Source organism: Solea senegalensis, linkage group LG1 (genome assembly GCF_019176455.1).
Source record: "Solea senegalensis isolate Sse05_10M linkage group LG1, IFAPA_SoseM_1, whole genome shotgun sequence".
In the NCBI taxonomy this organism is placed as follows: Eukaryota; Metazoa; Chordata; class Actinopteri; order Pleuronectiformes; family Soleidae; genus Solea; species Solea senegalensis.
Genome location: NC_058021.1, coordinates 19,135,007 through 19,279,185, shown reverse-complemented (window position 1 = coordinate 19,279,185; position 144,179 = coordinate 19,135,007). Strand labels below are relative to the sequence as shown.

The 144,179-nt window shown below is 40.3% G+C and overlaps 6 protein-coding genes and 1 long non-coding RNA gene across 15 annotated transcripts; 5 read left to right on the top strand and 2 right to left on the bottom strand.

Annotated features, from left to right (window-relative positions):
• Window positions 1-282: 282 nt before the first annotated feature.
• LOC122763117 lies at window positions 283-17,518 on the bottom strand. Its single transcript, XR_006358909.1, has 6 exons — window positions 15,451-17,518; window positions 14,832-14,902; window positions 14,634-14,730; window positions 7,206-7,348; window positions 520-636; window positions 283-434 (listed from the first exon to the last, which is right to left on the bottom strand). It is a non-coding gene; the product is annotated as an uncharacterized LOC122763117 (long non-coding RNA).
• LOC122762684 (myosin-7-like) lies at window positions 2,173-13,552 on the top strand. The gene is made up of 38 exons (XM_044017912.1): window positions 2,173-2,220; window positions 2,649-2,857; window positions 2,953-3,096; window positions 3,179-3,335; window positions 3,422-3,449; window positions 3,527-3,635; window positions 3,762-3,854; window positions 4,912-4,975; window positions 5,050-5,148; window positions 5,234-5,337; window positions 5,433-5,571; window positions 5,667-5,785; window positions 5,937-6,086; window positions 6,225-6,395; window positions 6,472-6,781; window positions 6,984-7,060; window positions 7,164-7,369; window positions 7,528-7,651; window positions 7,903-8,039; window positions 8,306-8,561; window positions 8,655-8,897; window positions 8,987-9,163; window positions 9,258-9,403; window positions 9,480-9,570; window positions 9,667-10,056; window positions 10,137-10,263; window positions 10,347-10,465; window positions 10,549-10,745; window positions 10,818-11,001; window positions 11,083-11,248; window positions 11,334-11,458; window positions 11,541-11,849; window positions 11,940-12,143; window positions 12,234-12,530; window positions 12,642-12,746; window positions 12,852-12,947; window positions 13,039-13,173; window positions 13,397-13,552. The coding sequence occupies exons 2-38, from the start codon at window positions 2,657-2,659 to the stop codon at window positions 13,415-13,417; spliced, it is 5,820 nt and encodes a 1,939-aa protein (XP_043873847.1). The 5' UTR covers window positions 2,173-2,220; window positions 2,649-2,656; the 3' UTR covers window positions 13,418-13,552.
• Window positions 17,519-17,805: 287 nt separating the features above from the next.
• LOC122762587 (myosin-7-like) lies at window positions 17,806-29,673 on the top strand. The gene is made up of 39 exons (XM_044017807.1): window positions 17,806-17,878; window positions 18,099-18,143; window positions 18,900-19,108; window positions 19,193-19,336; window positions 19,426-19,582; window positions 19,668-19,695; window positions 19,773-19,881; window positions 20,006-20,098; window positions 20,190-20,253; window positions 20,610-20,708; window positions 20,794-20,897; window positions 20,982-21,120; window positions 21,207-21,325; window positions 21,414-21,563; window positions 21,648-21,818; window positions 21,892-22,201; window positions 22,282-22,358; window positions 22,524-22,729; window positions 22,847-22,970; window positions 23,107-23,243; window positions 23,534-23,789; window positions 23,883-24,125; window positions 24,215-24,391; window positions 24,486-24,631; window positions 24,708-24,798; window positions 24,895-25,284; window positions 25,365-25,491; window positions 25,575-25,693; window positions 25,777-25,973; window positions 26,046-26,229; window positions 26,311-26,476; window positions 26,562-26,686; window positions 26,767-27,075; window positions 27,159-27,362; window positions 27,469-27,765; window positions 27,878-27,982; window positions 28,050-28,145; window positions 28,237-28,371; window positions 29,564-29,673. Exons 3-39 carry the CDS (start codon window positions 18,908-18,910, stop codon window positions 29,582-29,584), a joined length of 5,820 nt encoding a protein of 1,939 aa, XP_043873742.1. The 5' UTR covers window positions 17,806-17,878; window positions 18,099-18,143; window positions 18,900-18,907; the 3' UTR covers window positions 29,585-29,673.
• A 5,227-nt stretch (window positions 29,674-34,900) lies between these two features.
• LOC122767562 (microtubule-associated protein 4-like) lies at window positions 34,901-99,599 on the bottom strand. 7 transcript variants are annotated; one of them, XM_044022915.1, is made up of 16 exons: window positions 99,445-99,599; window positions 91,993-92,192; window positions 87,918-88,004; window positions 85,084-85,326; window positions 80,739-81,860; window positions 61,612-61,982; window positions 60,652-60,834; window positions 58,194-58,308; window positions 57,153-57,212; window positions 56,743-56,996; window positions 49,357-49,425; window positions 45,166-45,258; window positions 43,382-43,463; window positions 43,190-43,290; window positions 42,838-43,030; window positions 34,901-41,570 (listed from the first exon to the last, which is right to left on the bottom strand). In XM_044022915.1, the coding sequence occupies exons 2-16, from the start codon at window positions 92,180-92,182 to the stop codon at window positions 41,566-41,568; spliced, it is 3,168 nt and encodes a 1,055-aa protein (XP_043878850.1). In that variant the 5' UTR covers window positions 92,183-92,192; window positions 99,445-99,599; the 3' UTR covers window positions 34,901-41,565. The 7 variants fall into 7 exon arrangements, with proteins under 7 accessions (XP_043878850.1, XP_043878859.1, XP_043878832.1 ...); XM_044022897.1 differs by lacking the exon at window positions 34,901-41,570 and having other exon boundaries at window positions 42,477-43,030; XM_044022906.1 differs by lacking the exon at window positions 34,901-41,570 and having other exon boundaries at window positions 42,477-43,030; window positions 43,382-43,457.
• Window positions 99,600-116,464: 16,865 nt separating this feature from the next.
• Window positions 116,465-123,303, top strand: LOC122777452 (LIM/homeobox protein Lhx8-like). 3 transcript variants are annotated; one of them, XM_044038733.1, is made up of 8 exons: window positions 116,465-116,606; window positions 118,030-118,191; window positions 119,139-119,260; window positions 119,715-119,935; window positions 120,331-120,431; window positions 121,496-121,591; window positions 121,678-121,858; window positions 122,691-123,303. In XM_044038733.1, exons 1-8 carry the CDS (start codon window positions 116,565-116,567, stop codon window positions 122,765-122,767), a joined length of 1,002 nt encoding a protein of 333 aa, XP_043894668.1. In that variant the 5' UTR covers window positions 116,465-116,564; the 3' UTR covers window positions 122,768-123,303. The 3 variants fall into 3 exon arrangements, with proteins under 3 accessions (XP_043894668.1, XP_043894659.1, XP_043894651.1); XM_044038724.1 differs by lacking the exon at window positions 116,465-116,606 and adding an exon at window positions 117,667-117,789 and having other exon boundaries at window positions 119,718-119,935; XM_044038716.1 differs by lacking the exon at window positions 116,465-116,606 and adding an exon at window positions 117,667-117,789.
• Window positions 123,304-124,377: 1,074 nt separating this feature from the next.
• klhl20 (kelch-like family member 20) lies at window positions 124,378-135,032 on the top strand. The gene is made up of 14 exons (XM_044029498.1): window positions 124,378-124,480; window positions 126,348-126,411; window positions 127,351-127,599; window positions 127,718-127,826; window positions 127,952-128,158; window positions 128,748-128,906; window positions 129,157-129,251; window positions 129,354-129,469; window positions 129,553-129,736; window positions 129,820-129,963; window positions 130,069-130,202; window positions 130,307-130,515; window positions 130,679-130,785; window positions 130,937-135,032. The coding sequence occupies exons 2-14, from the start codon at window positions 126,389-126,391 to the stop codon at window positions 131,019-131,021; spliced, it is 1,821 nt and encodes a 606-aa protein (XP_043885433.1). The 5' UTR covers window positions 124,378-124,480; window positions 126,348-126,388; the 3' UTR covers window positions 131,022-135,032.
• Window positions 135,033-135,848: 816 nt separating this feature from the next.
• Window positions 135,849-138,424, top strand: LOC122771912. The gene is made up of 5 exons (XM_044029485.1): window positions 135,849-136,556; window positions 136,889-136,985; window positions 137,687-137,858; window positions 137,947-138,199; window positions 138,292-138,424. Exons 1-5 carry the CDS (start codon window positions 136,248-136,250, stop codon window positions 138,376-138,378), a joined length of 918 nt encoding a protein of 305 aa, XP_043885420.1. The 5' UTR covers window positions 135,849-136,247; the 3' UTR covers window positions 138,379-138,424.
• The last annotated feature ends 5,755 nt before the right edge of the window (window positions 138,425-144,179 follow it).

The window sequence follows — 144,179 nt, the reverse complement described above, 5'->3', positions numbered from 1 at the left end:
GACACTAAAATTACATTTCTTGGCTTCAACAAACTATTTGAATAATAGAAATGTCCATGTCCAGAGCTGTGAAGATGACAATAAATGTTTGTTTCAACATGCTGTATTTATCAATATTTTTCAATATTTCATTTAGAAAAATAAACAATGGAAAGCATAACCCACTGTAACTTTAAGCAATGTTTCCCTACGTGTCAGTTTCTGCTCAAATGTTTTTGAATAATTACACAGTTAAACATAGTTGGACAATGTCAACAAATATTTAAATCAGAGACTTACCTCGTTCACCTGCACCAGAACAGGGAGGGAGTGATTCTCACCCTCTCACACCGTCAGAAGAAGCAAAGTGAAGGTTGTATGTATCTCAGCTTGACATGTGTGCAGGACCCAACACTGACTTTGATCTCACATGGTGTGACCTTCAAAAGTTTGATCTGTAGGCAGATTATAAGTGACTATGATAGTTTTTGCATTTGAAAAGTGACATATTAGCTCTTAGTTGCCATATATTGGCCTCACCTTTGGGGTGCGTCTGCATGGCTGTGACTCAAAGAAAAGGAGATGAGTCAGGCCCTGACTGTCAGGGAGGGGGGCAACGCACGGCACAGATGGAGGTTTCCACAGGGATTGAGACAGCTGAGAATGAGAATGAGTCCAACAATGTGAAAGCAAATTCTGATCAACCTAGAAACTGTCCAATGGAACATTGGTATCAAGGAAACAAAAGTTACACATGGGTGAATAGCTGAATATAAAAATACCCACTCCCGTTTGTCTTTTCAGCAACAACTGCCTGTAAAATGCTTTCTACTAATGTTCTGTTAACAGACAGACAAAATGAGGCTAATGAGCAAATACTTTATTTCAAAGTAGAGCTGAAACAATTACTGGATTAACTTTAACAACTGAATCATTTTGGTTTGTGGACAAAACAAGACATTTGAGAACATCATCATTTCCAGGTTTGACAAACATTTGACATTTTTTTAACATTTTATGGACCAAACAATTACTCGATGAATCGTGAATATAATCAACAGATTAATCGATGATGAAAATAACCGTTAGTTGGAGCCATATTTCAAAGACAGAATAAAACCTAAAAAAGGGCATTTCTGCGTGTATTTCAGTATCATGCACCTGTTCCTCCTTCATCCATCATGACATGACGCTGTCCTGCTATAACGGTGTCCTCGGAGTCTGCCCTTCTCAATCAGAGAGAAAAAATCCAGCCAAGAATTTCACAGGGTTATCTTTGTCCTCAAGGCCAAAGGAAAGGGAATAATGCCATGAGGACACCATGAGACAAAGGGTGTAGACCTAGCTGGGCAGAACAGTGGTGAGTGAACTTAGCTCTCACTTGACAACAGCTGCGGCACCTACTCGTGCCCACCGTCCCTTGCCACAACTGACCTTTGCTGACCTTGATCGTTTCTGAATGATCTTAGCATTAACAGTCAAACATTGTTCTCAAGGTGTTGATGAGTCTGTAAGTAACACAGTCGTAATCCTTACTCTGCGGGGGGATTTAATGCAGACGGAGTGAATCGTCTCTACGTTTGAATAATCATTAGCAGTAAGAGGGACTCTAATGGGTGAAATAAGAAAACACACTTTAGTAACAAATACTGATGTTATGAAACTGCATTTATCAGATTTAACTTCAAGAAAACAGTGGCTAATGAAGTACTTGTGACATATAATACATTCTTTTTTTCATATGAACAAAACAGGGAAGTCATTTGATACGGAGCCTGTCCCTGATCCCCACCTCTTGCCCTCCCCTTTCTCTGTAACATGTATTGTCCTCGCCTTGTTTGTCACAAGGTGAGAGCAGCAAATAGCCAGCAACCCTAACCCAATTAGGAGAATGCTTTTTTAATGTGCAGCCTTTCTCCAAATGAAATTCACTCCATATTTGGTGGATTAGAAACCTTTATTAGCAGAGGGAGGGCTGCACTCAGACACAGGGCCGGACACTTCTTTTGATTGAAGGTTGAAAGGTAAGCAAAAACATTTATGTATATGTTGTAATGGATGGAAATCTACACTTTGTTTTTTCGTTTGTTTTTGGTGTAAGTAAGTTTAGTATTTAGAGATTTTATTTTGTTGGTGGTAACACATGGTGTTGTTGTGTGAATAATGTTATGATTTGTTGTTTGGTTTGAATAGTGAGACCCTAACTGACATCATTCTTCTCCGTAGTCCAACCCACCCAAGGTAAATGCCACTTTTCATTCCATTTGAACGGACTCTAATTATGATTAAAGCCCCCTTATTTTAAGTTGGGTTTTTTCCCTAAAATGATTGTTGTTGATTACTGAAATGAAATTGAATTACTGACTCTTACTGGCCAAGGTCATTTTCATACTGAAATGATTTTACACGGTTTTTCAAATAAACTTTGGCTAGTTGCTATACTATTACTTGAATAAATTATCACTGTACATATTATTTTTGGATTTAGGCAGATATGTATCTCTGATATCACATTCTGAAAACCACTGACATATCATTTTACCTTGCAATAGTTCCATGTATGATACACTGAGAGCTAATCTCCATACAATACTGTAATTCTGTGTGTACTATTCAGCTTTATGTCCATGATAGTTACAGTATATCTCCATGTGTATTTATTTTGACAGGTTGAAACATGGGGGATGCTGCCATGGCAGAATTTGGGCTTGCTGCCTCTTTTCTCAGGAAGTCGGATAAGGAGCGTCTGGAAGCCCAGACTCGTATATTTGACATGAAGAAGGAGTGTTTTGTTCCTGACGCTGAAAAAGAGTATGTCAAAGCAACCATCACCAGCAGAGACGGCGACAAAGTCACCGCTAACACTGAATTTGGAAAGGTAAATTAAGTTTAGATAGACGAAAATCCGAAGGGTTGGCAATTGGTTACTGGTTTTGTTCACTGTGACAGAACATTTCTTATTTTCTTTTGTAGACTGTGACAGTGAAGGAGTGTGACGTCCATCCTCAGAACCCACCAAAGTTTGATAAAATTGAAGACATGGCCATGTTCACTTTCCTCCATGAGCCTGCTGTGCTGTTTAACCTCAAAGAGCGTTATGCAGCATGGATGATCTATGTAAGCTTAATCTGTAACCGTTAACTTTCCATCACTCAGTGTCTAAAAACCACTTCCCTCTAACCCTCTTTTACCATGATAGACCTACTCTGGCCTCTTCTGTGTGACTGTCAACCCCTACAAGTGGCTGCCAGTCTATAACCAAGAAGTGGTTGTTGCCTACAGAGGAAAGAAGAGGAGTGAAGCTCCTCCTCACATCTTCTCCATCTCTGACAATGCCTACCAGTACATGCTGTCAGGTACGTAATCTGTTTAATCCTTCATTTTCTAAATTTCCAATTCTGACATTATGCCATTTTTACCTGGCCATTTCTCTCAACAACAGACAGAGAAAACCAGTCAATCCTTATCACGTAAGTCACACAGCAAACTAAAATCTTCTCAGGATGATCAGCCCTTGCCTAAAACTTTCTGTCTCTTTTCCACCCAGTGGAGAATCCGGTGCTGGAAAGACTGTCAACACCAAACGTGTCATTCAGTACTTTGCCAGCATTGCAGCTGCCCCAGGTCTAAAGAAAGATGCTGCCTCAGAAAAGAAGGTACGTACTACATATGTTCTGCTCAAGTACAAAAAATTGATGTCAATTGTATAATATATAATATATTACATTATATATATATTTCAAGCTTTTCTCAAAAGCATTGCCTATGATTATCAAAACCAGGGAACCCTGGAGGATCAAATTATCCAGGCTAACCCAGCTCTGGAGGCCTTTGGCAATGCCAAGACCATCAGGAATGATAACTCCTCTAGATTTGTGAGTACCTGTGTGATCACAAATAGTTCTTCATTTGTAATAGGGATGTCCCGATCCGATACTGATATCTTCTTCTTCTTCATTAACTGTAGAAAGGTTCCACGCATGTGTATCAGAGGTGGTCGACTGCTATTCTTGTGTTTTTTTTTTTTTTTTTCCTTTTCTCATGAAATGAAGTTTTTTATTTCTGTGATGTTTTGTTGGACCTGCTGTGCATGTTTTTATGCTCTGGCATATATCAGCCAAAAAACGTGTATCGGATTATATCAGACTGCCTCTAAAATCTCTGATATAATGATCACCACAACAGCGTGTGTGCTACTGCTATTTCAGAGGTTAAACATTTTTCTTTAACCTCTGAAATCAGAGGCTACAAAGCCGCACACAAGTTAGCTAGCTCATCCTGAGGCGAGCTGCTAAAACAACATTATTTCATAAACCAGTGCCACCTGTCGACTTTCAACAGCCAAGAGATTTCTGTGGTTTAAATGTGTCCTGAAGCTCCACACATGGAGCTAAGTACGTCTGCGGGGCTCCGGGTTTACCTGCGGGACAAGTTACTCACCCTGTGAGGGTTGGGCTAATCCAAAATAGTGAAAACAAGGGGGGTGTTCTCTGAAGACACACTGTGTGAAACACGGGTGTTACCTGTGAAACACCCACATTAGCACTTGGTACGTTCCTCCTGATGACATCAACCATAGAGTGTATGGTTAATTAACATGGCAAAAAAATCGAATGAACGTTGAAGGTTAAAATTTAGGTAACCAATTGGTTAATAATAAATGGGTCAGTTTTTCATACCTACTGTTGCAGACTATTGTTCTCTGTTTAAGTAATATCACTTGATCAAGCCTATTCGAACATTCCACACTACAAAATAAGTAATTAAAGTATGTATGATTCGTGCTGATATCGTATCAGATCAATATCGTATCGACCAATACTCAAGGCTGCAATATCGGTATCATATCGGAAGTGAAAAAGTTGTGTCGGGACATCCCTAATTTGTAAACTGACAAAATCAGCATCATGACAAAATCATTCCGTCTCTTAGGGTAAATTCATCCGCATTCATTTTGACAACAGAGGAAAGCTGGCATCTGCTGACATTGAAACTTGTAAGTATTAAATTGTGCACATAACTGTCAGCTTTACATTGCACCACTAAACAACTGTAATTTTTCCCCAACAGACCTTCTGGAGAAGTCTCGCGTGACCTACCAGCTCAAGGCTGAGAGGGACTACCACATTTTCTACCAGATCTTGTCTCAGATAAAGCCTGAACTTCTGGGTGGGTGTGACATACACATGGCTGTGACTGTGTCAAACACTGTATCATGAATAAGCACTAACTACTTTGATCGATCTCTTTGTAGAAATGATGCTCATCACCAACAACCCCTATGATTACGCCTTCATCTCCCAAGGAGAGACAACCGTTACTTCTATCAATGATTCTGAGGAGCTCATGGCCACTGATGTGAGCTTAGTCTTAAAATCTCAGTCAACTCCTAATTCATAAATCAACATTTAAATACCAGAGATGTTATGTTAATTGTGTTTTATCCAATGCAGGAAGCATTTGATGTGCTGGGCTTCACTCAAGAGGAGAAGAACAGTATTTACAAACTGGTTGGAGCCATTATGCACTATGGTAACATGAAGTTCAAGCAGAAGCAGAGGGAGGAGCAAGCTGAGGCTGACGGCACTGAAGGTAAGAGACTGACAGACTCTATGATTGAAAAAAAGATGACAGATTTTCAAGGGCAACTATGACCTTGAAGAATTAACACTACAAATTCTCAACAGATGCCGACAAAGCAGCTTATCTGATGGGCCTGAACTCTGCTGACCTCATCAAAGGTCTCTGTCACCCAAGAGTCAAAGTAGGAAATGAGTGGGTTACCAAGGGACAGAATGTCGCCCAGGTGAGAGAATATGAATTTTCCATTTTCCTCCAGTGTTTACATAGCTCTTTTTTCATGTTCAATTCTGGCATGTTTTATAACATTTCACTTATGTTTATAACTAAATAAATAAAGATTGATTGAATGACTCTTATTTACTTCCTTGTCATAGGTGAACTATGCTATTGGTGCACTGTCTAAGTCAGTGTACGAAAGGATGTTCCTGTGGATGGTCATGAGAATCAACAATTCCCTGGACACCAAACAGCCTCGCCAGTACTTCATTGGTGTATTGGACATCGCTGGGTTTGAAATCTTTGAAGTGAGCTCCAAAAAAAAAATAAAAATATGTGTGAGGTTGTTTGGTTTATGGACAAATGATCAAGCCTCATACTGTCGAAATTTCATTGCGAAATTTCCAATAAATATGATTTCCTTTCCTTTTCTCATTTCATTACAGTTCAACACCTTTGAGCAGCTGTGCATCAACTTCACCAATGAAAAACTGCAACAGTTTTTCAACCACCACATGTTTGTGCTGGAGCAGGAAGAGTACAAGAAAGAGGGCATTGAATGGACTTTCATTGATTTTGGTATGGATTTGCAGGCTTGTATTGACCTCATTGAGAAGGTGAGAGAAGACTACATGAAAAACACTTGAGTTAAATAGTTGGTTTTCCAAACTTATTCATACTTTGTCTCTTCAGCCCATGGGTATCATGTCCATCCTTGAAGAGGAGTGCATGTTCCCCAAAGCCTCTGATGCTACCTTTAAAGCTAAGCTCTACGACAACCATCTGGGGAAATCTGCCAACTTCCAAAAGCCCAGAATTATCAAAGGGAAACCAGAGGCCCACTTTGCCCTGATGCACTATGCTGGAACTGTTGATTACAATATCAACAACTGGCTGGTGAAGAACAAAGACCCTCTGAATGAGACTGTTGTAACCCTGTACCAGAAGTCGAATCTTAAGCTGCTTTCTACTCTCTTTGCAAATTATGCTGGAGCTGACTCAGGTTTGTAGCATCTTAGCTTCAAAACAATCACCAATGTACAATGTGCTGTAGAATAGAGAATATTTATACTAAGTCACATTTTTCTACATGCACCTGCCCCCTCTTGTGTTTGTTTGTGCTTCTGTTCTGCACTGATATGTTCTTTTTCTGTTACCTCTTTCATGTCTCTGCTGCTTAATGTCCTCAATTGTCTCCTATTTAGCTCAGGAAGGTGGTGGGAAGGGCAAAGGTAGCAAGAAGAAAGGTTCATCTTTCCAAACTGTATCAGCCCTTCATAGGGTAAGATCAATATAGATCACATGAGATCAATATAGATCACATGATTTTAAACTGAAGACAATTATTGTTTGGCAAACAATTGTGTCCTCTCTTGCGTTCAAAGGAAAATTTGAACAAGCTGATGACCAACTTGAGGTCTACTCACCCTCACTTTGTGCGCTGCATCATCCCCAACGAGACAAAGACTCCTGGGGCTATGGAGAATCCCCTGGTGATGCACCAGCTGCGCTGTAACGGTGTGCTGGAGGGCATCAGGATCTGCAGGAAAGGTTTCCCCAACAGGATCCTCTACGGGGATTTCAAACAGAGGTATGCAGTGAGTGAGAAAATGGGAGAAAAAATGATAGCAGAAAAAAAACAAAGCATACATTCTCTTTATGCGTGATAGTTATCTTTGATATTTCATATAACATGAAACAAAACTATAATAATACTATAAATAATCATCTTTGTTCACTTTCACACAGATACCGTATTCTGAACCCAAATGCTATCCCTGAGGGACAGTTCATCGATAACAAGAAAGCTTCGGAGAAGCTACTGGGATCATTGGATATAGACCATAGCCAGTACAGATTGGGGCACACCAAGGTATTGCTGAAAAACATATCTACTTACAGACTACAAATATTTATTTTTTGCTTCAGTTCAGTCAAGGACTGTGTTTTTGACGTTTTTCTTTTGGCTGCAATCCTCTAATGGCAGGCACATAGTTCAGATTTTTCCGTTTCTATCCAGAATTCCTATTCAGAATTTACCTGACAAACATCAGTCAGCTAAACGTGAATTACTATGTATACTGTGAGTGCTACAAGTAATTTCAAGTGTCTGCAAAAATTCAGGTATTCTTCAAAGCTGGACTGCTCGGTCTGCTGGAAGAGATGAGAGACGACCGTTTAGCTCTTATCATCACCAGGCTGCAGGCAAGATCCCGAGGTGTTCTGGCAAGAATTGAATTCCAGAAGATTGTTGAACGCAGGTAAATGTCAAATTATATTCAAAAAGTAGCTTTTTCTATCTGTGTACCACATAACATTCTGTCCCTACACCTATCTGGATAATATAAAAAAGCCAAGCAAACTATAAATCAAATAGTAAAAACACTTGAAACAGATGAACACAGGAGTGCATTGACAGAGGTAGAAATTGATTTGAGTGTAGTGAAAATGACACTTTGTGCAACCACTGTTCAACTGGAACCTCTCTGCCAAAGCAGCATTAAAAATATGACAATGTCATCCACAGGGATGCACTGCTTGTGATCCAGTGGAACATCCGTGCCTTCATGGGGGTCAAGAATTGGCCCTGGATGAAGATGTACTTCAAAATCAAGCCTCTGCTGAAGTCAGCGGAGACTGAGAAGGAGATGGCCAACATGAAGGAGGAGTTTACCAAACTGAAAGAGGCTTATGCAAAATCAGAAGCCCGTAGGAAGGAACTTGAAGAAAAAATGGTCTCTCTTCTCCAAGAGAAAAATGACCTGATGCTCCAAGTTCAGACTGTATGTTCACTATCTGTCACTGTCAGCAATGCAAAATATATTAACATTAAACAAAGACTGTTGTGGTGTAAAGCTGTGCCTTTTTAACAATAGGAGCAAGACAATCTTGGTGACGCTGAAGAAAGATGTGAGGGGCTGATCAAGAGCAAGATTCAGCTGGAGGCAAAAATCAAAGAGTTGACTGAAAGGCTGGATGATGAGGAGGAGATGAACGCTGATCTGACTGCTAAGAAGAGGAAGCTGGAGGATGAGTGCTCTGAGTTAAAGAAAGACATTGATGACTTGGAGTTAACTCTGGCTAAAGTGGAAAAAGAGAAGCATGCCACTGAAAACAAGGTACCACACGCACCAATCACAGCAAAACTATGGTGTCCAAATATATCCTGCATTGAATTTTTTAAATTAAAAATGTCCTCTGACCACAGGTAAAGAATCTGACTGAGGAGATGGCGGCTCTGGATGAAATCATTGCCAAGTTAACCAAGGAGAAGAAAGCCTTACAGGAGGCTCACCAGCAAACACTGGATGATCTGCAGAGTGAAGAAGACAAAGTCAACACTCTGACCAAGGCCAAAGTCAAGCTGGAACAGCAAGTGGATGATGTGAGACTGTAGTGAATGACATTTGGTGGCATAGTTAAAAAACAGTAAGATAAAACAAGATGTATATAAACGCAATAAATATTGTCATCCACAGCTTGAAGGATCTCTGGAACAAGAGAAGAAAATACGTATGGATCTTGAGAGAGCAAAGCGAAAGCTTGAAGGAGACCTGAAGTTAGCACATGAGATTATCATGGATCTGGAAAATGATAAACAGCAAATTGAAGAGCGGCTGAAAAAGTAAGACATCCACTAAAAGATACGACACATAGTGTCAGCTGCCACAAATGTTAACTGGGGTTTTTTATATCCACAGGAAAGATTTTGAAATAAACCAACTTAACAGCAAAATAGAAGATGAACAAGCAATGAGTGCCCAGCTCCAGAAAAAATTGAAGGAGCTGCAGGTAATGTTCAATAATAAGAAAATGACTTAACTCCTACAATATCATCTGAAACTTGTAGCCAGATAAAACTATACAAACTTAATTTTGGCTCAACAGGCTCGCATTGAAGAGCTTGAGGAAGAGCTTGAGGCAGAGCGAGCTGCAAGAGCCAAGGTGGAGAAGCAGAGAGCAGACTTGGCCAGAGAGCTGGAGGAGATCAGTGAGAGGCTGGAGGAGGCTGGTGGAGCAACCTCTGCCCAGATTGAGATGAACAAGAAGAGGGAGGCTGAGTTCCAGAAACTACGCAGAGACCTTGAAGAGGCCACTCTGCAGCATGAATCCACTGCTGCCACACTCAGGAAGAAACAAGCTGACAGCGTCGCTGACCTGGGAGAGCAGATAGACAACCTGCAGAGGGTCAAGCAGAAACTGGAGAAGGAAAAGAGTGAGCTCAGACTGGAGTTGGATGATGTTGCCTCCAATATGGAACATATTGTGAAGACAAAGGTAAAATATTTGTTCTACCAAATGAGTTTGAGTTTACACGTCTCCTGTGAGCCATGTGTCATATTGTCTTCTCTTTTCAGAATAATTTGGAGAAAATGAACAGGTCTCTGGAAGATCAGATGAATGAATATAAAACCAAGGCAGAAGAAGGACAACGTGTCATCAATGACTTCACCATGCAGAAAGCAAAACTTCAAACTGAAAATGGTATGCATTTGATTTGAACTGAATTGCCATCCTTTAGAAAGGGATATTTAAGTTTCCTCATTTCATCCTTTCTTCCAAATTAGGTGAACTTACAAGGCAGGTTGAGGAAAAAGATTCGCTGGTGTCTCAGCTCACCAGAGGAAAACAGTCCTACACTCAACAAATTGAAGACCTTAAAAGACAACTGGAGGAAGAAGTCAAGGTAGCAAAGCAACTTATTAAAAACCTTATGGTTTATTTATGGAGTAAACGTACATGAGGAATTAATTTGTTATTCATTTATAGGCCAAGAATGCATTAGCACATGCAGTGCAGTCTGCTCGCCATGACTGTGACCTTCTCAGAGAGCAGTATGAGGAGGAGCAGGAGGCCAAGGGTGAACTGCAGCGTGGCATGTCCAAGGCCAACTCTGAGGTGGCTCAGTGGAGAACTAAGTACGAAACTGATGCCATCCAGAGGACCGAGGAGCTGGAGGAGGCCAAGTGAGTTAAATACATTGTACTTTGGTACAGTTTAAGAGTATATAATGTTGATTGAAATCTGTTGAACTCCAGAAAAAAGCTGGCTCAGCGTCTACAGGATGCTGAGGAAGCTGTTGAAGCAATAAACGCTAAATGTTCCTCCCTGGAGAAGACCAAACACCGACTGCAGAATGAGATTGAAGATCTCATGGTGGATGTAGAGAGGTCTAATGCTGCTGCTGCTGCTCTGGACAAGAAGCAAAGGAACTTTGACAAGGTAGAATTTTAAATACACATAGCAAATGCTATCTTTTCAATAAAGACTTGGGAAATAATTATACACATACACATATTCCAGGTCTTGGCAGAATGGAAACAGAAGTATGAAGAGTCACAATCAGAGCTAGAAAGCTCTCAAAAGGAAGCCAGGTCTTTGAGCACTGAGCTCTTCAAACTGAAGAACTCCTATGAAGAAGCTCTTGAACATCTGGAAACCATGAAGAGAGAAAACAAGAATCTGCAGGGTAAGAGCACTAGTTTGAAACTATTTGGCATCCAAAAATATTTATCACGGCTCAACCAATAATTGTGTTTAATTTTGTGTCTTAGAGGAAATATCTGACCTCACTGAACAAATTGGTGAGGGAGGAAAAAGTATTCATGAGCTTGAGAAGATTAGAAAACAACTGGAACAAGAGAAGTCAGACATACAGACAGCTCTAGAGGAAGCAGAGGTATAATGAATATTTTGATGTCTGTGAAGTACAACCTTTAGTTATCATATGTGTATTTTGACTTTTTTTTCTGTCATTTCAGGCCTCTCTGGAGCATGAAGAAGGAAAGATTCTCAGAGCCCAGCTGGAGTTCAATCAGATCAAAGCTGACATTGAGCGCAAACTGTCTGAAAAAGAGGAAGAGATGGAGCAAGCGAAGAGAAACCAACAGCGAACCGTGGACACTCTTCAGAGCTCTCTTGAGGCGGAGACTCGCAGCAGAAATGAGGCCCTGCGCATCAAGAAGAAGATGGAGGGAGACCTCAATGAGATGGAGATCCAGCTGAGTCAAGCCAACAGGCAGGCAGCTGAGGCCCAGAAACAACTAAAATCTGTTCATGCACATCTAAAGGTTTGAATGAGCTTGATTTAATACAGCTTTGATCCTACTGGCCTTCGAAACATAATTCAAAATAAAGTCTTGTGGGTTTTCATCTTCTAGGATGCTCAGCTCCAGCTTGATGAGTCTATGCGAGCTAATGATGATATGAAGGAAAACATTGCCATTATTGAGAGACGCAACAACCTGCTCCAGGCTGAACTGGAAGAACTGAGGTCTGCTCTAGAGCAGACTGAGAGAAGTCGCAAACTTGCTGAGCAAGAGCTGCTGGATGTTAGTGAGAGGGTGCAGCTACTGCACTCACAGGTAAAATACAGTGGCCATCCATATTGTCCTGCATGTTTGATTCAAAACCTGTTTTCCCACTGAAAAATATACATTCTTATGCAACATTAGAACACCAGCCTGATAAATCAGAAGAAGAAGCTGGAGGCTGACACTTCCCAGCTTCAGACAGAAGTAGAAGATGCTGTGCAGGAGTGCAGAAACGCTGAAGAGAAGGCCAAGAAGGCCATCACTGATGCTGCCATGATGGCAGAGGAGCTGAAGAAAGAGCAGGACACCAGCGCTCACCTGGAGCGTATGAAGAAGAACATGGAACAAACCATCAAAGACCTTCAGCACCGTCTGGACGAAGCTGAGCAGATCGCCCTAAAGGGAGGCAAGAAGCAAGTGCAGAAGCTGGAGGCCAGGGTGAGTAAAACTCAGTTCTTCGGCATCTGCCATATTTTAAATATTGTAAAATAAATATCTAGTCTCTGATTTGGTCTAATAAACAAATGCTGCCCGTTGTTATTACTGCAGGTCAAGGAACTTGAAAATGAAGTGGAAAGTGAACAGAAAAAATCCAGTGATGCTATCAAGGGAGTAAGAAAGTATGAAAGACGTATAAAGGAACTTACTTATCAGGTAAAAGGCAATCTTTAACCAACCTTGTTGTGCTATGAAAAGTATATTCATAGTCAATATATACTTATTATGTTATGATTTGTAATTTCATGTTTTGCTAATTAGACTGAGGAAGACCGTAAGAATCTAGCACGTCTTCAAGACTTGGTGGACAAGCTGCAGCTGAAGGTCAAATCCTACAAGAGAGCTGCAGAGGAGGCTGTAAGTGCTACACATTTTAAATAACGACTTCCAACTGAACATGAAAACAATGTGGGCAGAAGTAAACATCGGTTTTGTGTCTGTTTCATAGGAGGAACAGGCCAACACTCATCTCACCAAGTTCCGCAAGATTCAACATGAGCTTGATGAGGCTGAAGAGAGAGCTGACATTGCCGAGTCTCAAGTCAACAAGCTACGTGCTAAGAGCAGAGACGTGGGTTCAAAGGTTGGTACAAATGTATTGTACATGAAGTAAAATGTGTTAACTTGCACTTTTGAACCATCCTTGCAGCCACATTGGCCTGGTAAGTTCAAGCCTGACTGCATTTTTTGCTTTGTAAAAACAATACTTGCTATTTTGTTGCTTTCCTATGTGACAATCATCAGATTAATATAACAAAGCACTGGCAACAACTAATTATTTTGTTTTTTTCCTTCTTTTTTTACAGAAAGGACTTGAGGGAGAGTGAAGTTTCTTCAAAAAAATTATTATTTCTGAGACACTGGCTGCTTATGTAATGGTGTCTCCCTAAGTATGTCTTTTTAGTTCAGTAGTTTTGTAGCTTTCTTGGTTACACTAATAAACAATGAATAAACAAATCAAAGTGTTGTCTTTACAATTGCATACTCTTGTGTTATTGAAGAAATGTAAACACACTGAGGACTTGAAAAAAACAAATTCTCATAACCAAAAGTAAAGTAAAGTAAAACCCCAATTATTTCAAAGATGTTTAAGTGAATTTCATATAATACAATATGACTTCCAGATATTTATTTCTGATGAATGAAAATATAAAGAATTATATAAATGATGGTCAATTCAATTGACTATCATGTATTTAAATCCAACAGACCCCACATGAAAAGATGCATGAATCTGAACAATATTTATATATTGTTACCTCAATAAATTACATGAAGGCAAAGAGTAATCGTATTATTTGACAACACCAAGCTCTGTGTCTTAAAGCAATTCAGACTATAATTTTTTTTCCCTTTACCATACTTTATCATTATCCGTATGAATCATATGTGGTGTTTCACTTCAAGTTGCCAAGTTAACTCTGTTACATGGTCAGCAGAGGGTGCTCTGCTGTTCCTATTCCAGTCTGTCCTGTGTAAGTGAGCTTTAATTTTAACAGGACAAACCTTACTTACTCACGTCACCCATCATATTATACATATTATTGCATTTGTATGGAAATAAGGTGTTACAACCTTTTCTTTTATAACTCCAAATCAATACACGCTTTGTCAAAATGAACTGAAATGATTGTAAAACTGGGAAAAGGCAAATGGAGGAAAAGACATCAGAATCCTTACTTAATTCTAAAACCGCTGTTATATTTAAAAAAAATAATTTTTCATTGTTTTCATTACATATTATTGAACTAATTTCTATTTTGTACGCATTTTTGAGTCTCCCGTTGTCCTTAAGCAAATGTGAAATGGAAGATCTGCGTAGCCGGCATGATTTATATTTTGTGTAGAAACATAGATACATGGATAAATAGAAAAGGTTCTTACAAATTCTTACACATCTAAAAAATTTCCATAGCCAATTCTTGTGATGTAATCTTCCTACTTAGAACTCCTTTTTTACACAGAAAATTTTACATCACTTCGTGGTGACATTCACTTTTGCATACATAAAATCAAAATAGTAAAAAAGTAAAAGCCACCAACCTTCAAATCAGCAGTGTGGTCTTTCTTTCTGCAGCAATATGCATGCAACAGAGAATCTGGACTTGGGTGCACTTTGAGGTGCAGTCCTTCAAGACACCTAGAAAATTAAGAAATTGTGCCAAAATAAGATTGGATTATTATTACACACAATAGAAATGTTGCACCGAAAAGTAGATAACATTAAACAGTTAACTGTACCATTCTAACACTTTGCCATGTCCTGATCTTTGCCTCATCAGGAGACAAGTGTCCGCGCAGAAGTCCATAGTCTGAATGAATGGAGAGAAGACAAGGCAAGAGACCAATCAACTTCTGTAAGCCTGTGCCGAAACACAACACCCCCTTAGAAGTGACCTTTCACGACAACAAATAACGCATAGTAACAATAGCTTTGTTGGCTCCAGTTTCAAACTTAAGTGAGGCAAGGTGCCTCACACCATCCCTTATGGATTGGAGGGATTGTAAAAGTCAAAGACACAAGGACTGTAGACAGCTGGGAATAGACAACGGAGCCTGGAATAGACTGAGGGATAAGTAAAGAAGATGAAAGTTGTAGTGTTGCTGGTTGCCCAAGTGGCTAATGAGCTTTGTATAATTTAATGAGTACCAATTTGTTTCACTTTACCTGGGCTTAAATCCTCAAACAGGCCAGGAAAGTAATAACACTATTACATGACTAATTTCCTTCAGTCACTGACATTTGAGCTGCAAGTTCGCGAATTGTACTATTTTCTAATTACTAATTAGAAATAATCCAGCGTAACCTTGTATTACACAATATATAGAGTACACAAGTGGGGTCTAACAGACTTATCACCTGTTGCCGCTGGTCAACGGAAAAACCTTCCCCGACCACCAGCGTCACAAGCTGTCCCCAAAGGTACCCGAAGGCCGCCAGCAGGAATTTCACAAGTTATCTTTGTCCTCAAGGATACATAGAAGAAAACAATGCCATGTCAACTGGATCAGGCCAAGGGCACTTGCAGCAGCCATCTTGCGAACAGAAGTGTGAAGTACAGGTCACAGCACTTTGACATTGTTTCAGAGCACAATCATTGAATATGTATGTAGGGGATCATGCAGAAACAAAACTGTGACTTTCCTTTTCTTCATTTTATGCAATAATTATACATACATGACCATAATCTATAAAGAAATTAAGCTATTTGTTGGCATCACATATTTAATTATAATAATAATAATTTGTTTGCAGGGATGGCCCATAGATGTTTGGTTTTTTTCAACGCCACCTTTTGTAGCTTAATGGACAAAAATGCTCCTCATGCAGTCATGCAGTGTTAGGCCTTTTGCAACAAAATCATCCATGATGCTCTGACCATCATATGTATCATCAAAAAGTTAAGCCTCTCTGGGTTTTTCTTATGTTTAACAGCAGGTGGTGCTAAAGCCCCGCAACCCTTTGGGACCCTTTAATCCTTGTCTATCTTTGTCATCTCATAGGTCTAATAAGACTTTTTTGCCTTGAACAAGCCTTGAACAATACGTTGCATACTCTTCATTTAAGGGTTGAGAACCAACTGTTGCAAAGGCCCTATTGTATCCAATCCAATTATTTTTCTTTCATTTACTTTTTGAGTGCACTTTGCCCTGCACAAAAACTTACCCAATTTGGTGTGCACACCACGACTTGCAAAATTTGCCATCGGACGAAGTTTTTAGGGCAATGTGATTAATCTTTCTGGATTCATAGTTAAAAACACATTTTCACACTAGCCACATAGCAGGTTTTCTGCCTAGACAGACACCACCCTCACCTTCCTTTGATCTGTATGTAGGTCATGGCCAAACGTATGTTTACATGAATCGCACCCATCCTGTTTTCCTTTTACAGCCGAGTTAGTCATTAATTATTGCTGGTCGCACAGTATGAAATTGAAATATAAAGATTTCAAAAGTTCTGTAAAAGAAACCACCCACTGGTTTGATTGGTTAGTTCGTCTACTCAGGCAGTAGGTGGCGCAAACGTTTAAGTCCGGGCACCATATAAGGATAAGAGGGTGCAAATAGAGGTTATAAATAAAGGGCCAAGTGAGATCAAACCATCACAATGGACAAAACCCTTATTACTATAGTAGCATTTGCTTGTGGCAAGTAAGAGAATGTTGTTTTCCCGGTGCAGTGAAATGCAGGAGCTGTGGTGACATTAATTTCAGTCACGTAATTCCTTTGTTTACTTATTTGCCTTTACCATTTATTGATTTGTCAAATGTTTTACCTCCATCAAGGATAAAAACCCTTCTTACCCTTTATTTGCTTCTAATTTAATGAAATCTGAAAATTTCATCTGTTTGATTTACAACCAATATAAAGCAGTAGATGATGACTGATAACACTTGTTCAGTTCAAAGTATGCCCTGGTAACATGTATTTGTGTAACATGAACTTCAGCTTGAATATGGAGACTGAACACTTGCTAAAGAAAAGGAAAAAGTTCCACGTGTCCAGTGTTGCACTGGGCGTGTCGATCTTACTGTTACCAGTGGTGAGTGATAATGAAAGAGATCTCACAGCTGTGACCTTGGCCCTGTCTTACCTTACCACAGACAACAGCTGCAGGTCTTTATTGTCTCTCTTGAAATGTATTTCACGCCCTGTCACTTGTCGCATGATTGTTGAAGTTTAGAGCTGTGGACGTTTGATGTCCAATAAATCCTGCTTGTCTACTTGCCTCCTTAATATAGAAAGAGTACAATAGCGAGTACAAAGGCAGGTCTGTGATACAAAAATGGTCAAGGTAAAAAGAAGAAAGAAAAGGAATTATACTGCCCTTATTTTAAGGTTCTGTCACATGTTGATGTTGTATAATGAAAAAAACTACAAGGTCAATATTTGAATTTAAATATTAAGAATTTTAATAATCTAAAGTGAATCAAATATTATTATAACTCACTTTACTCCGGTTAACTCCAAAATAATGTCTAAATCTTAAAAGGACAGAAGAGGATAACTTGATGGACTGTAGCCTGTCCCTGCTCCCTCACTTTCTGCCTCCTCCCTTTCTTTGTCATGGTCCAGAGTGGCTGTGTTCACAAGGTGACAGCAACAAATAGCAGCACTGGGCTCTACCCAATTTGGAGAATGCTTTTTGTGATAGGCAATCTGGATGCCATTTCCCTGAAATTCAATCCCATATTTGGGTCACTAACAGCCTTTATTAATGGGGAGGCAGCGCGTTGTCAGCCACTGGTTCCATCATTTCAGCTGACGCAGGTTGACAGTCAGAGGTAAGGAAAACCCACTCATATCTGAGTGACCATTTTGCATGATGTTTCAGATGCTTAAGTTACTCTTACCTATATTTCGGCATTGCTTCTGATTATGTTAACCCTCACTTTAACCGTAGTGATATTGTGTGAAGAATTGTGCATTTTTTAAATTTTATTTGTATTATCTTATTCAAAGAATTACATAATACAGCATTTGTTTGTCTTCTGTCTTCCTCAGATACATAGCACTAATCCCAAGTTCCTGTGGAGTGAAACGCATCAGGTAAAATTCTACAAAGACTACATGTATGTGATGAAGGGTTCAATATGTGATTGTGCCTGTTTTGGTTGCCAGTATTTATGATATAGAATTGGGTTTCCTGTCATGAAAAGGTTAGACACATATTACTATGAGGTGACTCTCTATATTTGGACAAAAAAAAAATACACAAAAGCTTAAGAGATTTAAATCAGTCATTCTAGAGACTGGGTCGGGATCCAAAGATAGGTCCAGGGCAGAACCATTGTAATTGCCAACAGCCCCGAGTTGGAGGGGGCCCCAATGGCGAAATGATACAGCCACACGGGGGAGCACAATGTCCCTCTTTGCCAAGGGTCCAGAGAGATCGCAGGACATTTCTTTTGTGTCCCCAAATACATTTGTTGATTTTTTTCACCAAACCTTTTATGTAAGAATTATTAATAATAACACATGCATAAAATAAGGTGTGACTCTCTTGTCAAGCATATGTATGTGTATATATATATATATATATATATATATATATATATATATATATGTATATACATACATATGTATATATATATAATATCAGGTGTTACTGGATTGAGAAGAAACATTATATTATAGGCACCAAATTGGTTTGTCTATATTTTACTCTAAATTGGGCTGCATTGGTCTATCATCAAAAGTGGGGCCCAATATAACATCTTTGGGGTAATAGCATGTGGATTTTTCTTATTGTATTTCAATATTATTTTTTCTGTCATTAAGACCATAATAATTTACTCTTTAAAGGTGGAGAAATGGGGGATGCTGTCATGGCAGAATTTGGGCTTGCTGCCTCTTATCTCAGGAAGTCCGATAAGGAGCGTTTGGAGGCCCAGACTCGTATATTTGACATGAAGAAGGAGTGTTTTGTTCCTGACGCTGAGGTTGAGTACGTCAAGGCTTCCGTAACTAGTCGTGATGGTGATAAAGTCACCGTTAACACTGAATTTGGAAAGGTGTGTAAATCGTATATATAAGTTCAAGTTTACACTTATACAAGTCTGAACCCTTGTTTAACAATTGGCAATATCTTTCTACAGACTGTCACAGTGAAGGAGTGTGATGTCCATCCTCAGAACCCGCCAAAGTTTGATAAAATTGAAGACATGGCCATGTTCACTTTCCTCCATGAGCCCGCTGTGCTGTTTAACCTCAAAGAGCGTTACGCAGCATGGATGATCTATGTAAGATACAGGCTTGATCTGTAACTGTTAACTTTCCATCAATCAGTGTCTAAAAACCACTTCCCTCTAACATTCTTTTACAATGATAGACCTACTCTGGCCTCTTCTGTGTGACTGTCAACCCCTACAAGTGGCTGCCAGTCTATAACCAAGAAGTGGTTGTTGCCTACAGAGGAAAGAAGAGGAGTGAAGCTCCTCCTCACATCTTCTCCATCTCTGACAATGCCTACCAGTACATGCTGGCAGGTACGTAATCTGTTTAATCCTTCATTTTCTAAATTTCCAATTCTGACATTATGCCATTTTACCTGGCCATTTCTCTCAACAACAGACAGAGAAAACCAGTCAATCCTTATCACGTAAGTCACACAGCAAACTAAAATCTTCTCAGGATGATCAGCCCTTGCCTAAAACTTTCTGTCTCTTTTCCACCCAGTGGAGAATCCGGTGCTGGAAAGACTGTCAACACCAAACGTGTCATTCAGTACTTTGCCAGCATTGCAGCTGCCCCAGGTCTAAAGAAAGATGCTGCCTCAGAAAAGAAGGTACATACTACATATGTTCTGCTCAAGTACAAAAAAAACATATCAATTGTATAATATATAATAAATCACATTATATATATTTTAAGCTTTTCTCAAAAGCATTACCTATGATTATCAAAATCAGGGAACCCTGGAGGATCAAATTATCCAGGCTAACCCAGCTCTAGAAGCCTTTGGTAATGCCAAGACCATCAGAAATGATAACTCCTCTAGATTTGTGAGTATTGCAGTGTGGCTACATTTTGACTAATGTTGTTGTGTTTTTTTCAATTTTTTGGTATTTCAATTAACACTTTTCTTCATCTTAGGGTAAATTTATCAGAATTCATTTTGACAACCGAGGAAAGTTGGCCTCTGCTGACATTGAGACTTGTAAGTGTGAATAAATGTGTCCCTTTTATTTTTTGCCATGTTTAGACTTGTTTTCAAAATTGGAACATTTCAGCCTCTTGAACTGCATGTCTTTGACTGTGTTAGTCATAATTAATAAATTGAATCAGAGCCAATTCATTTAATAATGTCTTTAACAATTGATAATCCCACTCAGTGTGATTCAGCACCTTTATAAGATGACATACACTTTAAGCCAGTTTTACCCTATTTATTTTATTGTGTTTTAATGTCACTATTTGTGGTGTTTTATCACCATTTTATTATCATTATTATTATTATAATGATAATTATTATTATCATTATAATAACAATAACATAAATTATATTTCTAATAGACCTTCTGGAGAAGTCTCGTGTGACCTACCAGCTTAAAGCTGAGAGGGACTACCACATTTTCTACCAGATCTTGTCTCAGGCAAGGCCTGAACTTCTGGGTGAGTGTGACATACAAATGTGTATATGCATGTCAAACACTGCATCGTGAATAAATACTAACTACTTTGTCATATCTCTTTGTAGAAATGCTGCTCATCACCAACAACCCCTATGACTACGCCTTCATCTCTCAAGGAGAAACAACTGTAGCTTCCATCAATGACGCTGAGGAGCTGAAGGCCACTGATGTGAGCAAACAATGTTGAGTCAAAGAACAAATAATAATGAAATAAGACATCAAAATGACATTTCGTTATTTCAATTTTAATTAGGACGCCTTTGATGTGCTGGGCTTCACTCAAGAAGAGAAGAACGGTATTTACAAACTGACTGGAGCCATTATGCACTATGGTAACATGAAGTTTAAGCAGAAGCAGAGGGAGGAGCAGGCTGAGGCTGATGGCACTGAGGGTATGACATTCAACAGTGATTTGGCACAACTCTGGTGGCAGGTTAAAAGACAAAGCTATATGACTTAGATATGCTCACTTCCTTAGATGCTGACAAAGTTGCATATCTGATGGGCCTGAACTCTGCTGACCTCATCAAAGGTCTCTGTCACCCAAGAGTCAAAGTAGGAAATGAGTGGGTCACCAAGGGGCAGAATGTTGCCCAGGTACTGTGTACAATACGACCTATTTAAGGTAGATTAATTCAATTGCAAAAAAGTTCAGTTTTAAAGATATTTTACTTTTTGCCCCAAGGTGTACTATGCTGTTGGTGCACTGTCAAAGTCAGTGTATGAGAAAATGTTCCTGTGGATGGTTGTGAGAATCAACAATTCTCTGGACACCAAACAGCCTCGTCAGTACTTTATTGGTGTACTGGACATTGCTGGGTTTGAAATCTTTGATGTGAGTGGAAAGAAATCTAACGATCATGATTCATTTAACATTTTCTTGCTTGAGCTAATGCTAATGCTGTTAATGTCCCAACAGTTCAACACCTTTGAGCAGATGTGCATCAACTTCACCAATGAAAAACTGCAACAGTTTTTCAACCACCACATGTTTGTGCTGGAGCAGGAAGAGTACAAGAAAGAGGGCATTGAATGGACTTTCATTGATTTTGGTATGGATTTGCAGGCCTGTATTGACCTCATTGAGAAGGTGAGAAACGACTACATTAAAAACACATTAAATAGTTGGTTTTCCCAAACTTATTCATACTTTCTCTCCTCAGCCCATGGGTATCATGTCCATCCTTGAAGAGGAGTGCATGTTTCCCAAAGCCTCTGATGCTACTTTTAAAGCTAAGCTCTATGACAACCATCTGGGGAAATCTGGCAACTTCCAGAAGCCCAGAATTATCAAAGGGAGACCAGAGGCCCATTTCTCATTGGTTCACTATGCTGGTACTGTTGATTACAACATTAATAACTGGCTGGTGAAGAACAAGGATCCCCTGAATGAGACTGTGGTTGGCCTTTTCCAGAAGTCAAACATGAAAATTTTAGGCATCCTTTTTGCTGGGTATGCAGGGGCTGATTCAGGTATGTTGACATGAATGACTAACTAGGAATTACTCTTGAGTTTTTTGATGACAACATTTAACAGAACTATTTTTATTTAGCCCAGGAAGGTGGTGGGAAGGGCAAAGGTAGCAAGAAGAAAGGTTCATCCTTCCAGACTGTATCAGCTTTGCACAGGGTAAAATGCGTTTTTCTTTCATTTACTCTTTTAAAAATCCACAAATAACATGATTTTTGACTATTGTGAAACTACATTGAAAGTTTACAAAAGCAATCTAAAACATTCGGAAAGCTATGACACAATTCTATCTGATGATTTAATAGCTTGCACATACATTTGCAGGAGAATCTGAACAAGCTGATGACCAATTTGAGGTCTACTCACCCTCACTTTGTGCGCTGCATCATTCCCAATGAGACAAAGACTCCTGGGGCCATGGAGAATCCCCTGGTGATGCACCAGCTGCGCTGTAACGGTGTGCTGGAGGGCATCAGGATCTGCAGGAAAGGTTTCCCCAACAGGATCCTCTACGGAGATTTCAAACAGAGGTATGCATGTGAATAACAACTCACAGTTACACTTTACAATGAAAAGAATTTTGTTGAAATTAGTATGTCTATTTTCACAATATGACCAATGTGTTTTTTTTTTTATTTGTGTCAAAGATATCGTATTTTGAACCCCAATGCCATTCCTGAGGGACAGTTCATTGACAACAAGAAGGCTGCAGAGAAACTGTTGGGTTCACTGGATATTGACCACAGCCAGTACAAATTGGGGCACACCAAGGTCCGTATGTTTAATGGTTCAAAGATCAGGGGGAAATCCATTTTGCATGGATAATTAGACTTGTTGGGATATTGTTGGGGTACATATGATAATAAGTATTTCTGAGGAATCTTACTCCATTAACTCCATTGAAAAGGTGTTCTTCAAAGCTGGACTGTTGGGTCAGCTAGAGGAGATGCGAGATGACCGGCTTGCACTCATTATTACTGGTATTCAAGCCCGGTCACGAGGTCTTCTGGCAAGAATTGAATTCCAGAAGATTGTGGAACGCAGGTAAATATGTCAAATTAATTATATTCAAAAAGTAGCTTTTCTATCTGTGTACCACATCACACCCGGTCCCTACGCCTACAATCTGGATAATATATATCTATATATATATATAGATATATATATATCTATATATATATACATATATATATAATATAAAAAATAAAAGCCAAGCAAACTATAAGTTAAATAGTAAATTTGAGTGTAGTGAAAATGACAGTTTGTGCAACCACTGTTCAACTGGAACCTCTCTGGCAAAAACAACATTAAAAATATGACAATGTCATCCACAGGGATGCACTGCTTGTGATCCAGTGGAACATCCGTGCCTTCATGGGGGTCAAGAATTGGCCCTGGATGAAGATGTACTTCAAAATCAAGCCCCTGCTGAAGTCTGCAGAGACTGAGAAGGAGATGGCCAACATGAAGGAGGAGTTTATCAAACTGAAAGAGGCTTACGCAAAATCAGAGGCCCGTAGGAAGGAACTTGAAGAAAAAATGGTTTCTCTTCTCCAAGAGAAAAATGACCTACAGCTCCAAGTTCAGACTGTATGTTCACTATCTGTCACTGTCAGCAATACAAAATATATTAACATTAAACAAAGACTGTTGTGGTTTAAAGCTGTGCCTTTTTAACAATAGGAACAAGACAATCTTGGTGACGCTGAAGAAAGATGTGAGGGGCTGATCAAGAGCAAGATTCAGCTGGAGGCAAAAATCAAAGAGTTGACTGAAAGGCTGGATGATGAGGAGGAGATGAACGCTGATCTGACTGCTAAGAAGAGGAAGCTGGAGGATGAGTGCTCTGAGTTAAAGAAAGACATTGATGACTTGGAGTTAACTCTGGCTAAAGTGGAAAAAGAGAAGCATGCCACTGAAAACAAGGTACCACACGCACCAATCAAAGCAAAACTATGGTGTCCAAATATATCCTGCATTGAATTTTTTAAATTAAAAATGTCCTCTGACCACAGGTAAAGAATCTGACTGAGGAGATGGCGGCTCTGGATGAAATCATTGCCAAGTTAACCAAGGAGAAGAAAGCCTTACAGGAGGCTCACCAGCAAACACTGGATGATCTGCAGAGTGAAGAAGACAAAGTCAACACTCTGACCAAGGCCAAAGTCAAGCTGGAACAGCAAGTGGATGATGTGAGACTGTAGTGAATGACATTTGGTGGCATAGTTAAAAAACAGTAAGATAAAACAAAATGTATATAAACGCAATAAATATTGTCATCCACAGCTTGAAGGATCTCTGGAACAAGAGAAGAAAATACGTATGGATCTTGAGAGAGCAAAGCGAAAGCTTGAAGGAGACCTGAAGTTAGCACATGAGAGTATCATGGATCTAGAAAATGATAAACAGCAAATTGAAGAGCGGCTGAAAAAGTAACACATCCACTAAAAGATACGACACAAAGTGTCAGGTGCTACAAATGTTAACTGGGTTTTTTTATATCCACAGGAAAGATTTTGAAATAAACCAACTTAACAGCAAAATAGAAGATGAACAAGCAATGAGTGCCCAGCTCCAGAAAAAATTGAAGGAGCTGCAGGTAATGTTCAATAATAAGAAAATGATTTAACTCCTACAATATCATCTGAAACTTGTAGCCAGATAAAACTAAACAAACTTAATTTTGGCTCAACAGGCTCGCATTGAAGAGCTTGAGGAAGAGCTTGAGGCAGAGCGAGCTGCAAGAGCCAAGGTGGAGAAGCAGAGAGCAGACTTGGCCAGAGAGCTGGAGGAGATCAGTGAGAGGCTGGAGGAGGCTGGTGGAGCAACCTCTGCCCAGATTGAGATGAACAAGAAGAGGGAGGCTGAGTTCCAGAAACTCCGCAGAGACCTTGAAGAGGCCACTCTGCAGCATGAATCCACTGCTGCCACACTCAGGAAGAAACAAGCTGACAGCGTCGCTGATCTGGGAGAGCAGATAGACAACCTGCAGAGGGTCAAGCAGAAACTGGAGAAGGAAAAGAGTGAGCTCAGACTGGAGTTGGATGATGTTGCCTCCAATATGGAACATATTGTGAAGACAAAGGTAAAATATTTGTTCTACTAAATGAGTTTGAGTTTACACGTCTCCTGTGAGCCATGTGTCATATTGTCTTCTCTTTTCAGAATAATTTGGAGAAAATGAACAGGTCTCTGGAAGATCAGATGAATGAATATAAAACCAAGGCAGAAGAAGGACAACGTGTCATCAATGACTTCACCATGCAGAAAGCAAAACTTCAAACTGAAAATGGTATGCATTTGATTTGAAATGAATTGCCATCCTTAAGAAAGGGATATTTAAATTTCCTCATTTCATCCTTTCTTCCAAATTAGGTGAACTTACAAGGCAGGTTGAGGAAAAAGATTCTCTGGTGTCTCAGCTCACCAGAGGAAAACAGTCCTACACTCAACAAATTGAAGACCTTAAAAGACAACTGGAGGAAGAAGTCAAGGTAGCAAAGCAACTTATTAAAAACCTTATGGTTTATTTATGGAGTAAATGTACATGAGGAATTCATTTGTTATTCATTTATAGGCCAAGAATGCATTAGCACATGCAGTGCAGTCTGCTCGCCATGACTGTGACCTTCTCAGAGAGCAGTATGAGGAGGAGCAGGAGGCCAAGGGTGAACTGCAGCGTGGCATGTCCAAGGCCAACTCTGAGGTGGCTCAGTGGAGAACTAAGTACGAAACTGATGCCATCCAGAGGACCGAGGAGCTGGAGGAGGCCAAGTGAGTTAAATACATTGTACCTTAGTACAGTTTAAGAGTATATAATGTTGATCGAAATCTGTTGTACTCCAGAAAAAAGCTGGCTCAGCGTCTGCAGGATGCTGAGGAAGCTGTTGAAGCAGTGAATGCTAAATGTTCCTCTCTGGAGAAGACCAAACACCGACTGCAGAATGAGATTGAAGATCTCATGGTGGATGTAGAGAGGTCTAATGCTGCTGCTGCTGCTCTGGACAAGAAGCAAAGGAACTTTGACAAGGTAGAATCTTAAATACACATAGCAAATGTTATCTTTTCAATAAAGACTTGGGAAATAATTATACGCATACACATATTCCAGGTCTTGGCAGAATGGAAACAGAAGTATGAAGAGTCACAGTCAGAGCTAGAAAGCTCTCAAAAGGAAGCCAGGTCTTTGAGCACTGAGCTCTTCAAACTGAAGAACTCCTATGAAGAAGCTCTTGAACATCTGGAAACCATGAAGAGAGAAAACAAGAATCTGCAGGGTAAGAGCACTAGTTGGAAACTATTTGGCATTCAAAATTATTTATCATGGCTAAAGCAATAATTGTGTTTCATTTTGTGTCTTAGAGGAAATATCTGACCTCACTGAACAAATTGGTGAGGGAGGAAAAAGTATTCATGAGCTTGAGAAGATTAGAAAACAACTGGAACAAGAGAAGTCAGACATACAGACAGCTCTAGAGGAAGCAGAGGTATAATGAATATTTTGATGTCTGTGAAGTACAACCTTTAGTTCATATGTGTATTTTGACTTTTTTTTCTGTCATTTTAGGCCTCTCTGGAGCATGAGGAAGGAAAGATTCTCAGAGCCCAGCTGGAGTTTAATCAGATCAAAGCTGACATTGAGCGCAAACTGTCTGAAAAAGATGAAGAGATGGAGCAAGCAAAGAGAAACCAACAGCGAACCGTGGACACTCTTCAGAGCTCTCTTGAGGCGGAGACTCGCAGCAGAAATGAGGCCCTGCGCATCAAGAAGAAGATGGAGGGAGACCTCAATGAGATGGAGATCCAGCTGAGTCAAGCCAACAGGCAGGCAGCTGAGGCCCAGAAACAACTTAAATCTGTTCATGCACATCTAAAGGTATACACCCATCAAGGGAAAACAAACATCTGATGGTTTTACCGCTTTACAATTTGCTTGACTATACATGTCCAAATTCACAGGATGCTCAGCTCCAGCTTGATGAGTCTATGCGAGCTAATGATGATCTGAAGGAAAACATCGCCATTGTGGAGAGACGCAACAACCTGCTCCAGGCTGAAGTGGAAGAACTTAGGGGTGCTCTGGAGCAAACCGAGAGAAGTCGCAAACTTGCTGAGCAGGAGCTGCTGGATGTTAGTGAGAGGGTGCAGCTACTGCACTCACAGGTAAAATACAGTGGTCATCCATATTTTCCTGCATGTTTTGAGGTTACAACCTGTTCAAACCTCAACTATTTTTCACTGAAAAATATACATTCTTATGTAACATTAGAACACCAGCCTGATAAATCAGAAGAAGAAGCTGGAGGCTGACACTTCCCAGCTTCAGACAGAGGTTGAAGATGCTGTGCAGGAGTGCAGAAATGCTGAAGAGAAGGCCAAGAAGGCCATCACTGATGCTGCCATGATGGCAGAGGAGCTGAAGAAAGAGCAGGACACCAGCGCTCACCTGGAGCGTATGAAGAAGAACATGGAGCAAACCATCAAAGACCTGCAGCACCGTCTGGACGAAGCTGAGCAGATCGCTATGAAGGGGGGCAAGAAGCAGGTGCAGAAGCTCGAGGCCAGGGTAAGAACTTGAACCAATCATTACCAAAAATAGACATGGCATCCAAACACGCCCATGCAGTGTAATATTTTCAAACACAGACACTCCACTCTCATTGTTATTTCTTCACCAGATCAAAGAACTAGAAAATGAACTTGAGGTTGAACAAAGAAAGTCCAGCGATTCTATCAAGGGAATACGTAAATATGAGCGGCGAATCAAAGACTTGACCTATCAGGTGAGTGTGAGTGCTTTTATAAATTTGTGGAGAAATTAAATTTTAAATAATTTTTTTCCATTTTCAGACGGAGGAGGATCGGAAGAATCTCGCCCGTCTGCAAGATTTGGTAGACAAGCTGCAGCTTAAGGTCAAATCTTACAAGAGAACTGCAGAGGAGGCTGTAAGTACTTACTATTTTGGTATCTGTACATGGGCTCTTTTAATATTGTTATGAAGTGGCAGTAAGGGGCTGTCCCGTGTCTGTTTTATAGGAGGAACAGGCCAACACTCATCTTACCAAGTTCCGCAAGATTCAACATGAGCTTGATGAAGCTGAGGAGCGAGCTGACATTGCTGAGTCTCAAGTCAACAAGCTACGTGCTAAGAGCCGTGACGTGGGATCAAAGGTCAGTTATTATTGTCTCTTATCCTTTTTTGTACTGAGAATACTACATGCAGTGGAGAGTTTGCTGCTATAAATCTGGGTGCTGATTCTGTGGTTATCACCAGATTCACATACAGGCATAATCCAGTTCACGACTGTGGTACTGTGGTTTTCTAAGAAGATAGAAAAAGAGAATTAAATATGAAGACTAAACATAACTCTCCACTACATGACATAACAATGTGCTACCAGCAGGTGGCGGCAATAAACAAGCTAGTCTGAGCATACGTCCATCCATTATCTACTGCGTTATTCTACACTGGAGGGTCTGTGAGGGTCTCAGCTGACATAGGGCAATAGGTGGGGTACACAACCATTCACTCTTACGGTAAATTTTTATCCCCATATTAGGAGAACCCGGTGAAAACTCACACACGGGGAGAACATGCAAAAAGGCCCTTGGGGCTCGAATACGGGTATTCTTGCTGCAAAGGCAAAAGTGCTAACCACTACACCAACCATGTGGCCCCTGAGTATACATTTACTCATGAAATTAAATTTGGTACCTTTTGTGGGTGGTTAAGGGAGCATAGCGTTAATGCTGCTTATCCATCAGGATTCTGGATCAGAATTAATCATCATCATCATCTAACCGCTTTATCCTCCACCAGAGGGTCGCGGGGGGTGCTGTGCCAATCTCAGCTACATCGGGCGATAGGCGGGGTACACCCTGGACAGTTCGCCAGTCCATCACAGGGCCACACACAACTAGAGACAAACAACCATTCACTCTCACACTCACTCCTACGGTCAATTTAGAGTGTCCAATTTACCTAATCCCCACATTGCTGTGGGAGGAAGCCGGAGAACCCGGAGAGAACCCACGCACACACGGGGAGAACATGCAAACTCCAAGGCCCTTGTTCCAACCGGGGCTCAAACCCGGGTCTTCTCGCTGCAAGGCGAGAGTGCTAACCACTACACCACCGTGTGGCCCGGATCAGAATTAATAACAAATAATAATATAAATAGGGAAAATCCTATAAATTACGGTTTATATTTGAGCCAGTATCTTACCACAAGAAGAATCTTATGCCGCCAGTAAAATAGTAAATGTAGAACAGTAAACCAACACCACATTATATTTTTTTTTGTGTATATTATGAGAGATTATACCAAGAGTTGTGGTAACATTTCTCTTTCTCTTTCTTCAGAAAGGACACGATGAGGAGTAGAGCTTGTGGACAGGAGTCTGGAGTTTCTGAGGCACCTCATGTCTCCCTATGCATGTCGATTGTTCAGTAGAATAAAATGAATCTGCATCGCAATTTGTGTCTTGTCGTTGTTGTCATAGTCTGGCTGTGTAGCAGATATATGTCAAATTTTGTTAAAGTTAGCAGAATACATTTAGTTAGCCATTAATGTTTCATGTTGCAAGTAAAGTGCATTTTCTATTACTATTTCTTTGTCTGTTAATACAAATAAATGATACAACAAACTGGTACCAGTTTTAATGAATGTTACATTGGACTTAATGATTCCTACACAACCGCTTTAGAGAGGTTGGCTTTTAAATTAAATGGGCAATTAAATGGTCTGCGTCGTAAGTGACTCAAATTGGCTGTCCCAAAAACAAGGCAGAGGCTTAGAGGGGACTGAGCTTTCTCTGTTTCAGCTCCCCTAAATTGTGGAATGAGTTCCCACTCCGCACTTTTTCTTTTCAAATAAAGCACATGTATTTACTTTTAACCCAGAGTGACTTTTTATGTCTGTGGTTTAGCTTTTTTTTTCCTGAACATTTCTTTTATTGTCCTTTATGTGTAAGTTATGAATTGTTAATCTTTTTTAGTCCACTTTAGTCCACAATTGTGGATTTTGTATCCTGTGTACTGCACTTTGGTCTACCCTGTGGTTTAAAAATGTACTTTTTAAAGGAAATTGGATTGGATTGGATAAACATTGAGAGCATTGAGCAGGCGTGTAGTTTTGGCTACATTTTTATTTGGGTTGGTTTAAGTATATTGTATTGCAGTAGTTGTCAAATTTTGTATACCAAGTACCACCTGAGAAAATATTGAGCTCTCAAAGTAACACCATTATCAACAACGTTAAACATACGATCACAAAACCTAGTATATACAGTATTTGTGATTTTCCTCCAAGTACCAACAGAGGAAGCTCACATACCACCGTTTGAGAACCACAGCTGTGTTGTACTTTGCAGGGGATGAACCGTTTGAACACTAGAGGTCAGCAACACATTATGTTTCTATTTTAAGACACAGACCATAATACTAGTGATAGCACTGTCACATCTTTCACAGACAATCAACTGCTTTTACGATCCTTCAAAGCCTCATGCCACTGAACACATTGTGCATGAAAGAGTTCACTATGAGCCGACCCAGTTGGGAAAGAGCTGACACAAATATTTGTGTTATTCTGAATATACATATATAGTATATGTATATATACATATATACTGTATATATATATATGTGTGTATATATATGTATATATATATATATACATAATATATCATACTAACACATAATCATGCCCTGAGTTCTCGCAGACTTACCTGTTGTAACAGGGTACTTCTGTGTTTCCATGCAGTCCGTTGTCATTTTACTTTAATTAAAGCCTATGATTTTTTAGAAAGGAAAAGAAAAACAAGAAATATTAAGGCAACAGGGGCTACTGTGTTTCAAATACTGTAGCGCTGTGGAAAAATGTAGATCTATATATGTAGAAGATAATGAATTAAAGTCATACAAATTTTAAAGTCAATACAAAACACTTGTACAACTACTACTACTACTACTACTACTAAAATCAATTTCCCCCATCATTTTGAATCTGTTAATAGGATCCAGACAGAATAACAAGGTTTATAAAAAGTGAATCTTTTATCCAACTTTTCTCCTACAGGAAACACATAACATCATTTTGTAGGCCTCAATTCACTTTCAAATGACACAATTTATCTTCAACATCTACTCTTCGTATTGAAACACACGGTTGCACGTAGTGCTGCAAGATTTAATGCATATGATTAAAAAATACGGATTCAAAACCTTACCTTATTGACCTGTTTTGTCAATGTTGAGTCTTCATCAGCAGACAAATGTATATGAGTCTACTGGAGCTGAGACTGGTGCAAACGCAGCAGTCACTGACTGATTCATTGTCTGAATGGACGCCAGGAGAAATAGCAAGACAAGAGAAGGACACACAGAGGCTGGGTTACTACACTTAGCACCTCCTCAAGTGACCTTCAGAACATAACAAGCATTCTAACAATAGCCGCTTCATCTGAGACCTCTGCTGGCTCAGATTTCGGACTTGAGAGGGCCAAGGTACCTCACACCATCCATTGAGTGGAACAAGTCAGAGGTACAAGGACTCACAACAGCTGGGAATGAGGGCCTGGAATGAGGCTTGGAATAGATTACGGCTATGTAAAGGAAGGAGTTTAGAATATTGGTATAAAAGGTAAAAAAACAAAACACAATGTCAATATCATTATTCTGTTTGTACAAATGACAATTAAAAGAACTTTCTATTGTTTCCCAGGCCGATCAAGTTCCACTGAGGTACTAGCATTCAGGGCCTGCCTGGTCTATGGTGTTCCTTGGAGTATTTATCATGGAGGCCACCAAGGTACATCAACTCAATTTCCTAATGATCTACTCTACATATACATTAGGGACAATAATGACTTCTTTATATAATTGAGAACAGATCATTATAAAGCTCCACAGATCTAATCACTAATAGATCTGTGTATGTTCAGTTAGCAGTTCCTTTTGTCATGTTCATATTGTCTGAGACATATACGCTGATGTTGCTGTTTTGTCTGTGTTGCCCAAAGACGTCTTTGTGCAAATCCTGTAAGTGTAAACTTGCCAACCAACTATCTCGAGAAGTTATACATAACACAGTATGAAACACAGTATAAAACACTTTAAATTTTCAATGTGAATATGTGTTTTCAATATTAAAGCTACAGTTAAATTTTTCAGCTTCTTAAATGTGCATATTTTCTGGTTTCTTTGCTCCATTTAACAAAAACAATTGTTGAAACTTCAACAAGTTCATCATTTACAGGTTTGGTAAACACTGATCAAAACTTAGGAAAATAATCGTAAATTGCAGCCTTGGGTCACTGTGTTAAATGTGTATAGGTACAGGCAAGATTAGTTTTTTAATGTTGGTAATCAGTAGCAGTTAAAGCAATGTTACCAGAGATTACTTGGCTTGTCATTACATATCCAAACCAAATTATTTAATGTAAATGTGACCTTTTAACAACAAAACATGTGTGCACTGTATTAATTATACTTTCTGAGAATGGAAGTCTTCTCTCTGGGGCTGTGAGGCTGTCCAGTAAATGAGTGGTCATTCACTGCTATTGATCACACCTGTTGCTGCTCTTCTCCTCTGGAGAGACCCCTTGTTCCCCCAGTAGTGCGTCATCAGTGCTGTTCCCGAGTTGTTCCTCTAAATCATCAGTGCCGCGGCAGCCAGCAGGAATTTCACAGGTTATCTTTGTGCACAAGGATACAGGCTGTGCCAGATGGCACAAGGACAGGGAGGGAGCAGAAGAAAGAATTAAAACCTTCTGACACTTTAACCACTCATGTACAAAATCCCACAAACGCAGTCAAAATCAATAATACATCCTCTGTTGGAAGTGTTTTGATTTTCTACCTTACTTTTTACATCATACATAGCTACTAGCTTAGTACTACTTTATCTTCTGCTACAGACGTTACATCCGTAATCCTTCCCTCAGGTTTTATGTGGATAATGTCTTCAAAATTTAAATAATTAGATTTTTTTGTGTTTTATATAAGCTTTTTATATGTATTTTAGACAAGGGCTGCCATCTTGGGCCACCAACGTAATGGATGTCAGACTAGGATGTTAGTATTACATAATTTGAGGAGACAAGACAACAATTACAAACTGTTAATGTAATATTAATACTGTAATATTATTATTATTATATTATATACATTAAATATCCACCAGTATTGTCTATTGTCAATTGCCTCATGAAACTACAGACTCTCGCAGAAAATGGTCTGAAACTGCAGCTGCAAAAGAAAATTGTTGCACTTTTTTAAGTCTGTGTGACTAAAAAAGCTCATTTCACTCTTCCAGTCACACTCATCCAGCATCAATGTCTGTCCTCCAAGATACTTTGAGGACATGACAGCAGCTGTGTCAGAGTTCATGGGTCAACTACAGGATGTCCTGACTGAGACATGGACTCATAACTCACTGACAGAGACTCAAGTGGACGTTTTTCTGTCACAACCAGAGCCAAAGACCAGAGCTGAATTCCTCTGATATTCACAGGAAATCACACTGCATCCAAACACAGCAAATACATATCTGTTATTATATGGGGGAAACAGAAAAATAAAGTCATGAGAGAAGAACATTATTATTCTGAAAATAATTGTGAAAATAATCGACAGATTGAGTATGAAAATTATCGTTAGTTGCAGCTCTACACTTAACATTTGATAGTTTCAAAAGAACTAATGTCAGTGTTGTCGTTGTATCTCTAATATGTACAAATAGGATGTGATGTTTTAACAAACTGCAATGATCATAATCAATGAGGAGATAATTTATTATTTTTTCATATGTAGGGTGTGGGAAGTGTCTGGGTATCCTGAATACTACTACTAACAATATTAAAATAATAATAGTCGTATTTTTATTTACATATAGCACTTTAGAACGCTAAATTACAACAAAACTAGCAGTGTCATCTTTTTCAGTGTAAAGTATTTGTGCCATTCATGTCATACTGTAATGAAAATCATTTACACTTTCGCTGAACAAACATTCTCTCTTAACCAGGTGGTAAGTTTAAAAAAACATTAATATATTGTATTTGCCGTTGCTATAGCTAATGTTAGCATTACCAGCATTCATACCCTTACTTACCAAGTGCTTTGACGTTAGCATGCTAACTAGCTAGCACCAGCCGAGTCATCATAGCCCGCCGTATCACTCTTCAGTTCCCCTTTTTTTTCTCAGCAAATATTTTAAAATGAAGTAATAATGAAAAACAATGAAAAACACAAATTCGTTGTTAAATTTAAGGCTCTACCTTAGAAATGGGACCGTTGCATGGAAGCCATTATGACAAGCCACGGTACAAAAACCACGAAAAGGTGTGAAAGGCTAAATTAATCTAACTCTGTCCTGTCTTAGATGAACTGAACAGAGCCATCATTAATATTAATAATAACATGAGTGACACATTTCCTGCTAAAACACATGAAAAGAGCCTATTTTTAAACTCTAGCTGCCTGACTAAAATCCACAGTAGCATAGAAATGCCATAGGTAAACACAGTTGACAAAAATGTCTTAATTAAGTTTGTTTTGTTCCTTTGACTTGTAGTAATCAACCTTATTTGAGTTTACCACCAGTAACTTTTATCTCAACCAGGTGTCATATATAACAAAACTACAGATAAATAGTGGAATAAATACATAATTAATACAGAAAACATAACATAGAAGTGACATTACCTGATCTTTTGCTCATCTTTTTTTTTTATTTATTTCATGATTAATATTCACATCACAGGTTAACAATTAATCACAAGGAACATCTCTTTCATACCAAATATTCAGAATTGCAGGGAGAGATCAGCTCTATCTAACAGGACAAATGCTTCTAACAATCAGCAGTTTGCTTGTTTGTTTGTTGTCGTCTGCATGCTCTGGCTATGGTGTTGTGCCCTACGGTTACAATACATCACACTACAGTGGATCCACTCCAGTACACAGGACTGAGGAGTAGATTACTCTCAATTTGTAATGTGTCAGATTTGTAAAATGTAGCTGAAACAAGCACAGATACAAAGATACAAATAATAATAATACTGTGACAGTTCAATACAGTTTAAACAAAGCTCTAGATTATTTTCTTTTTTGGAATGTCGATTTCACTGGTCTTAGCTGCAAACAGAGAAATCTACTTTTCAATGCTGTGATGCTGACAAACTGCTGTAGGTGTGGGACACACTAAGGGGCTCCAAGTACATATCTACCAACACTATCCTTCATTCATTTTATTATCATTTTTAACTAGGATTAGCTTGACAGGTCAAACTCAAAATACAAATATGCTCAAAATTTAATTTTGGTCCACAATTAAACAATAAATTGACCTTTTTAGGAGATAATTTGGTCCAAAACGTCCCCTTTACAGTGCTTCAGTCCTGTGTTGGTAGGTAGGTCGAGATGTCTACATAGGAGCGGTCTAATACAGAACATTACTTTACACCACATGCCAAAAGACTAAGTCCTGTTACTGTTTTAATCTAACTGGGATGGTGGTGGGCAGAAGAAAACGGGGCTGCTGGTGTGTGTCCACTCTCAGCTCTCGTACACATCACACCAACACCACACACAAACTCCCTCTCTACCCAGCACTATGAATCTGGTAAAAAGCATTACATATAACAGAACAGAGACAGACCTCATCCATGATTTCATAATCTTGCATCTTTGATACATTTTTTTTTCAAACATTCTTGAAGCTTCAGCAGCCCTTTTTCGTAGCAGAAATAAAAGGCAGACCGAAAAAATAAAACGTTATAACAATACCATTATCATTATTACTATTATTGTTATTATCATTATTATTAATAACCTTAAAGATTACAGGTTTAAGCTCATTTGTCAGTATCCACCCTGTTAGGAAGTACGTTTTTTTCCTTCTCTTTTTTGTTTGATTTTCATTTATTCAGGTTACTTCTGGAATGACAAAACATTGTCGTAACTACAATGGTTCTGGAATTATTATTATTCACATTAAGTTTGACGCTAAATTTGCTTGTAAACAAGGGTCAGTGTGACGTACTAGTGGAAGGGTGGTATTTGTGGTAAAAACTGGGGAATCAAGACTTTTGGCGAAATGTTTATCTGAGTAAATCAGGTTGTTTCATTTTGACTTTATGCCTACTTCTGGTTACTACTGAATCCAAAAGCATGAATCTCATCTTAAACCTAATGATATTAAATCTTACCATTAAAGCAGGAATTATTATATAATCAGGTCGTGACATGTGCCACTAATGAAATGTTCTGGAACTCCAACAGCTTGGACCGAATATCAAAAACCAGTCAATGGAGACTTCAGTGTTGAACCATTAATACCAGCAGCACAACACCATGAACCGAAGTACCACTGAAACCCACGAACGTCCTATTTCTATGAATACAAACCACTGCCTATCATCTACTGAATACCTTCCATCCCTTTTGTTCCTCTACTCTTGACGATTCACATGGACATTTTTCACATGACTCACGCACTCACATCGCTTAACTGCAATGTTTCACTGTTAGGCAACTCATGAGAACAACTTCAAGGAGCAGGACAATATTAAATATGAGCAACTCTTATATCACGGAAGTGTGTCGGGACTGTATTCAAAGTGCACACAGGACTTGGGGGGGGGGCTGTACATCCATATAGTTTAAATAGCTGTAAAGTTCCAGACACAATAATATAACGTGGCCACCAAAGCTAGTTTGAATGAGAACAGTGTGTAACGCAACAGATGTTGATATAAGGTTTCCTCGATCTGCTTTTGTCGATTGGATAGGTGTCAGTCGGAGCCAGACTATCAGTGTTCCAGAGGCTAAGCAGTGCCCTCTACAGGATGGATGCAGTTGCAACACTTCACACATCTGACAAGTAAGGAGACACGTCACAAACGTGTCACCAAATCCTTCATAGTATCAATGGAGACCATCATAATGCATAGAATTGCGGTGAGTAGATGGCTGCTTTGACTCTTCTTTTTCTTTTTTTCTTTCTTTTTGTTTTTTTCTACCAATGTCACACATCACAACGCTTCTGGTCTGTAAATCAAAGTCACATCACAGTGTCATTTTCATAGAATCTTATTAAGTTCCAAAACAAGGTGATTTCCTGAAATAATACGAACAGACTTTAGAATCACACCTTCTCTCCATTTCTGCCAAGTCATTTTAGACGTTTAACAAGTGAAAGAAATAAGCAAAAATAACATTCCCTACTTCTACAAAGTAATTTCCCCCATTAACTATTAATTTCGCAAGCATTTTGAATCATTCAAATGAAAGAGCTTCCTGGCAGGACAGAAATACTGCTGCATTCATCACATTTGGAACTTTCGACATCTTCAGTTGTTGCTTGACGCAAGTCCAGTTGCCCACAGCTACCTCCTGAAGATTATTTATTTCACACGTTTTCTTTTGTATATCCCGTCATACAAACAAACAAAACCAAAACTTGACAAAGCTGTTTAAGTCCATTCAGGTATTTATGTACACAACACCGATGGTGAAATACTGTATTATGCCAAAGAGATTAATAACTAGACACTGCTGTGCAGTTCTCAATTCTTCACATGTATAAGTTGGTGGTGGTAGCATTTAATAAGTCCTACTCAATAAATAAGTAAAATCATTTACAAGCTGCAAAGAAAAATTCCGACTTCAGCTCTTCCTGCAAGTGAACTTGTGGCTCTTCTAACGCATCACACCTCGGCGATCGTTCTCTGTCCGTCCCTCCCGAGTATGCGTCAGACGTTCTCGACTATGATCGCTGTATTGCTGTCAACAATGTTGGAGTAAAACACCATGGGGGGGAGGAGGAGGAGACAGACGGCAACAAAGCCTATGAGCCTACGTGTCCGACAATGACTATGGCGGGAACGACACAGCGACACAGCTCATCGATGTTTTAACAACGTCAGCGGCGACCACCGAAACACACGATACGAAAGAGTTGATTTCATTCTATAACAGATAAGCAGTACAACACTTCTATTACAGGCTGCTGCTTTGTGTAGTGTGTGCTTGTTAATGCGTGTACATGTCTGTAGGAGGCCGTGAGGACAAATTCTGATTCAAACCTATCTTTGTGAGGACATTGTAGCAGATCCTCATAACTTTAAAGGGCTTTTCGAGGGGTAAGACTTGGTTTTAGGGTGAGGTTAAGGGTTAGGATAAGGGGCTGTGAATGTGCTGTACAAGAATTGTGTGTGTATTTGCTACCTCTTATGAACCTTTTCTGGCATAGACACTGACCTTGTCAGCGCCAGAAGTCCTCATGAAGACAAACATCTGGTCCTAATGCAGCATGGTTAAGTTTAGGGGGTGAGATGGATAGTGGTCAGGTTAAGGTTATGGTTTAGGTTCAGGATAACGCTTTGTTTAGGCAGCCGTAATGAGTGTACTGGTATAGAGTGTCTGTGTATAGATCTGTGCTTACTTTTGTGAAGGTGTGTCTGAGAGAGTGTGTGTGAACAGAAAGTTAACAGAGTGAGTTCGAAGACTTGAGCCCACAACAAAATGACCTGGATGTGGAGGACACTGTGGTCAGTCCGTCTGTCTACATATCAGCCGTATGTAAGACTATAAATACTACTACACAACTCAGCGTGACTGCTGGGGCTCCTCCACTCACTGGGGAGTTCATGTGTATGAGTGGGACGGACAAATTCATAACAGGTTTGGTGTGACTGTATCACTGTTGGAGACACTTAACGGTGTTTTGTGTGTTGTGGTGGGTGATTGTGCTGTGGCAAAAACAGACGTACTAAAAAAGAGCGGACGTTTGTGGCATTAACTGGTTTGGAGATAAACACTGGCGGGTTTGTAAGTGTTAGACTTTTTGAAAGCTGCTGACAGCGAAATCCTTTGGTTAAAACATGTGTTAATTAGACAGCTGTCACTGAACTTGGGTCTCTTGACAGTAACGCTACACTCCTACATACACAGTGGAGGCGTCAGCTGAAACGCTGCAAGTGGCACAAGTTGAGAAATGTCAGTATTTCCAATACTGCAAATACTCCAGCACAGACACGAGTTAGCTCTTGGACACGACTGTTCCCGCCGTTGCCAGTGTTTTTGTCAAACAGAATGCACCAAAAAATGGCAAACAAACACTCCTTTAGCAACATTAGCAGCTCTTGCTACGAAATCAGCCATGCTAACGCTGCTCTGCTAACTTGCGGTAGCCTCCTCCAGCACGTAGTGTCAGACATGCCCGCTGTCAAACAATGAAGCCATACATACAGTAGGGTGTAAGTGCAGAGTAAATCTAAGTGAAACTTTTTCCTAGTATCCCAGAACATTTTACCCAATACCCAAGTTTGTCAAGTGACGTTGGGAGGAGGGAGGGGGAATGCTAACAGGAACAGGAAGTTAGCCAAAAGACGACCTCACTGACAGCAGCTTTAATATAAGGTGTTTTTTGTTGTTTAAATATATTTCAATAGAGCCAAACTGAACAGTGACATCCACAGTAGTTTGGACTGATACCCTGATGTATGAATAAAATAAAAATACTTTACGAATTAAAGCCCTGTCACAACCAGAAAGTGGCCCAACAATAGATACAGGGACTAGCTACACACAGGACTACCTGGTGATCTTTTACCGCAGCAGGCAAACTAATCATTAATATTGAACTAGTGCGAGACAAGTCACAGCAGCTCTCTGAATCTTCTCTGTTTTAGCCAGCTTCATCGCTGTTAGTGGGATTAGCTAGCACATGTGCTAGCAGGACAAAGAAGAAACACTGCTTTTGTGTCTGCTAACCTCTTTTTTTCCTTCTTTAAAATCACTTTACCTGGCGAAATGGGAGATTTGAATGAACATGGATGAATAAAAGTAAGAAGATATGAAAGCTTCCATCATATTGGACTCTTGAGCTTTCTCATCCCTCAAATGCCAGCGTGGTTTCAAAGGCTTGCCGTCGGTCAACAGCACAAATTCATGGGTCAAGTTTCATTCAAATAAAACGCAAAAATATATTTGCGTTTTACTTCTTTTGCCCACATGACACAAACCACTAATTACCAATTTAAGTTACTAGAACTTTTGGCCATTTTTACCTTGGAAAGACCTTTAAAAAGCAGCTTGTGACATTAGTGCATCAACAAGAAAAGTGCAACATACAGTACAATTTGTTACTGTGCCTCAGGGCTCCCGTATTCTTGACTAAAAGGTGCAGCTCGCAGTTTAACTCCCAAGATTTAACACTATAATGATGAAGTGTTAGAATCACTCCCACAGCTTGAATCTGTGTTCACCGCGTCAAGGTCAAACGCTGTCATCTCACACTGTCATTTCAGCCTCGCAAAAATTATTTGGCTGCAGTATCCGATTACTGTGTTCACTGCCAAGTCCATTTCGAGCCAAGGCCTCTCCAGAAACGTAATTGATGCCCTCTCCCTTCATGCCAACCCACCCTCATGATTATCCTGCACTAATCACAAAATCATCAGATCTTTTGTAGCTTTTTCCTCCTCAGCACCCGAATACATCCTTTCACGAAACATGGGAAAAATACCCCGACATCCCTATATCGTATCTTCTCTGTTCTGAACAAGCATTACTTCAATTAATCTAGAGGAGAAAAACCGGTGCAATGATACCAACATAAGTATTGGGAGATAATACCTAATTGATCTATAATGAGACATCGTGCAGTGCTGTAGATACTGTAGATTTAGATAATTGCTGGCTGCCTGGGAGGCTGGAATGTGTTGATCTGAAGCAGACTTGACAGTCTTTGCCCCGCTGCTGGCTGGCAGCAAGCCTCAGCCTGGTTAGTGTGGTCTACAGCTAAATGGGCATGGACTGGGAATGGAGGAGGGACAATGACGTTGAAAGAGTAAAGTGGATTTGTAATCGTGTTTGGGCCACATGTAGAAATGTTTAAAACATAAAAATTAGACTCATTCGTGGAAATATTTTGTGAAAAACTATGCTGAAAATAGTTAATGCATCATTACGATTGTGTGGGTTTATTGCGTTTGGGTTGTTAGATTTAGTCCTCTAAATCACTGCTTAGGAGGTGGTTTTTTTTGTTTGTTTTTTTATCGGTTGAGTGGAAAGCCCCACTCACCAAACGCACAACCGGCAGAATCTCTGTTACAGGCAAGGCCAAAGGTCAGCCTGGGGATATTGAGAGGTCAAGGTCGGGAGCGGGAAGCTGGCAGGTGGACCCCAGAAAAACACTGAGAGGTGATCGGTCAGTTTGTTGCTGTGCTGGGCAAAGATGAGGGGGCGGGGCCAGAGGGAAGTGACTGCGCTGTGGTAGGTTGGTTGGTCTGTTGATTGGCAGGTCGACAAACGCCAAATGCGTGTCCCACCGGAATCCACAGGTTCACTGGGACTCAATCTGTGGAGGGGAGCACAACACAAGGAGGTGGAAATGTACTGGTCAGACAATCTATAACAGGCTGCTACTGTCAGGGAAAGGGTTATGTGAACGCTCCTGTTTCTGTTACATTAACACTGATGCACATTCATCAATTAGACCAAGTCTGGTGTCTCTGAACTCAGAAGCCAGCTGCAGTGGCTGCAGAGATAATTTTAACCTCCAAGACCCATTGATCTTAACTACGCAGACCTCTTCATAATTTAATTTAGTCACAAAGAATCTGCTCACCTTCTCTTCCCCCCGATACTGCATCAGCTGCGCACAATATCTACTAATACTTATTTAGCAATCAGGAAGGCTCAATATCACTTTTTCATGTCCAACATAAATGATCTACGGATGCTGGTATCAGTCCGATACAGTCATTTTACACCTTTTAAACTACAAAGCTGTGAACAACACATTTGTGATATCGCAGCCATTTCAAGAAGATAATTCTCCATCTGTGGTACAAATATTCTTCTGCCATAAAGATGAAATAAACAGCCAAAATATTTTTTAAATAGTTCATTCGGTACATGAGGCATAGTTTATTATACTATACTATGAGTTTTTATTACTATTCTGCGCGGAAGTAAATCACAAATTTGATGCCCAAAAACTCATGAAATGTGGCACATGGAAAGAAAAAAGGGGATAAAAATGTACCTGAAAAACCTCTATAAGGTGATCCTGTGGCAGGGTTCACGTACATGAATGAAAGTTCATACATGCATTTAGTGTTGGGGAAGCACAAAAGAGGACTAAACGGGAAGAACGGCAATTGGGAGCTAATTTTGCACATGTGGAACAATCTCCTCCTACAGTTTAACTGCAATCAACTTCAAATCTGGTCAGGTCACTCTGGACAAGATAAAGATTATTATCTTGTCCAGATAGGTGCTAGGTTCTGATGTTTCACCACAAAAAAGAAAACTTGTATACATGTATATACTTCATAATATCTTATATTTTTTTGTAGGTGTTTATCTCATAACACAATTCATTTATTCATTCTTCTTTTTTAGCAGCTCCCTAATTCTGTTCAGAGCTATTGGAACTCACAAATTTCCCTAATAGGAATCAGTAAAAAATCTTAATCATTTTTTTTTAGTTTTTAAGTTTTTCTTTTTCTTCTTTTTTTTAGTGTTGTGTCTGAATATTCTCTGTCCATCGCTGTGTGATAGTAACACCTGAAAAAATGATCCCCTGTGCATTGTATGTGTGTGTGTTCATTTACACCCACTTGTCTCAGTGATGCGTTTGTCTATGCTTAGGGGCTCCCTCAGTACGTCTCCCCCAAAAGGAGTGGGCATGGCCTCCTTTGCCCCGTTCTCCTTAGCAACACCTGCAGGTGCTGTTGCCTTAGCAACGTCTGCTGGTGCTGTTGCTGGAGCGCCACTTGGGGGTGAAGATGTCTTCTCCTCTGCTTTCTCCTCCTGCAGCCAAATATAGACACACACACACACACAAAGACAACCATGCTTCCGCTTAGTTGTTGTTTTTTGGAAGCACACCATCTAGTGGTGATGATGAGTAAAAGCACAATGAGTCAGCAGAGCCTAACTGTTGACTCGCAACTGGGTTTTCTGTGTGACCTTGTGTCCGTTGGTCTGCTCTCCCACATTGTCCATTGATCCAATCTTAGACTTTGCCTTAATGTTGAGCTTATGAGACTCAATCTTCACATCACCACCACCTGGGGCAAAGAACAAGAACAACAGGATGTAATGAAATAGAAAAAGAAGAGCGTGTGTGTGTGAATGGAGGAGGCGATTATTGAGTCGTACCCGGCTTGTATTTGATGTTGTCCTTAGAGCCACATTTGGAGGTGACCTTGCTCACGTCAACCTTCTTACTCAGGATCTGCACCTGGACAGAGAGAGGGATCAAAATGTAGCCTGTCTGTACTCACTCATTGTCGTCGTACAACATATAACTAGTATGATATACTATACACCTCAGAATGTCCCTGTCAAACCCTTATCTCATTTCTATTCTATAGAGAGCGTTACATAAACAAGATTCTCCCGACTCTGACCTGTTCTATTCATAGTGAAGGTGCCTCCTTGTTTTCTTAAGGCTGGTGGATGATGCACCGTTTATGCTGAGAAGTCAGGACAGGCTGTAATTGGAGGAACGGGAGCAGCCGGTTGTTAGGCTGTTGTCACGTCGCAAGAGCGTTTGTGTGTTCAAGATCACAGCGAGAAAACCCCCCCGAGCGGTGTGACAGCTGTGGGCATTAGCGGACTCTGAGAGATGCTTTCTGTGACCTTCCCGACTGCGTGTGATAAGGTCAGTCGGATTCATACGTTTCATGACAAACAGGAGGAACCTAAAACCACAAGCACTTATATATTTTTTGGATTTATATTACATATATTAGACAGCGTTTCCCAAACCCTTTGATGACAAACCATTATGACACATACTGTAACTTTTCTGACCATTTTCCTGGTATTTTGATTACATTTACTCGCGTTTTAAACAGCCATTTCAAATATACATATGTTTGATCGTTGCATTCCAACTTGATTTTAAGCTGTAGTGCGTGTTGATGTTAATATTCTGCCTCTGTCCGGACTTCATGAACAGAACCAGGCTCTGTCAAGCAAAACTATCAGAACCAACTGGGGGAGCATTTGTATGTATACAGCAGCAGAACAGGGGCAAGTGGAGACAACAGTTTTTTGGGGGTTTTATCCTCAAAAAAACTGCTGAACAGCCAGATTTCTTTGAGCAGAAGAGTCCAATTGTGGCACTATTCATGGAATTAGATTATCATCAAACAACACATTTTAAAAACACATTTTGTTTGCAGTGATTGGAATTTTGGCCGTGACTTGTTCACGTTGCGCTCCTTTGTTTGTTTATTGTAATTCTGTCCATGGGCGGGGCTTAGGAAGCTGCCTGCTGATTGGGCTACTGAGTTTTAATTGTTAATATTCCATAACAATTCACTTCCTGCTGTGTGCGGCATGCAAATGTCAGGTGACGTGACATCTAAACACAGGAGGTATACTGGGGAACACAGAGAGGAGTCACTCTACATTTGGAAACAGGTTTCAAAGTGCAAGTGATGACATTTCAGACTAAGGAAACATCAAAAATAATCTGCTCATCTATCTGCTCTTTTGCAGTTGAACCAGGCGTGATTGCTCCACATACACTATACTATGGATATTGATTAAAACCTTTTAACATCATCATTTGCAATGTATGCACGCACGGGCAAAGTCAGTGGGGCTCGCTCTTAAGAGGATTAACCTTTAGTTGTTTTGTTTTATTAATGGCAGTGACTGTGAGATTAGCTCAAATCAAGATGGTGCATGACAGTGCAGTGACTATAACTATACATTTTATTGTAAATATCTGATAGATATTGAAGATATGGCATTTCGTCTGCATCATGTACAGAAAATTCAATTAAAAAGCCAATAATGAGATTCCCATTTGATCCCATTGATGTTGTTTTGTTTTAAGTTGGACTAGTATAGAACTAGAACAAGGCTACTTTCGCATAAAATATGATGAGTGTTAAACAGAGTCGGCCTCCAGCTCCAACGGTACTCACATTGCCACCTCCGGGGACGTGTTTGATATTGTCTTTGGAGCCACAGCGAGACGTGATATGGCTGAAGTCCAGCTTTTTGTGCACTATCTGAACCTAAAGAGAGTCACGCAGGAGCACAGACGAGAGAGAGAGAGAGAGAGAGAGAGAGAAAGGAAGGAAGAAAGAAAGACGTAACAGGAAAACAGACATGAGCGGTGAAAAAGAGCAGCTGGCAGGTTGAGAAAACAGAGCAGCCTTGTTCTGTAAATGTGGATAAATTTCCTGCACATGAGTTCAGTGAAGTGTTTGTGAATTCTTACAAGAGTCAACGTTGATTTTAGCAAAGAAGGACGACTGGCTGAATTAAAAACAGAGCAAATCCATTTACACATAGAAATTTAAGTGGTAGTTCAAGATTTTATGAGGTCTTGTATGATGTACGGAGACATGCTTAAGTCAACGATGTCATTGCTGCTTTATCTAATCATTGAGTTTGTGTCGCTTTGTAAACAGATCACTCCCTGCACCTAAGGCCATAGAGAAAATCTGTGTGTTCACATCACAGCACACAGGGGTTATTAAACCACTACAACCTCCATCTGTAAGTTCAAGTGTGCTATTTGTTTGACACTAGTGTTTGAAATCATCCATTTTGGATTTACCTAAGTGACACAATTTACCAAATGAGGTAGCAGTAAACAAGCAGCTCCCATGTCCTTGTGAGCTAAAAACACTGACTTTCTCTATGAGCTTTGGTGCAAGAGAGTGAGCCGTTTACAAAGCAACACAAACTTAATTTTCAGTGAGATAAAGCAGATATCACAGGGGACACATACTGCACATGTTCAGAGCCCTCATACAACCACACTTCAAAAACTACCTGAACTAACCCTTTAAATTAAGCAAGCACAGAAGGAAAACATGGGAAGTGACTCAGCACATGCAACATGCTCTGACACATGCTGTTGTAAAGCGCGGCAGCTTCCTGCAAGCTAGAAATACAGGACAGTGGAGGAGAGAAGATGAAGTGGACAGTTAGTTTTGTTGAGAACCATTATCTGTTGAGTGACGTGGACGTGATATTAAAGGTAAACAAGAAGACAACTGGACAAGTTAACAATAAGACCTGATGGAAATCACACACACGCAGGTTTACGTAGCCATGACGTCATCAGTTACTGCCTAACGTTAACCATAATTAAAATCTTGGCTCTAACCAGCTCTTCAGAAATCTCCATGAGGACTTTTTTTTTTTTGCTTTTCCATTAGTGATAGTACCTGGTAGTTTTTTTAGTACCTGCTCTGACGTGGTTCCAAGCGAGATGAGCCGATACTAAAATGTGACATCAACAGACTGACGGCCACTGATTGGTCAGAGAGTGTCGTCAATGGATGAGTCATGAGTGTGACATCCGACACAAGAATCTAACTGAACAATGCCGAACTGTAGATGTGTAGACTTAAAAATCCTGAAAACATGCGTTTAATCTCTAACATTTAGCAAAGGAAATGTCTAAAATCTCAATATTTAACAGAGGAGTCTGGTGTTTCTAGTGACAGCACTGCTAAAAGCCGGCGATCGTGAGTGGTTGAAAGCCCTGGAGCACACCTGAGACACCTTCCTTCATCACCTCTGTGTCTCATCTTAGTCTCCCCCACCTGAAAACAGCACAATGACGCAGGTGGCACCAGCAATGGGTGACTCACAGCAGTAATATTCAATACTTAACATGTGCACACACACACACACACACGCACTCACACACTCGTTTGTGTGTGAGTGCAAAGTTTACTATGAGCATAATATTTGTTATTTTAATCTTAATTGCATATTTGAATATTTGCATTGCATGTAAAAGCATCTTTGAGTGTCCAAAAAATAATAATAATTATAATAATAATCATAATAAAAGTAAGCTTGGATCAAGCTATGGTGGATCAGTGGTAGGGCGAGTTGTCTTTTAACTGGGAGGTTGTGGGTTCAATTCCTGGCTCTGCTAGTCCATATGTGTCCTTGAGCAAGACACTTAAACTTATCTTGCTATGGGTGAAAATGTAGCATAGTAAAAGATGCGTGAATTTTGTACTTTGTTACATTACAACATCACAATACTTCCCTTGCACTTCCTTGCTATGTTGTCTTCTTTCAGTGTCAGCGCAGTTTGTTATTGTTGTACTTCAGGAAAAGGCATTAAAGTCAAGGGTCAGTTTGAGACTCAGTGACGTCAATGCCTGCCACTTCAATCCATTTGATTTTTTACGAGGAAAAATCGAAATCCACAGGGGTTTCCCTTTAGAAAGACGGACGGATACAGAAGTGTAGATAATGATGTAGTTTGGTTTGAATGTTTTGAACACTACATGAAGTCATGGCGGTTGGAAAAGGTGCCGCACTTAGCTCGGACAAAAAGGCCAATTTTGCCACGCAATTACACTCAATGAATGTGTGCATGATTACGATCCATTTTCTCAGTGATAAATCTCAGTAAGGCTGCCTGATGATAATGTAATTACTTGTGGCCACAGTGTCCCTTGTTCAACAAAGGTTAAGTGAGATCACGGCACCGAAAACATACAATAGCACTATAAATGCGCCGGTGTTCGTTAAAGGGGCTGATTTTTAATCTTAATCAACTTAAAGTTCTTACAAAATGTACCAAAAAATACCTATTTCAAGAGATAGGTGTGTGATAGGATTCAAACAGTGAACAGAAAATCCCACACTGTGATGAAACGCTCGTCAGTTACATCAACACACTAAAAATCCAAAACACTCTCATGTAGAAACTCTCAACAACAATAAAAGACATCAAATTAAGGCCCATTTCTACTTTTATTTTCATCCGTTTTACGTCCGTCCCCAAGCGTTATTCTCGTCACTCTTCGACATACCTTCATTGCGTTGGTACGGACGTTTACGCAACACTTCCTCTAGAGGGCAGAGTACCAAGAGCACCACGTTACAGGCATCAATCAGCAAACATGGCAACCACTGACAAGGTTATTTTATTGTCTTTGATCCGAAATAGAAAGAAACGCAAGTGGATTCCGTGGCAGTGGTGTGTAAGACCACTGAATATTACTCGTTGGTGTTGCCAATGAAAGAGATAGGTGACGAGTGGCATTCTCAATATTTCCATATGTCCGCTGTGACTTTTGCCGGATAGCCCCTCAAAAACTGATTGGACTATTTACTCTATACTTCCCACGATCTCCAGTGGTATTGCTGCATTTCGTCCCATCATCAGGATCTCCCCTGCGAGCCGCACAATGAGGGACAACGAAATTAACGCAAAAGTAGAGTACAAATGAGTTTTTACAGAGAAATAAGAAAATTGATTAGTATTGTCATGTTATTGATGAGTTTCTTACTGTCAAAAATCATCTATCTACAGTATCTATTTACGCATCCATCTTTGGGGACAGACAAAGAGAGACTACAACTCTGCCTCCTCTGACACCTTATTAGCTGTGCTTTTTTTCCCCCCTTTTTCTGTGTTCCACTTTTCTTCCTAATGCCAATAAACCTGCGACTGACGACGAGTCTTGAAGGTGTTCGTCTGTGGCTGTCAAGCTTTAAACAGCACACGTACAGAGGACCTCACATTTCTCACGAGGGTTTAGTAACCCCAAAAACTGCAATAAATGCATCGATGCTAGTCAGAGGGTGAGGATGACCTTCTGTTTGCCGTTTGAGTCATAACATAATCACCATGGAAATGGTGACAAGCTGCCAACAATGATCAGTACATGATTTCTGTCTTCTTTGTCAGTTTTTGGTATCATTTTCACCTAAAGAGTGACGGGACATTAGTGACGGGGAGGTTGTCATCGAGTGTATGCTGTTCCATTTCTGCAGACTCAAGATCTGACACCTTATTAGCAGGTTTTTCCCTTCTGTTCATAACATCAATAAACCTGCGGCTGACGACAAGTCCACTGTCTTCAGAGTCTCGATGTTAGGAAGGTGTTTGTGTGGCTGTCACGCTTTAAACAGCACGTGTAGAGAGGACATCACGTGTTAACAGCCGTCAAAGAAACCATAGTTTGGCAGCAATAATCAGTACAGGATTTGGCAGCGTCGAGTGACGCCATATGTTATATATATTTTGTAATGTGGAGCTGACGGAGGGAACAGCGTGGCCGTGGATGTAGAACGTGTAGGTGTAGGTGAATGTGGGTGAGGGTGGGTGTAGGTGGCGGGGGACTCACTTTGGCCTTGGCGGCAGTGGCAGTGGCGCTGCTGGGGTCTGATGTCTTGTTGTTCTGGGTGGAGGAAACCTGAGGAGATAACCAACCGCCCCCCTGGTCAATACAACCTCCGACAAAGCACATACCACAACACAGTGGGGTGGAGTGGTGAGGATGATCGAAATGGGGTAAAAACACGATATGGAAGCATTAGATATGACTGTGTGGAGCAAAATAAAGCAGCAAAGTGAAGCTGCCAAATGTGTAGGTGTGTTGTGAATTCGTAGTTGTAGCACCTAAATAGGATTTAGTTATGAACCAATGAAACAGGAGGAAATAAAACGTCAGTGATATACATTATGAAATGGACAATGGCAACCGTTCAGATGGCAGTAAAAACGCAGCAGATGAACAGTGTGACTGTACAGTACTTCTTCTCGGAGCCAAGCAAATGCCAGAAGCAACTGCACAACAAGGACACAACATAACACATAGAAAGTGACACATTTACATAAATGTTGACCGTTTTTTCTAAATACTGAGGATGGAAAATTAGTTGTTCGATGAACACGGAGCCTGCTGTAAAAGGAGAATGTTAAAATAATGTCCCAAAGAATCACAGTTGAATGCTGACCACCAGTGACCGCTCTGGTCGAGTCGTGTACGAGAACATTTTGGAGACACAGGAGCAGCAGCGGCGGCGGCGGCAGCATGAGCCTCCAGACTCTTTAATTGGCCGTGCGATTGTGTCTAAATGATACTGGGAGCGAGGAAGCGAGGAGTCACTGTGAATATGAAACAGGGTGTCACTGAAAAGGAGCGCTCATGCTGCGTGACAGGATGGAAAAACAAAAAGAGGGTAAATGTGAGGTGTCAGGGGCACATGGAGCTGAAAAGCCAAGGGGGAGACTGACATGAAAGCAGGTTCAGACAAACAGGCAGTTCATATGAAAGAGAGGATGAAGCTGTAAAAACATGCAAACACACGGAGAGGCAAATGTATCACCTACTTTTCTTCTTTTACAGTGCGTCTTAATGCTGCACATGAAGCTAAAATAAAGGCTGACAACCACCTGAGTGAGAGTATACTGATAATTTTCAAACACAAAAAATGTCATTGTTGTTCTTTATTTTAACACTAAATCTTACAAAACCAAAGAAAATACACACTGTCAGAACAATATCCTAGAAATATGTTGATTAGACTGTTAATGAATAAATATAACCAGCCATAATAAAGACAAGGTTATGTCATATTGTGTATGTGTAAAAACATATATATATACATATACACATGTATATGTGTATATGTATATAGAAATATATATGTATATATATATATATATAATGTATGTGTACTTGTTTGATCAATTATTCTTTTATCGATTATTATATTAATTGTCATGTTTCTTTTTAAATAATGACCACGTTTTCTGATTTTCAGAAATTCTAAAATGTGAATATTTCCTGGTTTCTTTGCTCCAAATAACAAAAAAATCAGTAAGATTTTATTTTATTCAGTTTGTGGAAAAAACAAGACATTTGAGAGTCCTCATTTCCAGATTTGAGAAACACAATATCTGACATTTTCTGGCCTAAACGATGAACTATTTAATTTAAGTGGCTAAAATCAATTTTGTCGATGTGTACCCGCTGGCAGCCATGTTTTCTGCTCCAAGTGCAGTCAATACTCCATAGAATCGCACTAAAGAAAACAAAAAAAAAGACCTAAACTATCCCTTTAAACGAAATCTTAAATGACCTGCAAACCCAGCACTTTCTACAGTCGTAATAAAAGTCCTTTTTAATGCTGAGTCACAGGCAGGTGGTGACAGACAGACAGACAGACAGACAGACAGACATGGACTGACGCGTCATAGGAAAATGTCAGGTATGAAGTGATGAACAAGAGATGTTTGTGATTCACAGTGACAACACCGACACTTCCCCGGGGGACAAGTGAGGAGACACAGACAGCCCAGCATGGTCTTTCTGAGCAGAGCTGTACCATTTTATTACAACAGGGGGGAGGGTGCACAGAAACATATGGGATCTTCCATATTACAGTTCTAGAAACAGGGGAAGCTCATTTCATGCCCAGTTATTTGTACTTTATGTACAAAAAAGTACCTTATGTACAAATAACTGCGCCTATTATCACATAAATAGCAATAGAAACACTTCTTCATTGTTTCCCAACTTTGTTTGTGTGACTACAAGGACTTTGAGGTTCTTTAAGACACATGGCAGCAACATGATTAAGCAACACTCTGAGCTGAATCAGTATGTTTACATAAATAGAGCTCTATCTTAAAATAGGGTGCAACAGTAAAGAAAAGGTTTTGTATACAATATGTCTTAGTCTCAGAGTGTGATTTTGCATGGTCTGCAAAACCAGAATGTGTGTGTGTTAAAACCCAAACTTATTCCTAAAGTGAGCGTCTTTATTTACGGAGTACACCCTCTCTATTTCCTGTCCACTCAAGTCTCATTCTTCATTACATGTGTGTGCAGCTTTGCACACGCGCACACACATGCGCACATACACACACACACACGAGCGTAGGTGACAGTATTGCAGACTGTGACGCAGCATGTGCTCAGGACACAGACGAGGATGTTAAAGCTTTGAGGATGTGAAATTTACTTGTGCATTAGTCAGAGCAAGAACAACAAGAAGAAAACCTGTGATGATGACGATGATGAGGAGAGGGTGGAAGATCATGATTATTGATTTTCTTACTAATCCGGGTACCTTTGAGTGAGCGGATGAAGTTTTCTGATTTTTTAGCTTCTTAAAAGTGAATATTTTCCATAGAACAACAACATCATTTAAACTGAATCATTTTGGTTTGAGAACATCGTCATTTCCACGTTTGAGAACCTCTGATTAACACTTCCTGGACCAATTAACTAATCGATTATTAAATGAAACAATCATTAGTTGCAGCCTTATGTGTTTCAGATGCTACAAACATGACAGAAACGGACAAAAAATGTAAAGTTGACTGAATCAATAAACAATAAATCAGTTTGAGACAAGTTTTGTGATTTTTCAGCTTATTAAATGTGAATATTTTCTAATTGATTTGCTCCATTTGACAAATAAATCATTAAAACTGAATAATTGTCAAGTTTGAGAAACACTGATCAACATTTTATTACATTTTATGGACCAAACTATAATCCATAAATGAATTGATGATGAAAATAAACATTAGTCGCAGCCCTAAATGAAAGATTTTTGAATCAAAAGATCTAATAACGATGAGATTGTTACATATTTTGTTGAGTAGTGTACTAACATAAGCCAAAATGTTACCAACACTCAAATCCAAATAAATCCGTGTTTTTATTCAAGGTGACAGACGTTTTTATTTTGATGGCATTTTAATAACATCATCCGTTTTACCGGCAAACCACTTATTTAACAACATTTTCATTTTATTGTGTGCTGTTTGCTGCACGTTCAGCATCATACCATCATTAAAGCACGACCGGACTCTTACAATGCACAATCCTCTATATTCAGACCTTTCCCCCCCACCTTTTATTAACTTTCCTGCAGTCGGTCCAAACACCAGCTGCCAGGATGTGAAAGCACATCAGCCCCAGTCTGAGCCGCTCTCCACCGGCTCCCCTGTTCGTTTTAGAATTCAATTTAAGACCTCGGAGATTGCTTTCAGGGCTCTAAATGGTCCTCTCTTATATCACAGACCTTATTCACTGTCTCTCACCTCCTGGATCTATATCTGATGACAAATCTTGCTTTTGTGCCCCACACTCACAACAAAAACTAAAAAAGTAAAGTTTTGCAGTTGCCACTCGATGTAAAATTGTTGTTTTGACCAATTTCCAGACCGTGAACTAGCCTAATCTAGATTATTTGGTTTATTCTTTAGTCCAGGGGTGTCAAACTCATTTTTGTTCAGGGGCCACATACAGCACAATTTGATCTCAAGGGGGCCGGACCAGTAAAAATAGCAAAATAATAGAATAATAACCTATGAACAACAAGAACTCCTTTGTTTTTTCTCTTTTGTTTTACATTTAATGAAGGATAATTTTACAAAACATGACATTTCTTGAGAAATATAAGTGCAATTTCAACAATATCATGCCTAAGCTTACTATTTACACAGCACACTGGATCTATAAAGGCACAAACATTTAGTCACGGGTATCTGGAGCATTTGACATTACATTTAGATTAGTGTGAAATTTTAACAAATTTATCCTGTAGGCCGGATTGGACCCTCTGCCGGGCTGGTTCTGGCCCCCGGGCCGTATGTTTGACACCCCTGCTTTAGTTAATGTGTTTTGTATTTATACTATACACTTTAGAAATAAACTATAAATGGATTTATAACAGTTGAAGTCCATCAAGTGTCTGGTTTATGCAGCACAATGCATTATTTAAAACTGAAGTCAATATGTTCACTTACTGCCTTAAAAAAGAGAAAAAATACAACTTCAAGTTTAGCTTTTAACTTCTAAAAATGATTTATTTGATCATTATTATTATTATTATTATTCAAACTGTATACATGAAAACAACTAACTATGCTGTCTCTCATTGATGACATCATCTGTTAAGTGATGATAATCACGCTCAATCGTTCCAATCCATGGATGCACAGTATGATGAGTAAGAACTAGACACAGCTCCGGCCCCTCTGCCTTGAAGACAATTTTTTTCCAGTGGCCACTCGTGATAATGCAACAAAAAATACTCATGCGGCCCCAAAAAGCAATTTCACCATAGATCACAATAGTAAAAGAGACGCCTGTAAAACTGTCCACTTCCAGACTGCGACATATGACTAATTTAACCACAATTTATTCATCTTAAAAAGACAAAAGGCCCTTTATGCTGCTTCATTGAAAGGCTATTTATTTCCTGTGCTTTAAGATAAATAATGTGTCTCAGTGCTGCTTTATACATTACAACACTGGAATGTATTTTTTGTCCAAAAGTAGTTTTTTTACTAAAACTGACTAAAACTGGACAAAAAAAAAAAAAACTTCTTGAGTTTTTGTCGAATTAAAACTATCACATATAGAAATTACTAAAATGTGACTGAAACTAATAAGCATTTTAGTCCAAAAGACTAAAACTAAGACTAAATCTAGAATGGCTGCCAAAAACAACACTGTACCGGACACGGATACAAACTCGATGCACAGGTCGAGCGGCGCTATAGACACCCATAAATTGAGTCTGTCGTTTCAGTTGACGTGATGACATGATGGCCAGCGGCCAGACTTCGCTCATAATGGAGGGGAAAGGTATAATTTCTGCGACAGAAACTGCTATATGTGCCCAGCCATGGGAAAACCAGGAACAAGTCTCCCGAGGGGCATTTTGAGTTATTTACATAGTCTGAAAGATCTGAAACATCTGCAGAGAAGAAACCGCCATCCAAGTTGTGTACGAAGCCGGACACAACTTGATGGTGAAAAGAAATGGCCGCTACTTCAGCATCCATCGCGTCACAAAATCACGTCTGGTGTAGACACAGCATAAGTAAAACAAAAGTACTTGTTCCATTATTAAGGACAACAATCTCTATTTAATTGTCCTTTGAAATGGAAGAGAATTGGTAACCCATTTATTTGGGTTGGAGCCACATTGGCAGATGTTCAAGCGAATCCAAACCTCCGTCTTTCCAGCAACGATTCTTATGCCAGAAAAGATGTACAGCTTCTTCTCCACCATGTTCTGAACCTACACGAGGGGAAACATCCAGTGAAAGGCTCCCAGGAGGGATCGTTGCTCAGATGCCTGCACCGCCAAATGTTTCCTCGTATGATAAAGGTGAAGGCTCTGTATTGATTTGTCTGTGCCTCGTCCCTCTGAGACAACAAATGGACTCAATTCACACCAGAAACTGGCCACCCGGAGCAGAACGGGGTCACTGCATCCTCTCTCTGCGCGGGTCAAGCCTGTACCAGACTGGCCGTGGACTTTACAGATGAACTCTCGCCGACTTTTCCACACGTCTGGGGCTTTTTTTGCACCAATGATTTCTCAAATGCGTTTAAGCTCAGTCTCCGCGACCTTCAGTGGACTGATGTCCGCATTCACGCTGTCTGATCACTGACATTCTTGGTCATGTGAGTTGCTCTTCAGTTTCTCCTCACCTGTCACACCGGCGCACACGGTGCAGCCTCGAGATCGCCGACTGTGCGCTCTGTCAACCACGACTTCACTCACAGATGTCACTTCCCACTGAAGCGGCTACCGGTGAGTGCAGCTCCCGCCATTTGAGCCCCCGCTCAATGAATCTTCTTTCAAGTCATTTTTAGAGATTGCCTAAATCAACTGCATCCCCTTATCATTTTTACACACGCACACACAGAGCGCGATTGGATGTTAATCGCTCCGGAGGCATTTTCCCTCAAATACGTCACCTGTCCGTGTGAAATTTGAGGCTTGTCTGGCAACAGCTGTTTTACAAGTGGTTGAGAGATTATTTTTGTGAATTCAATTCCATCGAAAAGAAAGGCATCAGAGGTAAAATAACACAAAAAAATCCTTATGTTCTTCACAGATAACTTGATAAGACGAGGTCAAATGTTTGTAAATCCATGTGTTGTTGTTCCATGTGTTGTTATCCATGGTGTTTTTTTACGTAGCATTGGTTATATTGAATTACGGCTTTAAATTTTTCCTCTATCTTCCAATTTACCTCAATAATTGATGTGATATGTTACTATTGGCGTGTTTCCACTGGCTGGACTCCACTCGACTTGCCTCGGCACAGAGAAATTTGTGTTTCCACTAGCATAGTACCTGGTACCAGGTACCTTTTTTAGTACCCACTCTGGCGAGGTTCCAAGCGAGCTGAGGCTGATACTATGCGTCACCTCGCCAGACCGCCGGCCACTGATTGGTCAGTGTCCCGTCACGGGAAGAGACGTCCGACACAAGAATCAAGCCAAACAATGCCGAAGTGTAGCTCAGTTGCCCCTGAGACTTAACAATCCTTAAAAACATGGGTTAATCTCCAACAATTACTAGCGAAATGTCTGAAATTGCTATATTTAACAGAGGAGTCTGGTGTATTTAGTGACAGCACTGCTGATCGTGATCCCTGCCACTGAAGTACTGAACAAATAGTTTTAATTAACTGATTCTAATGATTCAGTTACACCGAAAACAGTTGCTTTACAAGTCACGAGTCACTCGTTTGTGTGTGTCGTGCGTAAAACGTGTGTGTGAAGTCACAGCAGTTTTCATGCAGCCGTGCAGTGATGGTACTACTATTTGTAAAACCAAATCGAGTTATCATCGAGTACAACAGTTTGGTTTAGTACAGAACGGATCGTGTCAGGTTCATCAATACACTGAATTATTGATGATTGTAAATGAATGATAAATTAAAATGTTCACTTCTGTCCTACCTTTCCTCCCCCAGGCTGATACTTGATGTTGTCTATGGACCCGATCTTGGAGCGGACGTTCTTCAGGTCTGGCGTCGGGGCGTTGATGGGACGTGGGGTCCGGTTAGTGCGCGGCACCGGCGGCTTCTTCTCCAGCGGGACCTGCTTTGGCACCGGGGGTTTGGTGATGACGCGGCGGCGGTGAGCGCTGGAGTCCCCGTTCGTTGAGGGAGTCGGAGTGGCAGGAGTGGTGGAGGAGGCCGGGCGAGGACGAGCTACGGAAAAAAGGTTGAAAATGTGCGTTTTTACAAACTATTTGAAACAGACATGGGTTCTCCATGGATATTCAGCTGCATCATGCAAATTTACCCAAATTTTATGCTGACAATCTTTTGTTTTTCAACCCTTTGTTGTTCCTCTGAGTTTGTTACCTGGAGTCTTGGGTTTCTTGGCGTCTCCCGTCTTGCTCTCAGCCTTGTCATTCTTGTTTGCTACGTAGAAAAAACGGCAGACACAAATTTCAACACCCCTCCATTTAATCATCGAATGATTAATTGATTAACAGTGAATCAGGATGAAGGTAGTTTTCATGTAGCTTTACCACTTTTTTATGTGAACATAGAAAGATACCAGAAAGATATTTTTTTCACTGGGAAAACAACAACAATAAAATCTCCTTTGTTATCTGCGTATAACACATAACTATTGATTTACAGAATAGATATGTTGTGTGCGCTGCAGCAGACAAAAGAACAAATTTAATTACACTCCACCTTTAAAGCTGCACTAATCAATATTTTTTATATTAAGACTTGATTCCGCTTACGTGACCTTTAACCTGTTTTTAACAGTTTTACAGCACAATGACGGATGGTTTATTCTCTTTGCTTTCATCAGCAGCTATTTTTAACATGGACAAAAAAATCCAATGCAGAGTGTAAAAATCCTTTAGGAGATATTCTTTGTGCACGACATGTTCCTGATTGTTAAGACTTTCTCTCAGAATTTTATTGAGACAGTGTGTCCAAATAGTCCCCAGGCCAAAATAATGGAATTTACTCTTGCAAATCAAAAAAAATATACACTATGTATCTCGAACCATTTTCTCTGACGATGCTAAAGTAAAGTGAACAAAGAGAAGATAAATGGCCCGTTTGCCTTAACAGCTCAGACTGAGTCATAGTTGCCTCACATCGAGAGGTGAGATGCTGCTTGTGATGTGATAAAAATACCAGTCTGGTGTCTTCAAAAAGCCGGCGATTGAATCTGATAAGGGGGTAACATATGGTATTCAGTTGTCTCTTTGCCTGGAGTGAGTTTTTCTAGCGACTGAAGAGAGTTCAGGTCCTGTTGCATGGGGGTCACACACCTTGCAATTGCAATTACTATGATCCAGTCAAAGCTGGAGTGGAGATAACTGTCATGTCACACGGTCTGGTAAAGAAGGAGGGCAGACACACGGGAGCACATACCGGCAGCTTTGCTCGCAGTGGCCGCGGAGGAGCCGTTCTTATTGGCAGGTGCACGTGGTGTGGGTGTGGCCTTTGGAACAGGTGGGCGTTTCTCAGCCGAACCATTTTCTGGAGTCTGGGAATCAGAAGAGTGTGGATAGAGTGTACAGTAAATATTGTAGATAGGTTGTTAGTGTAATGTTCAGCCATGCAATCGTGCAACCATGACATGAGTTACGAGAGGGAAGACAGTGAAAGACAAGAAAAAGGAAAAAATGACTTAGATCCTCACATATTCAGACGATGGCCTCTGGACCATGGAGGTATAAAAACTTCTAAAACCAAAAATTCTGTCTAGATTAGTCAGGACTAAAGTCCTTCTTGTTTACACCAGCTTTCAAGTTGAAAATCTCAGTTGGATGATATAATATTAGTAACCATCAATAAAAGAGTCTTGCTAACCGCACTGATTCAGCTAAGTTTAACATCAACTGAACATTTAAAATCAGCTTTTTCAGAGCTGCTAACTACACCGATCGTGAGAGGTGGTCAACAGATCAAATTTAAGTTACAGGTCAGCTAATGACATGCATCTCATTTGAATGAAAACATGTCAACAAACGTGCTTGTTGTGAGAGAAGGCTTTCTATTAACAGTGTCTAAGTTGGATGTACTGTATCCAGAGATGAAGATGCTGCTGTAGATGTCGCTTCTCTGTTCTAGTCGTGTTAAGCCTGAAGATTCTGTCGCTGGACAAAACAGCGAGATCGCCAGACGCGTCTGCAGAGCGAAGGCAAATCACTGGCAGAGCAGTATGTATGGGCAACATGTCATCGTCAAGTCAAGTCAAGTTTATTTCTAGAGCCCATTTAAAAACATCCAGGGTTGACCAAAGTGCTCAAATCAATAAAAACACAAAAGTAAAACAGTAAAATAGTAACATAATACAATAATACAATAATAAAATCCAGACAGAAGTGTCCAGGTTGTCCAAACTTCCATGGGTAACTCATTCCAAAGTTCAGAGGCAGCTACAGAAAATGCCGATTGCCTCCTTATTAGACCTCAGAGCTCAGGTGGAGGAGGAGCTACACAGGTGTGATGTGGTCCCTTTTCTTTTTTTTCCTGTCAAAAGGCAAGCGGCGGCGTTCTGGACTAGCTGGAGTCGCTGGACAGATGACTGAGTCTAAGCCAACACAGAGAGTATGGACACGTATGTGACCATGTGGATTGTATATGTCGTCTGTCCAAGCTCTAGATAGGACAGTATATTGGAATGGAATAGAATGAAGGAGCAGGTATGAACGCAAAGACCCTCCTTTTAGTATGAATGAAACCACAGAGAAGACTGGAGTGGGTGGAGTTACCAGAGGGCAGGATAAAAGACATTAAGGACAACGGTGAAGGTTCAAGGACCTGACGGTTGATGGGAGCTGATAGGAAAAAGATCCGAGCCCAAAAAAATCCTATGTCCTACATCATACACCAGATACCAGGAGCAAAAACAATAGACTCTACGCAAATAATCCAGCATCCTGACACTGACACATCCATAAATACACAGCAAACACTAGCACTTATCTCCAGCGATTCTTCAAAAACTGTTGGGCTGTATGTGTGATCAACAAAATCTGTTCTGGGAATCTCCCTGGTGATTCTCTCTAGTATAATCGCTTCAGTAAAGTCTCTGGTAGATCCACAGTGAATGAATGGAATGGAACTCTACCTCCTGGTCTGCATCCTCCGGAGAGTTTCCTACTATTTTGAACTATTTGTGTCTCAACGACGGACGGACTGTGAATAAAAATGGATGCAGTGTTCTGGTTGCAAAACAAACTCCCCGTTGAGGAGCCTTTGACCAGCGTTGTGCCAGTTTTTGCAAATGGAAATTCACACATGCCACCTACAACCAGGTGTCCAATAACATGTGCTGTGCTTCCTCGTCTGTGCACCTGCAGACTTGAAACTCGCTACTGAGTGAGAAAATATTCACTGTTGAAACATTACCTCCATTTTTACATACAGTCTCAAGTCTCACCTAGACAATGTCATCCTGCCTTCGTCATATCTCCCGTCATATAACCTGAGGATCATGTCTGAAGACAGCAACTGGGCTGGGAGTGATGACTAAAATAAGAAGCAGATAGAAACACCTTTGCTGACTATAAATACCAAGTCCCAATGGGACGCATAACAGAGCTAAGATCCCGCGGGACGCACGAGCACCTGCTGATGAATAAACCCGTCACAGTGGCAGATAACAAGGAGCAGACCAGTTCAGATATGTAATACGCATGGAAATCCCGGCTGACAGCAACATTAGACAGGAGGAGCACAAGGAGACGGGGGTGAAGGAGCATCTGGGACAGATATGGAAGTCCAGTGTGGTCAGATTCCAGACATCTGAGATCTCTGGCCAGAGCACTGCTGTCCTTTACTATAATGTTAGTATATTATACTTGGATTGGGGTATACTCACCTTGGCGGATGCCAGTGGTGGTCGCTTGGCAGCATTGGGTGTGGTCTGCTTGGATACAGGGCTTTTTTTATTGGCTGAGGTGGGGGCGGGGGAGGGGCGTTTGGTCGTGGTGGCCTCACCATTGGTGGAGAGGGTGGATGGACGGGGTTTGGCGGAGTTTGGTTTGGCCGGACCCGTGTCAGGCTGGCGGTGGGTTATGGAAATAATTGGATACCACAACAATAGTAAAATTAAAGAAAGAGAGAAAGATAGATAGATAGAAAGACAGAGAGAGAGGGAGTTTGGACAGACAGAGAAGAGATACACGTAGATAGAGGAAAAAAAAGCAGAGGTGAAATCACTGATTGCAATGACAGCGTGGTATGACAGCTCGGCCTGCAACCATTATGGCAACAGGCCATAATCATAGCACTGGAAAACAATTTATAAACGCTCACAAGCAGCAAATTAGAACACTACAAGCCTCAAATGAGATAATGAGGGATAAAGGTAGAGATTGATATGGAAATCTGAGATTAGAGATTGCACATATTCATACACAAACACTGCATACGAAACAAAAAGAGCAAATGATTGGGTTGGTAAAAAACGAAGATTTAAAATGTAGTTTAAAGAACAGAACATGATGTAAATTTTGTGATATTATATTCCCATTTAAAGGAAAATAGATTATACAGCATGACACCAGGAGTCTGGTGTGCAGGTGACAACTTCTCAAAATGGTGGCAGCCAAATTGCAATTCTAGAGGCATCAAGAATGGGAATCTTATGGGTGACATCACCCCCAGGGATTGTTCTAGGACATAACTTCTGCCTCCTAAGTGTCTAAATCTCAGCTGGTCTTGTGAGACATTTATACTCTGACAGGGGGAGAGTTAACCAGTGTGACCCTGAGGTGACGGGACTGTTCCTCTGTGCACAGCAGAGTGGTTGAATATTCTGTGGTTGTGCGTGACCCACCTTGCTCTTGCTGTCAGGGCTCAGCAGAGTTTTGCTGCCATTGCCTGTCAACGGCTTGGCGGGGCCTTTCCCTCCCTTCTCCTCCATCTTCTCAGCCGGCTTCTTCTCCTCCTCCTTCTTCTCATCTTTGTTGGTTTTTTCGGGCTTGTCCACCTTCTCCGCCTTCTCGTTGGCCGTGTTCTTCTCCACGTTCATCTTCTCTATCTTCTCCTCGTCTTTGAGAATCTTGTCAGACTTCTGGTTCTTGTCGACTGTGTTGTCTTTCTTCTGCTGCTGCTCGTCTTTGTCCTTCTTGTCAAAGGCGTCGATCTTCTCCGTCTTGCCGGACATGAGATCCATCTTCTCCTGCTTGTCCTTGTTGTCAGACTTCACTGTAAGAGGAAGAATTACATTGTCAATGGTTATTTTTATCAAAAACATAAGAAGTACAGAGGGGGGGAATATTTTTGCTTTTATTTATTAACTACAATGAACATTACGGATGAAAAAAGTTTCATGTTTCTGTCAATGAAAATGACAAGTAGTGACTAGTATTACATACAGTGTGGACGCAAACAGATTTTATCCACTCACCAATATTACTAATACTACATTTAATCTATGACACGTTAGGGCTATATATGCTACGTTATCTTGGCGTTACACAGCCTTTTCAAAGTGAAAACTGTCCGCTCATTCTCCCGCACCCAAGATTTTAAAGCAGTGGAACTCGCTGTTTTTTTCTGTGGATTTTGGAGCAAAACATTCAGTTTCCTGTGGGAAAAGGCAGTCTAGCAGTGAGCTAAAGGGGCAAACATATACTAAAAATAGCCCTCACTTGAGCCTTTTGCAGCCACATTTTTTTTATAGTGAAAGTGCAGGTTCTGGAAGATTCTACTTCTCTTTTAGTTTCACCCAGTTTGTGTGTGTGTGAAACCTACTTACATCACTGGTAACAACCTTGACCTGATTCTGTCACACAAGGATAGTGGGTTTTTCTGATCTGACAGCTCATCCCGTCAATCACATCATGTCAGATCACCACCGTAACATATCTGATGTGAAACAAACCCGTCCTCCCTAAAAAAAATGGTTCTGACATCGTTACCACCTGACAAACTGTAGCAGCTCTTTAACCGTTTATTTAGCGGCGGTTCTGGCTCACGTCACTGCAGCTGCGGGATCTATTGATTCGCCAGTCACCGCTCTGTCTGTGTCTCCTGGATTCAGTTGGAACTCATATATAAAAACAACGACTTGGTGGCCAAAGAGGTTGAGATCTTGCTTTACTGGAGAGGAGGGCTACAACTAACAAGTATCGTTATAATGGATTCATCTGTCGATTCATTTGGTGCATAAAAATGTCAGTCAGTGTTTTTCAATCCTGGAAATGATGTTCTCAACTGTCTTGTTTTTGTCCACAAACAAAAAGGATTCAGTTTGAATGATTTCTTTGTCATATGAAGCAAAGAAGCCAGAAAATTCACATTTAGAGCTGAAACAATACTCAATTAATTGATTAAAACAAGATTTCTGATTGAATAGAATATTCAATATATATAATTTCTTTGCCCCACCTTACAAAGAAATCATTAAAAACTCTGAATCAACGTCTTTTAACGTTGTCTGACAATTTATGGACCAAACGATAACTTGATTAATCCAGAAAATAATCGTCAGATTAATTGATTACAAAAATAATCAGAGAAGCTTGTTTTAATTCTTAAAAAAAACACTCAAACTGATGAATTATCTATTATTAAAAGCTTAAGCAGGTCTGCAGGAGACTTACTGTAAATGGAATCATTCATCATTCACATCGCAGCCACTTAAACTGGCATTAGGTATTTCTCTCGGATCATTCTCTGCGTCAACAATCCTGTTAAATCACTTTTCCTACCCATTCTGATGCTCAGTTTGAACGTCAGCAGGTCGTGTTGACTGTGTCTACATGCTTTTATTTGAATAGCTGATAAAATATCTGCACTAACAAGCAGCTGAATGTGTGTACCTAATAAAGTGGCCAGGGCAGGTATTGTCTGAATTCAGTGGCTGCCTCCTTCACAGGAGAAAGACTACTGAGGTGACCACCAGGGCAGGTGCTCTTTGCTGGCTGCATGGGCCCCCAGAGGATCGACTGAAATGAGATCTGGTTTATGGGGGGGGGATTTCCCTATCGCATTAGAGTCGTCGCCTAGCAACACAGCTGCAGCCGGACACGGCACAGATCACTCACGCTGCATTTGTTTGTTTTTCCAGATTTCAAATTTGTTTTAACTTTGTCGTCATTGGCCGTTAGCTCCTTTCAGAAAACCATTTGATTTTAGTGCACAATAAATCTAGGGACGCGCAGAACCATGCGTTGGATAGGAAGGAAACATTTATCAGCTGCATTTGCCAGAGCCCACGTAATGGGACAGCTGAGATGCGGCACTGTGAAGCAATCAGAGTTTTTTATTGGACAGTGAAGTCTCTGCTTTGCTCTGTTCTCCCGACACCCAGAGCTAAGTGGCTTTATTTACAGAACTTTTTATTTACCTCTGTTGTGCAGAACCAATCAATGTGGCTGTTCCAGGAAGTTAAAGTTCTCCCATATTATGGTCTTCATGTATCAAAAATATAATCCATTATTTAAAACGTATCTATTGTGTGGTTGTCTTTCCTGGAAGGGGGTTCTCTTCTCATCCTGTTTCATGAGCTTTCTTCCATTCTTTGCATTTTAAAATATATTTTCTATTGTTTTTTTGGGAACCAATTCAAGAGGTCAGGGGTCAGGGCATGTTATACTCTCCACAGGTGACAGCTTCCGGAGGCTTTGGCAGAAATAAACAGATCGAGCTGATGTAAATGCAGATGTATCAGTTACTGCAGCGGCTGCATAAAACTCACACCGACGTGCTTCATGAATTTTAATGTGCATGATTGTGAGATTGTTGGGAAGTGTTTGGGTCCTGTCTAAATGTTTAGTATCTGACAGCATGAAGATTTACACTGCAAGAAGAAAACTGCACTGCAAGAAGAAAACTGCAAAGTAGTCTCCCCTTTTTTTGAACTTTTCAGGTCGAGTATTTCCGTCGGCAAACAAAAAATCATCATCTTCTCTGGTCCAAAGGTGCCTCAGCTTCATCATCTCCTGCCTTCCTGCTTTGTCATATCTGTCTCACCAGTCAGACCTTCACTAGATTTGTTCCTAGTCGAAAAGCGAGTTTAGGGGCAGAGACAGAAAAGGCCCGAACCTGCCAAGTTTTTAGTCTGGTCAGAGGCAAGATGGTGCCAATGAGCTTTAAAAACCAACAATAAAATTTCAAAAATCGATCTTAAAATGAATAGGAAGCCAGCGGAAGGAGCGCAACACATTGTAATGTGTACAAAGTCTAGTGTTACAGCACCACTTACAGGCCTGGCATATGTACTACAGTGTTTTCTGAAACGATGCCATGCAAAAACTACAACTCATCTCTGAAAAAGCAGGAAGCAGGAAAACCATAAATCCTGCTCACCTGTCTCTCTGCCCCACTCATCACTTAACCTACAATCGTCCTCTGCTTAAATCACATAATCGTTCCGTTACACAACTAAAACCCTACCACTGCTCTGGTGCTTTTGACCCTAAAAGCCTAAAAACATTGTTGCACTGAGGCAAATGAGGAAAAAGAATTTCTTTTCCTCCTTGTTGAAACTTGCTGCTGACAGTTTGGCAAGAGCATGACAGCTTTTACTCTAACATGCAGCAGTTTGCCCCAGGATCTGCAAAGAGACTTTCATATGTCAAATTGGATAAAGTTACTTCATCTACACCATTTTTTATCCCAACACAGATCGGTTTCGGGGGTTTTGTTGCACCTGCTATTTTGCACCACTGTATATAACTCCACCTCTACTAAATCACCCAATATGACTCATCCAATTTGTAACTGCTGGCTGTGACAACAGATGATCCATCTAGTGACGTGCTGTGGTACTCAGCTGCTGGCACACAGCTGCGCGTGCGAGAGAAACAGGGAGTCAACCGCCACGTAAATTAGAGCATAACTAACACAGACATGAAGCTGGTGCAAGGATATGTTGCTGCAGGCTGCCTTCACACACACAAACACACAAACAAGCCAGGGAAGAGTTGTAGATGTCTCGGACTCTCTTAAATGTCACTTGATTTATGTTCTGCTGAACACTTATCAAAAGAGAACTCAATCAAATACTTCCTACAGTAGATCAATTTTGTATTGTTGTTAAAAAATGGTAAGGGAAACAACATCACATTCAGTGCAGACAGTATTTAACTTTTCAGGAATTTCGGTGTACCAATTAAATAGCTACTAGTAACAGTTTACAAACCATGGACATATAACATATATACATATACATATATATACATACATACATATACAAATGGACATTGACTTCTAGTTGCAAAACAAAGTCACATTTTAAATATCTGAAATTCTAGGTAGGGACAGGTTTTCCTACTTGACAACACAGACATCCACTTACTTGTGCCGTACTTTATCGTCTATTTTCATCTACAAACAAAATTTACAAAACTGACATCGTCTTCTATCGGACAAGACCTGAAACTAGCGACTGAGACCATTAACTCCCCAGAAACGAAAATGTATCGTATGTAATCGGAGCCCCAAGACAAACAGGAGCATTGGAAAACCAGAGGCCAGCACTGGCAACGTTCACTGTAAACAACAAAATCATTCACAGACGGTCTTTTTTCCTCAGTCTCTGTCTCCTGCAGTGATTTGGTTTTAGCCATACTGTTGTGCAACATCTCTGTTTGGCACACAAAAGGCAAGTCCCCTCAAATCAAAGTGAGAAGCCCCTTTTCCCATAAACTTGCCATTTTAGATCTGACCTGTTTCCCCCAGGTGTCTAACCCTGACCTTCCCTCTCATATGACCTCACATCCATGAGCGTTTTTCTGTGTTTGTTTGTACTGTAAAAGCCCACAGAAACACAATTTAAATATAAGAATACCGCTCTGCCTCTCTGTTTAATGCAGACTGCAGGTAGCTGGATTCCTCAGTTTAGTGTGTTATCATTGTTAGAGGCTGTGTTCATCTTTGCGCGTGTGTATGTGTGTGTGTCACATTGTGCAGCTGCGATCTATTTTGGTGCTAAATAAAGAAAAAAACACGCGCGCACACACGCTGACTACTGACAGTGAGTCTGTGGGAGTGTGGGCCTTTAAAAAAGAAAAAATAAAAATACGTACGATTCACGTCAGTTGAAGCTCCACGCACACACACACACACACACACACATCTGTGTGCGCTCACACATGCGACGCTAGAAATAGCTGCTCTATATTTGAATGAGTGCAGTCAGAGTCAATGTCTAATCAATGCCCCAGCTTTTTCCCTCTGTCGACAGCGGTCTAAAGAAACCGACCGCACAGCTCGGTGGAAGACAAATTACTAGATGCAGAGATAAACATAGAGTGCACACGGAACAGAGGTGATAGAAGACATCACAATGAGGAATTAACTTTGTTATCATGAGCCACATATTCAGTGAATAATGTAAATCAGTGCTCGTTCATGATCCTCTGCTATCTATTCTCACACACTCTTCCCCTCTGTATTCATCCGTTATGTCACTGTTTCACAGAATAGACAATAAAAGTCCTTAGATGTGATGACGTCTGAGTGACATTTGTGCAGTTAAAGGAGATACAGCGACGATCTGCGCACTGCACGGCAAAACCTATTTCCTCTGCATCGATTTACCTTATTAGATCCTATCCTATTAGAGGAGGCGACGGCGATTTAACAGACTTTAACCTTTGAGACAATGAACGTTTTTCTTTTGGGTCCATTTTGAGTCCAAGCTAAGTGTGATTTTTATCATTGGATCAGCTGACCCCCCGAGTCGACTGAGCAACAGAAGGCACAGAGGTCACTGTCGTCATGCAGCAGTTTGCTACGCGTACCTGCATGAATGTAGGAATGGAGGCATCTGAGGGAAAACTAACTGGCTGAGAAGATTTGTCTTCATAAATACCACATAGACATGTGTGGTCATGGTTTTGGAGTCTTTTCTGTTTGTCATGCTAGTTCCACCAGACCGGACGGGAGGAGCTGGTTTTAAAAGAATGAGACAACAACACAAGCAAAAAGAAAGTAAAGGCAATGTAATCTGCAACAACTGCAGTAATATGAAGTAATTAATCACCCCAAAACTTCCACCAAGGGTTCAAAAACTTGGGGACTACACCAGAATCAGAACTGAAGAAGCCTTTTGGAGTCAAAACGTCTTCAGGAACCCAACAGAAGTCCAGTTGCCTTCGTTTTCAGACTACCACGACCTGGATGAATGAGAACCTTCCTATACATTTTCATTTGATCTACATTATTGACAGCTTAGTTGTTCAAAAAAGGTAAAATAATAACAATATATAATGTAATATCGGTATTGGTAGACGCTCAAGGGTGTAATGCGTCAGCAACAACTGAGCCAATGACAGTGAAGTGTAACAGGTCAACAAGGATATCCAGACAAAAAAAACAAAACAACAGCAGCAGCATGTGTTAAGACAGAAGAGTCATTATGGAGGGGATTAATGAGGTCCTGCAGTACAGGCAGAACACTGAGTTCTAACAGACCAGGCCAAAGTGTATAGGTGTGTGTGTGTTGTCCGGTGAGTTGATAAAAGGTGGATGCGCAGTGACACGGCACTCTGACGTGGCACTTTTCAACTTGGAGGTTGCACATTTATCAAGGGTGACCTGCAGCCAACACAGTTCTGCCGGCTATTAGAGAACTGAAGGAGAAGCTTATAGTATAAACATTGTTTTACTGTATTAAAAGCTGCAGTAGGTGATTGCTTTAAAAAAAGTAGGTGATTGGTGGGATTCATCCAAAGGACGTTGAAATACAACAATTTTAGGATTACAGGCCACTGTCCTGAGCCCCTAATTAGATGAGGACATGACACTTTTATTCCCGGTTTTGTTGTCCAACTGTCTTTTAGATGTTTTTTAGTAGGCAGTTGTTGCAGATGCTGTTTTAGTGATAGGCAGATAAAGCAGAACTGTATTAAAGGCTGGAACAGTCCTCATGATCTGTTCTGGTTGGAACTGTAGTTCCTGGCAAAGAAAGTGCTAAAATGTTACAAATCACTTTGTTTTTTTTCAAATTCTGTGTGTTGATAAGGTTAATAGCAAAAAACTGACATTTAATTAACACTTGCACACAAGTGGTGTTGTGGTGTACAGCAGCAGAGCTTAGTCACATGGCCACCACAGACATTGCACCTATAGTCCGAGTTTAAATCTGTATCTTCATATTTTTAGCAGAAGCAAAACTTTTTTCACACTGTGATACCATGATCAAATCTTTGCCTCAGAGTCGATAAAGGACTTTTAAAGGGGCTACTGCAGCTCCAAAAGTCTCTGATTTGTTGAGTGGTTTTTCAATGGGCAGTGAAGGCCATCATTGGGTCTAGAACCAAAATAATAAGAATCCACAAACAAATCGATGATTAAGTTAGTCCTGGCTGGTAAAACTTCACCAATTTTATGTACCACAGGCACAGGAAGCCTCTTACCTGTTGTGCTTAGTGGGTTATCCCGGTTGCTGTTCACAGAATGCCCTGCAGGGGTCGGAACAGTAAGTAAAAAGTTGGTCTCGCAGCTCCCATTATGCCTCTTAGGGGGTGGGGATGAAGGCAAAACAGGCGATGTCATCAACTGAGACGACATCATTGTTGCCACGGCAGCGGCAGCTTCTGCACTGTCCATGAGAGTGAACGAGCGGCGGACAGCGACGTGCGGGTATGGCGCCCTCGGTGGACATGCTGAACCCATCACGGTAAAATCTGGTACATTGGGCGTCATCAGTGGCAGGCCTCCAATACTGGTGGGGTACGTTCCAGCCATCACCATGGGAACAGACAGGTGCGAGCAGTCCGACATTGCACGTCGCACTGTAGTTCGCTGTGGTATTTCACTGCCTTGGCTAGGTTTAGTTCCTGTAGCGCTAGGAGCGAATTTCCCATCATTAACACGGTTTAAACCCAGTGACAGGTCATGGATTGTGACCCGACTCTCCGGTTTGTCCCTATTAGGTATAAAATCTGCCCCAATCCCCTTCTTATCAGCGAGGGAATTTTCTTTCTCCATAGCACTCTTCCCTCCGACATTAACATCAGATGTGTTCGCTGAGGCTGGTGGTTGGCCTCTGGGCCCTGCAGTGGCAGCTGCTTTACCCCCCGTCAGGTCAGCAGCAGGAGGAGCAGCAGGTTCAGAATCAACACTTTGCTTTCCTAAAGATGGCTTCAGGGTTTGATTGCCACTCAGACATGGCGCTGAATTTTCTCTCAGACTTCCCAGAAGGCTCCCACAGTTAGTATTGTCAGCTTTATTTTCTAGACGTGAACTGGTATCTCCAGTCAAGAAAGGGCTCAGTGTGTTTTTCTCTCCAGGAGCACGATGGGAGCACTGGCCTTGTGAAGCCACTTGATACCCTTGGATGTATAATTCATCTTTGCCTGTATCACTTTGTCTAATGTTTGGGTTTGTGGTAGATTTACAGTCCGGCACAGACTCGGGAAATGATCTCCCAGGTGAAATAGAGGGGGAGGGTACTGAAGATGAAGGGGAAGAGTAAGAGGACAGGGGACTGCTTGGGCTCTGTCCCGCACTCCCTAATAAAACCCCTGCCCCTCCCAACCTGTGTCCATCCTCCCTCAGCCTCCCCCTTCTCGATCCGTCGTCCTCTACCTTCAGTGCTGGCATGTTGAAGCTCTGAGTGGCCGTTGACTCTGGCGTGGCCCCAGACAACCTCCCCTCTGTCCTGCATCTCCCCGACATCGCCTCATCATCTGCTAAAGTTATTTTGGAGCCCACTTGGGTATTGTCGGCAGGAAGTTGCCCTCCTGGTGCCATCTGGCCTTGGCAGTGCCAGTCACTGTGCTGGACAGAGGACGTGCTGGAAGGTGACAGCATTGAGGAGGCCAGGACCGTGGGGATGTTGGCAGCAGAGAGAGCATTGGGAGGTTTGTGTTGCTGCTGTTGTTGATGCTGCTGCTGCTGCTGCTGTTGATGTCCACTGGAAGGTTGTCCGTACCCGCTGCCACCACTAATAACACCAGGCTGCCGCCAGGATGAACCAGACAGGAAGGACATTCTGCTGCTGTGTTGTCAAAAATCCTCCCGTATTGCTCTTTTTTTTTCTTTTCACTTTCCTTGCCCTCTCTTTTTCTTGTTGTAATTTTGGATCTTCCTTTGCTTTCTCTTCAGTTTGTCCTCATGTCTTCTGCTCTTCTCCGTCCCCAGCAAGTGTCTTGTCCAGGAGGTACGAACGTCCTCAGTGTCCAAACTCTTATAAGCTTGCAAAGTAGACGAAGCAGTAAGTCCTTTCTCTTACGTGATGCCAGAGTTGTCTGCGTGCGATTGTGTGTAACTATGCAGATGTGTATAAAGTGTCTGTGTGTTTACCGGCGTGAGTGAGAGTGAGTGTGTGCGTGTCTGTTCATCTCTGTTTCTCTCTGAGCACTGCACAGATCAGCTGTGGGGCTAAATTGCACCTTGCTCTCCCTCCCTCTCCCTTTCTCTCTCTTTCTCTCTCTCTGACATCACAGTCACGTGACAGCAGACGGCATATTCCCTCATTCGCAGGAGCAAAATTTCTAGCCCTTGGTGACACACGTGCACAAGCTCGCACATGAGAATCTCACACTCATGCACACGCGCACGGTGGCTAACATACAGGGCAGATCACTGGCTGTCACAGTTACTCATCAGCCATATGACAGCCACTGCCCACTGGTTGATGCACAGTGAGAGACAAACATGACTGACTGAAGTCCATCATCGTCATCGTCATCTTCCTGACTTTCAGCCAGTAACCACCACAAAGAAAAGAAAACATTTCATACATATTTTCAGGCTATAATTAATCACAAAAACCCACACTGGCGTCGCGAGACGAGGCGACACAGTGCGCCCTTAACAATGCATTTCACGCTCAAACTTACAAAGTTCTGAGTTCACCCACTTACCATAATTATCACGCTTGATTTAGCTGATTACATTGTTTGATTTGACTGAGTAAATGTGCAGTGAATTGCTCGGGCAGAGTGGCTTCAATGATGATTTTCAGTGAATTGATTTAAGTTTTCTTTGCATTGACTCTGTTTTCAAATGAAGGAGCTACGGGTGTCTCTTAGCGCGAATGGTATAATTGAAGGCAATGGTAGAAGAGAGAATAGACACCAAGACGAGGTGAGTCAGAACGCTCCTGGACACACAAGCCATTTGGCAAAAATGTTTGTGTGTTTCATTAAAAAAGAAAGACTTGTGATGGACCAGAACTGTCTAAAATAATAGACAAAAATAATGAGAAATAATGGTTTTGTTGTGCTCAAATTCAAATTTCAGGGAAACCGTTGTGGTGTAATTTCCCTAATTTGACATGGGGAAAGTGTTTAACGTGCAGAAAAGAGAAGCAGTTATGGCTCACAAATTGTGAACAATGCTAGCTTGATTGCCAAGTAGCAGCAGCACCTTCGATAAGGGAAGCTTTATAATTAGCAGTTTGATATGTGGGTTTTGAAAGCAACGCACGACAGATAACAGAGGGTGAAGCAAACTACGGCTGTTACCTCTTTGAAGAAACAAAATCGCTGATAGTGACTTTGAGCTAAGGGTCAGGAAACTCCCTCGACGTACTCCCACAAACATAAAGCATAACCGCTAACGGTGAAAGCAAGATCAGCTTCTTGTGTTACATTTTCAAAGGGTTGTCTAAGAGCATTAGCCGAAGACTCAGCGATTTTGGCCAACTTCGGAATCCCCTAACTAGTGAACCGATCACAAACCCCCGGCACGCTAGAGGCGAGCTTCCGTAAACGTCCAACACGGTGGCCACCGAAGACCAGCTGTCTTTTGATCCGACTGTTGCTTTCATCTTAACCCTCTTTATTTTGATTTTGGCTGTTTTTTTGTCAAAAAAATGTTCAATGAGTGAGTGCTTCAACCCCATTTTTCAAGATAACTTTCACTTTCAATATCTGACAGTTATTCCACTGTTTAGGAATTACGGTAATGAGAAACTTCTACCAATTTATCCTCAACATCGCGGAGGGTGAAAGGCCGGGTCACACCCCGTCCATAATTTTTGAATGTTCTGGATATCACAAACTGTCTAGGAGTTACGGTAAAGACAAGAAGATGGTAACAGAAGGGTTAAACAACATTTTGCACATTTTATGGACCAAACAAACCCTCGATCAATCAAGAAAATAAACGTCAGTTGCAGCCCTAGTTGCTTTAAAAGGGCTTTATGTGCCTTGAACAAGAGTCTATTTTTGGTTTTGTAAGGAAAAGCCTGTCCAGTTTATGCAAATGTGGACTGTGAGTGTTTTAGCCTTGTGCACAGGTGCCACACTTGGCAAGCTGCACTACTTTCTGAGGGAAAGATTGCAAAATCACACATAAAGTCGAGATGTTTTTTTTCCTTCTTCTCAGGAGTGAATATGAGTCACACACTGACAGCTGCAGCGACGCAGTGGTCATATACTAATCACACAACCTACAAAGAAGAACCATGAACCTATGCAGTAGAACAGAATCTTATCAATCCCGGGCCGCATTCCAATCGGACGAGCTGGTTCGATGGCCCTCGTGGCTTTGGACGCTGGCTCGTACGCGTGCGGCCGCAAGGACACCGAAGTGGAGCTGGGTGATCATTTATGTTGTCAGCTATGCACCTGTGCTTTGACTGCTGTGGTACATCAAAATGTCTGCTGCTGTGAAGAGCTTCTGTCTTTGTTCCACACACATCCAGAGCTGAATTAAAGGAGGCTTGTGTGTCTGTGTCTGTCTGTCTGTCTCACTGTGCACTATTAGCTTCGCAACACTGGTTATTATGGCAATTGCTGCCATTTGCGCTGGTTCTCTCGAAACGTTTCCCTCAACTTCAGCCTCAGTTGAGAACAAGGCGTTTTTTTTGCAGAAACGTGGCTAACTGCTCCTAATCGGCACGGTCACAAAGTGTGAAGTATGGCTCCATTGCCTTCCTGACATGGAGCAGACCACAATCTCATTTTCAGTATGCTGAAAGACTCAAGCCACATCAAACAATCAGAGGACAGGATGAGGTGTTCATCCTGGAAGAGGGAGACAGAGACCACAGACAGCACTGCTACAATTCAAGTTCACAGGTTGACCCCGTGGACATGAAACTAAGCTAAATGAACCCAGGGCACCAGTGTGTGCAGAGCTGACTATGATGCTGTTTTGTTAAGAAATACAAGAGATGTCCTTCAAAATGCAACAGTTATGATGGTGAATTCTACACAAACGAGCCATCAGAGGGGAAAAATCGACACTAATTATAATAAAAATGTCAACATATGCATTCGTTAACACACATTCATACAAGTTGGCCTCTGAGGCTTTGTAACTGACTACTTATTTGCATACTTTGTAGATTTAATAACAGTGGTTACCAACATTTTTAAATTGAAGCACCGCTTGCTTGTGTCCTGACACACACCAGAAGAATAAAATTAATAATTACAAAAGTTTATATGCAGAAATAAACAGCAGTGGTTGGTTTTTGTTGCTCTTATCAGAGTGTATATAGATAAAAATGGTCCTGTGCTTCCATGAAAATCCAAACCAAGAGATATTGTTTGATACTTTTTGGTATTTTTTTTTAAGTTTTCTCAGGCGTAATTTTGTTTGTACAGATGCCGAAAAACGCAATACGGTATAGCTACTTACTGACCTGGTGAGACTTGCTTATGTAGTGATGGTCACTGAGGTTCAGAGGTCACAGAGGTGTTGATACATAGCGTAATACATTTAAAGGTAGACAAAAATATTGGTTTTAAATCATCATTATCATTTTAATAACCTCTGAGCAGATAAAGCTCTGTGCCCACCTATGTGATCTCTGGCTTGGACCCCAGGTTGGGAAACATGGCTTCATAACACCGTTTATATTTCTGCAGTAACTTTAAACAGTCGAGCGCAAACCAGGTCGGACAAGTTTAACGATTATAAATTAGAGTGTGGTGAATATGGCTCCCCGAAGTGAAACTGTACACATCTCCCCAAAAATAAAAAAAACTTTTGGGCAATTTGGCAACTAACAAGCTCGACCACAGAGAATCTCTCTGTGGGAGGAACACAAGTGATGTCTAAATACAGCAGTAGCAGAAAAAACAACAACAAACATCAAGTTTGAAGAATACATAAATAAACGAATAAAGGCTAGATTGGTATCTGACGGTGTAGAGTGTTTTTATACACATAGACATGGAAGTTCTCCTTCTCAAGGTCACACACTGTTGAACATCAGCATGAGATGGAGGAAAGAGGATCAGCTGATTACCCATGCTGCTGGGCCGAGAGAGAGGGAGGGGGGGAGTTGTAGGTGAGGGGAGGGGAGGAAGTGAAGGAGGGAGGGGGATCTTGTCAGAGCGTTTCTATTTTTATTCTTCAACCTCGCCGACTGTCACACCCAGTCCACCTCTCCGCCATCCCTCCATCTCTCACTCGCTGGAGTCTTTTTGTTTCCACGGCAACCGCCTCCCAAGTCTCCCTGACGACACCTCCGTTACTTCCACCACCGCGACACCCCCATAATAACCCCTTGCAGCGATGATTACGACGCCAGCGACACGCAGAGTCTATAGGAACGAGAGGGAGCAGTGTCACATGTCGCAAAGTAATAAAAAGATGGAGGGAGGGAGGTAATGGGGAAGACAGAGGGAGGGAGGGAGGGTTAAGGGAGGGGCACCGAGGAATGGAGGAAGATGTGAGAAGATGATGATGAGGGGCAAGAGATGAAGGGAAGATTGATGAAGGAGCAGAGCAGGAGAAAAAGTCAAGAGGGGAGGAAGAGAGGAGGAAGGAAGGTAAGATGAAATGATCAGAGAGGAGAAGAGTGAAGTGAAGCACGAGTGGGAGCAGAGGTAAAAAAGAAAAGAAAAAAGAATTGGGGTAAAACAAAAGAGAAAAGGAGGACAAGCTAGATTCATCTATCCTGGGTTCCATCAAATTCAAGGAGTTTTCAAGGACCTTTTCCAGGACTAATTCCCTCAAATTCAAGGAGCAAATGTGCTGACACAGCTTAAGATGGAAGGACAACTTGTAAGAGTCACTTTGCCCATGATGGCGTCCACTTTTATTGATTTGCTGCATCTGGACAAGTGATTGTCCTTGGGATCTTGGTTCAAAGGTCATTTGTCAGTTGAGACGGATATTTTTGGAATTTTCATCTTCCAAGCGTCACGTCATCATTTGCTCTCTCTCGATTAACGTTACTCGCTTATTGTTCTGCAGAGAGACAGTGGACAGCGTCCACAACACCTGCTAGTAATTACAACTCCACGTTTGACCTGCTTAGGTCTAGTCTACACACATCAGGCATGTCCAAAGTCCACAGATCACATGTCGTCCACATTAGTGCAGTTGGTAAGGAGTTGCGTTGTGGTTTGGTGACAGACTGATGCATGCATTCATTTCCTATTATGATATCTGACTCCAGATGTGAAAAATGGTCTGAAGGGACCATTGGCCCCCGAAAGTTTTCAAGGCTACCCATATCATCACCATTATTATTGTGCCACGATTAAAAAGTCAATATCATTAACTGTATAAACTTGTAACCTGATACAGTTGTTGTGTATCTGCTCCTGGTCTCTCTCTCTCTTCTGTCTCTACCTCATCTCCCTCTTGTACTTTCTCTCCCTCCTTTCTGTCCCCCACCTCTCCGCTGTCCCCCATTTTTCCTTTCACCCCAACCGGTCGAGGCAGATGACTGCACATCTCTGAGCCTGGCTCTGTCAGAGATTTCTTCCTGTTAAGAGGGAGTTTTTTCTCTCCACTGATGCCTAGTGCTTGCTCATTGTGTGAAGTGTTGGGGTTCTCTGCTTCCTTGATGTTGTCTATGTACAGTGCCTTGAGATAATGTATGTTATGATTTGGCGCCAATTGAATTGAAATCTTCACATTTTCAAATCTGGCTCTCTTCAAAAAGTGTGGACACCCCTGACGAGCAATGTAGGGCATAAAACAGTAGGTGGCGTCATAACAAGGAGAGATGGGAGACATTTACCTAAATATCAACTTCAACCTTAAAATTCAAGCACTTTCAATGTCTATTCTGGGCTGATTTTCAAGGACTTTTCTTTGTTTGCCCAAATTCAAAAACTGGACCTGTGGGAACCCTGTAGAAAGGTATTTTGCTGAAACCAAGAACTTTTAAGACACACAGTATAAAATGTATCTATGAATGTAAGGAACGTCTGTCACATAACTGTCCAACATTTCGCTTGAAACTTGACAGGTGACTTACTAAAGACACCAGTGTGTACTCTGACGTCGCTTGGATGAGAAATACAAGAGATACTTTGGTTACAATGCAACAGATATATCGCTACAAATGCCACTTCTGCTCAATGGATATTCCACTCATCTCGTCTAGTAATAGCATATCTGTCAAACACTTTGACTGACAGGCGTCAAACTAATCATGTGACTTTGACGTTGTTTGTATAAGAAATGCAAGGAAAATCCATCTGACAGTCACCATTCACACCAAAAAAATTTAAATCCGCAAACACAAAAAAAATCTACAAAAAATAGGCACATATTGAGCGTGTACTGCTCCCCTAATTTTGACATATAGCACTTAATTAACCCATCATGAGTCCATACAGGTCCATCGCATGCACATGTCAATTATACAAGCACAACCACACACGGGGGGTTTTCCATTATCCTGCTTAAGATAGAGCGAACAAAACTCCTTATATCACATTGTCAGGAGATGTTAGGACTGCAGCTTATAGAAACAGATAAACCAATATGAACCTTCTGCTTTTATTTGATTTAGTTAAAAGTAACAGAGAAACAGATTTAATCAGTATTAAAATCATATTAAGTCAGGTCTGATAGTTTTGCTTGACAGAGCCTGTTTCCGATGAAGGACACAACATACAAATACTGTTACATCCTTTATGTTCACAAATTAACCAACAGACAACTAACAAACAGGGGCAGAATAAAAACATCCAACAACTACAAATATCACCAAAAGTGAGGCTTTACCAAATACTCACATGATACAAATCCATGCCTGCTTAATTAAGTCTTAAGTATTTAAAGGATATATTCACTGCTTTATCTCACCATCAAAAGGCCCTTTTTTAATCAAAAGTTAAGTCCGAAACAGCTCACTCTTCCATACCAAAGCCCATAAAATAAATAAATCCCTGTTTTTACCTCATGGGAACACAGGAGCTGCAGGTCAACTGCTGCCTTATTGTGTAAGTTTGTGGCACTAAGGTTAATCAGAACAAAGGATTTTGAATGCCAAAGTCACAAGATAACACATTTAAACATATACTGTTAGAGGCATCACAGGAATAACGACTCCTGTGTGATATAATGCAAAGAGAGAGAGAGAGAGAGAGAGAGAGAGGGATTTAACTCACTGACTGGTTTTGCATTGTCAAGTAGAAAATCCATTAGACAGCTTATTTTTTTCTATTTTTACAAGCTAAACGGATGCAGAGGCTCTGGTTAAGCAGCTGCACGCAGCCATCAATATTGTATTTGAGAGAAGTGTCGTATACATGGACAGGCAAAAGTAAAAATAAAGTGATAAATATGAGAAAGAAGACAAACTATACACAGACAGAAGTGAAAATGAAGTCATCATGCCTCAGCCAAAGACAACAACCCTTCACATCTGCCGAGAGCTCACTTTTTTTTAATCTTCAGCAAATGGCACAAACTCATGTAAGATCCAAACGCCATAAGACATGTCTGTGCGACAGAGCGAAAAACTAAATTCACTTATCAACCTCTTTAAGAAAAGCCTGGAAACACCTGCTGTTTCAAAAATTCCAAAAACAAAACAAAAACATGCTTCTTCTTTGTAATTTTAGATTTTTAAGTGTAGACAGACACAATGTCAAAGTGTGAAAATGGCAAAAGATAATCTTCTGAAGCCACTAATTGTTGTCACATTACAGTTCCTGTAAAGGTATAACAGGTAACTTATGTTGACTTTATGATTGTACATGTATGAGTGTACATGAAAAAATCTGCTGTTTCCACCATTGTTATTTTCCGCCACGATGACCTTTTAGTGTGAAAAAAACTATGTGTCTCTTTGTCTTTCGCTTACCGTATTCCACCGTCATATTTGAATCACCCTCCCAGGAAAGTATCAGTAAATGTGACAACGATCCATACAGTCCCAGTAATACACATCGCTCCTCTTAATAATAAATAACATAAAGTACATTAAAAAAAAAAGAGAAATGTGTCTTACCTGATGTTCGGGGGTTACATCGGTGATTTCATGAAACAGAAAAAAGGGGGGAAAAAAGAGTTTAGAATCAGTTTTGTTGTATCAATCACATAAAACCTAACAACCTAACAAGAAAAAGGCTTAACAAAAGGCTCACCTCATAAAAATCTATGTCAGTTCAAGTGTGCATTACCTTAAGAGTGTGTTAACCTCTTTATCTCGCCCTTACACAGCCTTTGTCCACTGGAAAATGAAGTTTGTGCTGCCTTGAAAATCACTCGCTTTCCGACACCAAAGTCCATAGAGAAACTCAGTGATTTTAGCTGACCGGTACGGGGAGATGTCAGTCTACTCCAGCCTCGTGTAGTAAGTTTGTAACTTAAGGACATTTAAAAAAACAAAAGATTTTATAAACTGGAATCATAAAATAAATCATTTTAACTTACTCATAGAGACAGCTATGCCTTAAAAGAATTGTGTGTACCTTGATGTAAAATCAGTGATTTTCTCTATGGACTTTGGTGCAGGGAGTGCTCAGGTTATAAAGTGACACAAACTAATGGTGAGATAAGATGGTAACGTAACAACATTCTTAAGATTTTATTAGGTGCAGTGAGAGCCTGTCTTGGTGCAGGGAGCACCTTGGTGCAGGGCATCAACTCCTCACAAAACCTGAACAGAATGGAACTTAGCCCTCCTTCATTTGATTATTTACACCTGAGTTTTCCCTGCCATGACCTCTCAGATCGTCCGACCTTAAAAGAGTCTGTAAAACCACAGATTATTTCATTTTTCAAAACAAAAGGTCTTAGTTTCATAACTAAGGTCACAAGTGCTTCCAAATAAATGTATCTCGACATTGATCAATTATTGGCAAAATGTACTTTGGCAAAAAAACATCTTTACTCAAAGTCAACTGATATTTTTCTTACTGAGCTTCATTAGTGGACTGTTTCAGAAAAATACCATTACTAAATATGGAACAAAGGTCACTCGGGGGATGTTACTCTACGATATCTGGTGAGTGGACCTTGACTTAACTTTTGTGTAATGTGTGGAACTGCATTATACATAAAAAAAAAATAGCAGTTATAAATTTGCTAATAAACTGAAGAGGCATTAACTCAAACTAGGTCATTGCACGTTGTGCCTTTCACATTGTTGATTTTTAAGCCAGTCATGGTACTAGTCATGAACGACCCACGTTTCTATAAACAGGAGAAAAGGACAGGAGAAAACCAACACCCATATGAAACACTGCGGCAAGCACACATACACACACGGTAAAGCTGAAGCAGCAGGTGAAGTATTAATATTGCTGTGATCATGGCCGAAGATACACACACAGTAAAGCTGAAGCAGCAGGTGAAGTATTAATATTGCTGTGATCATGGCCACAGATACACAGAGGCAGGCAGAGAGGGAAACCAAATCACAATCAGTTCACCCTCGCTGTTTTGCTAATACAGGGCCCGATTAGCACAGCACTTTGTTATCCTGCAATCATGCCAGCAGCTGAGAAACGAGATATACACCTGGACACAAGCGTCAAGAGGTTTGAGATCAATTTCCTGTATCTTAAGAATTGTAATCACAATAAAGAGCAGAACTGAATCTAGATTTGTTTTTAATAAAAAGGAATATCTCAAATATCTCAAGAAGCTGCTTGGCATCGACCTCTCGGGCCTTGGTTATAACAGATACAGAGAGGAATGGATTAAGCAGCAGGCAGGCCTGATGCTCAATCCACAGACAAAGAGCCATGCATGCAGGTTTGACAAATCATAGCTGAAATCCCAGCCCACAATCCCTTTATGTTCAAATTAGCCCCATGTAATTCATTATCTTCCCTGTAGTTCACCAACCTTCCAATGGGGGGAGCTGTGGCGACGAGGACTCCTGGTGCTCTGAGTGTGCAGGGAGAGAGGGAGGGGCCTTGGGGGTGATGGGCGGCGCTGAGCTAAGGCAAGTGGCTACACTTGTGAGGGGAGCATTGGATGATGAAGTGGGAGGGGCTGGAGCGGAACCAAGGGGCAGGGCTGAAGTGGCTGCCGGGACAAAAGGTTTGGCGTTGACATTTAGGGCGGATCCGACTGCAGCCGGGACGGTGGATGTCTTGGAGGCAGGAGTAAGGAGTGGGAGGTTCTTAGAAACAGAAAAGGAGTCTGAAGCGGGGATGACGATTTCTTTCGGGGTGGACTTGGTCAGTGGTGCTGTAGCCAGGTAGGGGGTGTTGGTGATCGGGGTGGTGGTCTGGGATTCGGGGGTGGAGCACTGAGGGGTCTGGAGGACTGAATCGAGGAAAGAAAAGGTTTGCGAAACTGGACTGAGATTTTCTCCCGTCAATAACACTAGACTACGGCCTGCATCCCCGGCTGAACCAGCCTTGGCGGTCGTTGCACCGGCCGTGATGCTAACACCAGCTTCAGGTTTGCTGTTTGAAACTTCAGTTGCCTTTGGCACGTCTTGGAAATCATCGACACACATGGGCTCGTAGGAGCGTTGGGACAAATCTGTTAGGAGGCTAGCGTGGGAATGGTTTGTGAAACTTGTGGGTATTTGAGCAGAGGCAGAGGTCAACACAGGGCTGGGGTTGGAGTTTGGACCAGGTGTAGCCCAGGTAGGAGCGATGGAAGCAGGTGTAGGAGATATAGGTTGCTGTGGTGCACCCCACTCCTTTGGAAGTCTTGCACGGGTCTTGGTCTTCTTGCCTTTTACTCTTCCCCCAACTCCACTCTCCCTGATCTCCCACTCCCAGTTCTCCTCCTCTTCCTCCTCCTCTTCATTGTCCACTCCCCCCTGCCCACCCTTCTCTGACTGGCTGATGTTCTTCTCTTGGCTATCCAAGAAGTCATAGACCTCATCATGGCTCTTCCTCCTCTTCTTGCGCCGTCTCTGCTCACCCCCTACTCTCTCGGTGCTGTCGTCAGAGGCGGAGGACGAGGGACTGATGTCATCAATTGAGCCGCTGGGAGAGAGAACAGGAGCTGCCGAGGGGGGGAGGGTTTTATAAGAGGAGGAACCAATCACATACCGTGTCAGAGAAATCATCTGCCAAAATGCCACCAGACTGTGGTTACTAAAGTGCTATTTCATTTAAATGTTGATTTTGGTCTACATTGTTGGCGGTAGGTCAGTTTCATGGCAGGAAATTAGTACTTTGACTGGTTCGATTACTGCAAATTAGCTATAGCTATACTTCCTGTACACACGGCATTGGTATCGGAGAGGGGGATATTGTAGGACAACTAATGACCTGGGACAGCTTTACTGATTAGTGATGCACTGTCTTTGAAGGGATGCAGTATGATGCTGCACAATTAGTGTTCAGGCATCCATTTGTTCTCCATCGAGTTTGGGATCAGGGTTCTTTGGACAGGACTTGTAAAAAGCCAGGTTGTGCTAACGGATCATCTTAATCCAGGACTGTTTGTACGTGTACAAATGAAGAGATTTAACGATTTTTCATCAAGGGAAACCATCTATCTAAACACCATGTCTGTTGAGGAAGATATTGTGGAAAACCAGAAGTGTCTATATAGTGTATGTGAACAAAAGTGGCTAGGTGGTAAGTGGGTGCTAATCAGTAGTAGGTAAGTTTAGTAGGTACCCTTTCATGGTACCACTTGTTTTCCCTGCAGATATAAAAGGCACATATGAGAGTAAATTAAGAATTATGTTGTTATAAAAGTCATGTTAAGAAGAATGAAAAGACAAGCTCTGTGACTAACACACATACAGTATAATGCACGGGCATTGAAGCAACAAGCGTTTGGCTTTTATTCTAAAAGGTAAGAGTGAACATGCATTTTTTGGGAAGAAATCCAGATCTGTGTGGAATTTGGAGAAATTTGTTGACTTATAGGACCAGTGTGTAGCATTTAGCGGCATCTAGAGGTGATATTGCACATTTTCTTCTTCCTTCTCCCAATCCAAGAGTAACTACCGTGGTCTGCAGGAAGCATAACACACAAAAAGCTTTGCTGGAACCAGGCAAATGACTCTGGATAATATAATATAGTATTTTATTCCAGCCATGTTACAATGGATGTTATCCTGGTCTTTGCATACAGTCAAACAGATATAAATAATACAATCTATTCCAGCCATAGTAACCATAGTCTGTTTGCTTTAGATTTCCATTTGGCACAATTGGGATGTATGTGATGGTGCCTGCTTTTATAAAGACTGTGCATTGAAACTCGTTTTACTCACCCATTGTTATATAGGACTATGGTTCAGTAAAAACTAGGAAGCGCATCATCATAACGTTACATCAGCACTGGGCACCAGGAGCTTGGGGATGTGATTTATTGATGTACTGTATTTATCTGCTCAGCTGTGCAGAGGTTTCAATGAACTGTTACCGTCCATTTGAAATGAATCACTGATACGTGAATTTGTCAAAGGGTTGCGGCAACTTTGCAGAACTAACACATTTGTTACAAGTGCATCGTATGTGAATCCCAGTAATATTTGTAAAATGGGAAGAAACACTGTCTGCACATATAAGTACTATATTTTCAATATGATATTTTTTAAGTCTGGAACTGAATGAGCTTTAAGCCAGCCAAACAAGCAATAAATGGTATCATCATCATCATCATCTTCTTCTTCTTCTGCCAGGATGCTGAACTGGACTTGTGTAGGGAGCAAGGCACACAAAACAATGCAAAAGAAGCACATCAATGTACGTATGTTAAGCACTTTTCACACAGGGTCGTAGCATGCATGTGTGAATTAAAAATAAATGCATGCAGGTCGGAAACAACGAATAATTTTGTCACATGCACAAACAGGGCAACTGCGCACATGCCACTTTTAACAGACAAAACATTTTGTTCAGCTTGCACTTATTTGATCCCCTCAGTCGTTTCTTCATGTTCCTTTCTCCTCTAAAGCCTCGTTTCTAAATTACTGCTAAAAAAGTAGCTCATCCGCTCAAAAAGGGGTGAGAGACACAGAAACAGACAGACGGGTAGAAACAGACAGAAAGGTCAAATCTGTTTGACCTAAGATTCTACTGCTCTTACTGTCCGGTGAAAATAACGGTGCGTTCCCCTCTAAATCTGGCACTTATTTCTAAATGAGAGACTATCTCCTCCCCACAGTTGTTGCCTCACCAGCTTTAAACAAATGAAAGAAAAAGAGCCAAGTCCAGGGCATTATCATCTAGTATATTTAATTTGATAAGCTGTTTAATGGGAGTAAGCCTTAATTTGGAGTATGGAAAACTTCCCAAGGATGGAACGCAATAAATTTACCAGACAACTGAACACACAGAGGTGTTCTAGAGAAGTATAATAGATACGTATATTTCCAGAAACAACCTTTAGCTGTGAAACCACAGCTCAATGTTTGATTATATCAAGGTCGAAGTACTTTTGCCTCCGTTAGAGAAGCAGTAAGTGTTGTTTATGTTCACACACTGACCTATTACAGCTATTACTTACACAAGTAGCTGTTGATTTTATCAACATTAATAATTCATGATAAAAGGCTGCGTGGCCTGTTTTTCCTCTTCAGTAACTACTGACTGCATGAAAAATGTGTAACCACACACAGTTTACTACACTTGAGTCCTATCCGTGAGTGTATCCAGGTTTTTGTGTTCAAAACATGAAACCACAAGCAACACACAGTATAAGCAGAGTGTTAGTTTAAAAAAAAGCTAGAAAAGGCTGCCCCCTGCTGGTGAAAGCTACTCCTACAGTATGTGAATTCTCTTCTACTACTACCAAATACCCATGTTGCCCCAAGGGCTAAAAAAGAGATAAGCAACCCGTTTAAGGTTTAATTAAGTTAAAAAGGAACTATGTAAGATATGACCCAATTTTCAATTTGTCTCAAGGCTCCAACTCTGATGAGATTTTATCTCGAGCTGTTTCTGAAGCTCCTGACTTACACCCTCCCTTGCTGCGCAGCACAATGCACAGCTGCATTCACACAGACATTTGGTTGCTCTGCATTAAAAGCAAAGAGGCAAAAGGCAGTAAGAAAGTAAAAGCTTGAAAGCATGTCCTTGCACATTTGTGATCAGCTTTAACGGGTAGCCGGGTTTTGTTGCAGCAAACATGTTTGTTGATCAATGCTATTCTCTGCATTAGCCCACCATTCCCTGTCAAATAAATAAATGATAGCACAGAGACCAAATGTCTGTGCAAACACAGGCTGATACATGCAATTAAACCCTGTTATTTTTTTTAATACCTGCAGAATAATCTGTGGTGTGGATCCCTGGGCCACTGGAGGAAAATGGATCACTGGTCTTAAATGGACTGCTTCCACTGGTGTTAGTGGTGGTTTTGTTTTCCACACCAAACAGGCCTGAAGTCTTCTGGGTGTCCATAGCTGAACCGATCCCAGATTGGCTGAAAGGGTTAGAGCTCATGCTGGTCTGGAACGGTGGCACCCCGGACCCCATAGTCCCTCCCAGCGCAGACTGAGAGAAGCCTGATGGATGGAGACAAAAGAGAGAGTTACATAATCAACAGAAAACTGCTTTTGCTCTTTTTGTCATAGCAGGAATGCACACAAGGTTGAGAAAAATATATTACAAAGTCTCAGTTTCCCAAAAAAAAATGTGATTCAAAGCTTTATTGGCATTAACAAAAAAGATTGTTGCCAATTATATCACATTACATATCACATTTTCTACACAGTATATTATTCTTAATACTTGTTGATTGATGTGTCAAAGATATGCAGTTACACATACATTATCTGTACTATATATAGTATACACAATAATCTTATAATCCTAAACTACCATAATCAGAAAAATCAAGCCATGACTAAATGTTTCAGACTATTTTTACTGCCATTTCTAACACCTACTGCTGCCATTTCCCCCCCAAAAAACACCCCAAAAAACACTTTGGATTCACTTTCTTGTGGGATGTGTCTAACACTAATGTGTAACCCAGGCAGCTCAGTGTGTGAATGTGAGTGAGTGAGTGCGCCCAGCCGAGGGGCGGCACACGAGCGAGCCCGCAGAGCGCTAGACGGGTGTGTTTTTGTTTACATGTGTGTGCCAGTGAATGAATGGTGGAGACGGCGACCAGAGCAGATAGGGAGAGCTTTTGATGTTACGGTGCAATCATCTAATAAAGCCGGATTCTCTTCAGCAAAAACGGCCTGTCATTTGTGTGCCACCACGTAACAACTGTGGAGTAAAAGTCTCGGGAGTTAACCCTGGAAAAGCGGAAAAGAGCGCAATGGAGAAGATAGATCTCCCCTGCGTTCCGCGACCACAGTCAGGAGACAAAGCAGGAAAGGTTAACAACTTAATTTTATGCATTTGTTACAAAAAACAAGTGTACTTTGTAAATGAGACCAGGTGAACATATTTAGGTCACCAGGATATGTGATTGTTTAAAGAGGTATTTTGCATATACATTTTAACTATGCTTTCATTGAGTCTGCATGCTGTCAATATTGCACAAAAGAGCAAGGAAGTGTACAAAAGGAGAGCACAATAAACGTCTTAATTTAAACGGCCCACACCTCATGGGCCGTACTTTAGCTAATAACTTCTGCTGTACTCTGTTCTTTTTGTGTTTCATAAACAAAGCAGTAGTAGGTTTATGTCCTCATATGTCATCACTCCAGCTACCTCAAAGGAGAAATGCTGGCTAACTTTAGCTACAGTCTTTCATGCCACTTAAACATTTGTGTTTCAGTAAAAAAAAAAGCAGGTGACACTTCATCCTCATGTACATGTAAATTTAGCTACACTCTGTGTTTTTAACTTTAACTTTGACAGTTCACAATCCTCTTCATAGTAACTTACCTCCCAGGTGAAAGTTTAGCCAACTTTAGCTTCAGTCTGTTCTGTCGCTAACTTTAGCTACAGTCTGTTTTTTTAACTGGGCTTTTCTGTTTCATTAACAAAACAGGTGATACTTCATGTTTATCCTCATGTACAGTTTGGCTAACTTTAGCTAAGGTCTGTGTTTTTAACTTCAGATACTTCTTCTAACTTCTAACTTCAGACAGTTCACAATCATCATCATGCTAGCTCACCTCCCAGGTAAAAGTTTGGCTATAACTTTAGCCATAGTCTGGATGTTCTTTTTTAATTTGGCGGTTGTGTTTCATTAACAAAGTTTAACTTAGTTCAAATCTGTGTTGTTGTTTTTTAACAGGACCCCGTTTAATGCCCATCGTCTTGCAAGCTTCTCTTACAGGTGATAGTTTGTCTAACTTTAGCTGGACTTTTCCTCTTCTTTGTGATTTGACCCTCTAATAGGTGCACTACTGCCACCTACAGGACTGGAGTGTGAAACAGAAGATTGGCAGGAAAAATAAACACATACATACACACAAACATTCAATTTCAATTTTCTTTTCAACTTTGTTTCAGGTATTTGATGACGGTAGTGTGAATGTTCTTTGTTGTATTTCCAAGAATATTCTTGATATTAAAAGCCATGTATTCCTTCTGCATCACTGATACTAGTTTTTCCTTTTGTCTTCACATCCCCTACATTCAAGCAGCACATGCTGAACAGTTTCTTGCCATATTATGAGTCGTGTAATGCAGTGTTACCCAAACCTTGTCCTCAGGGAACACTGCACACAGAATGTTTCAGATATTGCCCTGCTCCAACATACCTGATTAAAATGAATGGCTCGTTATAATGCTTCTGCAGAGCTTGATGACGAGCTGACCATCTGAGTCAGGTGTGTTGGAGCAGGACAACATCTAAAACATGCAGGGCAGTGTTCCCTGAGGACCAGGCTTGGGACCTATTTCCTGTTTTTGCTCATCCTCCTTCCCAAACCTACATGTTTTTGTACATTGTATTCCCGTGTCATTCATATCCCAATATCCCAGCCATAGCTGGTCTTTTCTTTAGCTGGAACATTTTTAATGGCTGCTGAATCATGATTTATTACAACAAACTGTGGTGGGAAATTAACAAGCTCCCTTATGTGGATCAGAGGTGTTCTATATAGTGACTTCCCCCATATAAAAAATCACATCTGTTCACTGTGACCCAGTATTGTGGGGAATAACAAGCACACCAATCCATTCTCACCAGACAGGTTGCCAGAAGTGAATGGAGGTTGCCCTGGTTTGTCTTGGTATCCGCCTGACGACATCATCGATGACATAATCCCCGGACCTGAGGGCAACAGAACATCATGTCACCAGCTTTCTTATAATTCTGCCACCACGGACATCAAATCTAGATGACAAAAGTCTATTAAGGCTTTAAATTTGTATATTTCATAGAACACTGTTACTTAACTGCTATAACAGACATTGATTTAGTACATTGTTTTGTCAAATATTGATTGGTGTTTGAAAAAAACTGTGCAGGGAGAGGTGCAATGCTGCCCTCTACAGGATAAAAATGTTTCTGTCCACAGTGGAAGTCATAACAGAAGTAAAGAAGACATGGATACTGATGAAAGTTGCTTGAAAATTATCATGATTCTCATGACTCTACGGCCAAGTTTAGAATCTATCAATAACCACAGATGATGTAAGAGGTGCAGTCTTCTTGCGTCTATTATAGGTAACCTATTATCATTATCCAGTTTTTTTATTACTGGAGATTGCTGTTGTTTCTTTTTTTTTTGGTGTTTAATAACAGTGATTAATATATTGAGAGCTCTGCCTTAGGGATCTTCTCACCTCTGTCTCCATCTCCTCATTGAAGGGATTGGAACATCTTTGATTATGGAGGAGGGAGATCGGTTTTCTGGGTCACAGACGAGAGCGAGTGAGAGAGGGAGGGAGGGAGGACGCATAAATTAACAGAATGGAAAGCACCCACGGACACGACTCTGCGTCACTCCCCCTCTCACAGATTTCAGTTTTCAACGTTTTACATCGTAATTACCCCCTTTTGTCCAAAGCGCCCTGGACTTCAGGTCACCAGCTTTTTCTTTGTTATATAAACAGCGGGGAGGAGGAGGTGCCAGCAGTGTTGCTCACTATCTCATATCACTTAATTTAAATGATGCCAAGAGGTGATTGTGGAATTATTGATCCGAAATATTGCCTGTAAGGTTTTGTACATGAAATATTAATCGTAAAGGTGAGTCAATAATCACAGCTGTGAGATTAAGATAATGGAGTAACAAAGTAATTGTCCTGTAGAATATAGTGGGGGAGAAATTATTTTAAACACACTCAATTATAGGATTAACACCCCCAGACATGGATTCGGGGAATGGAAAATACAATCCGTATGTAACACATTTTGATGACGTTTTTCTTTCCAGTGTGGTTGTGTCCATGGTCCTGAAAAAACAAGGCTGAAGTGAAGTCAGTGTAGTGAGTCTGAGTCTGTCGGGAAGAGATTGGACCAGGTTTGTTCACATTTTCTGGAATCATAATTGGTGTACGCCGTGTGACGTGGAAGGAAACCGACAGAAGTGTCGTGCTGTGGTTCTGACAGCCATTATCACAATACCAAAACAAGCTGCAGATGCTCTGCAATAACAGTGAAGTCCCATGGCCACTCAGTGCATGATGCATACATCCTCAGTGGCATCCAAGTTATTATCATTTAACCATTAACTTTGCGACCACATTTAGGATTTTACACTATTTATCATTATATTATTGACTTGAGTTATTGTGATGGTTAAATGTTGTGTTGCTGTCTCTACTGTCCCCTACTGTCTACCTTGTGGGTTTAGTTTGTTCCTAAAATGTGCTGTACTGGTTTTGTCTCCCTGAAAAAAGTTGCTATATTTTTTTTATTTTACTTTCCTGCCAAACTTGAGAAATTCTACATTTGAACATTCTATAAAAACTTGATTTTGTTTTATACTCGGGTAAAAAAGAAAAATGCTGATGCTTATTCAGCAAAAATGTGACAGGCTCACCTTTCCAGGGATGGTGATGACGACTTTTCACGACATTGAAATATTACACTGCACATCCCTGCTGGTATCCACTGTTTATCTACCATCCATCATGTTTAAGTAAGAAGATGTTATTTTTAAGTCTGGAGAACTGTCTGACTGTCACCCAATGACCTTCAACAGCACAATGTCATTTTTACCTTGAAGTTACTTTAGATATGTGCACAGAAATGTCCACAAAACACTCACTACTTGTTTTTTTATGTTGGCATTTTCCCATTTCTCAGCATGTCTTAAAATATGATGAGTAAATAAAATAAAATACAGATTGTGGGAGCCAAATGCCACTCCACTCCAATGCCTGAAAACATGATCACATGAGCCTTTGTTGCATCTGATGCTACAAAGTCGCACGTTCTACTGTTTTGTGTGTCTCACTCTCTCAGGTTGTGAGATGGAAGCAGGTGAAGCGAAATCAATGCTCACGTGTGTGGAACTATTTTGAGCAAATGAGTTACTAAATCATTTACAGGTCTCTGTCTAATGCATTCTATTCATAGTGTTTGTGTGCGCAGGCAGCGCACTGTTTTCAGTAGGCGGTTGGAAGTCAGTGTTGACTGAGCTTGAACGTATGGACATTTTCATTTCACAGTTATCCAGAATAACTGCAGTTCTGTAATGTTATGTAAAAAGAAATCAAACTTAAATTTGCTCTAAAACACACAAAAATCACTTTGTTTTACAATTTGATAGGAAACAAATGAATGTACTGTAAGTAGCAACTGTTTGAATGATTTCAGCTTCTGAAAATGTCAATATGTTCTGGTCCCTTTGCTTCTCTGTGACAGTAAACTGAATATCTTTGTCATTTTGAGGTTTGAGAAACACATTGATTTTTACCTAAATACCCATTTGAAATAAGTGTGCGTTTACACGCTCAATAAATCCTGAACTGGTTTGACTTTGTGTAACAAACACAATCATAGTACAAGTGGAAAGATCTGCAGAAATCAGCGTTCATTTTCTAATGTCCATCTATATGAGAGGCCTCAGTGCTGATGGAGCAAGAAATGACATACATATTGCAACGCACTCACAATGTCTCACAGCTATTTTCACAGCCTAGGTGTCAAATGACCTAAATATTGTTCAGTTGCAGAGGTAGAGCAGACTCAGACTCAAAGAGTGGATCCTCCGGAGGCTCCACCTTTGGCCCCTTTTTGGTTAAAAACCTCATCACTTGGACTGATATGAAAACATGTGCGGGGAAAGCCAGTGGTAAAACATCTGTGTCGACATGGACGCTCATGATGATTCCACACAAACACACACACGATTCAGCCTTCAGGCCAGTGGAGACAACAGTATTTTAAAATAGGTGGGATATTACACATACACTGTGTGTGTGTGTGTGTGTGTGTGTGTGTGTGTACCTGCTATCATCATACCAGCTGTGCACTGGCATATCAACAACTGCAGCATGTGAGAGGACATGACAGGTGTGTGGTTCACATGCAACTGAGACAGATGTGACATCTTTGTTCAGTGTCATAATGTCATCTATCTATATCTATATAGTTTCTGTCTTATGGTTCTACAATGGTATGTAGAAGCTATTTAACCCCAAATTTATGTTTTTAGTAGTACTGTCAGCGCTAACACGTTCATTTTGGCGATTTAAATAATTTAACGTGTTTAAAAAAAAAAAGAACGCCGTTAACGTTGTTTGTTTACTTTCGGTGGCGATTTATTCCACGATTTTACATAAATAAATTGGTGCCCATTCATTTTCAAATATACTGTATTACAAAACAGTATTTTATGATTTCTCGATTAAGATGTCAAACTATAATTGTTTACTTGTACTCCTGAACAGAAAAAAATGTTTTAGTGTTTGAATGTTCTGCTTGTTATTTGCCTAATAAATAACAATAACATTTTTAGTTTCAAACTTATTTGTTTTCTCATTTTCATGACAGGTGGTTTAATAAATTTCTTAAGCACCGTGTATACATATACATATATATACTGTATATGGTATGTGTTTTATTACTTTCTATATTGTACATTAATAATGAACACATGAAAACTACTCTTCGCATTCTTCAGTTTTCAGGGTTAAGACCTGGTTTTAGGGTTAGGGTAAGAACCCTTAGTTGCTCCTGATGGCTGTTCCATCAGTGTAAGAATGGATATGATAGATGTGCTACAGAGAAAGTGCTGCATATAGATCGCCTCCATGAATGTGAGTGAGTGAATTGTTATGAATGGGTGACAGTGATGAGGACATACCGCTCTTGGTGTCCTTTCCATCAATCAAGGGTCGGTAATCACTCTTAGTGACCGTCTCTCCCACTTTATCGTCGTATTTCTCTTTCTCCAGCGAGGCCATGAAGTCTCTCTTCAGCACAGCCTCAGCAGGGGCCCCGCCTGGGACCCCACCTCCACCCCCACCCAGAGCATCTCGCAGGCTCAGGTCCATAGTCCTGTTACTGCAGAGAAAAGGTGAGAAACAGGTGAGGTTACCTTCATTTTCCCACAGTATGTATCACATGCAAGTGTTATTTCCTCCCTCATCTGTTGTCCTCCTAAAATGTAGGACAAACTACCTTCTCATTTGAAAAGTTGTATAATATGCACATTTTGTGTCTGCTCTATTGACAAAGCTGTGAAACAAAAATACAACGAGAACTGGACACTTGCACAGCAAGATCCCTGAACAAACTTTCCTTTCACTCTGTCCCTGGTTTGTTTATCCCTCCATCCATCCTCCCAGCGAACAAGCTGTCATTGTCTGGTAACTGTACCAAACACCCCCCCACCCCCTACCCCCCACACACACACACACACAAACGCACACACTCACGCTGACACAATATGCACTCAATAATTTAATCTAGCTCATTTTATTTAATCTTCAGTAAGATCATAAGAAAAAATGAACTGATCCTAGATACCAGCTTCCTAACCTTCATTACCCTCCTGGTCTATTATTCTACAAACATTTACCGCTTCACTGGAGACATTTCATAAACTAAAATATTCAGCAGGCGGAGTCCGTTTGGCTGTTTGTTTGCTATTAGTCAATAACATGTTTTTTTTTACAATTTAATGTACATTTACAATTTAATGTACACACTTGCTGAGTTTAATTCTTAGAATGCCTCAAGATGTAGGTATGATACATCATGACGTAAAGCAGAATTGAATGAGATTACATTAAAATTAAAGTATTTGTTTTTAATGAAGCAACAACTCTGTCCTACAGTTTCCTAAACTTTACAAACCCAAAGTAACCATCGGGCTACTGTGATATAACACACAAACCATAACAACGTCAGTGATAGTATGTGAAAAACTGTCAGAAAGACAGAAAAAGAAGGACGAGGAGTTGGACAGCTGTTGCTCTCTGTGGGATTAAGGACCATCCCTGGACCCACAATCCCCTGCTCCAACATCCAGGCCTCCCTCTCTTAGTCATAATCTCATTCTCCAAAACACTTCTCACGCAAGTCTATATGATGCATTCCCTATGGAATGGAACTCAGAATTTGTGCATTTCTAGACTCAAGTATAGAAACGAAACGCCCTGTCAAACTATTGCTCCAATTCAGAAAGTTGGAGCAATAGGATTCTAAGATGGCTGCCACTGCATCAGCAATAAACATATTCTACTATTACTTTTACTGCATTTGCACTTGAAACTGATCAATTTTTATCCGTGGACGTGTTACTAAGTTGCGTCCGTTTTTTCCAACTTTTCAGCTAGAACGTGGTTTAACTCAGAGGTGACATCACTGTCAGTTCTGATGTAAATGGGACACACCTTGTACCCTTACATGCACCATCACATTTAACTTCCTAACCCCAACCATCTTCGAGCAATAACCTAAACTTAAAAGTTACCAGAATCTATTGAAGATACCATACCAAAAGGCCAACACAGAGGATGAAAATCCCCCACAACAATCGCACATGACGTCACTGCGTATTCAAACCAGTTCAGACAGAAACAATGGCAACTCCACGGCTGCTATGGCCCTTTAAGAGCAGAAATGTGTTATTTATTGTTTTTCTAGCTAGCTCTTTTTAAGCTATTGCACACAATTATAATTATTTATTTTTATTTCATAACAGTACCTCTTAGCGACACTCTTGCTAACTACACTGTGTTCACTACACAACACATACTCAGTGTGTATGTGGTTATCCTAGCCTAGCAGTTAGCTCAGCAGCTATGGCTACTCTCCCTCCCTTTCAATTAGATGTATGTGAAGTCAAAAACAACATAACCTCAACACCACACAGTTAAGGAGAAACTGATGCTAATCTACACTTTTAAGTGAGGAAATTTATCAAACATGAAGAACTGTAAACAAATGTTTGCTGTGTCATTATCCAGTGAATGTGCACCTTTTTGTTTTTCAGGAAATGACAACCATTTTAAACACTTAACAGACAAACTTTAACTTCATCTGTATCTTAAAGGCAAAAACTACTGTACGAGTGAGAAGGCTGGAACACATGGGGGATAAATGAGTAGGAAATTTAAGTTAAGAGCTTAACATCGAGAGAGCTTGAATGAGTCTGAGAGTCCATTAGCGATTTCAGAGAGGTCGGCTCTGAGAGGCAGTCGAATCTGTTTAAATCTTTTCAACGGGAGGGCACTTCCCTCTAGATTTTCTTCTTTTCTTGTCTGCTTTCATGTTGTTAATAAAACCGGCTACAACACACACACACACACACACACACACATTGGAGGCTGATGCCAGGGTTCCAATGCAATAATGGGATGGGAATATTATATTCTAGTGACGACATTGCATCAAAAATCCCTCTCATTGGTTTAACACTGATGACAAAACATATACTATATTTATTTCTGATATATTGCATCGAATGTGGCACCAGGATCCTGTAATGACTGCCCACCCTGTTGTCATGGTGACTCAGCAGTTCCTCACTCTCCCACACACACACACACACACACACACACGTTTGCACAGCTATTCTTCATAAGACATTGCATTGACTTCCATGCATCCTGACCTTAACACAACCAGTTAATGCCTGACCACAATCCAAATCATAGCTTATTCTAAACTTCTGCCTCATTAGGACCAGGTTTTGGTCTTTAAGGTCCTAAAGAGGTAACAAATACAAGAACACCCCACACACACACACACACACACAGACACACACATGCAGTGTCTCTGATGGACAGCAGGTCAAATCAGTGCTGACACATCACCATACATGTACTGTATATGCACATATACACTGCATCACAGTATCTGATGTCTCTCCAGATACAAATCATGATACATGAAGCTAAAGAAGACACTGTATGGATTAAAATGCTATTTTAGCCCTGAATGAATGAACTTCTGCCAAATTAATTGTCACCTGACTTCATTTTTAAAGGTCAAGTGTGTAAGATTCTGGTGAAATGGAATACACAATAACCATCATGGTATTTTTTCTTTGTTAGATTGTATGTTTTTGTTTGGCCACCATGTTGGACCGTCTTTTTAATGGTCAAACTAAACACCTTTTGAGTTTTAGCGCTAACTGATGGCTGCCACACCTTCTCCTTCACATTTGAAAGAGAAGGTTGAGGTGATAGATATTCAACTTCAACAGGGTGGAGGTCTGATGATGGTATGAATGTCTGGTGGCATGACAGACATGACGCGTGTTCTCAAATGTGTGCAGCCTGATTTCCCTCATGGCTGCTGTCATCTGCTCTGGTGTTAATATCACTGGACTGGTTATTTACATGTCAAACATGGAGGCACGCTTCCCACACCAAATCTATAAAAATATGCTTCTTTTTTTTTTAAATTTAGTTAAATTTTTTTAGTCAGTAGGGTTGCAAAAGGGTGGAAGATTCCCAGCAAATTTTGGATAATGCTAATGCTAAGAATCTAGAGTCATGTACAACGATTATTTGATTATTAATCAATTACTATATTAATCGTCAACTTTCGGTTTGAATGTTTCGGGTTTTTTTTTTAATGAATTGAATTAAAACAAATTTTCAGATTTTTCAGCATATACAGTATATATTACAAAGTCTCAGTATCCTCCAAAATAAACAAGATTTTTTTAAAAATTCAATTAAAATTGACTAAACTAGCTTTATTAGCATTAACAATTATACCAATTGCATTACATTCAGAGCTGACTGAAACAATTACTCGACTAATTGAGGTTCGAGCGTGTTTTTTCCATTATTAAAACAAGTTTCTCTGATTTTTCAGTTTCCTAAGTGTAAATATTTTCTGGTTTCTTTGCTCCATATAACAAATAAAATCATTAAAACTGAATCATTTTGGTTTGTGAACAGAACAAGACATGTGAGAGCATCATCACTTCGAGGTTTGGGAAAAAAGATCAACACTTTTCAATATCTTATGACATGTCATGGATTAAACAAGTGCAAGATAGGCAGCAGAGTAAGCAGAAAAAGGACACACAAACAAAGAGTGTGACCTCTTCAACTCTGTGGGACAAAACAGACCCGACACAAAGCATCACAGCCATGTCCCACATTCCTGTCGACACCCACAGACTTCCCCAAGAACATGACAGGTGGAATTTTGAGGGGAAGCGCAGCGTGTGCACAGCACCTCAGTCACGGATGTGTGTGCGTTTTATGTAACGCTGCAGCCATGTGTCTTGGCTGAAAATATCTCGGCGTTGCATCATCGCTGAGGCGAGGGGACAGGCTGTGGGATTCAGGACAAATGCTACGACAACGTTTACTCAAACTTGTGACACCAGCGCGACATATTTAAGGGGAGGATGTCTGCCAGCGTGTCCGTAAAGTGCTGGTCCACTTTTACTGATGAATCCAGAGTGCATTTATCATCCACACAACCACAAATACTAACACACACAGAGAGGAAGACATAAGCATCGATGGAACAATGTGTGCTAATCCACAAAGAGACAGAGGATGCAGTATGTGTGTGTACAGTGGACGAATGGGGGGTGGGGTATCACTGTATCACTGTATAATAGCAGACTTAGTCCCTATTATGGATGTAATGGTAAATTTCACAATATTGTGGCAACAAAAGTGCCTTGATACCTCTGTCATAACGATAACTGTAGTTTTGTGAATAGTAACCTTCTTCTCACGTATTCCCATCATCCTTTGCACTCAACTCGTTGACCCTGGAGACCCATTATAATGAAAATGGTGGACGGAGAACACAGCTCCCATGTCGAAATTATGAATACTACAAATACTTTTAAATTTGAGAAAAGCAGACATTGCCAGTAGAGCTGCAACTAAGGATTATTTTCATAATCAATTAATCGATGAATCGTTTGGTCCATAAAATATATCAGACAACTTTAAAAAATGTTGATCGGTGTTCGTCAAACCTGGAAATGATGTTCTCAAATGTCTTGTTTTGTCCGCAAACCAAAATGATGAACTTTTAATGATTTATTTGTCATCCAGAGCAAAGAAATTAAGAAAACATTCACATTTAAGAAGCTTAAACAATTGGAAATCTTGTTTTAATCATGAAAAAAGCTTTGAACCGATTAATCGATTATCAAAATAGTTGTCGATTAATTTAGTAATCGATTAATTGTTTTAGCTATAATTGCTAGACCGTGTTGACCTGCATGTGAAGGACAAAAAGTAAAATAAGAAACCATTTCCTCACCCAAAACAGATCTTGAGAAAATGCAAGGGAAAAAATCAGAAAGACTTAAAACTGTCTAAAAGAAGTGTTTACAGCCCCCCACGTCGCCATAACAGCACTTAAGGCTTCATTCATGCAACATTTTCATTAAAAAAACACATTAATTCTCTCACCTGCCGTCCACACGACTCCGGCATTTTAGAGATCAGTGGCGCAGTTTTCAATCGGCTACGACTCGACTATCAGAACAAAAAGCTTCCCTGATTTCTCATTATAGTTGTTTCTTGTTAGTATGAAAATAAGCAAACAACAATGACAGAGGAGCGATCCAACTGCTCACCAACATCTAACTACAGGTTAAAAAACTACAGCCATTTTGTATTGCGATGGTTAGTAAAGACACAGGAGCCAGTGTCTTTATAACATCTTTTTCCCAGATACAAAAGTTACACAGAGCCTCAAAATGATTGGCATGTGATCCCCGGCACCTCTACACTCCTCTAGTCATCATGGGTGAGAAACGTAACTCCTAATTGCCTAACACATCCAGCCACTAGGGGGTGCCAGTCCTGATTGCGCCAGGAAAATCTACGCCAATTAAAAAATACGTATAGGCAAAAATCTATTGTGATGGTGACCCCTACAGGAGAGAGACACACAAAAACTTTGTATCACTAAAACACACAACATAAAAAATCTATGCTAAATCAATAATGTGGATAGAAGAAAAATCTATTATTGCGACCCCTACAGGAGAAGCTTGCTACTCAGCTACTTTTACAATATTGTATTAAATATCATAAGGTATAACCATCAAAATATTCTAGTACTGGATACTATCACAATACAAACACAATATATATAAATATTGTACCACAGACACTCTAAAAATCGTACCATGAATACTGTCACAATTTAAAAAATCAGAAGACCACAATAAATGTCATACCATAATACTATCACAACATGGCAATAAATATCGTACTGTGGCTACAACCACAATATTGCAATAAATATCGTACCACAGACACTCAAATCGGCCTAGATACTATCACAATATCAGCCATAAATATCGTACCATGGATACTATCACAATATTGCAATACAAATCGTACCATAGACATTCCCAGAATATCAGAATAAATATCGTACCATAGATACTATCAAAATATGGTAATACATTCTTTCTGTGGCTACAAACACAATATCGCAATAAAATATCGTGCCATAGAAACTCTCAAAATATTATAATACATATCGTACAATTGATACTATCACAATTTATTGATACATGACGAAACTTGGATACTATCACAAGTATCATACCACAATACTATCCCAAATATCGTATCATAAATACCTTTAAAATATGCTCATGAATACTAAATACTTGTTACAGCTGTGAGAGTTTCACATCGTTACTTCTCTGCTACCTGTGAACAGACTGTGTGTGTGTGTAAAACCTTTATATAAAGGAAGGGAAAAAAGCCTTTATATAAGGAGGGAGGCCTTGAGACTGTGGACCTGCAGCAGTCTGCCACTGACCAAACCTTCAACAACAAGCAACACCAGTCATCATCAATGTCACAGGTCACTGTAGGTCACTCATGTTCAAGACTATCAATGTCCACTTTAAAGAGGAGGGGACTTATGAACGCCACTGTGGTCACCGGTGATGTCTGAGAGGACTCATGTGGTCTCTGTGGGACTCAAGTGAACCAGCCTGACTGCGGCACCAACACAACAAAGAGACACGAATCCACAGACCTCTGCATGAGACACAGATCGCCGCCCCCCGAAAAACCCAATCATCCTCTCATCCCCCCCACCCCCGAATCTTCACCCCCTCACACGCCCACTATCCTCTATCATTGTGATGATAGTGAATCACAGGCCCACGTCCACGCAGCACAGGCCCCACGTCCACGCAGCACAATAAACACATTTTCATCCCCCCCATTTTCCATTCATGAGCGATGGAGAGGCTGATCCTATCCGTGGCGCAGCGCGAGGATACCGTGGCCGGCGATAATCGCGCGATGACACATCATAAATGTGATATAATGTAGCGGCTACTCACCGTTTGACTGCGTCCCGTTCCGCTCACTGAGTGTGTGTGTTTAAGTAAGTGTGTGTGTCTGTGTGTGTGTACGTGTGTGACAGTCAGAGAAAGTGATGGTGAAGGGAAAAAAAAAGATTTCTCTCTCTCCACCTTTCCCTGCTTTACCAAGCAGACTGTGGTACCAAGAGCCGGACACAGACCACGCCCCCTGATCAGCCGGCTCAGCCAATCACAAGCAGGGAAAAAAAGAGGAAAAAAAAGAAAAGAAAGAAAGACGAGAACAGTAAAAAATATTTCTATTTACATCTTTAAAAATATTTAAACTCGTGTATTAAGTACAAAATAAGGGGATACGTGAGAAAAAGTACAAGTATTTTACCAGAAAATGACAACTTTTTATAATATTACTTAAATGTCTTAAAGTACAAGACATTTACTGTACTAAGTAATTTTCCTGATATAGAATGTACTTATATGACGGAGTATTAGGGCCAAGCTAAAAAGAATATATATTTTTTTTAATATTTCAAGAATAAAGTCGTAATATTATGAGAATAAAGCCTTATATTATGATAAAAAAGTTGGGTGAGTTTTGCACTTAAGTAGACCAACAAAGATTGTATATAATAGTTCATAAAATAATGTTCAAAGGAAAATGTCAGTATTTTTAAGTCATATTCTTCAAAAAAAATCCTTTGCATTTCAAAATAAAAGTCCTCTATCAAACGCAGTAATACATTTAGGTTTCGCTAAATAAATCGTTCTACTTTTGATGCAGATACAGAAAAATAGAAGTGAGAAGAGGGGGAAGATTTAAAAAAATAAACTAACTATTTCCTGATATTGACTGACTGATACATGGAGCTAGATTGGATGACTGACTGACTGCTGAGGCAACGGATTCTATAGGATTATAAAGGGATTATAGTTCCCATTTGACTTGGTGGTGGTGGTGGAGGGGGCGGAGGAGGGGTTTGCTATAATCTCTCAAATATCACAGAGTGTGTAAACACAAGCACATCAACACAGTAAACACAGGAGAAACGACAGATGTCCTTTATATTTCAAAGGATTATTGGCCGTGTGTCATCAGCTGCTGCTCAGATCATCAGATGTCCACAAATTATATATATATGTATATACATGTATATATGTATATATATATACATATATATACATATATATATACGTATATACATATATATATATATATACATACATATATATGTATATATATATACATATATATGTATCAGAATCACTGGATGATGGCAACAATGCAAAGTCAGATTTTTGCAACAAAAAAGCTGTTACAACTTATCCGATCTGAACCAAGCTTGCTAGGATCGACAATAGTCCAGCCCTGAAGACGTCTATATTAAAATATTAAATTTCGAAAACAGCACCCCCTGCTGATGGCAGACAATATAACATTAACACTTGGTCATGCTGCTCTAACAGGGATCATTTTATCCACCGAAAACTTCATATGTGAGACCAGAGACCTGTCCTGAACACGCCTGCAAAAGATGACCTCCCTACAGGAAGTGGAACGCACGAACCAGGAAGTTTTTGCCATACAGTGACCGATCTACACAGTTTCTTTACAATTTCATATGGAACTTTTACAGGGATTATCGTGTCCAACTCAGAATTGGTGACATCACTCAAAACACACAGGAGATGATGCATGTTGAATACCATGACGTGCAAAGTGGAATTTTTGAGAGAAAAAGGTGACAAAGTACAAGTCTCTGGCATTTATAAAAGGGGGAGGAGTCAGGGACAACATGTGTAGCAGTGACACAAGCGTGGACAAGTGAGCAAATGGTACAATTGCCCAGAGAGGGCAGTAGATGCAAGACTTGAATTACCTCCGTGGTTCTCATATGGCGCTGGACTAATAATTTCAAAATAAAAGTTTTTGTTTTGATACACCTAAAACCAAACATTTAAGTTGCAGGACACAGGAAGTTGATAGAAGGGCCACGAGTTTGAGACATTTGGTTTAATCGCTCTGGACTGATGAAAATGAAAGTGAATTTATCTCAGCTGGTTTGTGTCTCATCATCAGCAGCAACAGCTGATGATGACTCAGGGGGCGTGGCTTCATGTGCATTGTTATCATTATCATACAGTGGAGGAGGAGTCAGACAGACTGTCCCCTCCTCCATCACTGTCCTGCTCTGTCCTTCTCACCCTGTTATGTAACAGTCTCTCTCTCTCTCTCTCTCCATCATCCCTGCTCTATCTAACTCAAACTCAGTCTGTCACATCACATCCTCTCTCCTCTTTATTTCACTTCTTCCTTCTCATCACTGTATCCTCTCCATCCCCCACATCATTAAAAAAAGTTCAATTCAGAGTTTGTCCTCCCATCTTCTGTGAACTTCATATTTTACCCTGAAAAAACACCATTATTCTGCTTTTCAACATACTGAAGACAACTTTTAAAGAGAGCACATTAACACACTTAGAGCATAACAAATATTGAGTATAAACAAGGGTTAATTTTATTAGTTAACTAACACAAACATATAGTATTTGTTTCCCCCCTGTCTATCAATCTGGTCTTCTCATGTTTAGTACCATGGACAGCTCAGCTGCAGTATTAAACGTCCAGTGTGTAAAAATGTAGGTAAAAATAATTTTTTTATTTGGCATAAAGTGAAGATAAAACTATAAGTGTTCGTTGAATTTGCAGTCAAGAAAGGACCCTCATTTCCCCGCCGTGCAAGTTGTTAACCTATTCAAAAATGACCGCAAAGCCACAGGCCATGACCTACTTCCTGCGTGCAGGTCATGACTTGCATACAAGTCCAGGGCGGTCTGGTCCCTGGTCTCACAAAAAGAAGTATTGAGCAGATCGGGTCAAGTTACAGAGTGATTGAACGTTCTGGGAAGGTTCCCCCCTAGGTTGTCCTGTGGTTGATATGGAAAGTTCTCCTAACGTTGTTTTTTGGTTGCACATTTGGCCCCCAGAACATTTGAAGAACGGTCTCTTTTCATTGCCCGCCTTCACCCTATGAGAATGAATCAATAATGCCAACAGAATAATACCGTATATATAACACATCGCCTACTGCAACTTCAGTCAAATGTTTGGCGGCGTGGCCACACTCCCAAATGACGTTGATCCCTCACTCCTTTTCCTCCTCTGTTTCATTTTTTAAAATGCTGGGAGACGTCTGATGACCTACATGAGGAGTGAAACCCTGCGGCGCTGAGGCTTACAGCAGAGCAGAGGGACTGGCACACGACACACACACACACTCACACACACTGTGGAGATACGAGTGTAGCTCCAGAGCCACAAGGTTCGTCAACACTTTCTCACTTTGTCAAGCAGGCTTGCCGCTTGACACAAATAATTACAATTATCGCTGTTGTTTATCCAAGCTAAAGCAGAGATACTATTGTAAATATGTGAATGAGTGGCAGAGAAGAAGGGGTAGATGGTGTGTGTGGGGTGAAGGAGAAGGAGATTTGAAAGAGTTTTAAAGTTTACAGGAGGATTGGGGGCAAAGCTGCACAGGGGGTGTCTGGGTTAGACGGATAGGAAGATGAGGGAGTGAAGAAATGAAGATATTACAGCAAGGGTGAGGAAGGGTGAGGCCGGTCTTACTTAGTACAAGTACAAGTATGTTACCAGAAAATTTGGTAGAAAGTTTTCATAATATTACTTAAGAAAAAGGAAAATATATGATATTTACTGCACTTAAGTATCTAATTAAGTCATTTTCTGACATAAAATGTACTTCAGTTTTAGAAGTAAAAGTATTAAAAATAAGTGAGGAGTTAGGATTGTAGGTAGAAGGAGTTGTCTTTCAGCGGGAAGGTTGTGGGTTCAATTCCTGGCAAGACTAGAAAAGCTCTCTATAAATACAGACCATAATACCAACTTGTTTTCTTCTTTTTCTTCTTATTTTACTTGGTAGTAACGAGTAACAAAGGCAGTTAGAGGAAATGTAGTGGAGTAAAAGCTGCTGGAAATATAAATAACAAAGTAAAGTGCAGATATGTGACCTTTGACATTTATCCTCTGATGTCTGATGACATTTCTGCCTTTACTGCGACATGGAACAAACATATGGAAATAAACACAACAACAACAAAGCCTGTGTGTCGCTTGTGTGATGTTGTAAAAGAAAGAATAAAGGTCGCGTCTGTTTTTGAAGCTGACTGTTTTTGTTTTTTTCATAGGTCACATTGACCTAATACAATTTATTCTGTGAGAGATTCACTAGAAATGATTTTACAACACTGGCACCTTCATGTGGTGTTTATATTGGCCATGCAGCTCTTCCTCTGGCTGCGTTAGTGCATACAGTACGGCACAAGGCCTGGAGTTTCCCTGAGCAAGGTACCCAACGTTCCCCACACTCTTTGTGTGGTAGTCGTTGCTGAACGATTCTGAATAAATATCTAATTGCGATTATTTTGATAGGAACTGCGATTGAGATATGATTCGCTATATAATAGGGAATGGTAATTCTTACATCATTATTCTCATTTTCTTTCAGAAAACATATTTCAAAGGATTACCGTGTGATTGTGCAGATCTGTGATCCAAATTTATATAACAATACATTTTAAAACAGATTTAATGAGGTGACGTATCCATCTCTTTCTCTCCTACCTGTTACACACTCCCTCTCTTACATCATTCTCTACCATTCTCTACCATTCGCCATTCTCTACCTCCTACACCGAGCCCACTTGCATCTGGACAAGGAAAGTAGCACAGTCAGGATCCTCTTTTTGGACTTTTCAAGTGCTTTCTACAACATTCAGCCCCTTGTACTCAAGGAAAAACTCACCAGAATGCGAGTGGACCCCTGCCTGGTTGCTTGGATTTCCAGCTACCTCACAGACAGACCACAGTATGTCAGGCTGAAGGACATCACGTCTGACACGGAGGTCAGCAATATCGGAGCTCCTCAGGGGGCTGTGCTGTCTCCCAGACGACACGGCCATCATGGGGTGTATCAGAGACAACGAAGAGGAAGAGGAATATAGGAGCCTGGTTAGGAACCTTGTTGTCTGGTGCCACATTAACAACCTGCAGCTCAACACCTTAAAGACCAAGGAACTGGTCATTGACTTCAGGAGGGACAGACCCAGTCCGAGGAGCAGAGGAGGTGGAGGTCGTGCACACCTACAAATATCTTGGGCTGTGGCTGTACAACAAGCTGGACTGGACAATCAACACAAGGCAACTGTACAAGAAGGCTCAGAGCCGGTTGTACTTTCTGAGGAGGCTACGATCGTTTAACATCTGCAAGAAGCTCCTGATGATGTTCTATCAGTCTGTGGTCGCCGGGTGTTCTCTCCTATACGCTATGGTGTGCTGGGGCGGGAGCACAACTAAGGCAGACTTCCACAGACTGGAAAAACTCATCAGACGGGCCAGCTCGGTGGTCGGAATGAGGCTGGACCCTCTGGTGACAGTGACAGAGAGAAAAACACTTGACAAACTGCTGAGCATCCTGGACAATGCCAGCCACCCTCTGCACACTGTCATCAGCAGCCAGAGGAGCCACAGAAGCCTCAGCAACAGGTTGTAGGACCAACAGGCTGGGGGACTCGTTTGTCTCCCGGGCCATCAAACTGTACAACTCCTCATTGGGGGGGAGGAGGGCAAACAAAACAAACAGTACAAACTAAACAAACAACTGTCCATAATCACAACTCACAGAAATGTGCAATAACCACAACAAAAACTCATAAAAACATGTGCAATAAAACCTTGGGCAATATGGGGCAACTGTAGGTGTGTATGTATACATGGATATGTGTACGTATGTATGTGTGTGTATATGTATGTGTATATATGTATACATATATATTATATGCGTAGTTTATTTTTATCTTTTTATCTTTTATTTTACTTTTTTATTCTATATTTTATTTTATTTTACTTTTTTATTCTATATTTTATTTTATTTTACTTTTTTATTCTATATTTTATTTTATATTTTATTTTACTTTTTTATTCTATATTTTATGATGTTTGGTACCTGGGGTGTTTTTCTTCCTGGTCTCCTGTAAAGTGTAACTCTAATTTTAACAGTGCTGTGTGTGGATGTTGGAGCTTTTAATTTCCCCGAGGGAACCTCCCAGAGGGATTAATAAAGTCGTCTGTCTGTCTTCGTCATCACTGCAGTGTGTTCACAGTCTTACAGCGACATCTACTGGTGAGGGAGAGTAACATCAGTGCCAGTCCACTGCATACACATCAGTGTCTGGAAAAATAACAAATATCAGTTATATTGTGGCTTACTAGCAATATTATTATTAATGTTACAATCTATTGTAAGCCTAATTTTCCATATGTGTATTGTTTTGTTATTACAATACAATATGCATGTAAATGCAGTTTGATGAAACTAGAAAGACACATTTCAAATAGAAGCTGAAAAAAGGTGAGATAATATCATTCATAAAAAATGCACTTTTTCCTATAAAGTCTGCAAAAAACAGTCTGTCAATAGAGAGAGGACAAAATTATAATAAAAAGTAAAATATGCGTTCTTAACAGGGCTGTTAAAAGGAAAATTCAGATTTTGCCAAGAGCCTAACAACAAAAGGCTCACCGATAAACTCTATGACACCTTAAGTCTATGATCACTACTTTATTTTACAGCAGTGGGTCAACAACTCCTGTGTCCATATGAAGTTAAAATTGCTGATTTTCTCAATGGGCATTGGTGCAGGAGTGTAAGTCTGTTTCCAGTTGGAAAATGCAGTCTATCAAAAAGATAAAGCAGCAAATATATCCTTAAAATATGTGAGCTTTTCCAGATAAAAGGTGATTTTGCTTGAGAGCTGTAATTTCAGCAAGAGAGTAAGGGACTTTCTGGATACTTAAATTAACCCTGAATTATCACTTAAAATAATGGCTGAATGACCTTATCGCTCCTGTCCAGACAGTGTTTTCTATATACTATATATTATAATTATTAGCACAGTTATATAAGCACAGTTATATAGAACATATAAGAAGAACTGTCATGATATTATATATTGTCAAAAAGGGTTGAAAGTAAATATTACTACAAATACTCAGGTACAGTATTAGAATATGACTGCAGTAACTTTGGCTCATTGCTTCCTTCACTGCATCTTAAGTCTGGCTTTCTGTCATCGTCCCATTCATTGTGGTTTCCTCTCTCAGTCTGTGTTTGTGTGACTAATTCTCCCGCTCAAGTGAAGTGAAGTGAAGTGAAGTGAGGCTCATTGTTGGACAAGTCAAGTCGTCTCTCTCTGCTCTGCTTTTTCAGCATCTCTCGCCACTCATTGCATTTTTCTCCTGCATGTAAACGCAGACGGACATGAGGGGGACAAATGTAAAATTTCCTCTTTTGCTTAGACGGCACGGGGACGGGCGGGAAATGTATGAATGTGTCTGCCATTGTGTGAGCGGCAGCACTGTACACCCACATGCACTTTAGATGGAGAAAGGACAGAACATTAGAGCAGCGACTTCAAAGATTCTGTGCAAGAAAAACAAGGATACAGGAAATTTTCATTTTGAATGCGACTTCTCTTGCTTTTCTTCTTTTTTTTAAACGAAAACAAAATAGTTCTCTGTCGAAAAACGTGAAACATAAAATCACTTTGAAAAGCCTCTTCAAACATAATAATAATAACCTCCAACACTTTATTTTTATTTAATTTCTTTATTGTAATTTTTTCTTTACCTTAAATATTTCCATTCTTATGTATCTTGTATTTTATTTAGCTTCTATCCCTTAAAGGTACATCGTTATTTTATTTTATTTATCTTATCATGTACAGACTTCACATTAATAAGGATAGAGTTAATGTTTTCTCTTCATGTGAGCTGATTTCTTTAAGTGTAAATGACAGTACAAGGTTCACCTGATAACATCTGTCAGTTTACATCTATAATATCTTTATTTCATCATTAGACACTATTTTCTGTGTGGAAACTGAAGTTTTGTAAACTGTTCACTCTCCCACACCAAAATCCATAGAGAAAATCAACGTTTTTAGCTCACATGGACACAGGAGCTGCAGGTCCACTGCTGCCTCGTGTGGTCAGTTTGTGTCACTGTGTTTAATGGGAACAAAGGATGTGAAACACTGAAGTCCCAAAATAACACATTTGAACTTTACTGATGGAAGCAGCTGTAGAACAACAACTTTTGTGTGCTGTGGAGTAAAATCGCTGATTTTCTCTATGGACTTTGGTGTGGAAGGATTGAGCGGTTTCCAAAGCAATTTCCCAATTTCCCTAACACATGACTTATTTAAGGATATTTGACTGCAACCAGGCTCACAATTCACAAAACTGACATTATGTTGTGTTGAAAAAGAGCTTAAACTCCCAATTGAGACCACTGAGACGTCAAGAAAGAAGTAAATTTTCAATAGATATTTATACAAATTGGTGGATAATCTATATATTTATATAAACTTGAAGACTTTTTATATTTTTTAAAATGGTCTATGTAACAAAAACCAAAGCACAATGAGCATGAACATTATTAAAAAATATAAGACTGTAGCGAGAGTAACTGACTGCCTTTAGTTTGTTTCAACAGTGTTTTGACCTTTTGACCCTTGATGCATGTGCACACACACACACACACACAGAATAAAGCTAAGTTTGTAATGATTTCATCATGTAGCAGGAAATCCTAACACCGCTATATAAACACACCAAGAGTAACCCAAACTGTCTCCTTCTCCTCTCGTTCTCTCTCTCCTTGTATCACTTTCTCCGCCATTCAACCTCATATCCTTTGACCTTTGAACCTTGTTGGGGGGGGGAGACAGCAGAACCATTTCTGTCTGTCACCTTTGTTCCTCAAACATTCGAGTGGTCAGGTAAAGTGATACATTTTCCGTGAACACTGCCTTCATACACGCAACCCCACCCCCCAAAAAGAAAAACAACTCCAAATGCTGTAGTTGCTACAGGCCTGTATGTGACGCTGTAAAGCTGCCACAGAAACACACCAACAATAGAGAAGAAGACTTGGAGCAGGCGCATGAAGTTTGCACACTGTCTACAAACTCAGTGTAGACAGCGACAAGGAAAAAGAAGAAGACTGCGATGACAAAGACGGCAACAAGAGAGGAGGGCCTATGACATCATCATTTTCCCAAAGTTGCGTATTAATTAATATACACGAAAAATGTAACCATGGCATTACTCTAGACCTTCTTCTTCCAAAAAACGCCAGTTCTGTGTGGACCAAAAGCCAATATCAGGGCTCCCACACCTTGGTTGACATCAAATTCAAGGACCTTTCAATGACTTTCAAGGACCAATTCCTCCAAATTCAAGGACTGAATGTGCTGACATCATGTTCTGTTGAAGAAGAAGAACTGAAACTAGTGATTGAGACCATTATCTGCTCAGGGAAATGTTTAAATCAAGTGAGTAGTAGGCTCATTTTAGGGATGGGAATCGGTATCGGTCAGAATTGCTCTCAGTCAGAATCGGTCAGTATCGGTATTGGTCAGAATCACTAGATCGGCTATCGAAGATATAAAAAAGTAGAATCCGATAAAATCCAAAAATCCTATATACTGTATATATATGGCATGCCTCACTATGCACAGAATGTATAAATGTAAAAATAAAAATCAGCAAACATATTAGCTGAGTCATGTTTGGGTTGTTTATTTCCTCTTTTTTTTTTTTTTAAATTAAAAAAGAATTAACTCTTTGAAATGACTCAGCACAAACGTGTCGTTAACAGCTTCATACGTTCATAAATGGTCAAAAATATCGGTATCGCAGATGTTCGTGTTTTTGATATCGTATCGGTATCTGACCCATAGACTTCCATTAGACAGTGTTCCTTTTTGCAAGTCGCCCCCTGGTGGCCATTCAATATATTTTTACTTGATATATGGTCTATGGTCACAACAGGTTTGTGCATGTCTGCATCAGATAATCCCACATTTCATCCCACGTTGTTTTTGGCCAACAGTGTGGATACATTTCTTTTCCCTCCACAGATTTGTCCTCACGCTGCCAGACATGACAGGGCCTCACACACTTCCTCTGTGTGTGTGGGGGGCCCGTTAGTCCTAACACCTTCAGACAGAGGCAGGATATTGATGTCAACTTCATTTTTGAGGGAAAAATAAATTGGAACCATTAATAAGAAACCTAGTTGATAATGCAGTCAAGTCAAGTTAAAGTTTATTTAACAGTTTACCAAAAAAAAGCTGAAAAGTCCTAAGATAATGGGATAATGGATGTAAAGCGTATAGAAACATATATAAAAAATTCTGTAAAATACAAAAAGGAAGCAATAAAATGTTGACGTAACACCATACATATTAGATATTTGAAATTTCGAACAATAACACATAAGATTAAGGTGTCAAAGTCCACTCATATCCAAAGCCAGTGCAACATTTGGCAGTGGTTGATCAGGTTCTATGGTCTGTGCAGTTCTGACATAAAAAACAAGCAGTAGGATATTTTCTAAAGTTGCCAACATAAAGCAAAAGAAAACACTGTTCACTACCAATAATAAACAGCCAATTGCAATAATCTATTTTTGTAATCTAGATAATAAGAGCATGAATGACTCATTTGAAGAGGCCGGGCTTTCCCTTTGCTTTAAGTCTTCATTATACATTGATTTTGACATTTGAGCTTGTCAGATTTGACTTGTTCAGTGAAGATCAAATGAGAAGAAGAGTATCAATGAACTCCTACAGCAGGTTGATTTTCATTATGGTTTACAGGTCGCATGAAGTGACAGGTGAATTGATGTCTGATCAGAATGAAAACAGGGCTTCATATACTGTACGTCTGTTGCTTTTTCTGAATCAACTGCTGCCCGGGCCACACAATCTTCCCGGTCCATTGTTTGTGCACCACCCAAATCACACCAGACATTTACCTCCATTACCTCGCCATGTTTACCTCCACACTCGGGCCCAGAATAACCTGTCACTCAGCACCCACCATTCATCCGCTTCCTCCAATTGCGTGACTCCAGTGTGCGAGGGGGGGGCGGGGGTAAGGCGCTGGATTAAAAAAGGAAGGATAGGATGAGGAAAACAAGATGTGACAGGGAGGAGGGTTTGCACAAAAGACAGGAAACACAGAGACATGAGAGCCAGAGCAGGGGACAGAGATGGGGGGAGCGATAGAGAGAGAGAGCGAGAGGAGGGCTGAGAGGGGTAGAATAATGGGGAAAGTGGACAAAAAATAGAGGGAGAATATCTCGGAGGAGGAAGGAAACTGGAAAGGGGGGGAACGTACAGATGGTGGACGGAAAAAAAAGAGAGAGGAATAGGGAAGCAGAAAAATATAGAATAAAGACGGAGCCAAAATTATCCCCTCCTTCAGCTTTGAAGTCCACTTTTAGATACAAAGTGGTTTGTTGTGATTATGATATAACTTGATAAAACAGCGGTGGCGGCTCGCTGTGCGTGCGGCAGCAGATGGAGTGAGGAAAGTTTTCTAATAACATAAAGTGAGTGTAAGTACGTGGTTTTTAACAGTTAGTCATCAGACTGACAGACGCAGCTTTGATCTCAGGCTTTGATGGAATCACAGTGTGGTGTCGGCCAGTTTCAGCATTTCAGCGACATTTTGAGTATTTGGAAACGAACCAGGATACAACGCACACGTTAGGGCTCAAACCAAAATATAGGGCCTGACCTCTGACTTTTGAAGGTCGGTTGATTTTATTGATTGTTCCTTTACTAATTCCCCCCTAAACTATTCAAATAATCTATTTACTAATGCAGACCACCATTTCATTTGGCCTTTCTGTGGACCAAAATTCACAGAATTACATCTGAAAGTGGTTCGGTGAATGGGTGTCTAAAATTGGAAGAGGGAGGGGCTACATAAAGAAAGAAAAACAGCGTTTATTAGGTGATTTAAAAAACAAAGTTTCACGTACATTAGCGAATGTTGGTACACGCATTAATCATGTCAGGACGGTCAAAAAAGTAAATCATGGTCAATGGATGAAACCCAACAGGAAGGCCGCCATTTCTGGCGAATTTGGTGATTTCGCACCTCTGGTATTTGACTTTCTCCACACTCGGTCAAAATTCCTCAGCTCCATCACAATTACATTTTAGTATTTCAAAATTTGAAAGCTCGCATACCACTGGTTGTACACGTACCACAGGTTGAGAACCATGGGACTATTTTCACAATTTAAAAATTGATAATTTAATGAGTATTTACTTGTTAGCTATGAACACTTGGATAAAAGTGTAAATATAGGTCATCTGTACAGTCCAAGCCTCAAGATTCTGCCAGTTTCATATCAAGGTTTTGCGAACAGAAGTTCCCATACATCACCTGTAACGTTGTGTTATACAGAAGAAGATCTCAAACTAGTGATGGAGATCATTAACTCCTCAAGAAAATGTTAACTGACTTTCTAAATCAAGTGGAAAGTAAACTCATGTTCCCACAGACCTCCATTCAAAATAAGTTCCCCATTTTTCCTTTCACCCCAACCCGTCTTGGCAGATGCCTGCACATCTTTGAGTCTGGTTCTGTCAGAGATCTCTTCCTATTAAAAGGGACTTTTTTCTCTCCACTGATGCCTAGTGCTTGCTCAGTGTGTGAACTGTTGGGGTTTCTCTGCTCTCTATGATGCTGTGAAGGTTTCTGCCTTACTATGTACAGTGAACTGAATTGAATTATTCAGTATATTCTGATTTCCAGGGGTTGCTACAGGAGGACTATATCCATTTTATATACAATACAGTCTATTATATAAAGCATTTAGAGAAAAGAAAAAAATACGGATACCTCAGAGAGTCATAAGATACTGCAGAGGGATCAAAGATGATTAAAGTTGAAATATTCAAATATTTATTTTAATTTGAACAGCTGTGTGGAAGGGTATAACGTGACACTTGAAGAGGTGATGGTTGTCTCACTGGTTGTTTCACTCACCACGTTTATTAATCTAGTTTCCAGCTGCAGCAGCAAAATGACTACGGTACAAACCGCAGTGTGCACTGTAGCTGCTCAACACCAAACAGCATCTGGTGGAGCGTTTAGTGGCCGTGGTGAAGAAAGTGTGTCATGAAAAACTGGACTCCAAAGCAGAAGAACTAAAAAACAATTCAGAGAGACATTAAATATGGCAACAACTGAATGTTGTTTGCTGTAAAAAGTCATTTTAAACTCTACACAAAAGACGGAGATGGATGAAACCTTTCGTCCGTACTTTGCGTTCATTTCGTCCGTCATTGTGCGATGACGGACGAAATGGAGCAATACCACCAGATATCATGGGGGCAGTATAGAGTCCAGAGTTAAGAAGTTAGGGAAACTATGTTAAAGTGCCTAAAAGACATACTTGAAGTCTTTTACCAGAAAATGACTTAGGTAGAAGTAGAAATCACGTTTTGCATGCATGTTATTTAAAACACATACTCATAAATATTAACTAAATATCTTTGACAATCTATGACATACATTATGTCATGTGTAAACAATAAATAATAATAATAATAAATGACAATAATACAAAATCATTTGCATAACACTGACATGGATTAACCCGATTATTCACACATAATCTGTGGCTGTGAGTAACAGAAAAACAGATTAGAGTGTCTACCATTCATTTGGACAGTCTATAACCCAAACCATAACCTAACCACAATACACACACACACACACACACTCTCGCTCCAGGCCATGAGATAAACCAGGAGAAAGAGAAAGTTTGTAGCTTCCCACACCACAAACAACAGTGTGTTTGTAGGATGCTGGGATTGTTTTTGGTTGGAGAGGGAAACCAAACCCAGGACAAACAGAGCCACTGCTCACGAACGCTGACGTCATGGTGACTCATTTGCCACTGTGCGACACAGCCACGGAACCAAAGCCATGGAACCCTCACACCAAAGTTTTATTTTAACACGTTGCATGTTAAAATGTATCCTGTAAATCCTTGAAAGCATCAACTCATCCGCTTATACATGTATGTCTTGTGTCTAAAGCTGCACGAGATATGTAATAAAACAAACACTGTGATCCTCGCACTATAACAAACTTATAAGAAATATTTTACATAGCGTTCACACGAACAGGTTTGCAGAACCATTCTCGTGGTATCCGAGCAGGTGTCTGCAGTTTCTGAACCGACAGCTTCAAGCATGAGCAGCACAAACAGGATTATAAGCCAGAAACTGTGCTGTGACACAAGCATGACATGTTCTCAACAAAAAGGTAAAGTGCACTTCTAGATTCAGTGATTGTTTCCATGATGTTAAAACAGGCAGAGTGTTAATGTAGCAGGTGCCTCCACCCGTTGATTTCAATGCTCAACAGATGCTGTCTGTGCAGCTGCATTGTCCTGAAAACCTCCAACACTGTGGAGAGCCGGGATTAGAGGAGTGGAGTGGAGACGTCTGCCATGGGTTTGGATGGATTAACTGGGGATGGGGTCTATGGGCAAAGGGCCCCAAATTACCTGCTTATATTGTTTTTTATCAAAAGTGACGTATATCTGACATCTGCATTCACCGTTTGACACTAGACTTGTTCTCTTGCCCCAAACACTTCAAAAGCATGAGTTCTTTGGCCTGAACGCTTGTCCTCTGTTGCACCAGGTGAAAGACAGTCAAGGGCTGAAAATTGATCTGACAACAACTGACATGTGATTTTTTTTCCGGCTACTAATGTCTGATTTGTACCGCATGGGAAGAGAAAAAAATCTGAATTTTGGTCTCGATCTGGTCCTTCCGGCAGTTGTGGGTGTCTTCTGATTTGAGGCTGGTGTGAACAGATTATCCTGTAGTGTGAGGGATTAACAGACGTCATCGGACGCATCAGAGTCTTCCTAATTTCAAATCACTATCATATTAAACATGTTTGATCCCTGCAATAACCAGTGAGAGCGAGTTGACCGGGAAGCGGTTGTTTGCGTTTTTTTGTTTAGAACCGTAACTTGTACAAGCCAAGTGGAATCCGTCTTCACAGGCATGACTGCATCCACCGCACAAAACTTCGCACACAAAACAGATACTAACTGACGATGCCAACAGTCTGCCTCCAATGCATCCATATATATTCTGAAGTCACGTTAAATCACGCAAGTTTCTGTGCGATCCCAAAGTCCCTGGAATCTCCTCCCTGAAATCGTTTGATTAAACGCTGTAGTATGTGGTCTGATCTGGACTGAATCGCCTAGTCTATGCTTTCTCAGGATTAAACCATTTGAAAATCAGTCACGCTTTAAAGGCTTTATTCAGATTACCAACTACATTGTCCAAATCGGATTCAAATCTGATTCCTTACAGATCAGTTTTCCACATTCACATTGTTAACAAACATCTGAACATGACTGTTCTCTCAAATACCTCTTTTTTTAAGCCTCATTAACAACAACAGAAAACTACACTTTATACAAATTTTGTTCAACCACTCCATATTGAAGGATGAGAAAAACAAGATAAGATAATATAAGATAAGATGTACCTTTATTGATCCAGAAAAGGGGGAAATTCATGGCCACATATATCTGATCTGAACAATAATTAGATTTATTGCTTCTCTCAACAGAAAAGACAGAAAAATGCATTCAAATTCAAAAATACAACATTTTGCATTGTAAATTTGTAAAGTAAGTTAATAACGAATGTGAGCTGTGACGACCCAGTAACTGTTAAAAGTAAAAAGGTGTTTAATTCCTAAATTAAACAATTTACATTGAGTATAATTTAAAATATGTTTTGCACGACTGGGTTTTATTTTTCTCACTCCGTCACAGATTGAAATTATTCATATATACACACAGGCAAAAGAAAGTGAGGTGTTAAATGGCAGACGTTGGAGACGCAGAGGACTCACTCAGTGTCCTCAGAGTGTTTTCATTCATGCCTTTTTGACCCTCATATAATAATATTAACACCCTGCTTTTTTACAAAAAAACGCTACATTACGAAGCAATCCCTCAGCCTACTCGTGTGCAGATGATTAAAAGTTAATGCTATCTTGCATTAAAATAAAATATTTGACACATAACGTCATTTTCTTTCAGTTAAAACATGTAACCCCTGAAATGTGGAGCTTTTGCTGCGTTCAGACGCATGGTGTAAATGTCTAAATAAACACAAACGATTCCCCCAAAAGGTTGACTGTGTGCTGTGTGTTTGTAACGTCCCCGATGACAGGAAAAGAAAACAACAGGGGAAAACACTGATACATGACGAGACGTGTATGTGCGCGCGTGTGTGTGTGTGTACCTCTCACAGGAAAAGAGCTTTTTCTGGAACTTTTTCTTCACGTTCCCCATTCTTAGGATAAACTGTTAAGAAAACAATGTTAATAAAACAACGATTAAAAACACATAATATAAGGAAATGTAATATAATAATATAATTAATACAATTAATAGATATACTGATATATTCAGTGTTTCTCCACATATATATAGTCTTGTTTTAATGCCGATATTATTGATATTGTGAAATGTACCTTCATATTTGCTTTATTTTACGGTTTACTGTTTATGTATTATTTGTAGAGGGGAAATTATGATTACAACCATTTAATCACAAGCAGCCTTGTAATATCATATAATATATTACTAAGTATATTACTATAATACAGTTACTAAGATTAGATTTTTTGAAATTAGATCTATTGTGTTTTTGTTGCTGGCACATAAATAAATGAAGTTTAAGCACTGCATGCACACACATACATGATGTGTGTTTTACCTCAAATTGGTGAAAACATTGCTAAAATCAAAATATAATGGTTTATTCAACTTTTTACTGGAACAAAAATCCAATTATTTCTATAATTATTGCGATATTCTGACGTTGACATCAATAAATATTGATACTGACCCTTACCCTAATATAATATAATATAATATAATATAATATAATATAATATAATATAATAATATACAATATAATATAATACAGGCTGATGGTTGGTGGTGGTGCAGCGGGCGGGTCCAGGTCATCATGAGATCAGTGTGGGAGGTGCAGAACTTCTTAAAACAGGAAAGTCAGAGGTGAGAGAACAAGTCTGTGCTGTTCCGTGCTGAGCTGAGCTGGACTGGACTGGACTACACTTAAAGGACTAATACTAACATCTGTCTGAGGATGAAACAGCAGCAAACAACTGCTGCAGCTGCATGAAAACCATGTTTCTCTCCAGTGTCTCAAACGTGAACGTGGTAAGTTTTTAAAAAAAAAACTACTTCACTGCTCACATGTTGTGGCTTTATTATTGTTCCCTTAACTTTTTAAAAGTATAAGCAGAATTTGCATTAGGGGAAATCCTAAATCTCACTTTCAGGGATAATTTATTTCAAGACACAATAAAAATCCAGCCCCCTTGTAATTTCCATTGTGTGGTACCATGTTTAGTTTCATTAAAGTTTCATTTGTATGTTGTTTATGTTGTTTATGTTATTTGTCTGTGAAAATCAAAGGTTACTTACAAAAGTGCAGCTTGTTCTAAAATTCTAAAATTAAGAATAAAGTTTTTTTTTAAGTTAGTACATACTGTAGAACAGAAAATAATACACTACATCAGTGAGACCATGGAATTCTGTAGTTTTAAAATAATAATAATAATAATAACAATAATGATAATCTATTTAACAACGTGATTTGTATTTAGAAATAGTGATTTTGTTCTTAGTTCTGAAGATAAAATCATTAATTCATTTGAGAGTTCTGGGGTTAAAGCAGCAATGTAAACAATAAAAAAAATTATTATTAATTATTTTATGTGTGTGAGTGTGGGTGAAAAAAGATAAAAATTACAAATATCAACAAAAATCGAGTTGAATTACAGGCAATTAAATAAAACTTTACCATATTTTATATCATCATTTGGATTAGGATTATTACAATTTTTTGTCTGTTTGTAGCAAAGCAACGTTGAGACAAACGTGAAGGAATTACAAATCAGTGAAGCAGCCGCGAGCTCCTCATCATACACACGTGCGTGAAACATAATTAGCATGAATGAGGTTCAGCTGTGAATGAATGAGTGAGTTTAATTTAAAGAACCAAACACAGCGGCCATTTTAACAGGTGTAAATAATCACATGAGTGATTATGGCTGCGTTCCATTTAGATTTTCCTCCGTCAGAGTGAACGACACACCCTTAAAAAAATACTTTATAACAAAATAAACAGTTATTTTTAAGGCGTTAATTGGTGGTGGTGGTGGTGGTGTGTGAGTGGGAGGGATTGGTTGTCATGGAAACGAAGTGACTGCGCTTGTGTGCGCGCGTGACACCGTGACTCGGCGCTAACATTGACAGCATGTCCATGTCGGCGGAAGAGACGCGACACACGGACGCTGTCTTCACGCAGCTACAGCGGGGGGACATGTTTGTGGACACAGTAGGTGTCTCCAAAGTGCCGCCATTTTAGCATTTAGCGCCATAAATCTGTAAAAACAAACCTAACCTTTTACAAAACAAACAAACAAACAAAACGTCACCTTTTAACTTTTCATGAACGGGCCTCAAGTCTACTCTATATTTTATGATTAAAAGTTTAATGACGTAAACACATTGAACGCACACTCAAACTTTGTGACTTACATGGTCGGATTGTTTTCACTGTGACACACACGTACAGGGCTCGTCCGGGCCGGATGAAATGTTCGAGGATGACTCGTACTCTCCGTCCTCCCTGTCCTCCTCGTCCTCTTCCTCTGTCCACGCCGTGTCCTCCTGTCTTCAAGGGAAAACCCTGTGCACCTCCTGCGGCCTGGAGATACTGGACCGGTACCTGCTCAAGGTAAAGAGACACTTGATGAGCTCACTGCACTCAAAACTCACCTTTTTCAATTAGTTTTTTAATCCTCTACATTCAAGAAATACAAAATACAACATTATTGCCAGTAATAATGCTTCTTTACAGTAGCATCATGGACTAAATATACAATAATGTGAATTAAAGACATACAAATAAAGAATATAAGCACAATAATTAAAATTGTTCCAATAAAAGATTGAAAAACATTTGTGTGTAATCTTCTCCTCCCTACAGTATTGTTTTATGCATTTTTGTAACTTTCTAATTAATTGTGTATTCACATTTTGTTTTATTTTATGATGTTAACTATCATTTTTGCTGTTATAACACACGACTGCTCCTTTTTTCCTTCACTGACCATGTGTAGTTTTAAAGTGTTTAATTTTGAAAATGTGTTCATGAAACACATCCTTATGTGAAATGTAATATTATGATTGTCATTGTTACACACTCACCATTCATTTATTTATGATTATATTATGTATTATGTGTACCTAATAAGTCTATCTGGTCAGTCATTGAATCAGTGTGATCATTCTCATCTGAGTGTTGGCAATTTTACAATATTCTGTCTTGTGTGGCCATCTATTGTCCCACTTTCTACCTAGCTTGTTAAGTGTTGAGTTTAGTTAGTTTGTTTTTGCATTATTGTCTACATTATTGTTAGTTATTCAGTTTAATTTAAAATACTTTACTTATCCCCTAATTGGGCAATGGAAAACAAAAGTGCATAGACAATTCATCCATCAACATATGTGAGAAAAGACTAAAACATACTGATAAATCTAAATAAAAGTCACATTAGATGACTTATGCTGAGGGAGAAACCATTGTGTGTGCTGAATTGTTTGTTGAGCAGAAGTTAACTTGAAGTTGCTTCTTGTCTGTTATTGAAATAAATGACTTAAATAAAAACTCTTCCTGCTCAGGTGAACAATTTGTGCTGGCATGTGCGCTGCCTCTCCTGCAGTGTGTGTAAGACATCGCTTGGGCGACACGTGAGCTGCTACATCAAAGATAAACAGGTTTTCTGCAAACTCGACTACTTCAGGTAAGTCATACCAATGCGATACCAGCTGTCAATCCCACTGGTGTCCATTCATATGTTTGTGGTACTTCATCATCTATTTTCCTGTGTATGGGAACATAATATACAAAATTAACATAATTTTCTTTTGAAGAAGAACTGAAACTAGCAATTGAGACCCTTAAGAGCTTTGATGGGAAGGCCAACGGACATTGTGTCAAAGTGTAGACTGCTGTTGCTAGTTCTTCCACATGTACAGACCTGGGCTTTAAGTATAATGAATGAAACATGGTCCCTGAGTAAGAGGACTTATATACAGCAATCACTTGTAAAGCAGATGTGCTACTTTTAAACATAAAACATCTCTATACTTTACCCGGTCCCTTTTCAGGATTCTGTGATTCTGTGATCTCATGCTCTTCTAAGTTATCTGTCTTCTCTTGCATTCCGCCTTTTTTCTTCTCTGCTTTTTCTCCAGGAGGTACGGCACGCGCTGTGCTCGCTGCGGCCGCAACATCCACTCGAGCGACTGGGTGCGTCGGGCACGAGGCAGCACCTTCCACCTGGCCTGTTTCTCCTGCACCTCCTGTAAGCGTCAGCTGTCCACGGGAGAGGAATGTGGACTCCTGGAGAACAGAGTCTTCTGCCGGCCACACTACGATATCATGATGGAGAACATCAAACGTGCTAAGGAGAATGGTGAGTAAATGTTTGAGATGGAGAGATAAAGTCAGTTATTGTATGTAGAAATGCACATAGTCTTTTGTGAAGCCATGAGATTTGATACCAGCTGTAAATCACACTGGTGTCCAGTCACATTCCTTCCTTGTAATCATCTATTTCCCTCTAAATGGGAACACAACTTCAGACTTTATCAGCATCTGAACTATCAGTAAATCCTCTCCCATGAAGATGAGACTGCATAGAGCCAAATTAATAAGCCTTTGTTTGACCAAACACATGCTTAGAAAACAGCCTGCTCTTTACAATGTTGGTCTTAACCTCCTGTCAGTATGTGACAAACTTTTATGTAACAAAGCTGATGAATGATTAGGTCAACAGATGTGAAAGGTGTGTCTTGTCTTGTCTTAAAGAGCAACCAAAAACAGAGGACGAGGCAAGCAAAGATGAATCCAGTTCCATGCCAAGACCTGCAAAGAGGGCCAGGACTAGCTTCACTGTTGACCAGTTACAGGTAGGATGTGTGTGTTTGTTTGTTTGTGTGCTGCACATCATTTGAATCAAGTGCAGGGAAACATCTAAAATATGCAGAGAATCACTGTACTAGACACATAAGAATAATAATAAGAAGAATAATGGTTTAGGTTTATAAAGCGCCTTTTATGAAAGGTCATGAAGGTCGCTGTACAGTTGAGAACAGAGAAGAAAACAAACAATCAGGTGGCAAAAGCTTGTTGGAACAAGTGTCGCTTCAACACTGATTTAAATGACTCCAGAGTTGGTGCCTGGCAAACAGCCAGAGGGAGTGAGTTCCAGAGGGTTGGAGCAGTGACACTGAAAGCCCTGTTGCCAAAGCTTTGCCTGCAGGTCCGGGGAACAGAGGAGAGGAGACCTAGGTCAGCAGACCACAGGTTCCGGGAGGGATGGTACACATGGAGGAGGTTGGAGAGATAATGTGGAGCAAGTGAATGGAGAGACTTGTAGCAAAGGAGGAGAAGCTTGAAGGTGATCCAGAACTTAACGAGGAGCCAGTGCAATTGTTTCAGTGTGGGGGTGATGTGTTGCCAAGGTTTGGTCCGAGCGAGAACCCTAGCAGCAGAGTTCTGGACATTTTGGAGCCTAACAGGACAGCATTACAGTAGTCCAGGCGTGATGTAATGGAATGGATGAGGGTTTCAGCGACAGAATCAGTGAGTGATGGCCGAAGTCGGGAGATAATTTTGAGGTGAAAAAATGCAGATTTTGTGACAGATTTGATGTGTGTGTCGAATGATAGAGTCCAGAATAGAGTCCAAAACAATCAGAAGACATCAGAAGCGATGAGATGCCACTAGCAAGGATTTCATGGTTAACTCTTGGTAAATCATGGACTCAAAGCAAATAATTAACACTAACACATTATTACACTGCTCATTACCAGTGCTAAAATGACAATTAACTTTCCAGTGGCAACAGCGGATCTAGGGCTACTAAATATGTTGTAAATGAAAGCAGACTTGTTAGACTCACATCAGCTGGGATCAACTACAATGTCAATCATTTAACTCTCTCTCTCTCTCTCTCTCTCTCTCTGTCCAGGTAATGCAAGCCCAGTTTATCAAAGATAATAATCCAGATGCTCAGACTCTTCAGAGACTGGCAGAGAGAACCGGTCTGAGCCGCAGAGTCATTCAGGTGAAGCAACTCTTACTTTGTGTGGAGGGAGTCGCACCTCAGTGCCTCAAGTCCATTTATCAATCCATGTTTTCCATTTCCCTCAGGTTTGGTTTCAGAACTGTCGAGCTCGCCAAAAGAAACATGTCAGTCCAAATTCTATTCCGTCAACCGTGATGACGTCATTTAATCCCGGTCAGTTGACGCCACCTCTGATGGAGGATCTTCAATATGCAACCTTTATTTCTCCAGACACGCCACTGCTCACTACACTGACTTATATGGATGGTGAGAAAAGCACTTGACACTTCCATGGTCTCTTCTTACAACAATTCATACAAGACACGCTACTGTACGTCCATGGGGATACGAGTGAAAAAGTAAATTTCCTTAAATTAGGCAATGGCCGTACATATACAGTACAGCTGTTCACATGCAACATCTTAAGTTCCCAGAATAAACTCAGAATTTGGTAAAACTGCGTCCTCCTTCTGTGCACCATGGACATGGAATGAGCTGCAAAGCATAATTTCATTCCAGGCACTGCCTTCTTTAAACACATTCAAAGATGTTGGATGGATAAGGATCTTGTTGGTATGGAAGTATTGTATACTTCTGCACTTTGTTATATATATGTTTTCACTCTTCTTTAATTAACTTTTATATTCTGTTGTGGATTAACATCTGAAATTGTCTCGGCTCCATAACTAGGGACACTTCCTGGCTAAATAAAGGATAAATAAAAAATTTAAAGGCCTATTTGTCCACACGTTTTGAAACGGAGCAATGCCGTCAGCAAAAAGAGTCTAAAACTGGCTGTCAGAGCTGAGCTTGTTGGCTTATAACTGCAGGCAACTGCTAGGCATGCCGCTTTACTCACTGGTGCTGTGGGATGTTTGATTCGAGGGGCACCACCAACAATAGGGATTGGGATGGATGGATGTAAAGTGGAGAAAAATTCAGTATCACCTGACCTGTACTGTGCACAAATACATTTTATGTTTATTTTCAATGCAGGGTAGACGGTCCAAATCTGAGTTAATGGGAAACTTGCTGCAAAGAGCTTCTTACTAAATGGAAATCTTTGTTTATTCACAAGTTGTTTATTTTTCTTTCGCAGTTCAAACTCCAGACACACTTCTGGCTCAGCCACTCGTGTCTCATTCCCTGACAGAGCTGCCCGTGAGCCACGCCTGAGTTCTGAGGAGGAACAAAGTCATTACTCTTCGTTTAACCAAAAAAAAAAAAAAAAAAAAAAAAACTACATAGGTTGGATACATTAACTGCTGAGCAAGCAAGCAGCAAGTGATCAATTTAATTTCCACTGCCTAACATGTGAGTAGACACTTTAAATATGACTGTTAAGTTCCAGAATTAATTTCATTCGATCACACAGGGATTCACAGGTGAGCATATGTTTGAAAATGTCCGATGAAATGTTGATATTTGTGAAATGGAACTTTATGTAAGACAAACTAATATGTGTATGTTATGAGTTTAATTTATTTGGGGGAAATATGAGATATGGCACTTTTTTTTGGAAAATGATGTAAAATGTCTTTTGGTTTTCTGCAACAAAAAAAAAAAAGTTTTTCTATGTAACTGAGATATCAGTTGTCATTTACAAATAATGGAATCGTAAGGTTTCGGTGTGTAAAGACTACTAGGAAATGCATTGTTTGGTTATACTGTGTATTAAAACCACTGGAGATGGTATATTGATGGACAAAATCTTCTCATCCTTTCTGTCTTATTGATGATTTACAGTAAATGCCGGAAAATGGACTGCGTTCTCTCTACCACTTTACTCTCAATTTACTTGTACATCAGGATATCCCAAATTGTCCTTGAGGGGCTCAACAACACACTGACTTTTTTAAATAGAAAAATAATCAGATAAAAAAAGACAAACTTCTACATGAACCGGACTTGAGCCAAAAGGAACTGAATGACATGAATGGAAGTGATGCAGTAGTTTTAATTGTGGGTTTATTGTAATTTTCATGGCAACATGGTCAACAATTACCTCTGTTTACTTCTCATTTTATAGTAAATATACAATTTCCATCAAAATGACCCATCATTGCTTATAGATTAACGTCGATTAAGCTGTTTCCATTGGTCCTGATTATAGCTTTGTGTGGTGAGAAATTGTGTGTGTGTATGTGTGGGTAACTGAGCTCTGTGTTCATTTTTTTTAAAGATCTTTAGTGAAAGAGCATGTAAAAAATACAACAGACAAGTACCCCGTCTAGTGGACAAGAGAGGTAAGACAATATAAGTGGTTACCTAAAATATCTTATTGGGAGTTATGAAGGCAGTAAACAATAAAAAACAATATAACTAATACAAATAGACAATCATAATTATAAATAACACATACTTCCTCTTTGAAAATGTTTGTTAACAGCTAACAGTTTAAATTGTTTCAGTCGTTTTGTTGTCTATAAATGCCAGACTTGATATGTTGACACTGATAAATATTGACAAATCGAGTTGTATATATAGTTTTAAAGAACTCCACTGAAGACACTATTGTTATTATTGTTTTCCATGTAGTTGTAGACAGAGGTAAGACATTGTCATAATGAATATTTATAATCTGCATGGGCAGTATGAAGGCCAATATATACAAATAAATTTAATAAATATAACAGAAACAATTTGTTCTTTTAAAATATATTGTTTATCTGTCTATGTGTCAATAAAATGTCATAGTCTTTATATTACTTAAATTTGCTCATGATGACGTAATGCACGCGTTTATTTTGAAAAGCACGCAGGCTGGAAGTGACGCGTGCGCATATTATCGAGGAAGAAGAAAAGCACCAGTGTTTAAGTCACGGCAGAAATTTGTAAACATCAGCGAGCAGAGCGACGTGTGTGCGTCGTTAGGATGGAAATATAGAGGTAAAACTTCACCTTAATTGTGTTTGCTTTTTTATTTTATGTTTTACCAGATATGTGTCACTGCTAAATATAGCAATGCGTGCAGTGTCGGAAGTGGTAACGTTAACTTAGTTCAGGTTAGCATTACAGTTTATGACACCCTCTCCAGTGGCCACACGTAATCTTCATAATTAACGAATCCGCAATTAACGGCGTCATTTATTCCTTATATTCTGCTATTACTCGGCCCGATTGAGTTCACTCCTGACGTTTTTTGTTCCGTAATTGATCTTCGTAATCGGACTCGCCTGTGGAGTCTTAGCCTCGGGGCTAGCGACAGCTCCTAGCTATACCCAACACCCAAATATGGAAAAATCTTGTTATGCTTAGTCCCTTATTTTACTCAGTCTCCGCCAAGACATGTCGTTCTTTAATTTTGGCCAATAATCTTCTACCAGAAGTACGGATGGATCCTTGTATTAACTAACTCTTTCCACACTTTTGGAAATCGTGCTAACATCCATGTAGTAACAGGTTAGCAGCACACGCCGTTCATCTTCTAAAATTGATAACTTATTCTTCAGTTTTTCACGACAGTAAACGTTGCTTTACTGCCTCCTCAGACATATTATCGCTAGGGATGGCACAATACCACTTTTTCGTGTACGATACCAATATCACAAACTCAAGTATCTACCGATTTCACAAACTCAAGTATACCGATATGCAATACCGAGTGTCTAGTTTGATCAGTCACAACATGACGAAAATAAAATACTGTTGCTGATTTGCATTTACATTTGATGTGTGTGCATGTGATGTATACCATATAGGTATATAGGATTTCTGTTCTGTATCAGACAATATCGATACAGAGCATCGTATCGGCTCATATCTAATTATCGTGATAATATTGCACATTGTGATTAATAAAAGAGAGCTCCTAAAATGAGTTGATTGTGGGGAACTGCCATGATTTGGATAAGAGGAAAGAGGAAAGAGGAAAAATTGAACATGGACGTTCGTAACTGCTGTTAAAGTATGATTATATTGTTTTTGTATTTTTATATTAATGCTCTGCATTTGTGTGAATGTTTTCTGTTTGGCTTCTTTGTTTAAGTGTTGACAATTAACTGCTGTATTATGAGTATGTTTGAAACTTTATCTTGCCATTAGTCAGCCACAAACGACTGGAAATTGAAATTTGTGTTGCACCTTCTGCGCCAAAGTCTTTTGGGGAATTTTGCAACGATCTGTCTGTTTAAAAAGTGTTATTTTGTGAATTTTTAATCTATTGCAGCTCAGTACACTAACCTTACTATTAATTATTTACACTTTAAGGCAAGCATATTGCACTTTTCATACACAAAGCCAGATTCAAGGTGCAGTATAGGAACATTAAAAACAACAACCCACATTTCAAAACAACACGGAGACATAATTGTGAGAAATCAATATAAGGGAAATAAAAAGTCCTTAAAATATAAATAAAAATGTGTGAGAAACTGAAACTATGAGAAACAGAAAAGCACAGACGTCACGATAGTCTCCAGAACAAAGTGTCAATTACAAATCAAATGAATAAAGACAGTCGTACGGTGTCTAAGAACATTGAGCAGGCGTGCCTGAAATTAATTTGTGGCCGTAAGCTAACACAATGTCTTGGATAAATGACTACAAATTAAGTAGGTGGCAGGGTAGGGTGGGGTTCTGGTAGGCACCAATACAGAGTAAGAACAAGTTGTTATTGTGACAGAAAAGCACAGTTTCTAATCAGCCACATGAATACGTTTCCCTCAAGGAATCTGAATCTAAAACTGGACGGAACGGGGTATTTGTAAAATGACTCTGAAACATTGTTTTGCTATTTCCTTTGTTGGCCTTCTAGGTTCACCTGAAGGTGTGGGACTTAACTTTGTTCTTCAGTGCATGGAATCAAAGCCAATGCGCAGGTAGGTGTGGAAGAATGTGGGCCTGATTCTTTCTAGAATAGAAAGAAATGTGGTTATGGCTCTTTGTTGACTTTTAAACAGGCTAAATTCTCACAACAACTTCCCTTCAACCTCCGTCCTGCTGGTTACAGCAACATGAGCAACCCCTTCTCATACAGTTTCCCTTTGAAGACTAGTTTTCCACTAGGAATCCCTCACATCCCAGCCCACCTACAAGACTGGGTGGGTTTGACCACATGCTCTGCTCTGGCTTTTAACTGAAGCCTGTGGTCAGTGTCTGACCTCTTACAGATTAATGAGGTAGGTTAGGAGATGGCGCTGAGCAGAAATTCCAAACTGTTCTTTTTTAATAGGCTGGGAAACTTATGTTAAAGATATATTGTGGGAAAGATATAGTGAGGGGAAGTGGAATCCCAAAATATAAACTCAGCTGAATTAATGACCAAATGTACTTGTTTGACAGGAAATGGACAAGTTAATAGGGACTAGAGTGTGACTCGGGCCACATTTTTCTGCTCAAACCCGACCAAGATTAACAGCCAGACACAGAGTGTGCCAAAAAGTACTCCCGACTGTCACTCAGGTGGTTGTAGCCTTTAATTATGTTACAGCAAATGCCAAAAGTTATCGCTTCATCCAAGAGGGAGTGACCACTATCCCCAAGAACACACGTACGCGCAGATAAAGTCATGTCACAAACCTCATAAATTATCACCAGCACTTTGGAGAATAATAAAACTTGCCATTAAAGGCCATCAGTTCTTCTTCATTAACTCTTGTTGCTGTCGTAAATAGTAAACCCTGGGTCTAGACAGAAACACTAGGTCTTCTACTTCTACTTATTATCACTTATTTTTTACATGTTCTACAACAACAACCAAGTTTCTGTTCTTGCACTTGATGATTGCTCAAATAATTAACAATATCAAGGTCCACCAGCGTACGCCAAGACACCACTGGAATGGACATCACCAGCCGCTGCACTCTGGGGGACCCCAACAAACTCCCTGAAGGGGTCCCCCAGCCTGCACGCATGCCCTACGTCTCAGACAAACACCCGCGGCAGACCCTGGAGGTGATCAACCTGCTGAGGAAACACCGTGAGCTCTGTGACGTGGTGCTGGTGGTGGGGGCCAAGAAGATCTACGCTCACCGTGTGATCCTATCCGCCTGCAGCCCCTATTTCAGGTACTTAGAGACTTAGAGTTGTTTGTGGAAATGAATCAGTTGGACAGTGAATCAACACCTCTGAAGTGCTGGCTGTAATTGTATTACATCTTGTGATTTACGTCGATGTTGTTTACAGGGCAATGTTTACTGGGGAGCTGGCAGAAAGCAGGCAGACTGAGGTAGTTATCCGGGACATCGACGAGAGAGCCATGGAGCTGCTCATTGACTTTGCCTACACCTCACAGGTAACGAGGACAATGCCATTAGAAGTGTTTTATTAATGTTTTTCATGATTCTGAGAGTCTTTTTGATTTTTGGGCTCACGATATGAATGGTGAACTCCATAATGTCCTCTCCTCCCTTCTCCCAGGTGACTGTAGAGGAGGGGAATGTGCAAACACTTCTTCCCGCAGCCTGCCTCCTCCAGCTGGCTGAGATCCAGGAGGCCTGCTGCGAGTTCCTCAAGAGGCAGCTGGATCCCTCCAACTGTCTGGGCATCAGGGCTTTCGCTGACACGCACTCTTGCCGCGAGCTGCTCCGCATTGCAGACAAGTTCACCCAGCACAATTTTCAAGAGGTAAGAGCGTAGACGTACTGTATGTGAACAATTGTCCTTAGTGGGTTAAATTCCTACATGCAGCACGGCCCTGCAAAAAGGACGTCAGGTAAATGCAAACGGCACAAAAGGGGGAAATACTGAACAAAAAAGGGAAATAGTTATGGAAAGAGTTTTTACACTTGGCTGTGCTCTGTGTGTGTGCGAGTGAAAACATGTTAAACACGTAGTCGGTTCAGAGCAGGAAAATCAGCACTAACTCACGTGTGCACGTTAGAGATCAGTGGTCTGCAGTCACATCCACAGGCAGGATAAAAAAAACACTCACGATCAGTTGATAGTGGTCAATTTCCGTTATTGGGAGAACGTTAATGTGGAAGTTGTTACTATTTTACTTGAGCTACTTGAAAATGCTGTCGAGCTCACCAACATACTTTCCTACTGATATATTCATCAAGTGCTACAAGGGGTAGCCTCCTTTTTTTTGTAATCATCTCCTTAAGATTACTGTTTTTAAAATGTTTACTAAGCAACATTTATCTATCTGATCTATCATCCATTTTAATTGTGATATGATATTTTCATATCATCCCACGACTGTTCATCTCAGGTCATGGAAAGTGAAGAGTTCATGCTGCTGCCGGCCAACCAGCTGATTGATATAATCTCTAGTGATGAGCTAAACGTGCGGAGCGAGGAGCAGGTCTTCAACGCGGTGATGGCCTGGGTGAAATACAGCATCCAGGAACGCAGGCCGCAGCTGCCACAGGTTTGTCTCGAGGAGAAACAAATCCAAAATACCCATGTTAACAGATTAAAATCAATCTCGATGTTTCTCTTTCCTGAATCCAACATTTGCAGGAGCAACTGGTGCACAGCTGCACACATTTGTATATGGGAAAAACGAATTATTAATAGTAATTTTGACATGACTGATCAGCAACGCTGTCACACATAACCCATTACAGCTACTACAAAGTACATTTGGGGGAAAACAATGGCTTTGTGCGTCGTTTCAGGTCCTGCAGCATGTACGTCTGCCGCTGCTCAGTCCCAAGTTCCTGGTCGGCACTGTGGGTTCAGATCCACTCATCAAGAGTGACGAGGAGTGCAGGTGGGTGCTGCTTTTTAGAGCCGGGACTAAAATACAGAGTTCATTTGTACGATTCTGGCATCATAAGCTCATTTTTACTGACATGCTGTTCTGATGTTTCAGAGACCTGGTTGATGAAGCGAAGAATTATCTGCTGCTGCCCCAGGAGAGGCCCCTGATGCAGGGCCCCAGGACACGGCCGAGGAAACCCATCCGCTGTGGAGAGGTTCTTTTTGCAGGTCAGTATCTTCAGGCACTGAAGTTCAAAGTATGTGGAGACTGTATCCTCATCCATGTGTCCCTCTTCTCCTTTGTCCTGTAGTTGGTGGATGGTGCAGTGGAGACGCCATTTCCAGCGTGGAGCGATACGATCCTCAGACCAACGAGTGGCGGATGGTAGCATCGATGAGCAAACGGCGATGTGGGGTCGGTGTCAGTGTCCTGGACGACTTGCTGTACGCGGTGGGCGGTCACGACGGCTCGTCGTATCTCAATTCTGTGGAGAGGTAAGGGCTTATACTCCTCCTGCTCTCTGGTCTTTACTTAGATTTAATGAAAAAAAAAAACATTTTCTATGTTTTTTATCCAGATATGATCCTAAGACAAATCAGTGGAGCAGTGACGTGGCTCCTACGAGCACGTGTCGCACCAGTGTGGGCGTGGCTGTCCTGGGTGGTTACCTGTACGCCGTAGGAGGTCAGGATGGGGTTTCTTGCCTCAACATTGTGGAAAGGTAAGGACTTTGTTTGAATTGTCTCATCATTGTCAGTGTCTCCACATGTTGTTCATCTGTATCGATGAGTGCAAAAATGAAAGTTCCATCCTTCCTGTTCTTCAGATATGATCCAAAGGAGAACAAATGGACTCGTGTGGCCTCCATGAGCACCAGGCGACTGGGTGTAGCTGTGGCTGTGCTCGGAGGGTTTCTTTATGCGGTGGGAGGGTCGGATGGAACGTCACCGTTAAATACAGGTGTGGTGTGACTTGAGTGAATTTTCTGGGGGGGGTGACACAGCTTGATGCTTGTCCTCACTAGACAAAATGCCTTGTGTTATTGTCTTTCTTCTTTTCTGTAGTGGAGCGCTACAACCCGCAGGAGAACCGCTGGCACACCGTATCCCCGATGGGCACCAGGAGGAAGCACCTGGGCTGTGCCGTCTACCAGGACATGATTTACTCTGTCGGAGGGAGGGACGACACCACGGAGTTGAGCAGTGCAGAGCGGTACAACCCCAGGACCAACCAGTGGTCTCCTGTGGTGGCCATGACCTCCAGGCGGAGCGGGGTGAGTGTGTGTGTTTTGGGATTTTGTGAGTTTTAAACACAATGTATGCAATATTCGCATCTGCTTGAGTCTTTGCCCTGACTTTTTTATGTGACGAGCAAAAAAAAAAAACAATGTTGCGTTTTAATTTGCGTATAACGCTGAAGTGTTGTCGTACTTGCAGGTGGGCTTGGCTGTGGTTAACGGTCAGCTGATGGCAGTAGGAGGCTTTGACGGAACGACGTATCTCAAAACTATAGAAGTCTACGACCCTGACGCCAACACATGGAGGTAGGATTTCATTTTTTAAATAGTTAAAACAAGCTTTCAGCTTCTTAAAATTGAATATTTTCTTGTTTCTTTGCTCCATATCACATAGAAATTGTTAAAAAGTGTCTATTCTGTTCTGCCATTTGACTGTTACTGTCCTCTTACTCTCCAGGTTGTACGGAGGAATGAACTACCGTCGACTAGGTGGAGGGGTGGGTGTCATAAAAATGACTCATTGTGAATCTCACATATGGTAACAACACCACCACCTCCACGCTCTACACTCACTCACTCACTTCTCATCACATTGCAATGGATGCCTCTTTTCTGCAACTCTCGTGCCTCCAGAAGAGATGCTCTCAAATGATGCGAGGATGAGAGGAAAGTGTGTGTGTGGAGGGGCACAGCTCAAGAGGGAAAGAGGGACAAACTCCTAGTTCCTCCACTCTATTTCCACTCTAAAGTGAGTGACTCTGGTTGTCTTCGTCCGACTGTGATCAGCGTGAAGTGGACCAAGCACCACTAAGCTTCGTGGGAGAGGGCAGTCCTTGTCCTGTGACCTTGGTTTCATCGGTCGCGGATATTTGAATAGAACGACAACTGAACTCCATCAGACTTCAATGTTAATTATTCAACGTCTAAAAAGCATCAGGTCACTGGAAGAGGGCTTTTTCCATCACCTTCGCCATATCTCCGAAATTCTTTGGGCTTTGAAGCGTACGTCTCCACTGCGGCTGCTGCGTCTCTGGATCTCGTGTGTAGAATCAAAGAGTAGAAAATCGACAGGCAGTTTCCCCTCTGCCTTCACACTGTTACTGAATGGGACTGCTGCACTTTACAGGAGGCTACTGTAGCTTTTTGTTACATTTTTGATATAATTTCAGTTTAGTTAAAAGGATTGTTTCTGCTTATATGAGATTCGGACACATAGACTGTGCTGTTTGCTTTTCCCTTCATCTAGAACCTGGTAAACACATTAGTAACCGAAGGCCAACCTAATCGTAGGAATATGTTTGCTACATTATTTCGCCATAAAACAGCTTTATGTTGCTCTGTAAATTACCACACCAAACTCCATTAAGAAAATCAGCATTTTTAACTTGTGGACTTGGGGGACACAGAGGCTTCTTGTCTGCTGCGGCCTCATTTTGGGTAGTTCGTTTCACTTATTTAAATCCAAATGAGGGATTTAAAACAAACGGTTGCAAAAGAAAACATTTGACCTCGCTCGTGGAGGCAACTGTGGGTCAACAAGTCATGCGTGCCATGATGTAAAATCGTTGAATTCCTCTATGGACATTGGTGCAGGAGAGTGTGTGGTTGACACAAACTTCAGTTTCTCATAGTAAACGGAGGTTTAATGGCAAGATACAGTGGCAAATGTATTCTTATGATATTATAGAACATTACAGAACATTATAGAACATTAGTCCATACTTCATACAATCACACTAAAAACTATACCTTTACGGGAACATGCCATGTGGCCTGTTAATTAGTGTCAGTGGAAAAAGGAAAAACATAGGTGCCTCATTCATAAACTCATGACTCCGGTTTATTGTTGACTCCCGTGATGAATCGTAAAGGCCTCATTGTGCTCAGAAGGTTCTCACCTCATAGTATTTTTTTGGGTGGCTTTTATGTCTCCTCAAGAAGACATGTTACACAAAGGTCCACACACTTGGGTTATAAAGTGAATAAGCTTGCTAGGAAAATTGGAAGAAATCCCTTGTTTTTAGGTGTTTTTTGGAGACCATGTTGGACAATCAAACACTTCACAAACACAGTTTGAAACATACAAAGGTTTCAATGTAAGACACACACACACGTATGCTACCAGTGTAACCTCAGAAGTGGATGAATATTGGAACTCATAGGAGCTTAAAAGGACAACGCTATATTTAATTTTTTTGTTTTCAACAAATCCAGTGAAAAGACCAAAACCAACAAGCTGTTTTCCTGCTTATTAAACCCTAACTTTATCACTTCATTGTTAAAAACAGGTCACAAATATGTGCCTTTTTATTTAAATTTAAGTAATATACTGTAAATACAGGACAAACCGGTGCCACAGTGTGGTTTAACAGATGTGTCTCACTCAGAATTCATGGGATACAGAAATGATTATGGACTTTTCTTGGACGTTGTTGATGGAAAGAGAGGAAAGAAAATTCACAATATAACGAGAGCTGTCCTTTTAAATTTAAAGCTGCCGTCAGTGACGTCAAACTCACGAGGGGAGAGGACCAACTCTTTGTGGAATTAGATTTACAGTCACCACTGGCAGCTTTAAAAATCAGTCCCTAATCTTGACAAAATACACTGCATTACATTAAATACTTCATCATTTTTCTTGTTTCCATTTAAAAGAAAAAGTGGCAGATTAGTTAAGTTATATTGGAGCCAGTGAAATTGTAGAAAACAAGCAATGGAGGATTTTGTGTTTTCTTCTTCAGTTCCATAGTGGCCTTGGTAACAAAAAGATTAAATCCACTTTATGTCATTTCACAATCTGGCTCCTGCCCCGCGACAGATTTAAAGCACTGAAAAGCAAAATAAGTGATGTCCAATGTAGCAAAGCACACACGTACACCATAGCTCATAACCACATTCATATCATTCATAACTGTATATACATTAATGAAGTCACGGCTGCTTCAGGAGTAGCTAGAAATGTTTGAAACGTGGGACATTTTTCTTCTGTGTCCAGTTTCCCCACATTATACTTTTGTAATGCCACCAGATGCAGCAATCATGCAGTAGTGCCCCCTGCTGGGCGCTAAGGTGCAGTAGTGCTTTATGGTCCCCTGATTGTGTAGCTGAGGTCAGATCAATGTGAAACAGACACTTTGAGTCGATGGTGGATTGGTTTTTGGTTAATCTCATAATTTATTGCACTGTGATTGGAAATGTATTTTTAGATTTTATCTTTTTTGTTGTTTATTTTTTTTGTTTGTTTACTTAGTTGTGTTTCATAAGGGTGTTGAACTTTACAGATATGTGGCGGGGGGAAAAGTCTAAAGTGATAATCAACATTTCAGGCCTCACACTGACGTGAAAGTGAGTTTATTTCATAGTTTACAACGCTGAACTTTGAATTGAAAAGTCAAATCACAAAAATAAATCATGTACAAGTCATTTTCACCTGTTGATATGAACGTAGCCAGAGTAAGATTTTGAAGGTTTCACTTCCATCTGTCATAGAATTGATTTTTTTTTTTTTTATGCAGTCACAAAAATTTATATCCACTTGAAATGTACAATCGGACCGTTTTAAATGTCTTGATAGAAACACATAACATTATGCCTTTGTTGAACAAACGTTTATGCAGTCATGCAAGTGATGTACGCCTATTCTTGAAAAACAGTCTATTGTACGTTTAAATTTTTTCTGCTACAGAATGAGAGGGAAATCACACTATTTTAAAGCTGCTGTCAGCGATGTCTTTTAGCTATTGCTGGTGTTCCATATATCACCCAAAACTCACAAGTAAAAAAGAACCACCTCTTTGTGGAGATCTGGCTCCTGGTTGGATAAAATTAGTGTGGATGACAACGTTTCTCTGATATTTATTGTCCGACCCTGAGACTAAGAGATCCATGCGACTGAGCTCTACATCAGCAACAGCTGATGTAGAGCAGTCAGAATATCGAGTGATTTAACACATATTTTAACTCAAAGATTTCACTGACAGCAGCTTTAAGAGCATTGTATGTGATAGGATTTGTCCTGGTCACATTGCTTAGTGTCTAGAAATCTTATCTTGTGGCAAAACTTTAACAAAATGTGAACTTTTTCATGGTGAAAACCTGATTTTCCTCATTCTTACTGCGTTTTTCAAAGGATACACGTTGTTGTCTGTTTTCAACTGCCCCAACGTCAAACTTCACTTAACCTATGCTGAGATCTCAAATCTTTAGTCTACATTGTTTCTACAACCTTTTGTTATGCATTTTAAAGGTTAATGGACTTAGGCTGCCATTGACCACCAACGCGGTGAGACTGTATTTGGCTCCCAAACAAACACCTGAGTGTCACTGAATACTGCCGTGACTGTGATGAACGCAGCTCGACCAACCTACAGCCAGAACAGCCGATATTCAAATATCTTGTTAACGACACGTGACACCAAACGCGGTTCGTTCTCTGATCTCTGGTGTCAGTTCTCATGATCAAGCAGCAGCCATCTCTCAGCTGTGATCACTACATCGGCTCTGGAATATGTTCACTATGACGAGAATTAAACTTCTTCCCTGGAAAAACAAAACTCGTGTCTGTTTCTGTATGTGCATTCCTGTTGATTAGTATGACTCTCCCTATTTATCCTACAAAAACGGAATACATGATACTGCATCCTCAGAACAATATTGTAATTTTCAGGACTATTCTGTCCTTGTGTGACTCAAGCAGCAGCCATTCCCCAGCACATTCAGATTAAAGATAAGGGGCAAAGTAAGGTGAGTTAGAATTTTCCAAAGATGAAGTTATATCTTTTGTATTGTAGATACACTTTTCCGGAGACTGTCTGATGCTTCTGAATCGCCATAATGCTGCATAAATGTGACAATTGTCCTCAACCAGTCATTTTCTATTTTATGTGCTTTTCACATAAAGTGTGCTTTGAATAATGATCTTTAAGATAAAAAAAAATGTGAGAAAACATGATGTAACTATAGCACACACATTGCAAAGAATACCAAACCTGCTGTAAAGCACATCATTTCAAGTTTGGCAACTATTCCCCTTTTTCTCCATTATATCCAGATAGAGTTGGTGGTTGTGGTCCGAATCATATATTCACAAATGTATGATTAAAATATCTAACCATTAACAAATATTATTGAGTAAAAAGATTGACATGTTTTCACAAAATAGCACACGCCACTGCTGCAACTGTACCTAAATCATTGTTTAGATGTTTGTATTTAAAACGGACGCTAAGTTTCACATGCATTTCAACGTAATAAAATTGTTTTAAACAAACATGTACAGTTGGTGGATAAATAAGCCAAAACTACGAAAACCGTGTGAATATTAAATAAGTTGAGTCTGCCTTTATGACCTATCGGAGCAGGGGAAGATCATTTTGAGACACTAGACATTCAATTTCCGTTTCCGCTCTGCCAAATTATGAAACGCTATGGCACTTAAAACTATTTTTTTTCTGGCGAAAACGAATTTAATCGGTAGCTATTAATTTTATTTTTTAAATATTGATATTGTAGTGTAATGTTGGAATGGTAAAGTGGCCGAAACAGAACACTGAGTTATAACCAGTGGAGTGCGTAGATAATATTTGTTTACGTTCTGGTTAGTTGGTGATGTTCAAGCAGTGAATATATGCAGATTCTTTCCGTTTTAAATGGTTCGACAGCTCATGTTTGTGTAGTAGTTTAGCTTGTTGTTCGAGTTTTATACGTCATGTTAGTTTGTAGGTTTTAGCGCTAGCTCATAAGTATTTGTTGTTTAGCTTTGAGCTAACATGGGTCGACAGTGTGTTGTTACCGGCTGCAGAAATCGTACAACACTGCACTATTTCCCGGTCGACGCCGACATGAGGCGTAAGTGGCTCATTGCACTGGGTTTACCCGACGATATCAGTAGCAAAGCTGGAGTTTGCAATTTGCATTTTAACCCGGATAGCTTCTCTAATCGTCTGGAGGTGGACATGGGATTCATCAAACTGCTCAAGCTTAGGAGCGACGCGGTGCCAATACCTGCTCCCCCTGTACGGCCGAGAGTAGCTCGACCAAGACCGCAAGAGCTGCTGCCACAACCACGCCTCATAGCGGTGAGTGTATGTGGGCTATCTATGTCATATTGCACAATAGAATGACTGAGTAGCTTAAGTTAGGTCCACAAACATGAGAAACACAAGAGAAACCCAACAGGAACACAATAAACAAGCACTAAACAAACAGGAATAAATCTCTCTGACAGAACCAGAGACTCATCTGCCATGATAGGTTGGGGTAGGAGAGAGATAGTAGAGAAAGGAGGGGAAGGGAAGGGGTTGCTGGCGAAAAGTTAAGAAAAAATAAATGTGGATGAATATTCACATTTAAGAAGCTGAAAAATTGGAAAACTTGATGATTTGGAAACTGGAATACATTATTTTTCCAGCCCAAGCCAACGAGAGAAATTGGATGCCAGACGGAGCGAGTCCTCACCAAACATGCTTTTTATCAGGTTGACATCAAGCCTCACAGGAGAAGCAAAGGTGAGTCATCATATAGACTGAACACAGCCACAGTCTGAAAGAGATATTTGTTGTTATACACTATGATAGTATCAAAATGTATTGCAAGACAAATTGAGTGCATTTACTTGGAAATAAGTCGTATATGGTTACTCTGCTTAAATGCTGAACTTGCTTATAGAGGTCTGGACATCTTGTGACTCGATTTGCGTACACCGCCATGTTGGCAGGAAAAGGTCCTGATAAATTACCTTTTCGTGCTGTAAGAGTTAAAATCCACTGAGATCAATATATATCACAGAACATAACCTGATTCGTCCAGACCTGCAGCATCACAACAAACTTACATTTTCTCTTAAACTCTTCTTCATTCTTCTGTCACAACAAAAACATGTAAAAATAAACAAGATATTTAAGTTATTTAGCATCTGCAAGAGTGCAGAAGTTGACATTCAGATTTGCAGCTTCCTGGTCGACATTTAAGAGGAAAGTTAAGGGAAAATTATTGTACTTAACAATACTCATTTTATAAATGTCACAGAGTGTCTCAAAATACAGGCTTTATGTACAGTATATGCACTTTAGAAATCTGTAAAAATAGTAAAGTGTATGTAAAAATGTTTTTTAGCACTGCAACTGGTGCTACCACAGCTTAATTTGTGCTTCTCGTGTTTTTGCTGATTTGAAAGTATAATATAGTAGAATCTGTTGTTTTTGCACAGCTACGGAGACCCGACCTTCTAACAGGGATGTGTCGTGTGACACGGGTAATTCTGTGGGTCTCGAGGTTAACTTTGAAGAGGGCCCAGTGGCGAGCTTCACTCCAGAGAGTAGGGCAGAGTGTGAGGTTTTTACGGACGACTCCAGAAACTGCATGGATGAAACCAACGCGAGGTAAAAGATCTAGAATGTTTCTTTGTTTAGTTTAGTTTATAGACATATCTATTTTGAATATTGTCTTTTTTTCTTTTCTTTTATCAAGTCCCTTAAATGAGCCTCCGCCTGACACGATGCAAAAACACATTGTGTACGAGGACAATCTGTTGGAGCTCTTCAGAACATGTCCAGTTTGCCGCAGGAGCTGTTCAATTACTAAAACAGTAACCGGCACTTTCCTGCAGCTGAAGCAGACGTGTGCTCACTGCGAGTACACGCACCAGTGGTCCAGCCAGCCAATGGTGGGCAACACTCCAGCTGGGAACCTACAGCTCGGTGCAGCGGTTCAGATATCCAAGGTGAGAAAGAAGACCTCATGTGCCACCGTTTGTAATATGTTCTGTTTTGAGACTGTTTGTGTCTTTACGTCGTGTTGCTCTCGTCGTTTCAGGTCCTGGATGCCTTTAAGATCCAAGGAATCTCTGAAACGGCGTTCCATAATCACCAAAGAAAGTGTTTGAGCAACTCAAACACTTAAGAATTTAAGAAGAGAAGATTGCAAGAATAAATGTGTTGTATTAATATTTGCTGTGTCTTCACCGACTTATTTCTAAATGTGTTTACATGCTAACTGTTGTGCAAGTACTTTTTCTAGGACATGACTCAGTTTGCTCAACAGACAGACTGAATATACCTGGTACTTAAAATACTCCCTGGGTGATTCAAAGAACCATTAGACGTCACAATAACTAAGACGACGATGACAAAAAAAAAGCACTTATGACTAGCACTGTATAGTTTGGCTTACTTGAAGCTCTTACTTATTTCGAGCTCTTGTTTTTACCGGAATGTTTAAATGCACTTATTGTAAGTCGCTTTGAATAAAAGCGTCTGCCACATGTAATGTATTGTAATGTAATACAAACATGTACAATAAATATATTATTTAAGTTAATTTGCGTTAGTCTGTCACGATGCGAAAGTTGGCATCCTAGTCGGCAGTTAAGGGGAACCTTAATATCCAACAATTGTGCCACTAACTGTCAAATGAAATAAAGGGTTTATTAGTGTCATAGTGTGTCTCAAAATACAGTTAGACTTTACATACACCATTAAGCTAAGCTAAGGTGATTTTTAGTTTGTAGAGCACATTTAATATCATTCAGTCTTATGGTTTAGGTCTTAAAATTCTTCAGGATTGTAGAAACAAGGCGTTAAGTCTAAGTAAGGCAGCTGTCCAAGGAAGCCTTGACAATGATACTTAACCAGAATTATTCAAACTCATTCGTTAATGTTTACAAGTTACACACTGCAGCTTTAATGCAGCCTCACAGAGCTACTGCCATGGCTCTTGACTCACTGTAATGCAGTTGGTTAAGTGTGAATAAACTAAAAACCAATATTTAATAGCACGAGTACTTCTGCTGATGAACCTTTTGATTGAATTTCACAAGCGGGGGTTTTTAGAGTAGCTTGTGATGTTTATTTTTTATGACATGGATCCAGTTTTAACCTTGGTCATATACAATATGATTTCCCACTCAGGAGGAGATGACTTTGACTCTGAAAGCGGCATCGTTCGATCACATGTGAAAAGTCAACTGACCTTTGACTTAGCTTTTGGTTCCAGTTGGGTTTTAAGAGCAAGAAAAAGTTTGTTTTCTTTTTTTACCTGTGCTGAGTTTCCAGAGTTCAACCCTGTATTCTCTACCTCCGATTTCCCATTATGGATGAGGATATGGGCATACATTCATCACAGGTAATGCAATTATAGACCCTTAACCTGGTAAACAAGTGATAAATATGCTCAATCAGATCTTTGATCTCTGCTGTCCTTTGATAGAAAGACAGGTTGAAGGGGATATTATGGTTTTATAGGAGAGAAACCACTTATCAAAAGGCTCAACTCTATGCCCGCTCAAATCAATTAAACACAAAAGAAATCTTTTAGCCCGATTTTGATGTCAGACAACCTTTTCACACGCTGCACCAAAGTCCATGGAGAAAATCAGTGATTTTTACACCACAACACAGGAGCTGTTGATCCACTGCTGCCTCCATTACTAAGTTTACTCTTTTTGAATTTGTGGTTTCAAATAATTCATTTTTAATTTACCTCAGAGGCACAACAAGGCGAACAAGGCGGCAGGAGACCGACAGCTCCTGTGTTCATGAGAGCTAAACATGCAGATTTTCTCTATGGGGTTTGGTTGCATTTCTACAAACTTCAGTTTCCAGTCAGATAATCCTGTGTGACAGCGATATATATAATATCTATAATAATATAATATGTAAATATATATAACACAGCAGAGGTGATAGAATACAGATTGTATGCAATTTATATTTTAAAATAATTTATCACGTCATTTAATACATTAAATCACATGTACAGTATATAAGCTTGATTAGTGTTTTAATTGTGTTATTGTTTACTTCATCTAAAATCTGTTTTTTTTTCCTCGTGTTGTTGCAGAGATTGAGCCTCCATGTCTCGAGCTGGTTCATTTGTCAGCCAAACTTAAGAAAAATCGAAATTCTCCTATTATATTTGTTGGATTCTGTCAATAAAAACAATCCTGGATTGAAAAATCACAAGTTTGCCTCTGTAGAGGATACAGTGAGGAAATAAAGTAGAAACCTATCAATTTTCCACATAATATGATCTTATTTCTGTATGTAAAATAATATTATCATATCAAAGACTTTTTAGCAGGGGCACTGTTTGTTCTGTGGCACATGCAGCATCTTTGGACGAGTTTTGTGCCCGTGGATCCAGAACAGACTCATCCGTTTCTCTCCACACGAGCCCTGCACTCCCACGTCTGTCAGGAAACACACTGAGGAGCGAGGAGACGCGATGTGTGAATACCTATCGTGGGAGGATTGACGCCTCGGCGTGTAATCAGCACACTGTCTCTTTGAGCTGCCACTGGAGCTGACAGACAGGCGCTGTAAATGCCACATATTATCATTTTTTGCCATAAATATTCACTTTGTTACGTAAAATCACCACATTATGGAACATAACATGTTGCAACAAATTTTTGCCATATTTTGGACTAATTATTACATGTCTAACCAAACTGTAATAATTATAACGTTAGAACAACATATATTTATTTATTAGATACAGAACCTGTGCATTTTTCATGGATTTTATATAACTAACATATATGTGCGATACAAGCATTCAATGTCACCTTTAAGAGGACATTCTAGTGTATTTTAACCTTCTCACACTGGGTTTTCGTGGATTTTAATGTGTTATGTAGACATATACCCCTCCAACACTATATGTTTTAATGGATTTCATGGTGTTATTCACTGATTTTTTATGGATTATACAGTGTTATTATGACATCCTGATGTGTTTTAACGTTTTACTGGATTATATAGTGTTATGAAGAGATTCTGGTATGTTATAACGTTCCAACACTGTGCACTTTTTTAGGTTTTAACAGCATTTTGAGGACAGTCTGGTTGTATTTTTATGGAAAAGATGTTGAAGCTATAAGGGAAAAAAAAGTAATTCTTGCTACAGCTCCGCACAAACTCAGCTCCTTAATTGTGAAGAAAATCTCAAGTGGCAGGAGAAGCAGCTTCACAGCGAGCGCTGTAGACCACACGGCACAGGAAGTGGTGCTAAAATATTCATTAACCTCCGAGTAATATTCTATTACATCTGACACATATGACAAAGTAAATAAAAGATGTGGCCCGCCACCGTTCTCTGCCTCTCACCAGCTCGGAGAATTAAACAGGCTTGTTGCACATTCATGAAGACGACAACCAGAGCGGAGAGGCTAGTGCGAGCGAGACACACTCGGGTATGGAATTTTCAATGACAATGAGCTCTAAATAGACCGTGTTTTTCGACTCATGAGTGTGTCTGTTATCCGTGGTAAACACAAGCCGGATGATTCAATGTGGCTGCAAATGTCAGGAAGTCCCTCGTGTGACGTGATGGAGGTGAAGACGCTGACGGGAAGGTGGCTGTGTCTCTCACTGTGGTCTTTTACTCCTTCAGAAATACAAATATCAGTTACAAACTCAGTTAGGCCAAGAAATATAGCTTTGGCCATACACTTTATGCTAGCCTAGAAATCTAGACGCACTCTAGCGGTAGCAAATTTAATTAGCTTAATTAGCCAGGTGTTCCGTTTAGAAAATTCCTCGTTAGCTTGCAGGCTGCATGTAAATAAAGTAGATGACCGCTGCTGGCGAACAGCAGTTTTCGAATCGGCTTAGGCCTCGACTTTGAATGATTTGGAGTTAGGCTTTTCTTGGTAAAATGAACAAATAACAGCACTAAAGTCATTCCGAAGGAAAGATGTATTCACAGTTTTGCTGACCAGATACGGGCTCACGTATCTGAACGACCTGTCGTGGTTTCCACTGCGGAGGCTTCCTCGTTCTTATTAACACACCAACGACAAATTCTGTCCGACTTTGCCGGTGTTTTCTCTACCGCCACTCCAACACACGCCCGCAATTCTCATATTCTTTGCACCAAAAAACGGCAGTCGTTTTTGGGCTCCTGCCAGTTATGTGTGTGCCCAGACCAAACATCTTGATGTAGGCCTGGTTTGCTAGGCTAATTTTATGCAGCAGGTGAATTTAAGACGTACATGAAAAACCAAAAATAAAAAAATATACATGTCTACTATAGGAATCGATGTAAGAATCTTTGAAGGACAGTGAAAAGTGTTTCTCTTGTTATTTTTGCAGTCATTTGCTATATGGGCCACTAAAGTAGTGTTTCCACTAGCATAGTACCCGGTACCAGGTTCTATTTTTAGTACCTGCTCCAGCGAGGATCCAAGCCGCTGACTGGCCAGAGTCCCGTCACAGGAAGAGACCTCCCACACACAAATCAAGCCGAACATCCCCGAATTGTAGATCACTTAAAATTACTTAACAATCCTAAAAACGTGGGTTACTCTCCAACAACTACCAGGGAAACCTCTATATTTAACAGGAGTCTTTTAAAGTGGAGTGGAGTATTTAGGGACAGCGCCGGCGACGTGTGGACAGAAATCAAGCCGAACAGTGCCGAATTGTAGATCAGTTAAAACTACTTAACAATCCTAAAAATGTGGGTTAATCTCCAACAACTACAGAAGTCAGGTGTAAAGTCACTAGTCACTTGTGTGTGTCACTGCAGTTTCACTCAGTAGGTTCCTTTTTTTTTACTGGAGATGCAACCTAATGGAAGCCGGTGGAAATGCGCCATAAGAAATCGGTTATGGGCCACATGTTAAAGTGTTAAAAACTGACTTCAAGAGCAGCACACAATAGTATATTAATAGTAATAGTATAAACTCTCCATCCACTCTATCAATACACCAGTTTATATGCCTGTTAATGCAAATCTAACAGCTCAGTGCATTTAGGCCTGTAGATCAACGACCTGTTGAAGTTCACATAGTTTTAACAGTGTGCTTTTACACATTTTACAGTATTATGAGGACATCCTGATGTGTTTTAACATTTTAATGGATTCTATAGTGTTATGAGAACGTCCTGTACTGTTTTTCTTCCAACACTGGGTTTTCATGGATTTTATAGTGATATAAGGACATATTGGTGTACTTTGGTGGTATTTTTCAGGTTCTATTTGGTTTTATTTGGTAGTAAAGAGTAATGAAGATAGTTTAGGGGAAATGTAGTGGAGCAAAAGTAAAAGCTGCTAAAATATAAATAAAGTAAAATACAGAAGTATTTGTATGTGTACATTACAACACCGGTTATATAGAGCTTTATGTGTTAGATGGAGAAGTTAAGGAGAGTGGGGGTATACAAACATGTAGTGTATGTATTTTTATAATTATGTACAATTAAAAAAGAAGCATTTTGACTTGTCGTTGTAACAACGACAAAAAAAGGCAAAGGAACCTCAGAGATCAGAGCTCACATGAAAACACAAACGCTTAAACTGGAGTAGAAAAACAGCAAGGACGGCTTCAACAGTCTGACCTGCCTCGCAACTTCTGTTGTGACACATTAATTATATCCATGTGTCTGCTTGTTATCCTCCACATCACCAGGTGGTGGCAGCGTTGCTCCACAGCAGCAGCCTCGCCCGCTTATCTCTGTGATGCTCTGACCATTATCTGGGACAGGGTGACATTAAGGGGGAAGTAATTAAAGGTTAAATACTTTACATTACATGATATACGACTGTAGGTGTGTTTAATGCTTTTAAACACTGCACTGGTGCCGCACAGCTGCTCGGCGTCATGTGACCAAAACAGATCTAACTGTTCATGTTTGTATTTACAGTTAAATGTGCCTACATTTCATGTGGGATTATTACGAGACACTGATGCAGTCGGG

Excerpts from the sequence above, each read along its gene's own strand:
- LOC122762684 (XM_044017912.1), top strand. The coding sequence starts at position 2,657 with ATGGGGGATGCTGCCATGGCAGAATTTGGGCTTGCTGCCTCTTTTCTC. Across the intron at positions 3,336-3,421 it reads CTACCAGTACATGCTGTCAG|ACAGAGAAAACCAGTCAATC; the intron begins GTACGTAATCTG and ends TCTCAACAACAG. Across the intron at positions 3,855-4,911 it reads ATGATAACTCCTCTAGATTT|GGTAAATTCATCCGCATTCA; the intron begins GTGAGTACCTGT and ends TCCGTCTCTTAG.
- LOC122762587 (XM_044017807.1), top strand. The coding sequence starts at position 18,908 with ATGGGGGATGCTGTCATGGCAGAATTTGGGCTTGCTGCCTCTTATCTC. Across the intron at positions 19,109-19,192 it reads TTAACACTGAATTTGGAAAG|ACTGTCACAGTGAAGGAGTG; the intron begins GTGTGTAAATCG and ends ATCTTTCTACAG. Across the intron at positions 24,799-24,894 it reads AAAAATTGAAGGAGCTGCAG|GCTCGCATTGAAGAGCTTGA; the intron begins GTAATGTTCAAT and ends TTGGCTCAACAG.
- LOC122767562 (XM_044022897.1), bottom strand. The coding sequence starts at position 92,182 with ATGGACCTGAGCCTGCGAGATGCTCTGGGTGGGGGTGGAGGTGGGGTC. Across the intron at positions 61,983-80,738 it reads ACAGCTCCCCCCATTGGAAG|TGAAGTCTGACAACAAGGAC; the intron begins GTTGGTGAACTA and ends TTCCTCTTACAG. Across the intron at positions 60,835-61,611 it reads GCCCTGACAGCAAGAGCAAG|CCTGACACGGGTCCGGCCAA; the intron begins GTGGGTCACGCA and ends ACCCACCGCCAG.
- LOC122777452 (XM_044038716.1), top strand. The coding sequence starts at position 117,709 with ATGTCCATGTCGGCGGAAGAGACGCGACACACGGACGCTGTCTTCACG. Across the intron at positions 120,432-121,495 it reads TCACTGTTGACCAGTTACAG|GTAATGCAAGCCCAGTTTAT; the intron begins GTAGGATGTGTG and ends CTCTCTGTCCAG. Across the intron at positions 121,859-122,690 it reads TACACTGACTTATATGGATG|TTCAAACTCCAGACACACTT; the intron begins GTGAGAAAAGCA and ends TTTCTTTCGCAG.
- klhl20 (XM_044029498.1), top strand. The coding sequence starts at position 126,389 with ATGGAATCAAAGCCAATGCGCAG. Across the intron at positions 128,907-129,156 it reads GCAGGCCGCAGCTGCCACAG|GTCCTGCAGCATGTACGTCT; the intron begins GTTTGTCTCGAG and ends GCGTCGTTTCAG. Across the intron at positions 129,964-130,068 it reads TGCCTCAACATTGTGGAAAG|ATATGATCCAAAGGAGAACA; the intron begins GTAAGGACTTTG and ends CCTGTTCTTCAG.
- LOC122771912 (XM_044029485.1), top strand. The coding sequence starts at position 136,248 with ATGGGTCGACAGTGTGTTGTTACCGGCTGCAGAAATCGTACAACACTG. Across the intron at positions 136,557-136,888 it reads CACAACCACGCCTCATAGCG|CCCAAGCCAACGAGAGAAAT; the intron begins GTGAGTGTATGT and ends TTATTTTTCCAG. Across the intron at positions 136,986-137,686 it reads GCCTCACAGGAGAAGCAAAG|CTACGGAGACCCGACCTTCT; the intron begins GTGAGTCATCAT and ends GTTTTTGCACAG.